Source organism: Telopea speciosissima, chromosome 8 (assembly GCF_018873765.1).
Source record: "Telopea speciosissima isolate NSW1024214 ecotype Mountain lineage chromosome 8, Tspe_v1, whole genome shotgun sequence".
In the NCBI taxonomy this organism is placed as follows: Eukaryota; Viridiplantae; Streptophyta; class Magnoliopsida; order Proteales; family Proteaceae; genus Telopea; species Telopea speciosissima.
This window is the reverse complement of record NC_057923.1, coordinates 4038121-4173489: the sequence shown is the minus strand read 5'-3', so window position 1 is coordinate 4173489 and position 135369 is coordinate 4038121. Positions and strand designations below refer to the sequence as shown.

General features: G+C 38.8%; 13 protein-coding genes and 1 pseudogene across 21 annotated transcripts in view; 9 read left to right on the top strand and 5 right to left on the bottom strand.

Moving 5' to 3' along the window:
• The window catches only part of LOC122670538 (deoxycytidylate deaminase), a 7458-nt gene extending 1417 nt beyond the window's left edge, over window positions 1–6041 (bottom strand). The window contains exons 1-8 of the mRNA XM_043867463.1: window positions 6026–6041; window positions 5754–5992; window positions 5375–5450; window positions 4407–4446; window positions 1613–1671; window positions 1497–1534; window positions 484–547; window positions 296–349 (exon numbers count right to left, since the gene is read on the bottom strand). Coding sequence (XP_043723398.1) covers window positions 296–349; window positions 484–547; window positions 1497–1534; window positions 1613–1671; window positions 4407–4446; window positions 5375–5450; window positions 5754–5938 — 516 coding nt within the window. The 5' untranslated portion in view covers window positions 5939–5992; window positions 6026–6041. The remainder of the gene's footprint in view (window positions 1–295; window positions 350–483; window positions 548–1496; window positions 1535–1612; window positions 1672–4406; window positions 4447–5374; window positions 5451–5753; window positions 5993–6025) is intronic.
• Window positions 6042–6400: 359 nt separating this feature from the next.
• LOC122670395 lies at window positions 6401–11336 on the top strand. Of its 2 annotated transcripts, XM_043867249.1 has the most exons (9): window positions 6401–6459; window positions 6542–6647; window positions 6792–6835; window positions 7728–7785; window positions 9340–9433; window positions 9797–9881; window positions 9989–10054; window positions 10951–11069; window positions 11250–11336. In XM_043867249.1, exons 2-8 carry the CDS (start codon window positions 6542–6544, stop codon window positions 11062–11064), a joined length of 567 nt encoding a protein of 188 aa, XP_043723184.1. In that variant the 5' UTR covers window positions 6401–6459; the 3' UTR covers window positions 11065–11069; window positions 11250–11336. The 2 variants fall into 2 exon arrangements, with proteins under 2 accessions (XP_043723184.1, XP_043723185.1); XM_043867250.1 differs by lacking the exon at window positions 6401–6459 and having other exon boundaries at window positions 6471–6647.
• Window positions 11337–23771: 12435 nt separating this feature from the next.
• Window positions 23772–24776, top strand: LOC122671873 (protein indeterminate-domain 16). Its single transcript, XM_043869335.1, has one exon. It carries the CDS (start codon window positions 23799–23801, stop codon window positions 24300–24302), a length of 504 nt encoding a protein of 167 aa, XP_043725270.1. The 5' UTR covers window positions 23772–23798; the 3' UTR covers window positions 24303–24776.
• A 2781-nt stretch (window positions 24777–27557) lies between these two features.
• Window positions 27558–35584, bottom strand: LOC122671148 (annotated as a pseudogene).
• Window positions 35585–35906: 322 nt separating this feature from the next.
• Window positions 35907–41601, top strand: LOC122671869. 2 transcript variants are annotated; one of them, XM_043869331.1, is made up of 5 exons: window positions 35907–36210; window positions 36978–37078; window positions 39529–39642; window positions 40221–40304; window positions 41492–41601. In XM_043869331.1, the coding sequence occupies exons 1-5, from the start codon at window positions 35922–35924 to the stop codon at window positions 41546–41548; spliced, it is 645 nt and encodes a 214-aa protein (XP_043725266.1). In that variant the 5' UTR covers window positions 35907–35921; the 3' UTR covers window positions 41549–41601. The 2 variants fall into 2 exon arrangements, with proteins under 2 accessions (XP_043725266.1, XP_043725265.1); XM_043869330.1 differs by having other exon boundaries at window positions 36975–37078.
• Window positions 41602–43574: 1973 nt separating this feature from the next.
• On the top strand, window positions 43575–50898 carry LOC122671867 (TITAN-like protein). 3 transcript variants are annotated; one of them, XM_043869326.1, is made up of 7 exons: window positions 43575–43977; window positions 44132–44258; window positions 45701–46028; window positions 46156–46232; window positions 48662–48707; window positions 48938–49374; window positions 50704–50898. In XM_043869326.1, exons 1-7 carry the CDS (start codon window positions 43661–43663, stop codon window positions 50749–50751), a joined length of 1380 nt encoding a protein of 459 aa, XP_043725261.1. In that variant the 5' UTR covers window positions 43575–43660; the 3' UTR covers window positions 50752–50898. The 3 variants fall into 3 exon arrangements, with proteins under 3 accessions (XP_043725261.1, XP_043725262.1, XP_043725260.1); XM_043869327.1 differs by having other exon boundaries at window positions 48662–48710; window positions 48941–49374; XM_043869325.1 differs by having other exon boundaries at window positions 48653–48707.
• Window positions 50899–53005: 2107 nt separating this feature from the next.
• LOC122671868 (probable methyltransferase At1g27930) lies at window positions 53006–53989 on the bottom strand. The gene has a single exon (XM_043869329.1). It carries the CDS (start codon window positions 53955–53957, stop codon window positions 53013–53015), a length of 945 nt encoding a protein of 314 aa, XP_043725264.1. The 5' UTR covers window positions 53958–53989; the 3' UTR covers window positions 53006–53012.
• A 3337-nt stretch (window positions 53990–57326) lies between these two features.
• Window positions 57327–62820, top strand: LOC122671870. The gene is made up of 5 exons (XM_043869332.1): window positions 57327–57412; window positions 58167–58277; window positions 60704–60918; window positions 62290–62580; window positions 62617–62820. Exons 2-4 carry the CDS (start codon window positions 58188–58190, stop codon window positions 62570–62572), a joined length of 588 nt encoding a protein of 195 aa, XP_043725267.1. The 5' UTR covers window positions 57327–57412; window positions 58167–58187; the 3' UTR covers window positions 62573–62580; window positions 62617–62820.
• Window positions 61892–67343, top strand: LOC122671872 (non-specific lipid transfer protein GPI-anchored 1-like). Of its 2 annotated transcripts, XM_043869334.1 has the most exons (4): window positions 61892–61897; window positions 65778–66147; window positions 66969–67031; window positions 67124–67343. In XM_043869334.1, the coding sequence occupies exons 2-4, from the start codon at window positions 65805–65807 to the stop codon at window positions 67297–67299; spliced, it is 582 nt and encodes a 193-aa protein (XP_043725269.1). In that variant the 5' UTR covers window positions 61892–61897; window positions 65778–65804; the 3' UTR covers window positions 67300–67343. The 2 variants fall into 2 exon arrangements, with proteins under 2 accessions (XP_043725269.1, XP_043725268.1); XM_043869333.1 differs by lacking the exon at window positions 61892–61897 and having other exon boundaries at window positions 65725–66147.
• Window positions 67344–75319: 7976 nt separating this feature from the next.
• Window positions 75320–99044, top strand: LOC122671865 (F-box only protein 6-like). 2 transcript variants are annotated; one of them, XM_043869324.1, is made up of 3 exons: window positions 75320–75539; window positions 97241–98533; window positions 98684–99044. In XM_043869324.1, the coding sequence occupies exons 1-2, from the start codon at window positions 75373–75375 to the stop codon at window positions 98493–98495; spliced, it is 1422 nt and encodes a 473-aa protein (XP_043725259.1). In that variant the 5' UTR covers window positions 75320–75372; the 3' UTR covers window positions 98496–98533; window positions 98684–99044. The 2 variants fall into 2 exon arrangements, with proteins under 2 accessions (XP_043725259.1, XP_043725258.1); XM_043869323.1 differs by having other exon boundaries at window positions 97241–98536; window positions 98661–99044.
• A 1793-nt stretch (window positions 99045–100837) lies between these two features.
• On the bottom strand, window positions 100838–108377 carry LOC122670583 (zinc finger protein 511). The gene is made up of 4 exons (XM_043867522.1): window positions 108161–108377; window positions 105455–105519; window positions 103601–103799; window positions 100838–101282 (listed from the first exon to the last, which is right to left on the bottom strand). The coding sequence occupies exons 1-4, from the start codon at window positions 108332–108334 to the stop codon at window positions 100869–100871; spliced, it is 852 nt and encodes a 283-aa protein (XP_043723457.1). The 5' UTR covers window positions 108335–108377; the 3' UTR covers window positions 100838–100868.
• Window positions 108378–110644: 2267 nt separating this feature from the next.
• LOC122670414 (peroxidase 55-like) lies at window positions 110645–113269 on the top strand. The gene is made up of 3 exons (XM_043867281.1): window positions 110645–110863; window positions 112397–112588; window positions 112694–113269. The coding sequence occupies exons 1-3, from the start codon at window positions 110645–110647 to the stop codon at window positions 113267–113269; spliced, it is 987 nt and encodes a 328-aa protein (XP_043723216.1).
• Window positions 113270–116489: 3220 nt separating this feature from the next.
• Window positions 116490–120798, top strand: LOC122670412 (peroxidase 51-like). The gene is made up of 3 exons (XM_043867276.1): window positions 116490–116728; window positions 119815–120006; window positions 120143–120798. The coding sequence occupies exons 1-3, from the start codon at window positions 116549–116551 to the stop codon at window positions 120716–120718; spliced, it is 948 nt and encodes a 315-aa protein (XP_043723211.1). The 5' UTR covers window positions 116490–116548; the 3' UTR covers window positions 120719–120798.
• LOC122670413 (stress-associated endoplasmic reticulum protein 2-like) lies at window positions 117141–127330 on the bottom strand. Of its 3 annotated transcripts, none has more exons than XM_043867278.1 (5): window positions 127191–127330; window positions 122756–122912; window positions 121811–121860; window positions 121392–121398; window positions 117141–117160 (listed from the first exon to the last, which is right to left on the bottom strand). In XM_043867278.1, the coding sequence occupies exons 1-3, from the start codon at window positions 127191–127193 to the stop codon at window positions 121814–121816; spliced, it is 207 nt and encodes a 68-aa protein (XP_043723213.1). In that variant the 5' UTR covers window positions 127194–127330; the 3' UTR covers window positions 117141–117160; window positions 121392–121398; window positions 121811–121813. The 3 variants fall into 3 exon arrangements, with proteins under 3 accessions (XP_043723213.1, XP_043723215.1, XP_043723212.1); XM_043867280.1 differs by having other exon boundaries at window positions 117142–117154; XM_043867277.1 differs by having other exon boundaries at window positions 117143–117164.
• Window positions 127331–135369: the final 8039 nt, after the last annotated feature.

The window sequence follows — 135369 nt, the reverse complement described above, 5'->3', positions numbered from 1 at the left end:
ATGGTGCATTTAATAATACATGCATGGATGACCATAATTCAATTGGTAAAACAAATATTATCATTTTGTTTTTTGACTCTCATGTCATGGAGCTATTGCGGTCAGGACTAAAGCTCACAACCACAATATTTAGTTTTAAAATGCAAAAGTATTATTGCTAGCATGTTCCAGTTATAGCCAAAAATGAAGATGCAAGACTATTAAAAATTAAGACAACAATGTTCAAATAAATTTGGAGGAGAATATAGAAGAATGAAAAGGAAAAGAGCAGGCAATTTAGGAAATACAGTCCAACCTGGATAATTATCTTCGCACATTCATTACAGGGGAACATAGTGACATAGAGCCTCTGCACAACTTATAAAGCATTTGAGATAGGAAAAAAAAAAAAAAAAACTCTTAGCAACAGAAATCATAGAGAAGCAAATATCAACAAACAACAAAAGTCAACACATTCAACCTAGAGGGAGGATAGTTGTTCACCTGTCCTGCTGCAGTTGCATGGTTAGTATTTAGGATAGCATTAACTTCAGCATGACATACATAACTGCAAGAAGAGAGGAGATTAAAGAACAATAAATTATATATGTTGACAAAATTACATATACCCGAATGCAATGTGAAACTTCAACCGAAACCTAGTATCATCTAATAAAGAGCTTTGCCTTCCAAAGTTCACTCAAACTAAAGCGCCAAGAGGGGCTAAATTTCCAAACTTCCCTCCGGCTAATTTTTTTTAGAAGTAGTAGAGCATCTTCAGTCAGAGGATGCTACCATCTGCTAATATGGTTTCCCAAACAGGGTATCACAGTCATTGTCCCTGTTAATGCATTCCAATCACTACACGGATTGATGTTTAAGTTTAAACATATTTATTTAGGGGGAATGAGGAGGAGATAGAGAGAACTCCAAAAGAAAATGTAGTAGGATCATGAAGCCAGACGTATTCCATTATGCTTTATTTAAGATACTTGAGCCAGAAGCCCAATATTGAGTATTCTTAAGCAACAAAAGTTCAAGCCAGCCAACGGAGTACCATGAATGTCTCCAACATAAATTTTGTGACAATATCAGAAACAGAGAACTAGCAGTAGCAATCAAGGAGAAGACAGAAGAAGAAGCAGAATGGAAGAAGGGCAAGAGAGAAGACTATCACAGGTAAGAGAGACAGTCCATACAATAGACGATTCCCCCATACTGCCTTTAAGATAAAATAAATCCAATTACAATACCACAAGGACTACTTGTGGTAGCAGAGGACTAAAAGAAGATTACAATAGTAGCTATTAGAAGACTACCTAACTTCGAAACATAATAGGAGACTAACTAATGACTACCACAGGTGCAGTGGACTGACAATAATACCCCTACGGTATTACAAACACAACTTAACAAGTTTGATTCATGCATTGTAAGAGATTGCTCTGTGTATAGTACATCTAAGAAGATTCAGAAAATATGAACGATGGAGTTCAAACGAAGCATGTGTGACTTACGGATATTTTGTTTCCAAAGGATCACCGGTCATAGATTTCTGGAATAAACCAAAAAGACAAGGATTCAGTAATGAGTTCCCTTAAAATAATAAAGTGTTCAGCTGTTATAATTTAACCTTTGCCCATGGAAGCTTGTCATCCGAACAACCTCTTGGGAATCCATTATAGCCAATGCCTGGAAAGATTAGTGTAAGAATTATATGTAAACCAAGATATCAGAGAGAATTGTATTTAAACCATTTTTTGATTGAGTATGATGAGAAACATACAATCAAGGTATCATAGAACAATTCCTTAAGGGAGTGCAAGAGCTGTTTTTATAATAGTTTTGCAAGTACAATTGCAAAAATAGACAAAATAGATATAGGAATGAAATTAAAAAAAAAAAAAGAGGCAAAAGTCTAAATGGGCAAAAATAGAGAGGAATTTCCACACAAACATGCCATATCCACCACATGGACTGTTTTGGACAATCTCACCATCAGATAAAAAGGGCACCCCTTGGATATCCACATCTCAAATTCTGTGGAACATCTCAACTGTTTGGCCAAACATGTACTGAATTTATTCCCCTTGTATTTTCAGCTGTTAAACTGGTAGAAGGCTGATATGACCAATCCGCCTTATTGCAAAGAGGACCATATCGATTGGCCAGTTGGCACCATGTATTGGATCTTCTTCCAACCATCCCAATATTGGACTAAATTGACAAGGATTTATGTCATCAGATATAAGGATTTGGGGTTGAAATTTACAACATGATAAAGGGTGACCTCAGCAACAAACCCACAAAAGTTTGGGCATCAAGTTCATATGCCATGTGGCAGATAAAGATGTACAAAGGTATCCATAAGAGAATCCTCTATAAGGTCTGCCCGTGTAGAGAAAATGCTCTCAGAAAGAAAAGAACATAAAATCCCTCGTTTAGCCATATTTTGGCCCCAAGCCTGTTCCAAGAAGGATTGTTCTCAGTGGATCCCACATTGAACCATATTTGGACCCAATGAAGGAACCATGTTGAAGAGAGGCCCCCAACCTTATGAAAAACAAAAAGCATCAGGCAACTAGGTTAAGTAGAACTTGTGGGTTTTAAATATGAAGATATTCAAAATCTTCTCCTGTGAAATTGTAAGGCTATTTTTATTAAATTCTTTTTGTTTTACAATTTTCATTTTCTTATCAGATATAGCTTGGTTGGTATAATTTCTAATATGGAATTTTACATTCCTTTACCTTTAGAAATTTTGTATGGTGTCTTTGTGCTACCACTTTTCTTTAGCCCTAAAATTTGTCATTTGGCTTGATTCTGAAGTCAATAGACAGGTTCTGAACAATCTAAGAAACCCGAAGTTGAGGTGACATCCAATGTAATTTATTTAGGAGAGTTGCACCCAAAAGTTGACATGGTATCATTCTACAATTAGATTTAACCATTTTGTGGGTTTGAGCCAAAGAAGGATTTTGGTCCTTCTATTCTCAAATTCCCCACAGGTTTCTAATGCTTTCATAAGCTAGTAGTGACTTCTAGAGTAATACTAGATTGATTCTATCGAGTTCTTTCGTTTTTCTCTTCTTTTCTTCAATTTTCTCTCACTGTAAACTGTATTTGCTGATATGCTGTAGTTTTCATGTACCGACGATCAGCAATCCATGGTCAATAGCTACTACAAGTCCTGATTTCAACAATCCATCAATCTTTTACTTTATGTCATCAATTAACCCCAAATATTCAGGACAACTTCATCAAACTTGCACCTATATCCTATACCCAGCACCTTCCATTCATTTTAGAACACTAATTTTTCCATCAGCTCTTCAGTGCCTTACTTTTCACCAGATTTAACATTAAAACCTAACCCTAGAACCTTAAGCCTGTTTCCTCTTTAAAAAAAATACATAAAAACCCTAGAATATCTGGACTAATTGCACTGGGGAGGAAGTCTGCCTACCATCCCCTCTTGTGGGAAAGGGGCATCATAATTTCTTCTATTAAAACCTAGGGGGAAGGGGAGGAGTTGAAAGAACAAGGCACTATGAAACAAACTTGAAAGAAACACAACTAAGTAAACTTTGACAGTTAGAGGACTAACACCAGTGCATACTTTGGGGTATGGATGAGAATTTCCCATCATGCCTCCTCTATAGCACATGGTAGCTTCATCATGGCTTTTAGTTGGAACCTATAAATTAACTATCACAATGTGGTTGGATGTGCTAATTTGAGGAGACTCAGGCTAGATATGACTAATGCCCATCTTTATTAGATTTGACAAAGTCTCTCATTCCCAAATCACAAAATAGAAATATAAGAACCACATATAGAGATTAGCTCTTTACCGCATGCCACTTGTGCTAGAGACCAATAATTGCCAGAAATATGCTTCATGCCCCAAGTGGATGTGAACAAGTGGAGTTTTTAAGTGATCTTCATATTTGTTGGAGGTGGTCAGTGTTCACACAGAGATCTGGGTGGTCTTGAGCCATTGCTCCTTGACTGGAAACCTTCCAAAGGTATGGCCTACATGAGTTCTTAGCAGAGGGGAGAAGATTTTTTGGATTTATTGCTGTTCAACACAGGTCATGTGGGTCCACAAGATGGCTTGATCTTTATGCTATACCATTGGTCATCCATGCAAACTTCAAGAGCATCACTTTTTTGTTTTCTGACAGATGATATTATTCACAATGATGATGCCATCTTTTTCTGGGATGTTTTAGCCAAAAATCTCTCATAGTTCTGTCTCAATTTTTCTTTCTGCTGATTCCACCTTATTAAGAAAAATACTCATGTATCCTTTTTTTTTTTCAGTAGAGATATCCATATGTCCTTGATCGATGTTCTTGAGAAAGTTCCGTTTGAGATGTGAATACTATGTATTACAATGTAACATATCCATCACTTGATCTTACCAAGTATTACTCCGTTTTGGCTGACCAGACAAGCTCCAACCTACACATGTCAAAGAAGAAAATTACTTTCAAGTTTCAAAATATACTTCAATGATAAATACCTTAACAAGAAGCAAAACAACACATTTTGAAACAAAAGCAACAGGTTCCACCAAGGAAACAGAGCTGTATGTCTGATACAGGTACAGGGTCTCCATAGCAGCACCTGCGATGAAAATTATACAGGCTTGCAGAGATGCAGAAACATTCAATGTCCTTGATGTATGGAGGTGCAGAGTAGGTCCAGAATTTGTGATTGTCAAAATTAATTAACATGGTAAGCCCAAAGCATAATAAGGAATACAGTAAGATACTCATTTATGAGAAAAGACCAGGAGTAGAATAAGAATATGTATAGATAATCAGTAAAAAACAAACAGGAAGTAGTTTTCTGTCCGGGAGTGTGGCCTACGGCAGCACTCCCATGTGTCTATCTCTCTCCTCCTCAAAATAAGGAGGCAGAGGTGTCTTTTCATATGGGGAGAGAGATAGACTCATGGGAGTGCTGGCATAGGCCACACTCCCGGACAGAGAACTTTCTCCCAAAACAATAAACTTCATGGGAGGAGTGAGGGGAATGGGAACACCAGCAAATCTGGCAGGTTGGCGGGGTAAACACATATACAGATGCCTCATTGTGGGTTGAACAGAGATATTCCACGAAGCATTAAAAAATTTACAGCAGTTAAAAATTTGCTTCCATTGATAAGAAGGGAGCGTTTGATGTTATCTATGAATGTCTTGCAGACACTCCTAAATTGCATCAAAAAATAAATAACAAATGGAGTGACAGGTCTGACTCTAAAAGATGATCAGTCCTAGTATCAAAACTGCTAGTTATAAACCCAGGAAACTACATATGGAGAGAAACAAGCAAGTTCATCCTTGCAACTATCTCAAGATTCGTGTACAAGTCATCTGGATTATACCTGCCTGTTTGGATCCTTCGACCGCTCTGCCGACAGAAACGCAATGGCCATGAAATAGTCATCCCATGACAGATATCTGCAACCAAGCAAAGCACAACATCAATAACCAAAAGGGCAGGAAAACAAACACTAGCAAATCCAGAAAGGGCGAAAAGAACAAAAAGGAGGAACACTCGTGCAGGAAGCTAAAAGATGCTACAACAAAAAATGAGCTTGTTACTTCTTCCTATTAAACCCTACAAATGTGTAACCAGTTAACCTGACCACTAGAAACAGAGCAAGCTTTACTGGAAAGAAAATGTTGAAACTGAACAAGCTCAAAGGAAAGAGAGAGTGGGTGGGATGATAGAAAGATACTGAAAGCTGAACAGAATCTAACCCTTTGCGTTTCGAGGGATCGAAAGGACTCTGAGACTGAGATTTCTCAGCAATGACACCGTTTGGTGCCGATACAATCCGAGATAGGTGCTTTTTAGGATTGAAGAAGAAGCGAATTGCGATTGCAGAGGCGACGGCGCCGAAAATGGTGGCCGCGGAGACAAGAGCTATCTCTTTAGAGTTCATTCTTCATAGAGAGAAACCAACAAAGAAACACTACAGAGGATAAAGCTCTCTCCCCTTTTACAGTAATCTCTTAATCTCCATAAATTAGCTCAGCCGAAAGAGGTACGAGGAGAGTCTTGGAGGATGAGTGGCTTGTTCTAAGCAGCAGAGGAAAGAAACTCTCACAAAGTATTCTCCTTCTCAGTGTATCAGACTACGCAGAGTAGCGTAGAAAGATGGACAATGGTGGTAGTGAGCACTGAGTAGGTAGGGACGTTACCTGAGAGACGCCCGAGCCAAATCGGCCAAAATTTGAATCGGCCAATCCGATCCATTTTTAAATCCACGTGTATCACGAGTTAAGTGACGATTCCTGCCTTGTGACGCGCGCGCGCGAGAACTAATATGCGCAGTAAAACCTCTTCTGGATAAAAGAAAAGCAAAGGCGTTGGTTTATGGTCTTGGATGATCCAGATCATGGCGGCGTGATCTTAGTTTCTTACGCCTTGAAACAGAGATTCGGCATCGCGAAGCATTTCAGTATTGAGCTTCGCTTCACGGCACTGCGTAGCGCGCCAAGATTGCGAAGTTACCGGAGAGGTGACTCTCCAGTGTACATTTACAATGTCTGCTTCTACGGCGACCAGCGATCTTCAGACCTCGGGAATGCTATCGAGGGAACAGTTGCTGTATCTCTTCAATCGCTTCTCCGTCCTCACCTCCCTACCAGGTTATTTCCTTTCCCCATTCTCCTTCTCTCCCTTTCTATCCTTTCTCTTGCTGTCTTTTTTCTCTTCTCAAGAATATCATTGCAGTGTTTTCCTTCTTTTTCATTTTCTTTCATTTCAATGTTTTAACCCTCTTTGCTCTCCAGACGTGAAGGAACGGATAGCTGTCGCTGTGAAGAAGGATAAACAGGTCAATTTCGTCCTATTTCATCATTTTTTTTTCTTCTGAATTTCATTTTTAGTTGCTTCTCTGGGTAACGATGATAAGTTCGCTTCTATGATCTCAACCCAAATTGTTAGTCCTTAAACTTATTTTAACCTGTAAAACTAATCCCTATATGGATTAAATCTGATTTTGGTGATTTAATTGAGATAAATGGAGCTGCAATGCATGTTGTCTTTCTTTATGATTCAAGTATTGGACTTGGAGGTAATGTAAGTAATGTGGAGGTGCTTGTAGCGGGTGTCTTAATGGTAGTTGGGTTTGACGGTGAAAGAAAATGATTAAAGATGCAAAACGGAAAAAGGCTGAACACAAGTACTGGGGATATCCCTTTTTCAAATACAGTTGAGTCGGGCATAAAGTGTTCGATACAAGTTCCAAGCTATATTCATTTAGGTATACAAGTGACTCAAAACAAATGATGGAAAATCTCTTCTTTAGCATCTCAATCGCTTGCAGTAATTTTGGAAATAGAAATGTGGGGTTCATGAGAGTTTTTTGAGATGAATATCATGAATAAATAGTTGCCACAGGAGCATCAGGATATCTCAACATGTTCAAGAATGATAACAAGAAAGAACAACAGGATGCTAATTGTGCAGTTGTGCTTGAATCTGTTTGAATATTTGCATTATTCCAAAATAGCACATTCATGATGGTTTTGCCAACAATTTCATTTGTTTGTTTCATCTTACACCACCATACATTCGTATACAAATAGAACCTTGTCAATTTCACCTATGTCTTTTGCAGCAATAGTTAATTTCCTGAAACATATATGAGGAGTGCTTGTCTGATCAAGGAGATCTATCTGTTGTCCTCATTTCACACTGAAACAGTTTGAATTTATATCAAGCAGGAAGCTGTTGCTGTGACCACTGCAATCCAAGAAGAAATACTTCTGGAAATGGGAGTTGGTATGTATATCTTATTGATTTAAAAATATTAAATTTAAGGAAATAATTTATTTTTTTCTCTTTCCTGTTGTTTATTCTCGAATAGAATTTAATGCTCTGATTGGCAAGACCAGTGGAGGGCCTACCAATGGCAACGCTGTATGATTGAATGGAAAAGTGAAGGCAGTTTGGAACATCTACTAAGGCTAACTGGCTGGGGGCTGTAAATGGATCCGATTCAGATCCAGAGTGAGTCCAAGTTATAACCAAATCCCAATTATTTTGTCAGATAAGGAAATCCGATTCAATTTCCGAGGGAATAAAAATTGTGGATTTGAGTTTGAATCCTTGGATATGCTAAGGATTGGATTTGCGGATCTGATTCAAATATCAGATTATTCCATAGGAAGTAGACTGTAGACAGTAGATATTGCCCCTTATGAGAGAGTCAAATTATGTATTAGGAAGCATTGTGTGTGTATATATATGGGAGTGTTTGAATGACACCACTATATGTGTATTTAGAACTTGGCACCTTCTTGTAATTACCCCTTGTTTTATTCCCAAAAGTTCTTTAAGATAAGGGTATAGAACTATAGAAGGGTTTTCAAAAATAATTTGGAAGTGCCATATCATTATGTCATTATCAAAAGGGTCATTGTCATGCACATTTTTTTAGTATATATGTGAAATGACATTATACCCTCATTAGAAACAAATTATGTATCGTGCTAAAAGGGCAAAAAAGTAAGGTTACAATATATATATATAAAAGGGGGAAATTGAACCTTTCTAATCCTCTGCATGTGTGTGTGTGTGTTGCTCTTGTTGGATCAGACTTGAGTCACTATCTAATCAATTAGCAGCTCTAAGTTGACTTTATTGGTTGATCATTACTTCTGGTCTGTAGACATATTTTGGACCATATACCTTGTAGTTTGATACAAAGAGAGATAATTTGAACTATTAAAACTGTCCGTTCACTGCCACTATGTATGATCATTAAGATAATTAAGCTAGGTTGGTTTTGTTCATAGAGAATCTCCTGTCCTTCTGGATTGTGCCCCTGAATGTGGGTTCTACATGTTCCGGGTGCATCATCCTTGTTTTCTATTACATAGCTATCTCAAAAAATTGGGTCCTTTTAGACACTACTCCGTGTAATTGTAAGTAGTTGTTGTTTAGAATATTCTCATGGCCTCAGAATGAATTGGCTTGGACTACACCACCCCCCCCCCCCCTCAACAAATTACCATTCTAGCCTATGGTAGCTTTATCCTATAATTATCAGCTTACATAAGAATCATTCTTCAAATTAAATCCTGGAAGTTGGGATTAGGGAGCATTTGTTATTTACACAAATGTGGTAAATTCTGGTTTTAACCAAGTAGACTAGCTTTATCCATATCGTTGAAATTTTAAGCTAATGATCTGATATATGACATGGTTGGAAATTTAAAATATCACGATATTAAGCAGTCATCTATGAGGATCATGTATAATATCATCAAAAGTGAGATATTTCCATATTTTTCTCTCTGTTCATTCACCTGTGGGTGTGTTGTTCTGTTACAGATCCAAGATTTGGCATTGCTTGCTTGGGTAAAGTGAATATGATTTATGAAAATGACCAAGACTTGATGATCCGGTTTTATGGATTTGTTGCAAAGTAAGCTATCACTTATCCTCTGTGTTTGTGTGTGTGTTGTGCTGTTGCTTGCATGTGCACGGGCAGATTGGGAAAATTTCACTCAATAATGAAATGCTTCAAGCGTGTTACAATTTAATAAAGTAAGCATTATGTCTCTTAGCCTGCTATTGGTGTTGTTACCTAGCAAATCCCTGACAATTTTTATGGAAAGAGAATCTTAATTTTACAGTACACCGTTGGTTCCAACTATTCCCAATCAAAATGTTTTCTGTATGAGTTGTAGTTTTGAGTATTCTGGAGCCATGAAATGCTGTGTGGCTACAGAAATCCAGTATAGTGTAAAGAAATCCTGATTGATATTTGATAATATTGAAATGGCAGAGAAGAGATGGCTTGTGATGAAGCTGAGCTCGAGCATGATGAATTTGCAGAAAAGATGCGCTTTCAACACAAGCTGCAAGAAGAAGTATGTTACATTCATTCAGTGTTGAAGAAAATGGTGGTATATTGCAGTTATTATAATTCAAAAAATGCTCATCTTTTTCTTTTTTGAATTTTTCTTTATATATGCAGCAACTAGAGATGCTAAAGCACATGCGCAAATTTCACAAGGAGGACCAATCTGCTATCCTTGAGATGGTGAATGACCATCAGATTCTATTGTTTGTGTTTCTGTTGTATAAAAAACAATAAGCTATTAGAATTGATGACCTCATCTTTTAAAATACCGGCTTGCAAAGTTGGTGAGGTCTGTGTGAGTTTTAAAATCCATTTTCACTCTTAGCAAACTAACCTGCATGCCTACACCTGTGGCCAAAAAGGAGAGAGGAAGCTATGAAAGATGATATAAGATCTGTATTCTATCGGAATAATGGGAAAACTGTAGCTTAGATTTGTTGCAAAAATCGGGTTGATTGAATAAGTAGGATTCGGCACACCTAGACCTGTTGCATATTTGTTGGTTGAGAATGAGAGAAACTTGTTACACTAAATATCCTCCCTGCTGGACCTGAACCTGAGTCTGTCGTCTGTCCTGTAAAGGCTGGCTCCTCTAGGCACTTGATCACCAATGGCCCGTTAGTTAACTATACTCGAAGTATGGAACACCTGTTTAAATGTTGTAACTCCCAATTGAGATTTCACTATTTTGGGGGGACTGGGTGCTTAATTTCTCCATTGCTTGTGTAGCCCATTAATATGGATTTGCCACCTGCTCCTTGGATAGGGCTACCTCTTCTAAGCATCACTATCTTTTCTTGGGTTGTGGTGCATAATCTTTATTAAGATTTGTATTGCAGATGTTGATGGATGGGCAAGATTATACTTGTTAGTTCAATTTTTAGGTTATTACCCAAGACTGGATGAATGGGCATGTGCATTTTGGATGGATATAGTTAATGTTTTTTTTCTTTGAAAATGTTCAATGGCACTTTTATGATAGGATTCACCGTGCAATTGACCTCATGAAGGTTTAATTTTTGGCTATTGATTAACTTTTCATTTGGATGATATTTATCCTGAATCTTTATGTACAGTTGCACCAGCAGATGGAGAATGCGAATTTTGAGAACAGTGCAGCAATTTTGAACCCTGAGCTTATTCAAGAGATCATTCGGAGAAAGATATCACCATCTGGAAAGACAAGTTAGCTCAGGTGTGCTTCTCCATATTTTGTAATTTTTCCAGTTCCCCTCTAGTCTGGTACTCCCCAACTTAAACACGACAAGGTATTTTCAATGTTTCATGTTTGCATGAGTTCAAAGAAACCATTTCTTGGGCTTTTGTCTGTTGATGGATGAGTGGTGCAATCTAACTCAATTGTATACTACTCCAGGCATTCCATATTTCCATTGGGATACTCATGCAATTTTTCCTGCTCTGCTTTATAGAATAAATCTGGTAGAAAGACCATACTGACAGAGAAAAAGGGAGTGGTGCACTCTGCATAATGCATAATAAGTCCATCCAGTCTGTATCATATGATCTAAGCTGAAATATGTAGTATAAGATTCACTTTTGCTGCTTATGAGCTTTAATATGACAAATAGAAAGCTATTTTTTGCAAAGTAACTAGGTCTGATTTGGTTGTTTGCAAGGTACTTCACCAGTGAAAGTGTGGTCAGGTGCGTTGGTTCTCGGTTCTAAGTAAGCCTTGGGTTCCTCACAAGGCATCAATCATACATTTTATTCTTAAGTGGGTGTGTTGCCTAATGCCTTGTGTTGACCCAAGTATGAAAACTTCTAACACAATGAATGATGATGATGATGACACAGTCATCAGTAACACTGGAACCTTTTTTTAAAACGTTTCTTTTGTGCCACAGGGGTTATAACATATCCAGTAATCCAATCTTACTGGGTTGTAATATTGCAATCCTGGCAAAACCACCAAAATCCCAAATTCACGATGCATAAGATTAAGAGCTGAATTCCTGAAGTCAAAGCAAGTAACCAGGTGATGAACCAGTCATGGGGAAATTTAAGGACTCAATGGTTGAGTGAACCAAAAGGCCACGCCAAGCAAACCCAGTTGGTCTGATGCAGAGAGAATGGTGACCAATATAGCCTTGTTTGGTCTTAATACTTCCTCTCTAGCTCTCATCTCTCTGAAGCACTCTAAGCCCTTATCTAGTTGTCCACATTCGACATGACCTATTATCATGGAACTCTAGGAAATCACATCTTTGCTGGGCATTTCCGCGAATCATATTATTGGAGGCCGGCGGTGACAATGTGTCCTTGGGCTTATTGGACCTGCTGGAGCGAAGGGGTGCTGAGAGACCAACACAGTGGAGATTGGAGCATGTGGCCGTTGAGTAACAAGAAATTTGGTTTTGGAAAATTAGGAGATGAATAATGTTGAAGGAAATGCGCTCTGTTGGTTCTGGTGTGCGCCTGACTCATAATTGGGCTCATCCCTTGCTTGTTCTGGCACGCTAGCCGTTGTATATAGTCGGGCCCTTGCTTGGTTCGTTTCCAGCTATTAATACAGTCGAATGGGTGGAACTGTCGAAGGCATAACAACAGCCCATCACCTCATTGACTAATTGCCCAACATACAGTTCAATTTTTAAACCGGAATCAATGCAAGGTTAGAAAATGCGGAATCGGTCAGTGCCATCGATTCGGATCCTTCAGTCCCAAAAACCTCTAAACTTAGGCCTTGGATCAGAAATTTCAGCTATTCTAAGGTTTTGATTAGGAATGTAAATGGATAATCGAAAATTCGAATGTGATCCGCATCCGTATGCATTTAGGGACATCTATATTTGTGCAGAGTTATTCAGAAAAATATCTAAATACTCTGATAAAAATCTGTCTGAAAAAAAATCTGAATATTTAATAATAAAAAATTAAGTAAATAATGATCTTGAGGGTTTTTGAAGATTCAATAGTTTTTAGAATATGAGGAAAAGAGAATCATGATCTAAGAGATATAGATTGAGAGTGAATTAGATCCGCTAGGAGGAGGAAGGTTTGGGTTACACAAGGTAGAGATGTAAACGGATGGTCGAAAATCCGAATTCGATCTACATCCGAATCCATTCAAATATGTTTTTGAGGTATCTATATTTGGCCAGGTAATATTCGGATCTGATCACAGCCGATCTGTTTACATCCCTAGTTTTGATCTATGAATTGTTAGGAATTGGAATTGGTGATCTTCGATTCCAATCGAATCAGGTGGTTTGCTGATTCGATTCCGAAACCTTGAATTAGTGCCTCATAGAGGCATTACTGCAAACACAGAATAGTAGCAACAAGGATGGGAAATACGTTTAACATCCTTTATTCAATGGTACATATAAATCTTTTTCGCTTTTATAAAGTTCATGTGTAGATGGCCGAGTTGGTCTAAAACGCCAGATTAGGGTTCTGATCCAAAAGGGCGTGGGTTCAAATCCCACTCTTCACATGGTACTTTTGTTTTTGGTAGAGGTATTGGAAATCGGATGGGTCTCGGCTGATATGGATGGAATTGTCCTACATTTTATTTATTTTATTTTATTTTATTCGATTAAAAAGGAGCTTATATATTACTGATTACCATAATAAATGGAATTGTCCTACATTTTATTTATTTTATTTTATTTTATTCGATTAAAAAGGAGCTTATATATTACTGATTACCATAATAAAATTACATTCTTGGGTAATTCTTCCCCCTGGCATCATTCTCCAACAAGTGAGAAAGTGTCGAGAGAAGAGAATCAATACAATACGAAATCTCCTGTATGAAGTGCAATAAACCAGCCAAGAAATATACACAACTATTGGTTTGGCGAACATGGTGCGCAAAAATACAACTATCAAAGGTGTCTCGCAATTGCCATAGTTCCTCCACTAGCCATCGAATGGCCCATGAAATACCAAATAAAGCCAACAGATAACAAGTACGCACATGAGTCTCCAAAATACCAAATAATGCCAATTGATTGTTAGCAGCCCTGTCCAATACTGCCCTTCGTTTACCAGGGGCATTCAACCCCCTGATATTCCACGCATCAATTTTCATCATGAGGAATGCGGAGAAAAGGAGCGTCACAACGGACTCCTCCAACCCGGACTACGATCTCGTTCTCGAGGGGGTGCATCATTTTCCAACTGTTCAAGGGCAGCAAAACGATTAGTTGCCGCAAGTGAACCCTCCTTCTCATCTCTGCTTTGCACATACTCAATAGGTCCAGAACTAGGATCTTCCATAATCACAGCACTATTATCTGCTACGCCGTGACTGGGTAACAAAATACTTGAAGTTGTAGAAGCAAGAGAGTTGGATTTCCCTGACCCATTGACAACACCCAATTTACTAATAACACTATTCAATCCATCATTATTATCACCCATCTCAGCACCACCTGAAACCTCCATAGGGCTCACTGGATTACCAGTCTTGAATACTTTTTTCTTCGAATCAGCAATCATACTCGAGCCACCACGAACGCCAACTCCACTATGAGTTTCAGAATTTTTCTCCTTAATAACATCACCAGGACTCACTAAAGCGTCCTTAAGTTTATGGACCAACTGAGTGTTGGGCTTTGCCAAGGACGAATCTGCTAATGGATCAGTATTAGAACGGCCTCGGTCAATACCAATCTGATCCTGAGATTATGAACCATGCTCCCATGTGGTACCACGAATCCTCTTCATAGGTCTCAATGATCTCATTGACCCTGCTTCTATGGAATGGAAAATTGACCTCTTCTTTTCAATCTTTCCATCTGGTTTTGTTGGGAAGTGGCAAAAATCCCATTGAGCTCCACTATTTTAGATGATTGTAAGGCTTGGACTTTTGAAAAGAATGGTTGTCTTTTCAATCAAAACAGGTTACCACGTTTCAAAATTATCCTCTCCTTCTAGACCAAGAAGACTGAACTCCTGCCCATCTTGTATTTGGAAATCTATTTGGAATTTAGATCTTCTCCCCAGAATTAAAATCCTTTGTTTGGAGGGCCTGTCAAGATGTTCTAGCTGTGAAATCCAACTTGATTGAGAGGAGTCAAATCTCTCACCATTCTCGTACATGTTGTTATGAACATATATAAATTGTTGTCCTTACCCTTTTATCCTGTAACCATGCTAGGCTAGCCTGGTTTGGATCACCTTTATGCCTTCGTCCCTTTGTGTCTTTCCTTATTCCTTTGCAGAGTGGATCAAATCTTGATTTGAGGTCTCTGGTTTTTTGTAAGAGAGATTGCAAAAAACTATCCCAATTTAATGTTATTCTCTCTTGAGAGATCTGACGCACAAGAAATAGAAGAGTTTTTAAAAATGCTTCAAATAATCCTCATGAAACTTTATTCTTGGCTAATAGGATGGTGTAGGATTTGGCGGTTGCCTCCATTTACTATACTTCTTCTCTCAACAAACCCTCACAAAGAATCTCTTTTTGGACTACTTCCCATACATGGATATGCTAAACTTAATTCTGATGGTGGCTTTATCAAAGAAGTAGTTTCTGGTTATGGTTCTCTCTCATCAGGGATGATCAGAGCAAATTGTGGGCAAGGAAACCAGAGAAGTCTCCAAGGTTTTGGCCAAATCTTGACTTTCAGTAGTGCTTCGCTGCCAGGTAATATGGTCGCCCAAGATAACACTGCAAGAGGGCTTAGTGGGAGACCATAGATAAGCATAAATCAAAAGCCCAAAAGCGACCTCCATCACACCTAACTATGGGGACTATTCATTGTCATTTTTTTTAAGACTGACCCATTAAAGGACACATGCCCTTGGACCCCTAGCTCTTCACATGGTCCATGCCCACCTCTGCCCTTTCCTTTTTCTCATAAAGTAAGCCCCTCTATGAATTTCAAGGCCATCTTGGATGGACAAATACATGGAAACAACTTAAGAACCCTGGTTATGTGCCCTGTTATATGCCACAGTGAGACTTTCCAGCCACATTGTCATTATAGCTACTTAACATACAAGGTCATATTTACTTACTCACTAGGTTTAGTCTAAGGTTTTAGTTTATGATATGTCCCTGTCGATACTGATATTGATACAAATATTGATAATGATACTGATATGAATTAACATACAAGGTCATATTTTTTTTGGTGACTCTGATGGTTGCTTTCTTGGCGTCAGGTGTAAGGCTAGTTTGGGTTCATCAGCTTCTTTGTTTGAAGTCGAGGCTATTCATGACGTCTTGCTTCTCGGATGAAACCTGTAGATTACCCACCTAATGGTTCTCTTTTTTTGTTTCTTGTCCCGATTCTGGTGGATCTCTTCCCCCCACCCCCCCCTCCCCCCCCCCCCCTCCCCTTTTCATTACCTCTTGTAATCCTTCAGTCAAAGATTTACCCTACGACAGTGATCCGTGATAAAATTAATGATTCTGGCAACAAAAGAAAGCTGATATGAATTGGCCATACAAAGAAGAAAAAAAATATTCCTTTATATTTCAATTGTTGGGTATCTTATGAAATGGTTCACATTGGTCAAGTATCAAAATTTTCTATTTTAGATTCAAAGTCATGCAATTGTTTTACTATTTTTTTGAATTTTTTTTTTTTAATCCCGAATATTACCTGAGACCCGAGACAACCCCTGAGATTTTATTAAAAATTAAATCAAAATAGGGATGAATACAATGGGGGGGACATGCCCGTCTAACCCCAAGCTCAATCGAGAACAATCAAAACAGGATAAAACATTGGAAAGAGGAGGTGGGTATGGCAATTCATCTATAAGGAAGGGCAGGGAATTTGAAGGGGGAGAGATAAACTAAGCCCAATATTTTGGCCCATATCTCATTTGAGGAAAATCAAAAGCATAAAAAGTGAGGGATTTTGATTCAACAAAAGAGCCACTCATGTGAACAAGTATTGGAAAATTGGGATCGTATTGACCGAATTGGCTGATTCGGATTAGAATTGGCCGATGCCAATCCTGATTCTGGCTGATTTGAATCGACAGATCCATGTAAGCTTTCTAAGGTTAGGAGTCTAATGGTTTCAAATATCGGTATTCTGTATCAGTATTGAACTGAGGCCAATATGATTATTGTCCGATACCATATCAACATAACAGTCCATGTTAAGGGTAAAATCGTCAAAAAAAATATTATTTTTAAGAAAATGAGGACGAAACCATCCGATACGAGTTTTTTATCAGGATCCAATCCGACCGGATCCGATACCAGTTTTTTAAACCTTTGCACGTGAAGGGATGCATTCCAAACGTTAGATTAGTAATCTGGCGGTACTCTGTCATGATGATTGCTTTTGAGACAACAAATCCAAAGCTTAGAATAGAGAGTCCCAGAAGTTGAGCTAATCCATCGTTGAACCACACCTCCAGCAATCAATTGTTTCAATTATAAGGAATGATGTCAACACAATGCCACTATCCCCTATGGGTCCCCTTTTGTAGTTTGCACAAGGATCTTTATCTCCTCCAGTTCCCTGTCCGGCAGTTTCCAATTTCCCTAACATGGGGCTGAAATGATCACACTACCCCTGCCCAAACACTTTGCCCGGGTGGGATCCACCACCCCCTATTAGAGGAATTGGGGAACTTGGCCGGGCAGGGAACTGGAAGAGATAATTTTCCATTTGCACAATGGATTCTCGTCAGAGGAGGAGGAGCTGTCTTTGACTCTCTAGGGTTCAGCTTTTCTCCAACTCGAGGGGTGTCATATTGGTTGGTTCAGTCAGACCGATTGGTTTTGGTTGAGCTGATTTATGTGCTTAGCACATATTGGGTTAAACTGATGAAACCAACTAATAAATCAAAGGGAGAAAGAATGTTAACTGGTGTTGCAGCGTGAAGTATACCTGTGCTCAGACACAGCCGCGCACGAAATGACTAGTGCACCCCTTGGAAAGGTGGAAATGACCAGGGGTGTACCGATCATTTCACTCACAGCTATGTCGGACACCAATACACTCTGCGTTGCAGCACCGATTAACGTTCCTTTTCCCTAAATCAAATTAACGGATTAGCTCTTTGTCTAGTTAGTTTTTCTTATCGGTTTCTGTTATTAGTCCCTTATTGATTAAAAATGTATGAAAATCAATATAATCATTAGAAAAAAGATTGCCACAAGGCTACTGTGCCACTTCTCTCACATGATATTTTTTTCTTCTTATTTTTCCTCATTTATTCTGAAAATGTGAATCCCATATGAATAGGGCTGTAAATGGATCGGATTCAGCTCGGATAGTGCTATATCCACATCCGCATCCGATTAGCTATCGGACAGATTCAAATAGTGCTAAACAGATACGGACACGGATACGAATCAAATATTTTTTCCGTTTACATGTAAATATAGCTTTTCGGATAGCTATAATCTATCCGTATCCACATCCATTTAGCTTTCGGACGGATTCAGATAGTGCTAAACAGATACAGACACGGATATGGAAACAGATTTTGGCTATTCATTTACACCCCTACATATGAATGAAACCGTCTTCACGACCCCATTATTGTGGTGTGCAAATGCTTTTCCACATTGGCATCTTGGGAACCCTCTCCCATAATTATTAATAAACTTCAATTAGCACCCATAAATTAAATTACTATGGGTCTATATACAACATACCTCTTGATTTTAAGTAGTTGCAATCGATTGTAATCTAATGGATAAGCATATAAATAAAGGGGAGAGAATTTTCTATCCGGGATTGTAGCTCCTGCGTTAGCGTGGGGGGCCAATGAAAGTGCACGTGGAAGCATCAACAAGGACATGTTTTTTTGCTTTTCCTGGGGTCAAGATTGTCATTTCATGGCAGACTGAGTCTAGTTGCAGGAGCTACTCTTAGACAAAGTCCTTTTTCCAATAAATAAATAAAGAGAATGAGTTCTTTGTCTAGCTGTGCAGCGTAAACTAGCGCCTTCTTGTGTTTATTTCTCTCATCTCATAATAGGGGGTAGATATGTTAGTGACACCTAATCTAGAAAGTTCCAACCATAGGGATAGGTAGGATCCACTTTGGATTAGCCATATGTTAGTTTGGTGGTCTAATTCCATCATATGGCTCATTTGTGTTGGATTTTTGCTTGGGTATTTTCAATGGCAGCCAACCTATTTTGTTTATGGGAGAGGGGTAGGTATGCTAGCACCCTATGTGTCTATCTCTCTCTCTCTTCCACCCTTTGAAATGATTCTCTTACCCCTAAAAGGGAAGAAGAGAATGATAGACACATAGGGTGCTAGTATACGGTATACCACTAGCATACCCATCATCTTCCCTTTGTTTGTCTTAAACTTTGATTCTCTTTTACTTCATGAGAAATTCAAATTAGGTTGAAATTTTATAGAAAATCCAATTTGGATCCTTTACTGTCGAGGTGCCGAGCAAAACCCTACTGCCAAGACACAGTAAGGCGGGGAATGATTGCCTTACCCCTGCCCAAGCGCCTTGCCCAAGTGGGGGTAAGGCAGTCATTTACTGCCTTGTTGTGTCTAGGCAGTAGAGTTCTGCCGTACAGCTCGACAGTAGAGGATCTGAATCCTAAACAATCAGGGAATAGTACCGTGGGACTGACTTTGTATGTCAAATGTGAGTTTTATATGAGTTGTATGGCAGACATAATTGGGTTGTGCTGCCAAACTAGGCAATATGATCGTTCTGTTACTGTTCACTCATTAAGTAATCAGCTAAACAACATACTAAAGATGGTAATTAAATTTTATATGCCATTAAAAAAATTCTAATGATACTTTTCAAAGTAATGTAAAAGTATAATGATACTTTAGATTAAAAAAATAAAATATAATTTAATTATTACATTAATATATTCTTGAGTTAGTTACATAACTATTCGTGGTAAAGAACGTAAAATTTTCCATTTTGTTTTTTGCTCAGATTTACTTTTGCTTCATTTCATATCAAGTTTTGTTGAGGTTTTGGTGTCTTGATTTCTGATGAAAGAAAGTTGTGTGGAGCTTCCGGGGGCTGCAATGGGTATTATATGTGTATTTCGATAAATTTCTTGTATAGGATTTCGCTATAAATCTGTAGCGAAAGTTCTTTCTCTGTATTGCAAATCTGAAAGAGGCGTGAAGAACAAGCGACGGTAACCCTATTCTCTATTGATAGTGAAACAGATCTCATCTCACCGTGGACGTAGGCAACCTCGTCGAACTATGTAAATCTTTGTGCGCATAGTGTGATTGTATGTGCAATTTCCATTCTTCTCTACATCGTGTTAAGTCTAACAAATTGTTAAAGGATCCTCTAACTACATGGGGTGTCATCCCACATTGGGGAGGGCCAATGAAATGGAAACGCTACCCATCTGACTCTCTCTGATCCGAGTTCAGATCTGCTACCCACATGTGGGGACAGATTTGAACACTCCATGGGGATAGGGTCTGGATTCCTCTGATCTTGTGTCCAATGGGGTGGATATTCCACTGCATTGGTCCTCACCATGTGGGGTGCCACCCCACATGGGTAGAGAATCCCGACTCATTCATATCTACCCAAATAAACCCTAAAAATATTACAATAGTGAGGTTCTTTCCCCCCTTCAAATTTTATTCTCCCGGTTGACAAACAACTTGACCCCACCGTCTCCCATTTCTTCTCTTTCTCGCATGCTCGCATGTATGCACACATGTGAAAAAAGGAAATACCTACAATACCTAAAATGAAATAGAGCCACCCAATCTAGGTTCGATAAATGCATGGTTTTAGGAATTGGTATCTGAGCCATCATATTGACTGATTCATATCAATATTGACCGTGATCAATACCGATACCAATATCGACACATGATTGATATGAATCGGTTGATCTAACAAGATAGTGTTTTTTATTTTATTTTTTTAAAAAATGCTGTTTTGATATAGAATTGGAACTGATATGATTTGATACGTATCGAAATTGATTTGGCAACCACCGATACCATCACCAATACTCCAAACTAAATAAATCCATGGTAGATGTCTTGGAGCCGGCTCCTGTGCAGCACTCTGCCAGGGCTGCACGTGCACCGCTAGACATAGCGAGGCGTGAAGAGATCGCCTTACCCCTACCCAAGCACCTTGCCTGAGCAGGGGTGAGACGGTCTTTTCATGCCTCACTGTGTCCGACACTGCACGTGCAACCCAGACAGGGAGCTGCAAAGGATCCTTTTGGTAGATGTCTTACCTACCAAACGTACCCGATCCATATGACCCCATATCATATGAGACCTGAAATTAGTTAGGGACTTACGTTATATAAATCATAACATCGTCTTTTCGGTGTTGAATTGATTGCCTAATATATATATTTTGATTTTAGTACGAAAAAGGTAAAGTGAAAAGGGGTGGTGTCTTAGCCGCCCATGTATTCATCATGCTTATTCATGAATCTCTTTGTTAGCTTTAATCATAGGATCCAATTGTATCTGAATTCGGCTGCAAGAGTTCAAAGATTAACAATTATGAATCAGATGGGCCAGATTGGTTGATTCGAATTGAGATCGGTCGAGGTCGATCTAACTCGGTCGCTCCCTATATTAAACTAGGGTTAGGGCATTTTTTGGCCAGGATCTTGATTCCGAGTTTTTGAACCTTGCAAGGGTTTCTTGTCTTGACATCTAATACGAACTTGGAGGAACTCAACCCCATAAACCGACGTACAAGGTGAGAGAACACAAAACCATATTAATCCACAATAAAATCACTTTTGTAAATGATGTGAGATCAACCCCCATATGATCGATTTGAGATTGTAACAACCTCCGAAGATCCCTTATGGTGTTTGGGGGAGTTTTCTGTCTTTTGATTCTTCTTTAATTGACCTTTTTTTTTTCGAGAAAGAAAATTTTTCTTCCATGGATCCGTTCCACCCAAATTCGGTCCAATCCAAAACAAAATCGGTTCAAATACACATAAACCCTAGTTTTTTGAAGGAAATCGACTGAACACAATCGGTTGAAATCGAATAGACCATTTAGAATCGGATTGGCTCGACGTATTCCAATTCAGATTTTTGAATCCTTAATTCATAGTTGGCTCATCAGGAGAGACCTCCATGTATAAATTACCTATTTTTGCCACATGGAAAGATTGACTTGGCAATTCGACCATTTGATTGATAAAAAACAGATTGGATTTGATTATATCAAGTTTGAAAGCAAAAAATTCCATCAGTAGATTCAATCCACAGAATGCGTCCCACTCCCACTTAATCTGCCACAAGGCAGATATTGTGATATTCTAAAATGATAAGTATCTAGAAAAATTTTGTAAGCCTTATCTATACATATATAATATTTGAACCTGCATTAACTTTCTGCGCCTATGGCTGCAAGCATCCATTCCTGCAACTTATGTGCTATAGTTTATAGTAGAATGTTTAGTAGATCAGGATAAGAGAGAGGAAGTTCAAAAGTGAGAGCATCAAATTGATCTATATTCATGGAAGTGTTCAAGTTTCCCATTTTGAGATTACAGTTCAATTAAATGAAAATATATATATTTTTACCAACAAATGCACTAGTAACCTTTAGATTTGCTTTCCTCAAGGCACAACTCAAGCACTTCTGTAAAACAAAAAAATTTGGACCAAAAACAACTGCACAATGTAAATAAGGACTATCACTCCATGCCTTACTGTAATCTTAGTAGTCTCACACCCTTCTCAAGCCACAATCATCAAACACAACAAGACCGATGCTCGAGAATATGTCACAAGAACTGCCACTCCATGCCTTCTATGACCTTAGTAGTCTCACACCCTACTCAAACCTCAATCATTAAATACGACCTTAGTAATCTCGCACCGTAATAAATCACAATCATTAAATACAAATAAGCCCCAACTGATTACGACTTGAAAATATCAATTCATCCACAACTGCTTAGTTGAAACACCAATGACTTTTGATCGAACCACCTGGTTACGTAGCTTCATAGGAAACCATTCATCATGCGACGAAGCAATATGTGTTAATGTACTCTTTCTTTTTGTACCCCAACACCTCAACCGGTTTTGATTCAGATTGGATTTTGAAATTGATCAGACTCGGTCAGCAATAAGGCTAAAAGCTGCCAATGCCCTAACCCTAGAAATCCAAAGATCAGCCTGATTCTTAAAACACTAGTCAAATAGGAAAGCAAAACAAAAAACAAAAAACAAAAACTAGAAAATTTTATTTTTTTTTAGTGGGAGAGGGGAAGATAGGGATTAGGGAGGGGGTAAGGTACCAACCAGGAGACTTGAATTCAAGACCTCCTGGTGAGCATGACCATGAAACGCACCACGACTCACCAACTGCACTAGGCAACAGTTGGTAGCTAGAGATTTTATTTGGAATTATTACTATGATGAGAAATTTAAGAACCCTAATGGTAGCCGAGGCCGACAAGAAGGCCTACCACAAAGTGTATCCATAGCCACAATATGCCCAACGCACGTGCCAAGGTAATAATTACACACGCACTGACCTACCCCCTTCCCACATCCTCGTCATCCTAAAGAAAAGGCCAAAAGGCAAAAAGGCAAAAAGGCAAAAAAAAACTCAATTTTCTTTTTGAGCTCACGCAACTCGCAAGAACCCAAAAAGCCACTCATTGTCAAATAACGGGATCCGTTCCCTCCTTGGCCCGTAATCCCTTTGGGCTTTTGGGCCAAAACGGAACTACTCCCCCTTTTCATATTTTTATTATTATTCTTCTGAACCCTCTTCTTCTGTCTTGACCAACATACCCCTCCATCCCCCTACCCTTGACAATCTCCAGTCTATATCCAGACAACATGAAGAGCGAGCATTCTTGCAGCTTGAGGGATTGATTTAAGGTACGGGTGCATGGGCATTTTAGTAATTCAATCAACGTAGGACTTGTATATACAGACACTAGTTCTGCCACCCAAGGATCTCACCCTTCCTAGCTCCCATCTTCTCATTCCGCTCCATTACTCTCCAATGGAAGAAGATGATCAGAAAGAACTGCAACTACTCCCTTCACCCTCTTCAACACACCTATCTACCCGGATGTCAGGTTCTTCTGAGAGGTCCCATTCAACAGCATCTGGGTCTTGCGATGGATCGCTCGACCTACAGTTGTCCATCAGCCTTCAACCATTTCGGCAGCCATCTGATTGTATACTGGCAAGACACCTCAGTGAGCATGACCTTAACAGAAACACCAACTATGGTTGTGTTGAAGCTTTGAAGTGGCAAGCTGCAGAGCAAATTCGACTAGCTGCCATTGAGAAGGCTTATGCAGAGCGAGTGAGGGAGCTAACGAGGCGGGAGATGGAATTGGCGCAATCAGATTTTGCACGAGCAAGGCAGATTTGGGAGAGAGCGCAGGTAGCAGTGGAGAAAGCTGAGAGAATGAAAGAGAAGGCGACCCGCCACAGAGATTCTACATGCATGGAAATCACTTGTCATGCTTGCCGCCAGCGATTCCGACCTCAGCAGTGAAGACTCAGACCAGAGGCTTGGTTCAGAAGGTGGCTACGAGTAGTAAGTCTTCTAAGTACACATCTGTGTAAAGATTGCTTTCACTATCATCATATTAGCTCGTCTGAGAGACCAACTCAGTCCACTTCAAGAAAAAACTGAGCCAGATGGATGCCAAGTCAGAGTCACCAAAATAAGCATTAAATTCTGCATCACATTGAAAAAGAAAAGAGAGAGAGAAACACAATAAAATCACGAGAGAACTTCCAACACAATCTGCTATTCTTTTTTTTTTTCTTTCCTTTTTCTTTTTCATTTCCTCAGATCAAGGAAACAAACTCCGACAACTGCATAATGAATTTTCAAAATTTTGATTAGAATGCATTAAACTAGAAGATTTATCTGATATTTATGTTGATTCTTGAACGTCTGATGTAATATCATCTTGTTTTGAAGCCTGCATCATAAGAGGCTCAACTTCAAGCATTTTCTTTCTGTGACCCGAGTTATAACACCCCCGGCAAAAAAGAAGACCAGCAAGAGTTAAGCAAACCATGTAAAAGATATTGTGGGTGACTATAATCAGATCAAAACCTACAACAATCTACAGTTAGAAGTACAAGTTACAAATTGGAATGTAAATGATAGAGGCCAGGCATTAGACTTCACTCAACCATGTATCTCTCAGTTTTATTGAGGCATTGCTTAGGACTTCAATTGCTTTCTGATGTTAACCAGAACCAAGATTATACATACTCTTCGTTTTGAGAAGAGAAGAAAGACAATCCAGCCACTCTTTTGTCAATATGTGGAACTCAGAGTCCAGTACTGGAACTAGGCTCACCATTTCAACTGCCAGTTTTCTCTACTCTTTGTATACTTTCTCTCTTAATCTCAGATTTTACTAATCTTAAATGGAAGGAGATTTGCGTCTCATTGGAGGCTTCTATCTGCTTGGGAACCCCAAAAATGCTCAAAATGGGTAGTAATATTAAGTCAGTACATAACTAAGGTGAAGAATGTATCTTAAACTCCTTTATTTTCAAATACACAGTTGACACTCAGGACTGAGGACTTAACAAGTCAGCCTGATACAGTCATGGCCCAATTTATGAACATTGATATGGGTAGAACAGGTAATCCAAAAAAAAATAAAAAAATAAAGGTTTGTCAATATCATAGTTGTCATGGCGTCGCCATATCAACGCCATGGCGGCGCCATGGCGTCATATCGCTGGAGAAGTGGGCATATCGACCACCGATATGGATGATGTAAGAATATCGACTGATATGGCCTCCATGTCGTCGCCATGGCGCCGCCATGGATGCCATACCACAACATATGGCCATATCGGGCGACATGGTTGTTACAAATTATAAAACTTAATTTTTTTTAACCATTTTTTATTTTAATGCTTTTTCCTTAACATAAAAAAAATTAAAAAAACATCAAACAGAAAACACTAATACACAATCACATATTCACATCAGGCATTTTTTTTTTATTTAGATGGGTTGTTTATTAGCTTTATTCACTCAATATAAATTACGTTCTTGTAATTGTTTTTTTGTTTTATTACTTTTGTAGTCACTTTCATATGAATCATATCTCAACTCTCATGATTTTTCAACTTTATTATCAGCAAGACTATTGCTATCAATTATTTGATAATCCATGATTTCATATACACTAATGGATATTACACTTTCATGAATTAAACCATAGTAGATTAGTAGTACACTTTCATGTTAATTTTTAATGTTATAGGGTATATATTATAGCATATTAAATGACATTAAAAATAGAGAAAATAAAAAATAAAACACGGTCGATATGATCGCCATGGCAATGCCATGGCGGCGACATGTCGATATATCGACATGACACCCTCCACCGACTTGGATCACCATGACGATGTGACAACTATGGTCAATATCAACTGGTAGCTGTACCCAATTGTTTTCAGCTTATTAACTTTCACATGTTAGAGTCTTAGAGACCAAACACCCACTAACCATGTCCTGGGTTCAACATAACAAGATGACCAAAAGGAAAGGTCACAGCACTAAGAAGTATTGTAACTTTCAAGGTATGGAAGACTGGGTTAGGATGACTAGTCAGCAACTTCCTATCCTTCACTCAGAAATATATAATATATCATGGATGATGACTCAATAATGCATACAATCCTCCACCCAAGGTGATGAATCCACTTAGGGATCTCACCTTTGCTCCCATTTCAACTTCCTGACCATTCTTCTTTACCCGACTATTTCCATCATGATTTTTCTTAGACCAACCTTCAGTAAGATCGTGATTGTTACCAATTTAGGATCTCATAAAAAAAGTATATCCTGAAGACAATCATTGAAAAGAGAATGAAAAAAGTTCTTTGTTTTATCTGTACGGAGAACAGGGTCCATGTGAGCAAAAGCTATATAAAAAGGGAAAAATGCCAATACACACCCCAGTTTTGGAAGGGCTTCCCATACAGTCCACCAATTTGAACCACGTTGATGGTTAGTTTTGGCCAACTGACCGTTGGATTAGTTGTATACCTCACGGATTAGCCATGTGTCAAATTTCAAACTCAAATTCAAATACCCTCCCATATGTCAATGCATTGTAATTTTCAGCTGTCTGTGTATGTCCCATGCATTCTCCTATAGTCCCTAGATTTTCAAAGCTTATTTTGCCACTTGGCAAACCCCATTTGGGGCTGAAACTTGACATGTAGGCAGGTAACCTTCCACAAAACTTGGGCCCCATCTGATCTGCCAAAAAGGGTGTACCCAGTGCATGAGGCTCCCGCCACAGCGGGGTCTGGGGAGGGTCATAATGTACGCGAAAGGAGAGGCTGTTTCCCGACTCGAACCCATGACAACGTGGCAGATTTTTTAGGCCATTTTGGAAAGGCTTCCTAAACAGACCGTAGAAATTTTTTTGACCAATATGTAAAATTATAGGCAGCATTTCTATATTACATGCCACTGGATACAAAACTTCCCTCTCAACCCCTAAAGGCATCAAGTCAGCCACATTTGGCACTCTAGATCAAGGTGTCAATGATGAAGTTATAGCTTTCACCCTCTAGATTAGGCAGGGGAATCTCCAAAGTCACCTAACTTCTGAATGAAGCATCCTATCATTGAGCAAGCTGCATCCTCCTCAACTATAGATAAAAATACCTAATTATGAGCAAGCTACAGTCTAAGAAGCAAAGTTTTTTTTTTAATATTATAAGAGAAGCAATGCTTTATTTCCATCTTCCAAGGTGATAGAGTGTCTTTGGATAGGCTCAAAGCAGGTAGATTCCAAGTTGTGAACTATTCCTAAGAGTAACTCTTATTCCAGATGTGATGTGGTTTCTAAGAGAGAATGTTGAATGTGTGGCGACTCCTGAAGAGGAATGTATTCCCTAATAAACATTGGGGAATTGGAGAATGGATGAATGATCACAGGCCATTATAATAATGGGGTTGATAGAATTAGCATGAAATGTATCCAAAGTGGATGTCCAAGAAATTAAGTTCTGACAATGATGGTTATATTACCTCAACCATTTGAAGGGGTCCACCATGGTAGCCACTTGTTCCTTTCCTCCAAAATAGACCATAGGCCATACCACTATAAAGTACCCCACACATGAAACAATACATGTTACCCAGCCCATAAAAATCAACAATATCAAGGAACGAGAGTAATCATGTCCAATGAGGTCAAACTCAACTTAACTAGTCTTTTCTCAACTAAATGACATTCGCTACATTACTCTTGTTTTACAATTCACTCGTTCAGATCAATTCAAAGTCATACCAAGGTCATCCATGTGCTTACTCACTTCTTCGCCCCAGGTCATACTTGGTTTACCTACCCCTTTTTCTTCTAGTTCCTCTAATCTTTACCATACAACTCCTTACTGGTGCATTTAGTGACCTACGTTGTACATGTGCAAACCAAAGAGGCCAAAGAAGGGCATCCAAAATGAAAGTTTCAATATTCTTAAATATACATGATTTATAGAAAAAAAAATGTCCTAATATCCGCTACATGGCATCTTAGTTGAACTGAAATTTGAAGGAAATGTTGTCAACATCACTATCCATACAGTGACTTTCACATAATTACAAATATCCTATTCAAATCTCCTGTAGAAATGTACAGTGCCCACAAATCACAATTACCAGTGATTATTCATTGCTGTCAGAAACTGACAGTGCCCACATATACATAATGATAATTTCAATCTGCATGACAATGTCAAAATCTTTATGTGCACTTCCATTTTCATTTGATGTACTTAAACTTTGAATTCTTCAAAATAATTGAGTCTCCCTACAAATGTATTCTTTTGTTAAAAATATCAAGAACTAAAATTCTAACTAATCAAAAGAACAGTTTCAAGGTAATATATTTATCCCTAAAGTTTCTGCAACTACAATCTTCACAAACCCATTGTCAAAGGGCAAAGACTGAAAAAGGAATCGCTGAGCTCAGTTTTGGTCACGGTTGGTATGGAAATCATGGATGTTTCATCATAGGAGGTGCATATAGAGACATTCAAAGGCAAAACCCTAACTACAACAGGCCATTGCATTGGTCATTGTTTAACAATGAAAGAAAGGAAGAAATTGGATGCATGTGAACTTCAGATCCTAAAGTAAACCCATTTCAGATTCAGATGTTGTTAAGAAGGATCCATTAAAGGGTGATCCAAGCAAACCCCCCATGCAATATCAGCCTTTGGACCACTATGTAAATGCTTACCCTACACTCTAACCTGATACATAATATTAACTTCTTCTGTAGTAAAATTTTAGAAGGTGGTGGATTTCAGTAGCCACAATCATTTTCCAACATATCTTGTTCTAAAAGAGCTGAACGGTTATACTAACCATGGAAGCATTCCCTTGCTTCTCCAGCCATGAGTACAATATCACCACTTCAAAGGAACGTTGCTATTGGAGGATCCTCCGTAGACTTTCGTCCCAGTAGAAAAATAGCCTTGCAGCCCAAACTGAGGGATACGAAAATAAACGAATAAATAATAAATTTCCGCACTGCAAAAATGAAAATTATACACATGAGAAAAGAATAATATACAACAAAATACCAGATGCTTACTATAGGTTTACTCCAATCTGCTTACATGTCATCTACATGGCCTCCAAGCATGTCCCCTGATGAAGCATGAAATGCCAAATGCAGCTATTACAACTCAGTCCAAGGAAGATGCTCGTCACTCAACAGGATCCAAAAAAAAAAAAAAATTTTAAAAAATCACAATGTACTATTATCTATTCAATATACTAATTAGGTTTGAAAATGTCTGAGCTGCTTAGCGGATACCTAAACTGAAGTGATCAACTATTGCAGCTTCAGGGCGGAATTCTACCTGTTGCACTGCCATTCTTTTAGCAAGTTCACAAAGTGCCACTGGGATCTGGTCATGTTGGAGAGAAACACCGTAGTTTCGCTGCACAATGAACATGCATCAACTCAAAGAATACATAAATCATGAGGTGTATTAATTCCTGAATTACATAAATGCACATATTCATAAATGCCTGCTTAAGGGCACAAGTTCATGATTATGTGAGTCCTGCTGATAATCAGCATTCAGCAACTTAGTAATCCTTCATAGGAACTTTTAATCTCGGTCTAATTCAATCAACCGCTCTCTCACTCTGATCCCATGTTTATAAATAATTTATTAGCGTATATAACATCTAACAAGAAGTTAACTCATGGCGTCATGTAATGATCTCACATGTCTTGGTGGATAGCTGACAGAGACCTGTCAGTTCGTTTCCATGAAAAAGATATTGATTGCTGATGAATCTTGCAGTGAAATGATTCTAAAGTTTCTTGCAACTTTGCAAGTTACTAAAACAAACTACCAAAACATATCTATCAATAACTCAGAGGATATGAAAAAGTGAAAGAAAGGATGATGGCTATAAATTTCCAATGACCTTTGACCAGTCAAATTGCAGTTCAAGGGTACTCCACCTCAGCTTCCACAAAAGAACAGATGCTGCAATTGATTGGCTTGAATTCCCCCATGGTATTCCAACAGTTTCATCACAAAATTGCCACTTACAAGACTCTAAATTACTGCCACCAGAATAAGGCCCAGATGCCCCATCCCTGATCAAACTCTCAACCTCAAAAAACTTGTTATTTTGGGCTGCAGTAAATAAAACATGGATAGGCCCATAAATTGCATTGTGGTTGGTTCTGTTAGGAGGCTGTGGGAAACTTGCTAATCTCTCCCTAATCCAGTGGCATTGTTTTCCAATACTCAATGCTCCCGGAATAAAATAGAACCCTGAAAATGGTGAAGTTCAAAGACATCGATTAGGTGCTATCGAAAAGATCTCAATTAAAATCACAAGAAGTTATCAGTAAATGGAAAATATAGGACCAACAATAACAGCCAACAACTTGGTGGAAAATGAGAGACCAGCTGTTATAGAATATCAGACTCAGAAGTTTCACATAATCAGAGCCAGAATATACAGAACTCGATAAAAACCTGAGTGGCCTGCAGTTGTAGAGTGTTTGATCGACAGTCTCTCAGAGGCCATAAACAGAACTCCGCCCTAGAGTAAAATCCATACCTGCTGATCCCTTCCTCCTCTGAAATACAAATACCAATGTTTTACTGTACAAGAGACTATTTCAATGGTTATGACCATGCAATTCTTTTACCACAGCCAATCTACGTGATGGCTGGTGAAGCAGGCAAGCCATATGTTATGTAAGCATCCAGATCTTCTATGTTCATCACCCTTCTGGTTGCTTCTTGCATCCCTTTTTATTGGTCCACATCAGATACTGGAGGCCCGACAACCTAATGCAAGTTGAGTGTTGTTTGCATTTACTTTCTATTAATAGATTTTAACATAGCTATGGGGGGAGGGGGGAGGGGGGAGGGAGGAATGAAACCAAGAATAGAAACAATTTCCTATTCTCTATCCCTGACTCTCCTTCATCCTTGGTTTCTCTTCAGGTGACTTTTCACCCTTAAAACTAAATCGATATTATTGGGTGACTTGGGATGAATTCTCCAAACAATCATTGGCTTCCACCAGCTATGTCCTCAAAGACTTCAATCATAAGGAATTAAAGCTGAAACATAACAAAAAGAATCATAGAAAGACTAAAACTGAACTGCAGTTGGCATGATTTTTACTCTTTTAAACTGTGAAGTGTCTCTCAAAAACCGACTTTGGTCACAATTGGCTTCAGCCAAAGGAGGACTCGGACAGAGGATCCAAGCTCATGGGCTGTTGGGGACCTGAAACCTTCAATAACCATGTAATTTATTTCCCTGAATTTTTTCATGGCTTGAGGCCCCACCAGTGAATGGGAGGCCAAGATATGGGGCAATTCCAAGACATGAAAAGAAATAGAAGCACCTCAATTTTGAAGTCATTGAGATCATCCTTGCTTAAAGTCCATCATTGCCAGAGGAGTCGTTCTAAGTTGCTGAAATGACCCAAACATGGGCCAATGGTTGCACAAAGTCAAAAGAGAGGAGAGGTGTCAACTGGGAAGAGAGAAAAGGAATTTTTGTCATGTGTTATTTATTTTTCGTGGAAGTAGCTTTTAAATGAACAACAATACCATGCGTAAAAATTAGGGTGTGGGACCTAGAGGTTGTAATGTGCGCAATAAAAGTTGAATGAAAGGAATGGCCATGGAGGATCTAGATGTGTTATGTATACCTATACCGTAGGTTTAACAACAAAACGAATGGAGCATAAAGATTGATACAGTTAGTGTAGACAATAACTTACTATGAAATTGCATATATCGTTAGCAAGTAGGTTTTCTCACCACAACAACAACAAACTCAGCCTTATCCCAACTTAATGGGGTCGGCTACATGAATCCAAACAGAACATAGTAAGGAAAACAAAGTTCTAACTAACAAGGAATATACAAGATGGGAAAAGTGGGATGGGGTAAGAACTAAGAAATGAGAGGTGGGAAAAAAAAAAAAATGAAAAATGAAAGCTGAAAGATGAAAGATAGTAAGAGGAAAGACGCACAGCCCAGCACGTCAGGAGAATCTCAGCTAAATGGGGTTAGTGACATGGATCCTTGCCCTCCAATAGGCTCTGTCCGAGGTCATACCTAATACAAGACCTAGACTATGCAAGTCCTTCCTCACCACTTCTCCGATGGTCATTTTAGGCCTGCCCCTAGCTCTTTTAGCTCCTTCAATTGGGATCATATCACTCCTCCTTACTGGGGCGTCCATAAGCCTCTGTTGAATATGACCATACCACCTTAAACGACTCTTTCGGAGCTTGTCACTGATCGGGGCAACTCCCAAGTATGCTCTTATACGTTCATTCCTTACTTTATCCTTGTTTTTCCACACATCCATCTTAAAATCCTCATCTCTGCTACACAAAGCTTATCAATTGATACTTCTTAACTGCCCAACATTCTACCCCATACATCATGGTCAGTCGTACAACAGTCCTATAGAACTTTCCTTTAAGCTTTAAAGGAATACGTCGGTCACATAACACTCTGGACGCACCTCTCCACTTCATCCATCCCACTTTAATTCTCTGTGACACATCATCCTCTATGTCACCTTCTTTATTTATGATTGACCCCAAATATCTAAAGTAGTCACTTTGCGGTATCTCTTTTTCCTCAATTCGCATCATATCAATATCCATCATAGTATGACTAAAATTAAACATCATATACTCCGTCTTCGTTCTACTAATCTTAAAGCCTCTAGTTTCTAGGTTTTCTCACCAGAATCTAATAAAAAAACAACTCTATCCAAACACATGTAATTTGTCAACAACTAAGTACTCCATGTAACACATGCAGATAGGATGATTACAAGGGAGAGATCTCTAATGTTAATTATAACAAACCATCCGTCTCCTCTTAAATCTTGATATATTAGTTCATCTGAAGTACGAAACAATTCAATCCAGTTGTCTAAGTTCCAAATAAATAAATTTGTGGCTACAACTTTTAATTCCTTTTAGTGTGGCCCCTTTAGAAAGGCTGTTCAAATACCCATACAGAAAGCATAAATTTGAGTAATCTGGGTAACATGTGAGAGGTTATGGTCAAAATAAGGACAATAGAGTGTGATGGAAATCCTCAAATTTTGCTTATTTTAGTGACATTTTTGGGTGTTATAGGTTACTTTATATTTTGATTTAGAGTCCAGTTGTTGGTTGAGTATTTTTTGGAGATTAAGTGACATATATACACTAAAAACATAAGTATACTAAGGGGAAGGGATTTGTGCACGGGAGGGGAGGGGGCATTGAAGATGAATCTAATGGGGGGATGCTTTTGGTCATTTCGACCGGGTATTTATGCCCATTGGATGCCCATGAAGGCAATTATGCATATAACCTTTTGCCATATATAGATATTTTTAAAGTTTTCTTATCCTATTGGATAAACCCTATTCTCTAAAACCTAATATTTTATTTCGGTTTAGAAGTTTAGACTCTATCTCACACATCAATATGTATGTCCACATGCAAAATAGCTCATAGTAAAAATGGTGGTATTAAAGGAACCGTTGATCGTTGATATCAATTGAAGACGCAAATTGATTGCATTGCCTGGCAGGTTGGCACGGTGAAAAAATCAGGATGAAAGAAATATGCTTGCATTCTTGAATCTTGAACAATTGCTACTAGTTTCTAAAACATTAGCTTACAGACGCTCCAAAGAAATTTAGAGTGGAATGGTGATTCCGCAGCCATGAAACCAGTAGTCCAATACATTGGTCTGGCATTGAAGTTCTAGGGTTTCATTCCGCAATACCACCCTCTTTAAGGAAGGAGAAAGGGTGGGGGGAATGCTTCACTTCGCAGTGTTAAAAAAAATAGCTTCAACGACTTGGGTGGTGACTGGTGATTCGTGGAAGCTAAAATTCAACAAGGAGTAGGGGGAGGAAGAGAGAACACTAACAATTAAAAAGGGAAAAAGTACTAACCAGGATGGTTTTCGAGACAGAAAACGGGATAATTGAAGTCGCATTGAAGTTTGAAGAATCGGGGAGATGTTTCTCCGTTGTAATTGAAGGAGTCTGAAGTCGATAACCTCTGAAAAATCCACTTGATTGGGTTGTTTTCCCTGAGCAAACCATATATTTAATTAAATACTGATTGATAAAACCAAAGGAGAGAGAGAGACGAACTCATGAACACAAGTAGAAATATACAGAGGGAGTTGAAAGTTGAAACAGAGGAACCTTCTAGTTCCAGAGTATTCGGTGGAATCGTTATTGTAGTAGAGCTTCTATTTCTTCTCCGCCATCCTGAAATCGATTCGCTGCGACTCATCGGAGTCTCCGTCGGCTCCGGTTATCTCGACGGAAACACTGACATTTTTTTATTTATTTTTTGATAGATAGAAACACTGACATGAATGTGAATAGCTATTACTTCATTTTCTTCATTCCAGCAATTCAGATTTAGCTTCTCTGCTAAGGACCCACATGGATGGTCAGGATCTGACTGTTATGGTGGGATCATCGTAATGGTCTATGGAACCCATTATAAGGGCTACAATAGATCCCAGCCATTCACGATCAGAGGTCGATTCGGAGCACTCCACCGTAGCCCATTAACGCTGATTGATCGTGTAGCCCCTGTGCCTTGACACAGGAGCACACAATATAACCACCCAGCCTCTTCCATCCTGTTACATAATGCCTCTGCGCGCGTTCTCATTGGCCTCCGCGTTGGTGCAGAGGCCACAGCACCGGTTAGAGATCTCTTGTCCTTGATTTGTTTTTTTAGGGTTATTTCCAAATGCCTCCCTAAAAATGGCCAAATTTATAGTGACCTCAAATGTCCCTCGCCTCCTTAAAAATGATCTCTTCACCGTTCTTGCTGAGCTGCGACGCCAAGATCAGGTTTTTCTTGCTATGAAGGTATACGACTTCCATCGCTTATGATAATTTTGTCAAATAAAGAATTGAATTAGAATATGTAGCTTGCAACATCCTCCTCCCTCAGAAAATAAAACCCTTTAAAAAAAAAGTCTCCATTAACGTCATGACCTGGTTTTCACCAACTCTGCATATTGCAAATGAGGATGTCCAAACTCATCTCAGCTCATATTTCTCTTGTAATCACACTAAAACCCCTAGATTTCTCTCGAACTGCCTCCAAAGTCTAGAAGAGGCATCAATGCTGGGCGCAAATGGTTTCAAGGGATGATTGCAAATGGGTTCAATCAAAGGGGTTTGCAGAGATGATTGCAAATGGGTTGAAAGATACCTGCAACTCATCTTCCCCAAATCGATTTGGAGCGATTTGGGGAAGATGAGTTGCAGGGTTTTTTTTTTTTTTTCAAATAAGGGCATTTCTATCATTCTATCCTATCAAGGGGCAGAATGATCCATCAATGTTAAAAAATTAGGATCTGTTATAACATAACGGATATGTCTAACGGGAGGGACTATAGTGGTATTTAGTTTAAAAAGCAGGGGTGCACATGAAATTAGTGAAAATTTAAGGGGGCAACTGTAAGTTTGACTATTTTTAGGGGGGCATTTGGAAATAACCCTTTTTTTTATCGAAGTTTTTGACCACACAAGAACGTCGAGACTCAGGAGAAGATCAGTTATGGCCTGCCGGACTGTCTTCAGCTCCGTTTTGTTAACGGAGCCGTGTCGCCCTTTACATCCGAACTCCAACTCAGCTGCTGCTTGTTCTTCTTCTTCTTCATCGTGTAAGCTTGCTTGTGCACCTTTAAGGCTGAGTTTACGTTGCGGAGTTAGGTTATCTGCGGTCCGAGGTTTTCATAAAGGACGAGGAGTGCATCTGAATTGCTCTTATGGCAAAACCCCTTCGTCATCTTCTTGGCAAGACGATCAAGGTCCCCCACAGGAAGCTGTGCTCAAAGCCATTTCAGGTTAGACTCTCCCTCTGCTCTGCACCTCCCCCCCCCCCCCTCCCCCGCCCCCTCCTCCTTTATTCCTTTTAAATTACCAATTTTTATACCCTCGTTCGCCTGTGAATCTTTAATCCTGTGTTTGTTTGTTGATGGCGCATCCCAAGGAGTTCCATCTTTTTTTTTTCCTTCCTGAAATTTCGGGTTTGCCAATGGATGCTATTAAAATCATGTTTTTGCCAAAGTTATTGCCAATACAAACTCAAGTTCATCCTAGAAATTTGTAGAGCTCTCTGGTTGGAAGTGAAATGAAATTACATAAAAAGATAAGGTAAATAGAAAAAAAAATCATTTAAGAAGTTTATTTACCATTTTTGGTAGGATTTCTAGTTAGGAAAGCTGGAACGCCATAATGATTACAAAAGATTTCATTTTCTTTCGAAATTTAATTTCGCTTCCCCTCATTTCCCTTTACTTGCAACCAGACAGAAGAAAAATGACAAGGTTGTGGAGCAATGTCGGGTAATGTTGGCATTTGAGCTGGACTTCAAAGTAGGGAATATTGGATAATGGCAGTCCAAGTGATAAAGGCTCTCTTATGCCATTTAATACATTCTCAATTACTAATTCCCAGGAAAGACATGATATTAGGGAATTATTTTTTCTCAGTTCATATTAAATCCGGTGGTTCCATTGCATTGTGTGTTAGTGTTATATAAGAACATTGAATCTCCCTTTTCTTATTGCAAACATGTTTACTTAAAATTCATATTTTTTGGATTCAGAAGTTTCAAAGACAGAAGGAAGGGTGGGACAAACCACAAATGTTGTAATTGGAGGTACAGTGACAGACGATTCTACAAATGAATGGGTTTCTCTGGATCAGAAGGTTAGAGGTTAACCTCCCTCCCTCCCCCCACCCCCCCACAAAAAAAAAAGCCATTCAATATTTCACCCCTTGATATTATTTAGTTGCTATAGAATATAGATCTAAAAATGTTTTTTTTATGACTTCTCTGTCCTTACTTCACAATTTTCACTATTAAATGTGGTAAACTATTTGATTGTGTAATTCAGATCTAAATCAGAATTACTGGATGGAATGTTCTTCAGTTAACCATTGGATGTGTTTGCGTCCCTATTAGCTAGATGCTTTAACAAGGTTTGATTTCTGATAACTTGGAGGTAGACATTTTTGAGTGGTTGTAGTTGTGTTGTCCAACAGTTTCCTTTTTTGTCTGCAATGAGTCAGTGAAAAATGGATCTCGAGTAGCATTTCTCCTTCTTTTTCTTTCTGTTCCTTCTGTTTCTGAGGCTCCAAGTAGGCTTACATGGAGGGGAGAGTAACGTGGGGTAGCGGAAGGTTTCTCTGTAGGAGAGGGAGGGCCTTCATATCTTACTTTGTCGTATGTCAATGAATCATTTCCTTTAAAAGGTTTCCTACAAGTACATGCGCTCGAGTGGTAACAGATCTTTTGGGATGCAGACTTATTCTATGCTTCATACTGAGTTTGGGTTGCTTCCGGAATAAGCATATAACTTGTCTTACTGGATCAGAGGCATAACTTCCTGCCTCAACTTACACCCAAACCCGAGTTTTAGAACCTTGCACATAACATAGTAGATGAGTTAGCAAAAAAAGGCTGTTTGACCAAGAATTTGTTTTGGATTTATCTATATAGGATCATAGTTTTTTTTAGTATTTGTCTTCCTGTGTATTTATATATTTTTTATTTTACATTTATTAATTTTTTTTTTGTGGGGGGGGGGGTGTTGATTGTCCTTTAAGTTTAGCTGTAGGGTCTACAGGAAACTAGTTTTGAGGCAAAACCTCTCTTAGAAGCATTCTAATTTATTTCTCATCACTCATTATCCATTTCTTTTGCAAAGGTCATATAACAGTAATAAAGTCATATCTTTTGGTCTGCTTGGGAAGATACCTAAAGTAACACTTGGAGTGGAACATGGTGTACAAGTCCAAAAGAAGTTGGATTGGATCTTAGAAGTGCCAGTTCACTTCACCTTGTTAAGCAAGTACCTTTGGCACTTGATTATGAACAATCTCGCATGTGTAGAGGAGTCACTGCTGAGAATCATGCCTTGCCCAATGAATGCAGCCAGTCTCGTGGAGGGCATGGCACCTGTTTTTGGAAGTGCATTATGAAGAATAGGGAGTGTTTTCATGAGGGTATCAACTTAAGGTTGCCTTTTCAACAAAACCGCATTCTGGAAGGATCTACGGTACACCAAATTTCACACTAAAAGAACTGTATCTGGGTACATTGTGACATGAGGGTTGCAGATTACTTGGTATGCGAGGGGAGAAAAGCATACTGGTCACCTACTTGGATGCACCTCAACTATTGGCAGTTCAACCTTTGATAGATCTCTTGTGCACTTTGGTAAGGTCAGTATGAGGCATGGGGAGGAGGGTAGGAAGGTATGAAGATTTCTCAAGTTTGGTATTCGATCAAATCTCCTTTTGAGGCTACTCCTGGCTGAGGATCATCTTATCTGATCATCTTAGCTTCCATTATTCCATTTGACTCAACAGTGTTACTTGAAAGTCCAGTTTTTCCTTTGGGCTGCCTCACTGGACGGGTGCCTTACATTCATCACCTCATCTCAACAGGGCATGATCTACTGAAGTCTTGCATTTTCTGCGTAGGAAGTGCAGAATTTGTTCGTGCGTGCTCTTTCATTGACTGTACACTCACAAGGTTTTGACTGAGATCCTTAGGAGTTAGGAGTATGGGTTTTGGACCCAGGTGATTACAGGCGCCTGGTGGTAAATGGAAGATCCTGATTTTTAGACTAAAAGCTGCAGAGGTTGGGGAGCCTATTCCCCGAGCATGGCAATTGGACTTCAGAAAAAATCAGGCAGAACCAAATTATGTGGTGGGCCGAAGAGTAAAGAACTTGGTATTTTTGGGCTAAGCAACTGTATGAATGCTTCAGATATTTTGGTTGGGTGAGACATGTGCTCTTTTGCTCAATAAATACCTGGAAATGACTTTAACTAGAGCTTTTGATTGTCTATAATATAATTTGGGCTTTTGGGGGGGAGTCCAGTCCACCCCTCTTGAATAAAATTCACTTGATACCTCCCCCCCCCCCCCCCCACCCCAAAAGGAAAGAAGAAAAACAATTACATGACCAAAGGTCAGATTTCTTTTCTTGTGAACTTTTTGAGGTTTGGAAAATTTGTTGTTGAAGTGAAGAAACTAGACATATAGCTTTACATCTATGCCATATAGTGACCATAATTAGTGTACAACTCTTGCATAATTCAACCACTGAATATTTCTTCTGCTAAAATGTTGTTATTGGACTTAACAGGTAAACTCATACCCTACAGTTAGAGGGTTTACTGCTATTGGAACTGGAGGTGATGATTTTGTGCAAGCTATGGTCATTGCTGTTGAATCAGTACTTCATCAACCAATTCCTGAGGTATATGTTATGCGTCAACTGTCTCTTGGTAAAGTTCTTTTAGTGATTCATGAATTAGTTCTTCAATGTGAACAGGTGATAAAATTTGATGGGACAATTTTGTGCAAGTTAATCACTTGAGATTGTGACTACTTTATGTTTTTGTTGGTGATTCTAAACTTCCTTCTGGGAGCAAAATTGCACCAGATCATGTTGTTTTAGAAGATAGAAGTGAAGAGATAGATGTTTTCAGTATGTGATGTTCTTCATAGGGCTCCACCAAATATCATTTATTGATTGCAAACTTGTTTAAGATCGAGATATTTGTGGAGAAAGTTATGAAATAATGCAACTCCTTTTGCAATATTTGAGGCATCTTACCCCTGTCATTTGATAGTCACAGTGTCAGAATGTGCTCTCTCTCTCTCTCTCTCTCTCAATTTTTTCTGAAAATTGATATGTAAATAAATGCATCTAGGGGAACCTTTTTCTTATACAGATCTATGAATACATTCTTGACACCTTGTCTGTCTGCAGCTGGACTCTGTTGAATTGCTGAGCATATTTTAATGTAAAATTGGCTTCTATGTCTGCAACAGGGCCGTGTAAGGCAGAAATTATCTTCAAGGGGCAAATATGTTTCTGTAAACATTGGACCTGTTAAAGTTGTCTCGAGCGAGCAGGTCTCTCTCTCTCTCTCTCGTACACACACAAATGCACTCACTCAAATGGGTTCCTTTGGTTAAAAAAGCTAGGGCTGAGAAACCAAACTCCCATTGATTGATCTAGTTCTATCATCTATGTTGAATCTGGGTTCTAGTTGATGAGCTTCATTGAGTATTTCATGGTTTTATCTTTTCCAGATCTGAGTCTTAAAATCATCGGAGTTGAAACCGCCCTTTTTTTCAAAATTGATGCCAAATGAGTTGACAACTCTTAGCATGTAACACACATAGCATGAGCAAACAGAATCTTTTTAATTAGATGCCTGGTTAAGATAATTGTATTTTTCAGTAGGCTCATTTTGGAACTTGAGAACCCAAACTCCTTTAATTTTTTTTTTTAAATGCTTAATAAATTTAGATAAGAGGACTTTAACTTGCAATAATCCAACTACAATACACAATTCCTATGTTTCATTGGTGTTAAAACACCACATACTTGGGTGGTTTCACCTCTTATGCTTGTTGGAGTTGGATATGGGAGCAATGCCCATGATGTTAATCATTGCCACCCAAATCAATGTAAAACTGGACAGATTCCTGGCAGTTTGTATTTTCAAGGTCCAAACTGAGCCTGGAGGGGAAGAATGGTATAGATTTAAAAAAGATATATTTTTTGGAATCTTTCAATTAGACGTTGCTTATTCTTTAGGCATTTAAATAGAGGTTGCAGCTTTTGAATTGAACTGTGAACCCAACGCAGAAAAGATGATTTGCTTTCATGATTTTCTTGTTGGCGTTGTGATGTGAGACTCAACGAGTCGTACATATTTGGCTATTTAGATTCCTGCTGTGATGTAGTAAATTACAGAAATAAAATGACAATGTGCACTGTAAATTGTATTTTGGCTTAGAACAGCATATGTTATAAATAGAAGTAATAATACCTCAGTTGATCCTGTAATTCTAATGTAATAACTTTGGCTTAGTAGATGAATGGGAGAAAGGGGGGAAAAAATAGGCAACTGGGTTATTGCTGGGTTGAGAATTTGTAACCTGCTTTGGTTTGGGTTCGTTTAATCAGGTTCTAGTTCTGGTATTCTGTGTTTCTGATGTCCCACCATGGATGTTTACCTGTTTTCATTGATTAGACCAGGTGAATAATAATGTTTTGATGAAGTGGTTGTATTGTGTGTTTTGGTGTCCAGGTCCAAGCTGTATACAATGCCATGAGGAGAGATGACCGGATGAAATATTTTTTGTAGGCTGTATATGTTCTTATATTATTTTTGTAGCAAGAAAATGAACGAGGGTGATAGGAATCCCCCTCACTGTCTCAGTCAATTTTCTTCTTGTAATATGTTCTGTTCCTTTAATAGTAGTTAATCCATCGGACATTCATTAAAAAAAAAAATCAAGCTTGATGATAGCCAAGTTCTCTCTTTCTCTTCACCCACGGTGAAGAGATTCTTGGCCCTATGGCCTTACGTTTATATTTACCATGGGTAAAGAGAAACTTTTTCCTTTAATAAATGAATTTTTGCCTAATTATATTCTACTCTAAACTGATCCATGCCCAAAATTTACCAAACTAGATCTAGTAGCTTTAAGAATTCGAAGTTGTAACTTTGTTATACTCATATGGCTAGTTATATGGGGAAAAAAAAAAGTGAATTATTATTTTCACAATGATCTGTTATTTTTTCAAATGTTAAAAGTATTTATTCAGTCATATGAACAAATGATATTAGCTAATCAAATTGTATTATGACCCTTCCCCAGTCTTGCAGTGGCGAGAGCCTTGTGCTGTCTGTATTTGAACAAATGATATGTCCAATCCGACCATTGGATAAAGTTAAAGAGGACATAGTTTATATTATCAAATTTTCAATTCTAATTCAATCAGGGGAAAAAAGGAATTTGTCTAAGACTGTAGTCCATGCATCCAACACAAGATGGGGCGAAATGACCTCTTCACCCCCTATGAAAGATAGAAACCTCACTGATGTTGATGCTTTCATGTGCATTCTCATTGAGCCTTCGCATTGGCATTGGGGCCATACTCTCGAATAGATAATGCATTAACTTCAATTAAATAACTCTTTTTGTGTTGGCATACATTTCATGTATGCCTATACATGTGTGTACTCTACACATTTTTATGCACTATAGTCTATAAAAAAAAATTAAAATGCAGATTTTTTTTTTCTTGTGATCTTTGGAAACATCACCTTCAATTGTTACATGGATAACTACAAAAAAAAAATTGAGTTTCTTTAAAAAGATCTCTAATCCGTGCACCCTATTCCTAGACACAGAACCACGCGAAATGACTGCCCCAACCCCCACCCCCCTTGAAATGAAAAAATACTATCCCGTTGATGTTGCTATGCATGCTCTCATTGGCTCCAGTGCTTGTGCAGGGGCCATGCATCCTGAAAGCAATCTTCTGCCCTTATTTTTAGGGAGAATGTTCTCTGCATTGGAGGCACAGGATGCATCCAAACACATGGGGAGTGGGCACAATGACTGTCCCGCCCTCCTTGATTGACCGAAATGACTAGCTCGTCCCGCCCCATGTGTCTTGGTGCAACCTATGCTCCATAGAACATTGCTCCTTCTTTTTATTATTTGAGAGGTAAACCCCAAAGAAAGTTGAACCCATGACCTCTTAATTGGGAGGTGTTGGTCTTTGTCAAAACATGGTATTGAACCGATCGGTATGGGTATTAATGGGTACCAAAACTGTGTTTTGACAGATATAAGATCCGCTGGAATGGTACATATCATGATCCAACAAATAATTTTTTGGGAAAAAGATCTCTACTTGGTGGTGTTTCCTATGCCTTCTCACAGGGCACCGTGAGATGACACCTCTACCCCCTGTGTAGATACTTAGGCGTGCTCGCCCATTGGCCCAGACACTTGAGTAGACACCATGCGACCAAATGGAGATCTCTTGCCTTAAATTTTTATTCAAAATCAAAGGCAAAATCATCCAGCCCAAAACTGATACAGTTGATCCGCATTGTTATGAATATTCAATCAACTGAGACCAGGTTTCCTGTCCGGTCCAGTTGTCCGGTTCCTCTGATAGGGGGCGTGATAGGGGGCGGAAATGATTCCCAAATGAGGTTAAATCATCATTTCCGTCCCCTATGAGTGGAACCGGACAGGAAACCTGAAAGGAAACAAATTCCTGAGACCGATACCTTGATTTAAAACCATAGCTTTTAGGGTAGCCAACAAATTCATTATCTGCTGAAGTGGCTACTGGGTGAGCTTGCCACAAACCAAGAGACTCACTCCCCCAGGGGAGAGAGAGAAGCAACTGAATTCGCATCCCGGAATCGCATGAACTTCGTGTTCGTACGATCATGGAGGAGCGGCAACTGAATGGCAAACCAAACCCTAACCCTAAGAATGATAAGGAGAAAAAGAAAAGGAAGCAGGAGGAGTTCGAATTCTGCAAAGTCTGTAATCTCAACCACGACAAAGGCCGACGCCACAATTACTTCCCTAACCACATCAAATCTCTCTTTTCCTTTCTCTCTCGATTCCTTAAAAAGGTGTCAGACATTCGATTGTTCCTCAAAACTCCTCTTCTCCTCCGACCCGAACATGCTGGCCGTAATCAACTCTGGTGCGTCTTCTGCGATTGTGACGTTCAAGAACTCGGTAGTTCATTAGCTTGGTAATTTTGCCATTAATATTCGAAGTTACATATCTTATTCTCGTTTCTATCATCATTACGTTCAGTAGTTTATATTTCTTTTCTTTAAATGTTCTTCCACCTGTTCATTACTTTTTTGTTTTTTTGGGTGAATACCTGTTCATTACTTTTACAGTAGCAATGCGATTATTCATCTCGCCAGTTCCGAGCACTTGAAGAATTTAAAGCATTTCTTATGGAAGTATGGCGGGGAAATGGATCGAGTCGATGCATTTAGGATTTCTGAGGCAGATCTTTCTAAGGTAATTAATGAAAGAAGGCTGAAGCATATTTTCTGGTTTTGACTTTATGTCCAATGCTGTTTTATGGTCTCGGGTATCTGTGATATTGTCTGGGAATTCCATATATGCAGTAACTATGGGAGGGGAAACTTGCGTTCAATGTGGTGATGTCTGTGATTGTTAATGTCTTAGCCTTGAGTATAGCTGGCTGTATTGGTCGGATGCATAGTATTTCCAGAAGAATAATGCAAGACGATGGAAAGTGATATAAATTCCAAGGAAAAGAATGAAGAAGCCATTGATTTAGAAGCTCTGTTAGAGACTCCATTCCACTTTAACCAAACTTTGATCCCTAGTGAGTGAATAATGTGAAAGACTTGTTCTTTCAGAGTTGACATTTTTATGACTGTGATATGCTTTCTTTCTCTGTCAGTCTTCCATGGTTGTGGTATGCTTAATTTCAGGAGGCTTAATTTGTTCCCATCTTGTTTGGGTTGTTCCTCAACTCAACTCAGCCAAGTCTTATTCCAACTAACTGGGGTCAGCCACACAAAACCTGTTTTTCCATTCAACTCCATTTAAAGCCACACTTGTCGTTAACCCAAAACATCCATAGCTTTTCTCACCACTTCTATTCAGGTCATTTTCGGTTACCCCTTGTTCTTCTTAGCTCCTATAATCTGTACCGTGTCACTTCTTAATTGCACTCAGTGACCATATTTAGGCTCTCTGGTATTTGCATCATTTTGATATGGTAACTTGGTAAGTTCCATCTTCCTGATTCCTAGTTGAAGTTCCTAGCTGGCCATCATATTTACACAGAAATTTTTTCTTCATTAAATCCTCAGGATCACCAATCTACCAAACATCCCATCTGTTACAAATTCCTAAGTTTGACCAAACCCTAACCTAGAATTTAATGTTTTAAATCTTTTTGATCTCCTACATCACCATGCCATTGCCTCATCTTGGTGCCTAAAACCTCAAAAATAGTGCTCTGGTACAGGTGAAATCCAATCACATGATTATGACAGAATTTCGCTTATTTATGAAAACTCCCACCTGTAAAGCTTTTCTCGTTAAAGTATATGCTCTTTTAGGGCTTCCATATTTTTTGTTTCTACTCATAAGCTCTTAACATGCTGTGGGACCTCTTTTCATTATGCCGGTTCATTTGGTCCTATATTCCTTTCAAACTGATCCCTCATTGTTCTATGTTTCTCATTTTATTATATTAACGGACTCCTGTTTTTCTGTTCACTATGTGCTGGCATGGTTGCTGTCGTTTGGTGATTTGCTGTCAAAGAACCGTGCATTCACTTTAGTTTCTGCATAAATACGTAAATATTTTGTATGCTCCTTGTCTGTCTAGGGTTATTCACTATTGCTTCCTCTTTTTTTTGTTTTTTAAATATATATGCAATACAAAATATTTATCAGTGATCGTTTATTTGTAACTGCAGTGGGAGAAAAGGTGTGAATCGTTGAAGAGTTCAGCTGCATCATCGATTGAAGGATCTTATGAGCTGTCTAAAGATATCCAATATAAACTTAGCTCTGAAAATATGCATAATATTGAGAATAAATCTATTATCTCTTTTAAATCAAGTTTTTCGAACAGTGTTCTGCCTTTACAATGTTCTACGAATGAGAGATGTCGCCATTTTCATCCAGAAACCACTAAAGTTGCTCGCACACTGCAACCTGATTCTACTTCTTTGCCTGTGGACATGCAAGGTAAGATGCATTCTCAGGGTATCCATGCAAAAAGCATGACAATGGATTTGAAAGGTGTGCACAGTGTAACTTTTCCTTCGTCAATTAGGTTATACTGTTTTAAGTTTTTAATGGAGGGTCTTTCATGGAATGACATTGGCTCTAATAGTTTAGTGATTTTCATCCTGTGTACGTGACCTAGCTTACAAGGATAGCCAACATCCCCTCAGTTACAATAGTCATGGAGGCTCAGTTGGTTGGTCTTCTTGTAATGGAGGGGTAAGTTCACTTATGGATTTGATGTTTCTCAGTGAATTCTGTACTCAGTATGGTGTTTGGGACATTTCTCTTACATTGTCCTGTGATTGTGTTATCTTCATTGTATTAAGTCTGATCCAGCAATTTTCGTTGTTATTTTTTGTTGTTGATTGTGGGTTTCACTAACGTATAACTAACTTTATGCTGATCAATCAATCTGATTAACTATTTTTGTTTTTATCTTGTTGGAAACTTTGTAATGTACTGATGTTTGGCGTTGTGAAATGGTTGTTCTGTTGATCCAATCTTTCTTGTTGATTGCTGATGTTTATTTCCTTAAATTTGTCTAGTATGAAATGTTATGACTCTTTCCCAAGTTTGAGTTGTTTGATTAACAACAGAGTCTGATTAATAACAATTACAAAATTTCATAATGCTAAGTACTCACTTTCAAATCCTCTAAATTACCTGGCTCACCTTTACCCTAAGGATTGCAATGTTTCCTGGAAGTTTATTTAATGAATAATTTATTCCAGTTCCAAGCTCTTTTTGATGGTAAGGTGCCTCTGATTCAACTTCCAGGCTCTCCAATCAATATCTGTTACAGAGAAGTGTTTCAAGTAAATATGTGGACATCATTAAAGATATGTATAATGGTGTGGTGACTAGTGTAAGAACTGTGAGGGTCAATGTAGTGAATTCTCTATTACAATTGGGTTACATCAAGGATCAGTTTTAAGCACTTATTTGTTTGTGCTTACCATAGATGATTTAACCAGAGACATTCAAGATCAGGTCCCTTGGTGTAAGTTTTTACTGAAGATATTGTTTTGGTGGATAAGACAAAGCAGGGATTAATGTTTAGTTGGAGTTATGGAGATCAACCTTGGAATCAAAAGGTTTTAATAAAAATAGAACGAAGACGGAGTGTATGGTGTGTAATTTTAGTTATACTAGGACGGATAATGAGGTGGTGAAAATTGATGAGAGGAAGATTCTGTAAAGTGATTATTTTAGGTACTTTAGGCAAAATCATAAATAAATAAGGTGATATAGAGGATGATGTTTCACAAAGAATCAAAATAGGATGGATGAAGTGGAGAGATGCGTCCAAAGTGTTGTGTGATTGACGTATTTCTTTAAAACTTAAAGGAAAATTTTATAGGACATTCATATGACCGGCTATGATGTATGGTGCGGAATTTAGGGCAATTAAGAAGCATCATATAGATAAACTCAGTGTAGCTGAGATGAGGATGTTGAGATGGATGTGTGGCAAAATTAGGAAGGATTATGTAAAGAAATTATCATATTACAGCTGAATTATATATTGCTGATGTTTATTTCCTTAAATTTGTCAACAAAATGTGTAAAAGAATTACTCTGCCCTTGTAATGTCAAAAGGAAAGATGGCATAAGCATATTTAGGAAAGGGAAGACGTGATATGTCTTTAAAGGGACGAATAGGGTTCTCAGATTATCTGAATGATGTGACAGATGTTAAAGTTGCTGGAGTCTTCATTATCAAATCATTCATTGAGATGTCTGTTGTTTAACCCTTTACAAATTAAAAAACAAATTCAGTAAAATTTACAATTAAACCTTATTGATTTGTAAAGAAAGCAATTCCCAACTTAAAGTGTTATCGAGGTTAAATTTCTATCGAGATTCAAATATTCCTTTAGAGTATGACCCCAATTGCACAATAGGGAGCCGATTGCTTTGTGGATAGGAGATCATTCCAAAGACCCCAGCATATGGCAGGAGTAAGCAAGGTATCTCGTGGCATACTAAGGGTAAATTTAATTTAGCATTCTTCTAAGGCTTTTTGCTCGTCTTACCGATCCTAGTCCAGAATTACCTCTATTAGTCTTTCACAAATTTCTGGAATAGTCTGTACTAATTTTCACATCTGTTTGTGACACTCCGTTTTGTCAGTTGTCACTAGCAGATCTGGACCCCTATCTTTTATTACACCATTATTTATATTGTCGATAATGTTGTTTTAACATTATTCCTTGTCTTTCTGAGCTTCATTGACTTTAGTCAATTTAGTGCTGCTAAATGACCCATGATTGTTCTATCACAGTTTGCCCTCTACATTTTCTACCTCAGCTCATCAAGAACGCTTTCAGACTTTAGTGCACATATTGAGATATTATCCTAAAGTCATTCTAGAATTCACCTTAAATACATTCATAGTCACCCCATTTTTTTTCCTCCTTTTATGTTTTCCTTCCTGAATAGAATTGCTTGCAATGTCTCCATAAACTATTGGATTTCTGTTTTCTATGGGGTACTCCTTTTAAAACATGGCTTGCATTTCCCTGGTGCTTTGACTGGCTACCATATATATTTATGTTGTGCTTTTCTGTTTGATAAATTACTTCACATATCTTAAAAAGAATTTGTGTTTTTATTACTTAAATAACTGATTATAGATGTTCCAGGTTTATCAATTTGAAAGCATGGATAATGGAGGCAGCAGTATCCAGGGTATTTATCTATTTTGGTTTGATTTTTCTTGAATTTTTTTCTTTGAAGACATTGCCAGATATCTATCTAATGGTTACATAAATTGGATTGTTGGAAGCATTGGACAAGCATATGTAGCAACAACCTATTTCAAGGCATCTGCATAGCAGTTGACCTGCAGTATCTCTCTGGACTAGCATTGACATCTGACATTGGTTTGACCCATATTCTTCCTTTTTCTTTGAGTTCAGTGGTGCAGAGTTTAACTCCAGTGTCTCAGTTGCTTGCTGGAGAACCAAAAGGCAATGTGCATTCTGGAGCTCTTCCTCCCTGGTTTGAAGAAAAGAATGAAGACAATCAACTAAGTGTTGAAGTAAACACAGGGTTATGCACAAGCAGTTTTGCTTCTCCCTTGAAAAATCTTGGGAAGACTCAAAAGTTGAACCCAAAACGAGTTGGAGCTGCTTGGGCAGAAAAACGAAAGATGGAGCTGGAGAAGGAGAAAAGAGGGGAGATTGTCTCTGGCAACTGTGATACTGATTGGCTCCCTAATTTTGGTAGAGTTTGGCAGTCAGGTAGCAGGAAGGAATCCAGGAAAGAGTTTGAGAAGGAAAAACAGAAATTGCTCAATGCTGATAGTCTACCTGAGACAACAACCAAGATACAACCGTACGTTAGCAAAAGACTGGTAATTGCCCACATTCTCATAAGCTGCTAAGCAAGATTCTGAATACTGACAAGTTTCTGAGCATTTCACAGACATGTATATACTTTGTGTGAATGCAATGCTTGCAAGTTCCATGGCCTGCCCATGTTCCACTGTATTAAAGAATCTGGTAGACTTGAGTCCTGGGTTTAGGGCATTGGTAACAGTTCCCGTATCGATATGGCCGGCCTGTGCCACTTTTTGGGATCGGCCACTGTACCGACTACTGTATTGTCCAAAAATAATAAAAAAAGAAAAAGAAAAAATCCAGAAGTTTCAGGAATTTATAAAAATGACCAATACACCTTAAACGATGCCAATACTTCAAACCATGAATTGCAGATTTATACCCATATCGGGTCACCATGGCCGATCTGTCCGATACGCCCAATGCTGTGACTGATAGTCAACTGTGCAGGTATTGATCAGGTACAGTAATCGGCTACCGCTGATACCGATATTATCTGATACAATATTGATACCTAAATCCATGCTTGAGTTTCAAAACTGCTTTTGACGTTTGATGAGTATAGTCTTATCATCTTTGGTAGAGAATATTACAGATGACCAGAGAGCAGCACAATCTTCTCTTGTTTGATACACTTTTTTGGCTGCTAGCACAAGCTTTATTTTTTAAGGCATCAACCACATCATTGTTTTCTTTATAGGTATGCCCAATGATCACATCAAGATCAACGAGTAGGTTTTTGGTTTCTCTGCATCAGTACTGTATATCCGATTTTGTACTGCTGCTCTTCCCTTACCGGTTGTCCTAAAATCAAGTCCCTGGGTATACTGAAATTCACCTGTTCAGGCTGCAGCCCTACTTCTGCCACCATTCTAAAGTTAGCTCTCTTGTTCTTTTTTCCTTCCCCCACCTAAAAGATGAAAACATCAGTTGTATTTCGTCTGCCTGATTCTTTTTTCCTTTCCCCTCCTGAAAGATGAAAACATCAGTTGTATTTCGTCAGGGTTTTTTTTTTTGGTCTTTCCTGTTGTAATCTGAATAGGTTGTATAATCATGATTTATTTTTTTTAAAAGGTCTACGTTCTACTGTTCTTTGACCTGTTACTTTAGATTCCTAAAATTTGGCCTTAGCACATGTCAGTGGATGGTATGAAGGTGTTTGCATGTGTACGGCATAGTCTTTCTCCTTTGCCTTTCTTCCATTCTTCAAATACAGTAAATTTCTAGCGTATAAAACTTGATGCTTTCTTTTAGCATTCTTTCCCATCTCTATTATCTATTCTGCATTTTGATGATCTTGAACTGGATTTTCTAATGATTCCATATTGTCTTCTTACATGCAGCGGAAGGATGCAGATGAAATTAGCTTTCCCTCTGGCAAGTCATCTTGATCTTATTTGGAGTACATCTAAACATTTACAATGACAAAATCCTGTAGTTTGTGCATATGTATATTGATTGTTGACCAGGAGTAAATGTTAGATAATGTTTAACTATTGTACAGTGCAAATATAATAGCAGTCAATAGAGCAGTTGTGGTTACATCATGAAAACATGCTTGTTGCATTGATGCCTGCATTTTCAATACACAGAGAATGATTCACAGATTTAGGCCATCCTTGTAACTAACTGGGCTTTTACCTATATTCTATGTCTAAGCATCAACCTCAAGTGTTTCTAAGGTGTTGAGTTTGAATCTAGTATTACCGATTTGTCTCAGGTAGTCATTTTGCTTTTGTAATCCATGGATTGGATTGAACGTCATCCAAAAATTACCATCTTCATGTATATGCTGGACGGATTTTTAACTCAAATTTAGATGCTTCTTGGAAGTATGTTCGTCTGTATTGATTTTTTTTCAATCACAGCTTCAAAGGTCTGTGTTTTTACATAATTTCTGGGTTATGTTGCTGTTGATTCTAAAATGCTACGGCCTCCCTTTTGATGAGGCCAAATGCACATCACGAAAGAAGCTCCAGAAATCCGATCTACATCGTGGACCTGAACTCCCGTCATATTCCCAACCCTCGCCATCGTAGTAGCAGTGTAGATTGCAGTCATCCTCCCTGGTACCTCTGGCTTGTTTCAACTTGGTGAATCGATCACAACCCTGTTCCACTTATGCCCATATGCCTTCTTTGTCATCTCTGTAGATTTTAGTTTGCAGGTTGAAGCTTGGGGTGGTCTTGGTTGAGGTGGGCAAGCAGGTCTGCCCTTCCATGTTTGAGCAAGCTTGTATGCTTCTTTGGCTCTGGTACGATACTTGACTCAGTAGATATGTGTGCCTTTGGAATTTGTTGTGAATGCCTCGAGTTTTTTTGCATCGTCTTCAATATAAACAGTAGCTCTGCCAGCATTAAACGAGGAAAGGAGGAATTGGTGATCAAGTCGGTTTCTTTGGATCAGAATCGACCGTAATGGGTCCTAAAAATCCTTAGAATTAGCCCTCAGATTTGAAAACTTGGTGATTTATGATTTTGGATAAAAAAATTGGGTGTAGAATTGGTCAAAATCAGGATCAATCCCAACCGGCCGATTTGATCAATCCTATCCTAATTTTTTGAACGTCATAACCCTAAGGTTAGGATGGTGTAGGTGGCTTTGGAAGAGAGAAGATTAGATTAAGAGTCAAGAATTCCTTCCCGGCAAGGATGGCTGCAGCGGCGGAATCATGGTGTGCAGGGTTTAAAAATCCCGGATTAGAATCCGCATCAGGTTGGGATTGGCATGTAAATGATAGGGACTATCGATTCAATCGGTATCGTTCCGATCAAGATTGGCCTTGGCCTGGGCCTATTCCAATCCGGATTCCGGATTGCTGGCCAGCGAACCCGATCTGATTTTAATTCACTGGGATGGTGTGCCATGTGATAGAAAAAAAGATACAAGAAGTTGAATCTCCAACATAATCTCCATTTATCACGCCACAGGAGCACTTGGATCCTTTTTGACTTTTCTTTCTTTTAATAAACGTATGTACGGATCACATCATACGATGATGAGAAAATCTACTCCTCTCAAATTTTCTACCGGTCAGGTTCGTAGGTTTCTGTCGAAAATGATGACCTCATCCCCTGCTTGAACACACTACTCGGGTGGGATGAGGTGGTCATTTCCACCCTAGGAACCTACCAACCTAACCTGACACGGAGAAAAAAATTCGAGAAAAATTCGAAAATCTGACACCTCTTTAGAATTGAATGTTTTTTTAAATATTTGGATTAAAACCCTAAAATGTACTCATTTTTAAAATAGAAGAAACCACAAGAAGGAAGGGAATCCGCTTCTAAATCTTCTTCCTACTCCATCAAGATTCAAGACTGCTTGGCCTTGACATCTCTCTCATTCAACATTTTTTGATGATCACGAATAATAGACTCATTGGAATTTCTATCTCTCTTTTACAGGACCCTAATATTCGAACTTTTACTAGAGAAATGTAATTCAGTATGCCCTTCAGGAGGCAAAATGTAACTCGCATTAGGTATGAGAGTCTAAAGTTGATGTACTCATAAGAAAATGTTGAGCTGAGAAAATATAAGAAATGAAACTACAGGGCCGGACATGGTCGATGCTCTGTAATGAGCAGAGATATAATAGGAACGATTTTATCATTCCTTTCCTCCAACAACAGGCCGGAGAGATGAGGAATCTAGCAGAAGCGAGAATTGGCAGCAGCGGCGACAGTAGTGGAGTTAATTGAAGGAGCAGGAGGGATCTCAAAATGCCAGAGCCTACCCACATGCTTGACCAGATACTTCTTGCAAAGAAACTCCTCGGCGAAGGTCTTCTCCACCTTCCGATCCACATCGTGGAGGAAGATATGGGTCACACCAGGGCTCTTCCTTGCCCTGGCCATCACCGCCGCCGAGAATATAGCACCCATCCGACCAGGTGCTTCAGGGAAATAGCCCCTGGGTGCATCGATCATTATCAGATCCCATTCCGTCTCGTACACTTCTTCAGGGAGACCCGTCAGTGCCAGCCTGCAACGGTGGTTCCCCTTGAGGTAAGCCTGGCCAGGAAGGCAGTTTGGTTCGGAGGTGTAGCTGCTGAGGAGGTCGTCGGCTTGGGAGAGCTGGGTGCGGTAGCGAACCCTGTGGGCGTGGAGGGTTGGGGAGTCTTTGAGCACGGATTGGACCCACTTGGGGTCCTCTTCCAGGAATAGTGTGGTACCACGTGGGTTGAAGGCGGACCACATGAGGGAATCTTGACCCAGTCCGAAGATAAGGAAGTTGCAGGGGGAGAGAGACCTTAATACCTCGAAAGTCACCATGATCTCTTCCAGAGATTGCTGTGGTACCACCTTAGATGTGGCGTAATGGAGCACCGCCAGTAGCTGCGTTGGGGTCGTCCGGTAATGCTCATCGGCTGGGTTGTAGGGGTCGCCGTCGTCGTCGTCTCTACTGCGCTTGTTGCGAAGGGAGCATAGGAGAGTGTCTTGGAGAGAGAAAGGAGAGGTGGTGGTGACGAGGACGGAGATGAGAAGGGCGGAAGTGATCAGGGCCAGCGTGGCAAGGGCTAGGAAGCAGCAGGGCCTGTGCTTGTGCTTGTTGGGGACTAAGTAGTAGTGAAACTGTCTTCTACTCTTGGGCATCGAAGCGCTGCTACCAACTCTCTCCTTCTCTCTCTCCTTCTCCCTTTCTCTGTCTTCCCTTTGGTTGGATTGAGATTGCATCTCCTCCTGATTGATGATCGAGTCCTTTCTTTCTCTTCTTCCCTTCCCAGTACTAGTACCTGCCTACTCAAATATAATTCCTTCTGAGTTCCCAAATTTGTACCTTAAGTTTCCGGAACAAAGGGATGCCCACCTACCCTACCCCTTTGTTCTGTTCTCCCATTTTCTGTTTCCTCTCACATGAATATATAATGCATGAAAGTGGAAAGTCTAGTGGTAAATCGGTAAATCCTACCTATCTCAAGTAGGAAAAATTTCTTTTCCTTTTAAGTAAAATAAAATTGTTGTGTACCCCACCCGGCCCCGAAGTTCAGGGGTGTGAGGGTGTCAACCCAATTTGTAAAGGGGGACCATTTATTGGTGGTCCGGGTGTCCATTGTTTTTTCCATTAAACCAAGTCCTCGTGTCTGGTGTCTGCTGTCTTTTGTCATACGTCTGTGTCGCGGACTCTCGGGTAGGAGACCACATATTAAAACCATGATGTTTGGAAGTCAAGAAAATATACTATTTAAATCCTCATTAAGATTCCACATGGATTGGAAGGAAAACGTCATTGCCAATAGAAGAGAGGAAGGAGGAAAAAAACACGAGTTATTTCCAGTTCAGTATAAGGAACTCAGATTTCAATTCAGCTAGTTTGAGTGAGACTTCGAGATAGTAATCATGGTTTTAAGAATCGGGAATCGGTTTATTTGTATCAGAATCGGCTGACACCAATCCCAATTTCCATCATTCTTAATTATTGTTTTTTGAATCAGAATCAGATCGGCCCATTCTTGGTCATTTTCTTTATAAACCATTTTTAATCAAACCAATTCAGTTCCTGATTTTTAAATCAAATCGATTTTCACCATAAAATTATTTAGATTCTTGATTATTGAACCGATTCAGGCTAATTCCGATCCAAATCAGAGAGGATTCTGTTCCCGATTCCGAGTTTTAGAACCTTTATAGAAATACATATGTAGTTAAGTTAACACCCCTTCAATGGCACAAAGTGACAAACAATTTCGAGGCTTTTTATTGACTCTTGTTGAGCAACAAGAATAAAAGATAATCTGTTTACCAGAACTGAGCTCCCGTCCTGCTCTTCTTCGTCTTCCTTCATTTTTTCTATCCATGGCCACCAAAGAAGGGGAAAAAAAACAGAAGAAGAAAACAAACGTGGAAGAAAGGGATACCATAATTGACTAGTAAAGTCCAAGTGCTCTACTAATTCTCATTTGCATCGTGAAATGACATATCGGTATCAAATCGACCAGTGATTGATCCAATCAATCCCCACTGATTTAACACTAACCTATTCTGATGACGATTCTGAGTTTTAAAATCTTGAATCTGGATCCATATTGATTTAAGCCGTTTTCAATTCCATTTATTTCGTCCAAAAATGCAAAATCGACCTAGACTTAATTCATACCAAATACAGTGTTTATCAAAATAATCCAAAGGAAAAATTGTACATTAATTGCTCGAAATACAAAGGTCCACATTTGATGTGACCCAACAAGTCCACTGGTCCACTTCTAAGAATTCTAGGCTCCAAGCAATTTCAAAATTGAAGTTCTTACCAATTTTAATTCCTGCATTGAGATGGGTCCGTTGTTGACCATCTTGTTCCACTGATTGAATCACTATGTGTGTACAATGACTTCGAGGCACCAATAATTTTCCACTTGTTTCATATGACCTTTCCCCAGACCTTGCTAAACACGGGAGCCTTGTGCATTGGGTACAATCTTTTTTTTTGGTTTCATATCCACTGTATCATTTGTGTAAAACTTATAAGCCTCACTAAACTTCTTGATGACCATCCAAAAAGCACAGCGGAAAAAAAAAATTCAATGGATCTGATCAAATGATTAAGCTGATCTTCAATATCATTATTTACATTTAGGATCATGGTTATAAAAAACGGTATATCGACCCGATAGTGATATTGATACCAATATGGATCGGACATATTGGATGATTTTTGGACAATTTTGATTGAAAATTTAGATTTGTGATGATATATGTCCTTTTGCTTCCTTAAATGTCCTTTTCTAAGCATAGTGATGGTGATGAAAACTGAATCTCTTTAACGGCAAATAGTATGTTATTTGGATCGGTCCCTACTGATTCTAATCTGATGAATCAGTCTAGATATGTTTCAAGCAAAAATTGTCAAACAACCAAAATACCTTTTTTATGCACAACTGTGTTAATGCTTGGATAAAGTTATTGAAACTTTCTAAAATGCTGAAATCTGTGATGAAATGTCATAAATATATTTTTAGTGATTTTTGGATTAGCATAAAATTATTTTTAAATTGTCAAATGACCAAAATTCTTCTCCATGAAAAAAATATGCATTATGCATGAAAATTAGACGAAAATACTAAACAAGGCTTAAAAATGGTGAAATTTGGTGTGACGGTGAATAAAACCTATTTAAGTACAAATAAATCATAAAAAAAAAACTATTTTTAATTAGGGATCCTCACGTTGCATATGTGGGGATATTTTTTTTTTCTAATAAATATAATTTTAAAAATAAATCGGGAGAGAGTTCTTAAGCAAGCAGCATAGAAGAGTGCACCAATAAAGTGTGATGAAACGATTTCATAGATAAGAAAGAGATAGCATGAAAGCAAACCGGTTCACACTTGATTAAAAAAATGACCAAAAAAATATGGTGGAATTTTTTTTTTTAAGGGTAAACAAAATATAATGAGACTTACTTGGTTGAGTTTTAGCATTCAGGTCCAAAAAAATCTAAGAAAAAATAGTTAAATAAAAATTGAAATCGACAATTATAATTAATTAATGAAAGAAGATTCTATTAGCAAGTGGTTTCCCTAATTGATTAAATGAAATTCCTTAATGAGAAAGTTTAGAAAAAACTGCATGAACTGAGAAAACAAAATCAATTAAAAGAAGTCCTTCCTTTGACCCAAAAAAATAAATCAATTAAAATAAGTTGTCGTCATCCTATCTGGAACACAAGAGACAGAAACCCATATCAGATAATAAAAAAGTCATAAAAAAGGATAATTTTTTTGTTACCTAAAATACCCTTTATTACTCGAGTTGACGAAGCTCGATGTAACCAACCGTGGTTACGCAAGACCCATAAAAATATCATATACATGGTAAACGCTTACAGGAATCGGAATCTGAATCACTAACCCGGAAATTTCGGCTTTGAGATTCTTGACAACTCAGATTTGACTTATCCTAATTCCTACTTAGTTTAGTCTCTTTAAATCCCCTTCTTCCACGGCTCAAATAATCTCTGTCACTTCTCTTCTGCTCTCTTTCTTCGTCAACCCTTCCTTCACAGGCCTTGCCTCCTGCCATCATCTCCCTCTCTCTCTCAGACGAGGAGTCAGGTACAAATTTCAAACCTTCTCTATATCTTGGCTCTGTTAGATTAGATTATTAGATTCTTTTTTTTTTTCTTTTTTAGTTTTGTTCGTTCTAATTAAATTCCACTTGTTTGGTTTAGTCGATTGAATCAGAAATTCTCTCTCTGTTGTTGTTTTCTTTCGTCTTTGGTGAATAATTTTCATCTTCTGAATGTCTATCTGTGGTTCAATATGTATAATATATCAAAAATTGGGGGAAATTCCAATACGACGTTTGATCTGATTGAAAGAAAATAAAATGCACAAATAAAAAAAGGCCTTTTACAGTAGCCAGATTACCCTCCTATCATCCCATGTATTCTATACTCTTTTTGTTTTTGGGCATCTGTAGCCAGTGATCTGGTAATTGTTTTTCTCTTCCATTAACTGATGGGTTTGTATCTTTAATTTTGATTGTGGGATGTTTTTTCGGTCACAATCAATTTCGAGGACAGAGAAAGAGTACCTGAGGGTGGTTTGGTAATCATATATACCCACCCAATGTGTTCATATAAACAACCCTGAAAATATTTACTGACGTTTGATATGATCACTTGAACTAACCCACCTATTTGTGATCTAATAATAGCCCTTTGTTGTATTTCAGTTTGATTTTCCCTCAATTTTGATTAAAATAGTCTATATATAACATATAATGATCAATCTTTTACTGGATATTGGATCTTGCTGCTTTGCTTTTGTCATTAATCGCCATCCACCATGTGTTCCTGATTTTCAGGGCCTTGTGCTAGTCGAAGAAATGGCTTTTCAGACTGCACATATTTCTCTTACTGTGGCAGCATTCGGAGTTCTAGCCTTCATATTTGGAGTAGTTGCTGAAAATAAAAAGGTATACTAGTTGAAAATTTCAATGAAATAAAATTTACAAATTAATTCATTTTTCTTTCATATATTTTTTAATGCTTCTAGTTTGCTCTTGAATATTACTTGTAGAAAACGTTTTATTTACTACATATTCATTCTATTATATGCTAGACCTATAACTTTCTGTTGCTTTTATTTTTGTGTGGACAATAAGGTGGATGTGTGTCTTTGGAACGTGGTTATAGTAAGACTTGCATGCCCAAAATACAACAAATAAATACACAGAAGGGTATTTTTCACATTTTGGAATATGTTCCATTCCTAATTATCTTAACACAGATAAGTATAAAATTTTAGGGATAAAGAGAATGAAGGAATAACAACCTCTTATCTCAATGGTTTCGGTGTATTTAGCAATTTGATATAATTATAGTACATCCGATCTTTATGTTAATATTCTGTAATTCTGTTACTATTTGCATTGCAATAATATTAGATAAGAGTTAAAGAAGACATGCTTCATTATCTTGCATTAGGTTTTAGACTTTGTGTTTAGTTTGTGTGCACTTGCCAGCCAAGCTTAAAAGCACTCAATTGTCTGTACAGGATATGACTTTATTTTTTGTAGAAGTTGTAGAGTAGGCCACTAACTTTATTGATGACATGCAGCCTGTTTCTATAAAATCTATAATCAACCAACTCTTGTGAATGTCTGCACTATGACAACCTGCTTTTTTGTTTCTTCTATGTATTGTCTACTTACTGTGAAAGAAAGGACAGTATTTGGTCCAAACAATGCTATATTGAGTTAAACCTTAAGTGGCTTATACCTCGAACCATGAGATGCTGTCATGCATTTTCTGTTAAGAAACATTTGTCCTATCTTTGTTATGATTTTTTTGTCATCTTTGATTTTCCTTTTTAGCCGATTGTCAATACCATAAAGTCTATGGACTGCAAACCTAATTGTGCCATGTGAAAGGGTGATGTGGTGACCCTGACAGTTGGACATTTTAAGTAATGATCTAGGTTGGCCATGTGTCAAATTTTATAATCACATTCTTTGATATACCTTCCCATGTATTACCATGCTTCCTCCCGGTTGGCGAAGTATTTACTCACACCCTGTTGGTAGTTTGGGATTTTCAGTGCTTTCTTTTCTACTTGACCAACTCCATTTTGGCTGAGAAGGACCTTGGGGTGATGTGGAACCTGGGTCATTTAACCCGATTGGGTTCGCTTGTGAACCCACCCAAACTCTCAATAGACTAATATATAAATGGGGTGACCAACCTTTAACTCTATCGATTTCCCCAACAACAGATCCAAAGATCACTGAATATTTCCTCGATAAATTGCTGAACCAGAGAAGGGTGGTAAGAGGGAGAACAGCAAGGAGCTGCGACTAGGGTCTCATAGCAGGAATGGTTTCAGCAACTAGGGATTTAGGGTTAGGGTCGCCTATGAGAGGACTGCGTTCGACCAAGATCTCAGGCCAATCCAATGACTTCCAGGGAGATCGATCACTCTATTCTCAGTCTGGTAAGGTCAACAGTAGCAGGAACAGAAACTGAGTAGGAGAATATGAAAGAGAAGAAGAAGAAGAGGAGGGAGAGAGAGAGAGAGACGACCCCACAGAAAGGGAGGGGGGGATGGAGGTCGAACAACACCGTCCACACAAGCCCCAAATAAAAGACTCATATCTAGACTCTTGAATCGACAACAAGGAAACTTACGATTGACTTAAAAAGGGTAAACTAACTCAATCTTTTAATCAACACCAACTAGTCTAATAAAATAAATTTCTAATCACAAGATAAACCATAAAGATAAAATACCCTAAATATCCTACTGAACCAAAAGATCCATATTAGACCCAGTTCCACGGAAGTGCTCATGCATCATGGGGTCTACCTGTCCACAAAATTTCAGCCCCACTTGAGATGCCACTCGGCACAACTAGGTGTAGAGTCCATAGATTCCATGGTGTGCATGTTGTCTAGGAAAACCACTTAAATTGTTAAAGAATACATTCATGCTTATAATGTTTACTCTCCTTGAGGCCTCACCTTTAGGAAGGCATTATCTCAAATCATGCCTAGTAGTTTAACATGAGCCTCACCTTTTAGGAAGGCATTGTCTCAAATCATGCATTGGTATGTCCATGCAGTTTTGTGTCGTGGTGTTTGGAAAATTCGTTGACAGTACAAATATATCTGCAGTGGACAGTGGACTTCCCTCTATGGGAAGATAATTTAAATAGAGAATGTTTAACTAAAACTCAAATTTTACATTTAGTTCTGCATTTTTTTTAGTTTACTTGTGTTTTAATGTTTTTCATAGTAGAATCAATTAAAAAAGTATATTTAGATTTTACAGTATTTTGTTTTTTTTTCTCCCTAAATTGCTGTATAATTGATTATATTCTTTACTGCCCATGGGTTTTGACAGCCGCTATATGGAACTCCAATTACTGGAAAAGGTGTTGTTATTTGCAAGTATCCTTCTGATCCGACCGTTGCTTTGGGGAGTTTATCTATTGTAGCTCTCTTTCTGTCAGCTTGTTTTGGACTTTTTTCCATATTTTACCCCTACAAAGGAAACTCTGTTCCAAAAGCGGCTTTGTTCCGAAGCACTACCTTGGTTGTGTTCTTCATAGTTGCGTTGTAAGTGTGGTTTCTTTTGTTTACCTTAGAATGTTTCTTGATGTTATCATTTAATTTTTGAAACAAAGTCTTGCTTTTATCTATGATCTCCTTTTCTTTTTTTTTAATAAAGCATATCATCTCCTTGGTTGGTTTTGTGCTAATTTTGGTGAACTTGTAGTCTGATAAAGCATCTGCATCACTCATTTGGTGCACTGAATTGGGATATTAACTTTTTGAGAATTTGGTAGCATTCAGCGCATTAATTGGTTTCCCCATCAATGTTTCCTTCTATGGATTTTTTCTTTTCTTGGCATTAGTTATCATTTAGCACTTTAATTCCACTTGCTTGAAGCAATCAGTTCCCATTCAGTACATATGCTTTTTCATCATGCAGCACATTTAGTTTGTGGGCCATGGTGGTTAAATGTTGCATTGCCTGCTTTTGAAGGCACCACCAAACTCTGGATCCTTTTTTAATTTGAAAAACAAATTGTTTTGAAAGAAGTGTTTGGGGGGGGGGGGGGACCCAAGTACAATGAAGGGTTTGAGATAGCTGCAATGTATATCATTTGAAACCATGTAGAGTGAGCCCCTTATTGATCAGAAAACTTAATGGGAACAGATCCCCAGTTGAAGAGCTTCAGTGGAGTTTGGTATGTTAGGAATCCTTGGACGATTCTGCACCAAACTTATTAGCCAAGGAGGTTAGCACTATTGGCACCTGGTTTCCTCTAAAATCAGTATGCAGAGTATTCCTTTAAAGTCTATAAATACATAAGACAGAAAATCCTGGGAGTTAAACAGGTGAATTCAATCCACTGCTAAAGAAGCACTCAGAAGTGAGAATTACACTGTACAAAACCCATCTTGTGGATGATTACAATCAGTCTGAACCTTTAGTATTATTACGTATTATGAGCCCAGTGTCTAGATACCTGAGGACATGTTCCTTCGGTTTACAGGCTGAAATAGCTCGATTGCTGAGTGAAAGTCAAAAGTTACAGGACAGTGAGGATTTAGATGAGCAGCAGTAGCAGGATCAGGATGATAAGCTCAAAGAGCTCAGAGAGACCCTTGGCGTTAGAATTCAACCTTGTTGCCTTACTGGCAAACGTGCACCACAGTTAAGCAGTATTAATGTTTGTCTTTCTGGAAAAACTGTATTTTCATTTACAGTTCTCTAAAAATTTGATTCAATTCTAGCTCCATTTTAGGCTACACCAGAGGTTTGCATAGAATCTATATTGGTCTACACCTCTGCCTGGTCAATCTTACTGCAAAACTTGATGTTCTGATTTGGATTGAGTACTTGAGTGCAGTATACTTGTAATTAATGAATCCATTGCTCTCACTCTTTGACTTTTTTTTTTTTTTTTTGGGTGAAACCAGGGCTGTGTCTGTGCTTGCGGAGGGGATGATGATGTGGGCAACAATCACTGAAGGCCTTCACATTTCTCTCAATGTTCATCACAACCTCGATTATCAATGTCCCACAGCCAAGACAGGTCTTTTTGGTGGTGCTGCCTTTCTGGCCCTTGATGCTTCATTATTCTGGCTGATTTGCCAAATGTTGACACTCAATGCCAGAGCTGACTACCTAGTACAAGATGACCCCAAAGGAGAATATGGTCAGGTCCTTGCAACTGAATATGATTCAAGTGCCAAGCCCTAGAACTCCTAGGACAAAACAACATAAGCAAAAACTTGCTCTGCTAGGATGCTTTTGAGCATCTTCTTGGGTTGATTATTTATGGAGTCATCATTTTCCATTTTCAGTCTTTACTGTAAATATGAATGCCATTCTGGATCTCTTGCTCCTTGTGTTTCTGATATTTAATAGCAATATTAACTGTCTAGGTTTCTGTTTGAAATGGTGTTTATCCGAGTTCATGAATGTTATCAAACGTGTGACTTGTACAAAAATTAGGCAAAATGTTTTCTACTTTTCGTAAACTTGTGCCATGTCAAATTAAAGACCAAAACCCAATAATATAGCCTCTCATGTATGTCTATGCATTCTTGTATTTTTCAATTCATATATTTGTGTGTGCTTTGGATTTTTGTTTTTCTTTTAAGCTTTATTGTGCCATTTGGCCAACTTCATTTGGGCAAAAATTATGACTAACAAGGGACGTCGGGATGTACTTTCCTACAATGTTGAAGCCACATTTTGCTTGCCATTTGACAGAGTAGTTAATTCTTTCTCTATGAACCTAAAAATTAATGGTTTTAGTTTTGGAAAAAATCATACCTCTCCAACCATTTTCCTGCTGCACTGCACGGCTGCATCTTCCCTCTATTATCCCCCACACTGCACTCCTTCCTCCCTCCCCTTCCCTTCCAACCCTCTCCTTGCTGCCTGCACCTTCCCTCTGCTACTGCGTTATATCGTTACTGTACAGAGCATGCGCTAAAGTAGATGCAGATATGGGGGATGAGCTTCTAGCTCAATAGCAGGCCTCCAGCCAGTAGGGGTTGTGCAAGTCCAGGGGGTCCAGAGTCCAGAGATCAACCCCTACCCCACACCTTCTTGACTATAGTAGTAGTAGTTGTAGGTACTTGTCAATAAGTGGGTTAACCCTTTTGAATTGAGTTTCTCTCCAGGGAGCCCAGCACGCCCAGGGAACATCCAGTCATTGGGCTGTGTCACACACATCCCTTGGCATGCACCGAGATGTGTGCGGCACAGGCCAACCCTTGGATGCCCCCGAACACTCCCTGGGTGCTGAGCTCTCTGGAGAGGAGCCGTATCCTAACCTTTTGGGTACTGGTGAGTCTGGTGTGTTTACCAATATCAAAAAAGGGGGGGAAAAAAATTATGGGCCTAGTGTCCTTTGCTGCCCCCTAGTGGGTCCTTCTCGGGTTCCAATCTTGGCCTTGCACCTAAAAACAAAAAATAGTAGTTGCAGATGTGAAACCCCATTGATGGACAATTTGAAGAAGACCCAGAGGAAGTTTCCATCCGCATAATAGCAATTTCCGAGTTAACACATCTGCAGAAATATCGGCTTGCTCTGAATCCGACTGGAATATGTTGCTTTCGTTGGTTGGATTCTCTCTCTGAAATGTCCACACCCAGAGGCAGTGAAAGGGGGCTTTAAAGAATGCCTGGAGCTCGACCTTTATCCCCTATCCATTTGAGTTCTGCCATCGTTTCAAGGCATCACCTCTACTTTGTTTATATAGAGTTTACTACTTTTTAATGCTTAATAATTGTAATTCTTGTACGATCTTAGTATCTTTTACTGTCTTGTCGAATCTTTGTCTGTGTAAGGACTACAATCCTTTTCTAGAATCACTTAGGGATATATACAATTTTAAGAGTTGGGCTCACGTTGCACACAACGGTTCAGATGGAATCCACTCCATGTGGGTCCCATTGGGTGGATTCCATCTTAAAGGCCGTGAGCGGTTCTCGTACGTGAACATGAAGCTAGGCCATTTATGCCTCTTTCCTTTATTTCCAATAAGCACCCTTATATTTTTAACGTCCCCAAACCCCCTGCCCCCCCCCCCCCCCCCCCAACCCCAAAAAAAAAAAAAAAAAGACACAAAGCGGGGGGAATTGTTTTAAATACGTTTAAAATGAGAATGCTTGTCATTTGTCCTTTTTTTCATATATTTCCTAACGTGTTTAAAACAATTAAAAACGGAAATGCATTTTTGCTAACTAGATGCATGTCAATACTAGAGAGTATTTACCTAAGTAGAGTCTGAATTTTGACACATGGGTTATTGCTAATCTATATCATATCCCCTTTATCCAAAGGTTGGAATTATTAAATCATTAAGGTTCAAATGGATCATTTAGAATTGGGTAAATTACACGTCACCCCCTGGTTTTCAAAGGAAACTCAAATCACCCTTTGGTTTTTGAAAAAAATTCAAATCACCCCTTGGTTTAGACCCAAATATGACAAATTAGTCCCTACCGTTAGTTTTATACTGTTAAGTGATGATGTCAGTCAGTTAAATAAATTTGAATCCCTAAACTACCTTTGACCAATGTTGAAGATGAAGATTCTAATGTTTTAGTACACGGGTAAAAATAATTCTTTCACACCAATAACTAACATCAAATTAACACCGTTATTGTAAAGGGTGATTTGAGTTTAAAAAAAAATCAGAAGGTGATCTAAGTTTCGTTTGAAAACCAAAAGTTGACTGTGTAATTTCACCTTTAGAATTCCTTTTCAATTTGGGCCATATAAAAATATTTGTTTTTAAAAGGTGAAAGACGTTGGGTTGCGTACCCTAACGCATCTTTGTGTTTATCTATCTCTGTTTCATGACATATTTCTTTCCTATTGTGAGAGGATAGGGACGCAGTGACGTACTAAAAAACACTTCTTGATCACGTGTTCCAACGCCCGAACAAAGGGTTTGCAAAATAGCCACCCCACCCCATGTTGGATGCTGGTTGCACTCCCACATGTCCAGTTGTCTCTGGCGCAGGGCCACGCAACAAAGGAGCTTCTGAAAAAACAGTAAAAGAAAGAATATAAAAGCCTTCCATTTCCTATTTTCTTCTTCGTTTATGAAAGAATATAAATCTTCCATAACCTATTCTTCATTCATGGCAACACCCGCCTACCCAACCGGCCACCCCACCCATGACCTGTACACTTCAATTTAAATTTCAGTGTCTTACATTCAACTACGCTATTAAATGCCTCTCCCACCCATGACCTGTACACTTCAATTTAAATTTCAGTGCCTAACATTCAACTACGCTATTAAATGCCTCTCTCTCTCTCTCTCTCTCTCTCTCTCTCTCACAGATGAGTGATGCTCATAAAGAGTAGAAGTAACAGTAGAGCTTAACTCAAGTTCCCTCTTCTCAGTTGTCCCCAAGCAAGAAAGTGGAATAAGGAAAGCAGAGTAGAATCTACCACCAATCGAAGATGATGAAGACGACGACTCTTCTCCTCAGTTTCCTTCTGGTCTTTTCAGTCTTTCAAATTCAACCCAGCAGCTCAGCATCGGTGGAACAAGAGTGCAGCAACCAGATCTCGAAGGTGACCCCCTGCCTTAACTACGCCACGGGAAAGGCGTCTTCTCCCACCGACCAGTGTTGCAGCGCCGTGAGCGACATCAAGACCCACAACCCGGTTTGCTTGTGTTACGTCATTCAACAAACACACGATGGCGTGGCCTCCATTAAGCAGATAGGCCTTCAGGAAGCCAAGTTACTTCAACTACCCACCGCTTGCAAGTTGGCTAATGCTAGTTTCAGTGACTGCCCAAGTAATTATATATCCATCCATCCATTATCTGATCACTGCAATTTGATTTGATTCAGTCTCTCTCTTAATTTCTTTCCTTTCTCAAGATTTTCACTGGTTTTCTACTTTCTAATTCTAATCCAACTTGCTTATACCCAAAACTCCAAAAACAGACCAATTGTTCATATCATGCAAGTATGCAACTATGCATCCATGCACATGAGAATAGATGGAGATGGAAGGGTAGATCGAATTGGAGCTTGAACGAATTCTGCCTGAGATCCCGATCTCCTCCTCTACGCCGAACTGACATGGAGTCTGAGATCAAATCTCGAAAACCCTCGATCAAATCAGATTTTCCATGCTCTGTCTCTGATACCACTTGTTAGGGATTTGGATCTTATCCTCAAAAGCTCACCGTTATGGGGATGGTGCCCAAGTACCTATTAATCTACTAACATCTCCATTCATATCTGATGTGAGGCTATTCTTTTTGTCTTATACGTGAATATCCCAAGAGAAACAAACCCTAATGGCCTAATCCATCATGCTTCATGTATCATTCAAGTGGTCATGTATCATTCAAGTGGTGGGTCATCCCTGTGATTCAAGGACTGTTTCAACTTTCAAGTCGTATCATCTCTTTGACTGATAGAAGTGGGATTGGGCAAGTTGTCCTGAATCACCTAATATATATTACCATATTTCTGATCTACCCATTTCAGGGTCGATCAGCTAGTTCTTTAATTAGTTAATATTAACTAATTTTGTACGAAATTTGTTCTAAGTTCTAACTGATATTGTCATTTATTGACCAAAAGTGATTACTTTTTGTTTGGACAGAGCTCTTAAATTTATCAGCCAATTCTCCAGATGCTGCAATTTTTACAAATTCTTCATCAGCAGGTTTGAGCTTCAATTCCTGTTTTTACTGAAAGTACTTATTGATCTATGCAATGGAAAATCCTGAATGATAATCCTTGCTTGTTGGATTGCAGCAACTTCCAATGCAACTGCTACGGCAAGTGAGAACTCCAATTCCAATTCCAATTCCAATGGACTTAAGCATGGAACCCAAGTTGCAGGTCCTATAGCAATCACCATTGCTGTGGCTGTCTTCATCTCAGTTTTCCCAACAGGTCTCTCCTCCTTGCTGTTATGTGCTGGAGCTTGAAGGTGCACGTAATCACCTTTTTTATGTTAATTTTCTCTTTAACAAACAGAAAATTAAGTACTAGGGAATGTGTGAATCAGATATTTTGGATGATTTTTTGTTATGCGTTTGTTTGTATTTTACGTAAAATCAAACAATGGAAAATCCTATTTTGCAGGGAAATTTTCCTTTTTTAGAAGGACAATGAATTGTGAGTCCGGAATAGAGAAAATTACAAAAAAATGTTACTAGATTCCATTGGTATGAATTACGAAATGGCATTCTCGGAAGTTGTAACTAATCCCTCCTAGGGGAAAACGAATGCCAATTGGTCGCGTGGTTCCTACACAGGAGTATGTAAAAATACCATTCAGCTCTAGTGAAATCGAAAATCTCATCCAAACTAATGTCTATGTGCACACTCTCATTGGCTCCTACGTTGATGTAGGGGCTACACCACCAATTACCATTCTCTTGCACCAAATCCTATTTTCATGGATGGACATATCCAAAAACATATTTCGGATGGACATTTGATGGATTGGATGTGACCAAAATGTTTTGGATAAATCTTAAGATTTGAAAAATAGTTGGTCAAGGGGCAAAATAAAACATTAAAGAAAGGATAAAGTTTCCCTTCATTGCGAGGAAATGGTTCAACCACTATCCTAGGGTCCTAAAACATCCCCTAATTTTTGAATGGTGGAACATACTCTTGCACCATTGCACGATACCCTTTGCAGATATCCTCTCCCACCCATCTAGAAGACACGGTCAAGGGATTCTCCTTCTCCGTGGCTTAAGATTAACTCGATCGCAAAATTAGGTTTGCTCATCAAAATATGACCCCAACCCAAAACTTTTGCCTTTTTGCAGTTGTATTAACTTTGAACTCGCTTTTTAGTCACTTTGCATGCCATGTTTCTAACTGTAATTTTACTCAAGAGATGGGTGTCGAATCGTTTATTATCATATAGACTTGTCTTTTTAGGCCATATGACAAACAAATGATTAGTTGATGAATTAAAAGTAATCAATCGAACTTGGTACGGTTTATGTAAAAAAAATGGATCATATCCCCAAGAGGGTAAGCTCAGTTTGCAATGATCAACGCCTCACAATTAAGAGATCATGAGTTCAACTCTCCTTCTGAGTGTAAAAAAAGTGGACCATGATATTCTTAACTCTATATACATTTCAAGAAAGATAAATGTAACTATGGAGATATTTTTTTTTCATTTTGACTAAAGAAAGGATGTATAGTTCTATAATCTAGTTTACGCTCAAAGCTAATTTAATATATGGGAGTGAGTTCCCTGCAATGCGGGAAGGAATCTACACATCACACTATTATAGTGGCTCCGTTTGATGCAAATTTTGCTTGGGAAGTGAAATACATTTTATAGGAAATAGAAAAAAAAAATAAAATAAAACATATATATATATATATATATATATATTTGGGTGCTGTTCTTTGTGCCGTAGCCCAGGTTGCGTCCAGGCACATGGGGGTGGGCGCAATGACCACCCTACCCTCCTGAGTGGCAGGCCCATGTGCCTGGATGCAGCCTGCGCTGCGGCACAAAAAACATTCTCCCACGACCCTAACCTGGTCTGGCCTATGAAACATCCAGAGGACTCAATTATTTTACAATTAAAATGATGGGCCTAATTAAGGGTGAAAATTAGGCCAAATTCAAGCTCGGCTTTGAAGAGGCATTGGGCTGGGGATTATTTTGGTTCAAATAAAAACCAATTTCACCATCTAGGCCCGCACGAGATGAAGCTGCCCTTGTCAAAGACCATACTTAACACCCTAACCCAATAAGGTTATACAGCATAACCCTTGACTCAACCTAATGGTAGTACATAACCCCGATCCTGGCTCAGGTTGGCCCATTATACCTCTCGCTTTTCTTGGCCCCATATGCCATGCAGAAATGGGTTGGGTCCGGACTCAGATTAGACCTGCCAAAAATGCACTCCACGGCCCGAGAACCCAAATGCTCAGCCTAGCTAACAAGCAAACAAATTACAAAAAGATGATGAGAGAGAGGGTCATGGTATTTATGTATCGTATCGTATCATATCAGTTTATTGACTGATATGCATCAATATACCGATACGGATCGGTGGTGTCAATATCTGTTGGGGGTAAAATGGCCAAAAACCAATATTTTATCCAAATTTGAAGGGTAAATGGTCCAATTCGGATTTTGATACGGCTGATCTATATCAGTATCGATATAGACAGACCAATACCAACACCGTTCCCCCCACCCCCCACCCCCCAAGCAGAACTCTAGGAATAAGCATTGGCATTGCGGGATGTATTGGTTAAAAGGTGAATTTTGTTTCTCGAATCAGCCTAATGCAGCCAATCCATACCGGTATTGATATATCATAAACAAGGGAAAGATAACCCTACCTGATCGAGTGGTCGTTACGATGCATGGTCGCGTCTCTATGCCCATACACATTGCTGCACAAAATGACCACCACACTCTTAGGGATTTCTGTCTTTTCATGAGGTGCGGTGATCATTTTGCACAGCCATATGTCTTGGTGGAGGGGCTGTGCACCTCACGGGATCAAATAGTGTTCTTTCTCCCTAATAATAAATCATAATTAGTCATGGAAGATAATTCCATTTTCCCTTGTCTCACCATCCCCACGGTCTTAAGAATCATGAACAAGATCAGTGAATCGGCTGATTCGGTTCATAATGGTTGAAACGATCTCGATTTCCACCATTCCTAATTGTTGCTTCCTTAATCGAAATCGAATAGGCCGATTCTTATAGTCATTTTCTTCATAAACCATTTTGAGTCGCATCGATACATGGACCGATTCCTAAGTCCTAAATCGATTCAATTTTCACCTTAAAATAGTTTAGATTCTCGATTTTTGAACTGATACTGAGTTTTAAAACCTTGATGTCCACACCACCCTCTTCTCTTTCTTCCGTAGAAGAAGAAGGAAATGATTACGCACCGCACCCCCTTGATTTTGACAAACCTTAATCATTAAAACCTTAACCTCACCACTATCTTTCCTTACTCCTTCTTTCCACTAATCACACCTTGTAGTTATCATCATTACTATCACCACTTTTATAGTACCAAGTGGACTTGGGATAATTCTCAGGGACTTTTGTGGTGCCCCAGTGTTTGCTAAATCTGAGATCAACAAGTTTGACAGTATTATTATGGGGTAAGCACTAACGATTCGTCTCGGACTACTTGAGGCAATATCGAAGATGTGTAGTTTTTGAAGGTAAAATCGGATAACCAGCAGGTTATCTCCTTCATCAATAATCACAACAAGAGTACTCCGCTGACACTTCAACCTGTGATAGCTGATATAGTGCATATTGCTGCGTACTTTAGTGAATGTATTTTCACTTTTATTTTTAGAGAGGCAAATGTCGTTGCCGATTTTCTAGCTAGAAAGGCCCTGTCTACAATGCGTACGATAGTTTGACCGCTCTTCATTCTGTGGTTACAGGAGATATGCAAGCTTTCAACCACGTGTTCTTTGCATCTTATTGAATAAATTTCACTTTACCAAAAAAAATCGTGCCCTTTCTGCCATGACTCCATCAGGGCCCCACAAAGAAGCAAGGAGAAGACCCACAAGGGGTCAAATATGGTACCCAAAGGCTCTATTTCTTGGAAAACAAATAAATGTGGACTAGGTGTCGCTAAGGAGACTTGAATAAATCGATCATGGTGCAGTGCCTTAAATTGATAGGAGCTGATTTGGCCCAATCAAAATCAATTGAGACCGACCGATTGACACCTGGACTGATTATCTTCTCCCATGTCCCAACCAACGAAGGTGAATGCGTCAAATGTAAGCCGAAGCAAAAGCAAAATAACATTTCCTTTGGTCATTGATGGTGCCAAGTAGTTGTACATGGTAGTTGTTGCACCAATTAGGCAAACATCCAATTGATTCATTAGAAAAAAAAACATTACAATAAGATATTAATTTCATTCTCATGAGATATGCAAGCTATTATCATTTGTTTTCCTCAAATCATGGAACTATTCCATATTACTTTTGTTTTGTATTTGATTAATATGTAAGAACGCCATCACCCTCATAAGTTAGAATTATTTTAAGGTATGGTGTTAAATTAACATTCCCAAAGAGTCCTGATGAGTCCAAGAATGATGGACCGAGTCAGAACTTACAAGTCAAGAAAGACCGACCTTACGGGGGTCAAAGACTATGTTGAATCCCTGGGTCCGTTCCCCTCTGCATGACAAGAACTTATACACATAAACACTTATAAGGATGAGACCCAACAAGGCCACGACGGTCTCCGAGCCCTATGTGGCCAAACACGACCCTACTTGGTGGGAATGGTTCGGACATAGCCGACCACATGAGAATCAACGACCGATCTTGATACACTCTGGGAAAAGTGCAGCGGTCTCGTGATTTGTGCACCACAATCCTATTCGTAAGGGGTAATTAACAGGAATCTATCCACAACACCGATAAAGGCAACCCCCCCCCCTTTATTACGCGGGAGGACTCCAATCACGCCAAAACTCCTACGCAAGAGTCCTTTCCTAACTCGAACACTCCGCTACCTGCTTACGACTATAAATACGAGGTAATATCACCCCAAGGCACTCATTTCTTTTTGAATCATTATCTATTGCTAAGAGAGCTAATTTAAGCATCAGAGTGTTCGAGACCAACACAGCTCAATCACTTTAGTGCTAATCCTTTTTTTGTAGGCCTCAGAGATCGGCTCGCACAGTTCTTGACAGAACAAGTCTTTTAAATTAATAGTCAAATCTTTGATGAAATAACATATGAGACAAGTAGTACCAATCAAAATGAAAGACTGAAAAATATAAAAAATTTAACCTTAACTCTCATGACCATAAGTTTCCATTAGTTCCTAATTGTTCTAATCGTTGAAAGACTAATAATTCACCGTTGAAAGACCAATAACAAGACCAATAACTTAATTTGTAGATCTAGAAACCAATCAATAACTTATTAATAAATTCAAAATCGAATTAATAAATTATTTGATGGGTCCATTCCATTCCAGTCCGATTCCCTGGTTTCGGCCCAAAATTGACACCCTCACTAGTGGAACAGATGCCTTGGCACTTGAGACCATGAGGTCCTAACAGCTTGACTAGAGTGTAATGTTCACACGTGTGGAACAGAACAGGAGGACAAGAAAATTCCAAGCCCTTTTAGAAGGCAAAGGAACGAGGACCGCGGAGGGTAATGAAATACCCAAACGTGCGGTTGGCGTTTCCTCCCGCCCTCATATCAAATCACGTGGGTCCAAACTTACAAAAAGGAGAGAGAAAGATGTCAAAGTTACCATTTAATTGGAAATGAGGGCAATGATTTATCAAGGATGTCGGTAGGTAACACTGACCATTGGATTGGGATCATGGGACCATTCAGGTGAGTCAATACGTTGGATGAAGGAAGTCTCGATTCTTTGACGGTTCAAATCTCGAGACCCAAACTGCGACAATTGTTTCAGAATGGGACCCGCTCAGGTGTTGGATTGATTGATTGACCTGACCCGCATGATCTCACGATTGACGATTGGATTCGGATAACTTTTTTGAAAAAAATTAAAGGTGTACACCAATAATTACAATCTAACCATTGACCGCTCTTTTTGGAGTTTAAAGACTTGACGTCTTTACTCTTTAGAAGAAAGACAAACGAGAGAGAGGGGCAGACAAGTTCATTGGTCCGACCATGGTTTGACCAACCGGTCTAATGGTCCTTTTGAGAGATTAGAACAAGGGAGTGGTATTGTAGGAATTCCCTTATAGAAAAACAGGGCGGCTATGGGCTGATTTAGTATGATTTCTATTTCAATTACATGATGTGATTTTTATTTTTTAAAATTGTTTGTTTTGATTTTTGCACATTATTTCAGTGAAATAAAAATCAGATGTAATAGAAATTCTAAAATGGCTAAGGAGTTGTTTTAGATTTTTTCTATTTCATTTTAAGGAAAAAATTCTCTGTCCGGGAGTGTGGCCTATGCCAGCACTCCCATGAGTTTATCTCTCTCCTTCCCATGTGAAAAGTCACCTCGGCCCCCTTGTTTTAAGGAGGAGAGAGATAGACACATGGGAGTACTGGCGTAGGCCACACTCCCATACAGAAAACTGCTTCCCTTCATTTTATTTCACTCTTGCTCTTTATTGAGCACATGATTAATTTGATGAGCAAATGAGTAATTTCATGTTAAAAATAAAATATCACCCTTCTTCTAATGATCTCACAGCCACCATGCCACCACCGCCACTACAAAAAAATCTATATGTTGACTATTTCATGAAATCAATACTAAAATTGATCTATATCATTTAGTATTATATCAAGAATCAAGTAAGGGTTTAAATTCTGAATTGGAATCTATAAATAAAATAAGACAATGTGTCGAGAATCAAGTGTGTAAATTTTGATATGGAGCTGATAAATCAAATTGAAACCGATTGTTTAAAATCGAATCAACCATTAATAGTGAAGTTAATTTTTTGTTTTGAACTCGCATAATTGATTCAGTTTTTATTTTAGTTGAGAACCAATCAATTGCAAATTGATAAACTGACAAAACTAATTAAATTTTGGTAGAAGATTCTCTAAGCAAGCAAGGTACTCTACATTCTCTCACATTTATTTTTTTTTTTTATCATTATTTTTCTTATTTTAAAAAAAGATATTATTATAATATATGTGAGAAGGCGTAATGTACGCCTTAGGCTCAAGTAGCCTTTTTCCCCTTAAATTCTACAATATTTACAACAACTTAGCCTTATCCCAACTAAATAAGGTCGGCTACATGGATCATTGCTCTTCAATTAGTTAAATTCGAAGTCATATTTGATTACAATGCCTAAACTATGCATGTCTTTCCTCCCCATTTCTCACAGGGTTGTTTTAAGCCTGCCCCTAGCTCTTTTGGTGTCTTCTATCTGAATCAAATCACTCATTTGGATTGGGACATCCCAAGGTCTTAGTTGAACATAACCATATCATCTCAAAAGACTTTCTCCAAGCTTATCATGTATCAGAGCTACTCACAAGTCAGTTCTAATATGTCAATTCTTCACTTTATCCCTCATAATTTTGCCACACATCCATGTCAACATTCGCATCTTTGCTATGCTTAGTTTATCTATATATCGTTTTTTAATTGTCCAACATTTTGTATCATATATCATAACCGATCAAATGAGAGTCCTATAAAAATTTCTTTCAAGTTTTAACAGGATACACCGATCACATAGCATCCCTGACACGTGAGAGGATCTCTTGCTCTGTGATGTCTCGTTATCATTTTGTTTGTGTCAATTTGAGGGTGTTCATGGAATCATTCTAAAACTCTGGTGCAAAGAGGCTGTAAGAAAAAAATTGATTAAAAATCCAATTAAATCGAACCAATTACTAATCAATTTTGGTTTGAAAAATTGAGCGGAACCACTAAACCAACCGAACCTATTTACACCGTCGTACAAAAAGCAGTAATAAACTTTTTTTTTTAGTAAAAAAAAAGCAGTAATAAACGGACAACTAGAAAGACAAGTTTGATAATCCGTGGGTTAAATACCTCATTAACCTCAAATTGGAACCCTTTTCTGTCCGTGAAAGCCGTTTTTTGGGTTTTGGATGATTTGATAGGATGCATCTGAACCTATTATAATCCCTGTGCGGTCTCTAGCTATGGGCGCTAATAGCCGGTAGATTGGAGTCGTGGCGGCATTTACGTAGATGCGACATGCATCAACGGGTGTGACTGGAAGGTGGACCCCAATCTTCACCCACGGCCCCACCCCACGTGCAACGAAATCATGGGCTCTCTTTTTATATTTTAGGGGAGTTGGGGTATCTCCGTAAATATGTATGAATACAATGCCCAAATTAAGGATCGGCCAATTATGCAATTATTCCGGAGGTCTTGCTGACGTGGTAAAAGGGTAGTGGGCGAATGAAGTAATGAGTAATGAAGACAGAGTAAAGAAATTAGAGAAGGAAGAAAAACGTTGGGAGATTGGAGAAAGAGGAGGAGGAAGGGGCAGGCGGGGCATGGAGGGGTTGGCCATGCTGCGACAGCTAATCGGAGAGATTCAGGAGCTCTGTAAACTCCATGGTTCTCCACTTCCTTATAATCTTCATCGTCACCACCACCATCAACTACTTCCAACCCTACATGAACCACTAATTCAACAACATCAGCAACTACAGCTGCAGAGGTCTTTCTCTCACTCTCAAGTTCGCGCATTCTGTCTTTAATGCTATATAAATTTTTTTTGGTTCTCTTCTGGTCTGTTGTTTAGATCGTTAGGAATTTTAGTATTTGCTTGTTGCGAATGGCAGAGAATTGTTTTCCTCTAGAGCAACTTACGTTTCCGTTTTCAGATTTCTAAATTGGTTGCTTCGGGTTGTCTTACTCCTCCCTTTCTCTGCCTCTTAGGTATTCGGATATCTGTGCTGTTGCTGTTTTCTTATTTCTGCTATCTTCCTCTTAGGCAGATTGCTTCTTTTTTTCAGTTTCGACAATTGTTTCTCTTTTGGTGTGTGGATAAGAATTTTCTTCTTTTTCTTCCTCTCCCTCATTATTTGGTGATAAATTTTTTTGCGAGTTAATGGCGGCATTGCGTGGCATTTCTCCTTCTTGTCTTCTGGTTGCAATGTCGTCGTTCTGCTGAAGTTCGTCAGTATGGAAATATGTGTGTGTGTATGCTGCTTGTTCTTTCTTCCCACCTCTCCTTTTGTAGTTTGGCTTTGTTTGATGAGTATTTTGGTGTCGCGGATGAATGGTTAGGTCACTTTTCATTTATTAATCCCCCCCCTTTGTTCGTTATTATCTGATTATCTGAGCATATTAATTTGGTAGAATTACCATCTTATATCTCTGATTTTGAAGCTGTAAACTCAATGTATTTTGTGTATGTAGTGTTTGACTGTAGGTTAAAAGTACTTGAATTCGGCCGTTTAACTTCTTTGTGGACTTAATTTCTTGTTACCATTTATTTCTTCATTTTTTTGTTTGGGTGGGTGGGTGGGGGGGGGGGGGGGGGAGGAGGGGAGGGCGGGGGCACCAAGGAGCTAAATTGTTGTTGCTTCAGAGTCTTATTTGCCCTTGTCTCCAAAATCCAGTACTATTACAATTTTGTTGTTTCCAAACACATTCCAGCGGTAGATTAGTTAAGACCCAACAGTTCTATGGTTCATGGCCGCATGGACTTGCTTGAACATCCTTAGCATTGGGCTGTGGTTCATTATCCGAAAGTTGTATACTCTTTAACTAGTAATGGATTTAGGTGCCAAGTGATTGGGAACATTCTTCATGGTAAAGAGAACTATAGAAATAATCCTCCAATAGTTCACTGTTATACATTAGCCTTCACTTGACCCTACAGCCAAGGTCTACTGAATTCTCACCATTGGTCATTGTTGTTAATTGCTACTTTTTTTGGCTTTATGAGTTAAGCTGGTTGCAGTTATTGAACAGAGCATGGTGATTTACTCATAGGTGTTACAGAAAAAGTCAGTGCCCCTTACAGTTTCCCAGTTTGTTGGTTTCTTGCGTTTGGATTTAGGTTTGGGGTTTGTAATTTACAATCTTAAAAAATCCAGTTAGTTGAGGGTAGGCTTCTTTTGGTTTGGCTTGGTTCGTTATGGTGCGTAAAGTGGATGCTATATAAACTAGTTCCGGCCTTCAAGCTAAATCTTGACATTTGTGCACATGACTACTCCTTGTGCGAAAGGCTGAAGGAATGGTCTCATTCCCTTTATATTGAAAGGAAAGAATCACGATGAGATTGTGGACCAATTACCATCCCCCTCTTATAGTGTTCTCCAAATTTACTCTCTGTTGAAGGTTTTAAAAGGTCAACATGTGTTCTTGGCTTCTTGCAGAATAACTTTACGAAAAGCTACTAAACTAGAGGAAGTTGTGGTGACCTTCAGCATGAGTAAGGAACATGTCTTCTTGAATATGAAGAACTGTGATATAACTAGAGTACATAAATAGGGTCCATATTATATGAATTAGAATTATACCATGTGTTCACCATGTATAGAGAAGGAGCATTTTATGGAGATCATGTTAGTGGAAGAGTTCACAGGTTTATTATTAGCCTGTGTTCACTATGTCTATAGAGATCAGGTTAGTGATAGAGTTCGCAGGTTTATTGTTCTCCATTTAGGATTTTTCGTTGTATCCTTGCTCATATCTACTTGTGCTGTAGCACCACCACCATTAAGGAGTGGAATCATCTTCCTTGAATCATACTTCCATTTCTACTCCATTACACGAAACTTGAGATGCACTGGTGCAGATTGAAGTCTGGGAGGAGGAGCTGAATATGACTTCAATATTGTAATTAATGATTCAAAAGCCATATCTTTTAATTGTGGATGGCATCAAATTTTGTGACCAAGATTGAATGATAACCCTCCTAAATACCATGTACTTTATATTTTACTGTAGTATTGCAGTTCTCGCCCTCCAAATATCTGCCCCTTAACTAAGCTTATTCTAGACCAGCCGTTATAGGGCTTGATCTTCTTCTCCTTAGGTTTTCGATACAAGGATGCGTGATAATGTGGTACAAATTCTAATCCTGCAACTAATAGGCTCAAACAGCTAAAATAAACACTCCCAAAAATAGTTGCAGCCAAAATTGCAAAAATCTAGAAACAGGAAGCCAGTGGAGGTAAAACCTCGGTCAATATGTTTCAGTGTGAAATTTAGTGTGCCATGCTAAGCTTATTAAAAATACAAAACTCAAAAGGTTAGAAGATGATGCAGACAAGTCACCTAGAAGGCTTATTTTAGAGGAAATAAGCCTTGGGTTGGGTTATGTATGCATTGGGCCTTTGATCCCATGTGTTTTCTTTGTAACGGGCCCCTTTAATGAGCCTAAATGTGGGTACAAGGTAGGCATATGGGTTTAGGCTTAGTAGTAGCTTCTTAGCTTTATTTTCATTCCTAATAGACTTAGGATTATTATTATTAGTTGTTTTTAATTTCAGCAAGCAATGTAATAACTCCTACTCACACTAGGAGTTGGATTAGGACTTTTGATTTTCATTCTATTTAAGCAATGTAAGGCTGTTAAGCCAGGGATGATTGAATGAATTGAAGTTATTGAGTGCTGTTTAGCCTTAAGATTCTGTGAGAGACAGAGTGGGTGGGATACCCTAGACCTGACATAGGTTTTTCTTCTTCTTTCTCTGTTCTTCCACCAACAACCTGCTGTTTTGGGTTGCTGCTCGACATCAAGTACTCATCGGGAAGGTCTGGTACCTGATTTCAGCAAGAAAAATTGTCCTTCAACTACCAAAACAATCCCCAATATGCTATGTTTTTGGTCTACTTTCAGCATATAGTTGATCTTCGATTGAACCCAAACCCTTGGGCTATTTGCTGTGATACTGTGGGGAATTAAAGGCCTACCCTAGAGCCTAACTCGACTCAACTTTGGTGCTGTTTTGATTCGTGGTTTGTGAGTTACCTAAAGTTCAATCTTTTCCCAGTTTTCTCTATTTCAGAATTTGGGTTTTCAAAATTACTTTTAATCCAGCCTTTGTTTTGTATTGAACTTGAGGTTTGTCCTGAATTTTAGACAAATCAGTTGGGTTGATTGAATTTAATTTTAGTTTTACTGTTCCTGAGATTTCTGCCCGTGAGATCACTGTTACCCAAATTACTCCCAAACCGCTCATCAGATCATTCCCATCCTTTGAGAGGTTCTTATCCTTCCTATTAACTATTTTTTTCCTAGAGTTTGGTGTGATTTTGAGAGGTTTGAGTTTTCAACTAATTTTCGGGTTTTAGAGTGGGGTTTTGTCTCGGGATCCTGTCTGGGAGGGTTTTAGAGTTGTTCCTACTTACCCCCCATCAGTGGACCACCAGAAGGTCCAGTTGGTCTTTCTGACATGCAGTTTCAGTCTGCTCTCTCCACCAAAAACAGTTAGCAGGATTGGGCAATCGAATCAATTCAAAATATTCTAAGAAAAATTGGCAACTAGATTTTCCATTCATTTAATGACATTTTGTCAACATATATTGATGCAAGACTAGTAGTCAAGCAATCGGGATCCAACTGGTGAAGGAAACACACACCCAGATCTGGTTTGATTAAGGTGTATAGGACAGGCTGAATATGAGGTATAGAACTGGTATAGGCTGGTTTAGATGGTATAAAGAGATGTTGAGTAGGGTAGATCCTTGGTTGAAGTTCAGATTTGAAGTACCGTTGTTGATGTTGGAGGTGAGGATGAAGTGGTTGATGAGATGAACTTGACTAAGGTAAATGAAGATAGATATGTGGCAACTAGAGATCCACTAGTGCCCAGCTCTTGGAGATCCACCAAGGCCACCACCAAGGAGATCCACCTTGGATATAGACCCTGAATCCACAGACCACCTGAGTCCACAGGATACAGTCTTTCAAGAGAAGATTTCTTTTGTTCAAATTCTGGTGTGCTCTAGACTTCTAGAGAGCCCATGGTTTGTATTATATAACCGAAAGATTCTGCCTCTGGGTTACATGCAATTACATTTAATTGACTTTTGGACTTCCAACACCTAGAAACTAAAACCAATAAAACATTTAAGGCAACACATGAATCTAAGAATGTGAAAAGACTAATAACTCCTAATAACTATAGACTAGGAACATGAAAAGTTACATAAATGCTTATTAGGAATACAAAAAGACCTAGTGCTAAAAACTAAAAATAATTAATACTATTCTAGTGCCTTCTAAGCAAGGCTAATAATTAACGAAAAAAAGAACCACTTGAATCACTTGACCGCAGGCTTAGGGAAGCCTGGCCAGACCATCCGCAGGGTCTGGGCTTTGCTGGGGCTGAACCGCAGGGTCAGCCAGGGGGCTGGTAGGGCTTGGGCTTGGGCCTGGGCCTGAGATGGTACCTTTTGGAGTACCTAGGGCTGGGGCTGGTAGGGACAGCCGAAATCCCTGCATCATATATTGCTGAGATGATGTGCATTGGGTTTGATGGGAATCATGTATTGCAACTCAGAAAATACAGAATGCACCATCAATGCTTCAATTTAAGGCCCCCAATTCTGAGTTGGCAACATTATGATGATGTGGTGTCCACTTGGGTTTAGAGGATAGGGGAGTCCACATGTGTTCAGTATCTAGTAGTGTTATAAGTCATAATTTTTCTACAATGTTATCTGTGGGTTGATGGTTGATCCGGACATGGGGTCTGGTGCTTGTTATGTTTTCATTCAACTAAGGTTAGTTTGATTCTGTTCTGTTTCATTTAGAGGTTGGTTTCTTACTTGCAAGTTGCAAGCCGACTTGGACTTTGGCCTTCTAAATTGGAGTTCATGTTAAGTCTGGGAGCCTAGCCAGGTCTATTTATGTGTCCTTCCTTTTGCCCCAAAACCTAGTAAATTAACCATCTTATTTAATTTTGTATGTCCAACCCCTCTGCTTTCATGGTCCAAATGTCTCCTCAACAACCTTTACCACCTTTATAAAGAGCTTCATTTTGCACACGGTGATTTTTCTCATGACTTACTCCTGAGCAACATCAAAGAAATAGCGCTTTTACCTCCCAGTACTGCCGAAATATGTTTATTCAATCCATTGACCTGCTTGCTCAGGAGTTCCAATGTGCACCTAGTGGTTTTCTGTTCGACTTACACTACAATACCTCCAAAGTTAGAGCTCTTCAAGCTCCTGTAATCTTTATTGGACAAATACTGGATTAAAGGACTTAAACTTGGAAAGTTAGACCAATACCCAACCACACCAGTGGTTCGATTAAACTAACTTAAGCAACCTCATTATGGCCCAAAGAAAAACTGACCAGTTTCACCCCTATACCTGGAGAAAGAATTATAGACCCAATATACTCCAGGCTGAAGAAGTTAAACTAAGAAAGAGCACCTGAGTGAACCAAACAATGCACAGCCATACCCTATAATTTTACTACCCTTTTGATGCTACATTGTCCAGAATACCATCTTTCCATCCCTGGCTCTGCGTTTCATGTTAACATCCAGAACCTACAATTCTTAATTCTTATTCCTTTTACATATTGTGGAACCACCGTCCCAGTTTATCATGGGACAGTACTTGTCTAACTATAGTCTGATATTTTGCATATCATGTTCTACAAAAACTGTACTGGTCTAACCATACCCTGATAGAGCTGATTGTTGAAGACTCGGAAGATATTTTGCATATCTTTTGTTGACCCTTAGGCTTAGGGACCCATTCACAACAGTAACTGTTGAACCTGAGGTCCACCAAATTCCTTTTCTTTAGTTATTAACACATTGGATTAGTGTGACTACAATAGTGATGCAGATTGTTAAAAAATTATTTATCCACCCGTGTCCCCCTTTGGATAGTCCGCCGTGTTAGAGTTCCTGTATGATATACATAAACCTTTTAGAGGAAGCGGTTCCAACATGGTATCAGAGTAGGCAAGAGTCACGGTATCGAGTCCCCCTGGGAGTGGGCAGGTGTTAAAAAATTATTTATCCACCCGTGTCCCCCTTTGGATAGTCCGCCGTGTTAGAGCTCCTGTATGATATACATATTGTTTCCTCCCTTTCCTACAAGGTCGGCCTTTTAGAGGAAGCGGTTCCAACAGTGTTAAAAAATTATTTATCCACCTGTGTCCCCCTTTGGATAGTCCGCCGTGTTAGAGCTCCTGTATACTATACATATTGTTTCCTCCCTTTCCTACAAGGTCGGCCTTTTAGAGGAAGCGGTTTCTACACAGATAAATCGCCAAACTGGCCTTATTTTAGTGGAAATAAGCTCTGGGTTGAGTTCAATATATATTGGGCTTTTGGCCTAAGGGGTTTCCATTATAACAGGCCACTTTAATGAGCCTAAAATAAGGGTAGGAGTTAGGAAAACAGGATTTAGTTTATTATTTATTTGATTTGGAGTCCTAGTTAGAATAAGACGTCTTTTAAGTCTTTTATTGGTCAATTACATAGCTAGTTTTGATTACTAGTTAGGTTAGATTATTTCTAGTCATGTTAGGAGTTAGCTTTTGATAATCTTTATGTATCTATGTAGCCAACCACTCAGGTACACGAATTTATTAAATATAACTCAGTTTTTTCTGAAGTTTTGCTACTGTTGATTCAGTAGTAGTGTGCTGGTGGTCTAAGCCTGATTATCTATCTATCCATCCCTGTTTTCCTCAATTTTCTGGTTTTGTTCTTTTTTCAAGTCTCTCTCTGATTGCTGGTCTGTTTTGGTTCAAATCTGAAATATAAGGTTCTGATATCCTATTCTCTAAAGTTCTGTTCCTGCTTCTTAGGAATCGTATTCGATATTGCTGTTCTAGTCTGCTATTAGTTTTCCTAGTTGCACTAGGATTTCTCCATAATTCCATATTCTGTTGTCAGAATTTCAAGAAATTCTGTAGGCCTATTCTATTAATAAAATAGACCACATTCACTCAACTGGAGTTTTGGACTATTCTGATTATTCTGCTTTGAGTTACTAGGTTTTTTCCATATTTTGGTTATATTACCCTATTCTGCAATCTTGTTCAGAACTTGATGTGGGAGAATCTTGGACCGGGCCGACCCAACTGGTGCACTACCTTGGACCGACCCAAACCTAGTTGCATATCCATATGAAGACTTAACAGTGTAATCACAGGGAAAACCAAGACTGAGAGGGAGGAGAAGAGAGAAGGGGATTGGAGATAGAAGAGATCGAACTATCCAGTCCCCTCTCACAACCCTTTATTTATATGTGAATTCCGATTACAACTTAAGACTCCTAATTTTCATCAAAAAAAAAAAACTTAAGACTCCTAATCCTACTGGGAATTACAAGAAATAGAAAATACCAGAAATCAAAATAGAACTAGGACTAGGACTGCCTATTACACATAGTTGTCAAGGCGGCAAGGTGACCTAAGGCGTTGGAAGGGAGCCTAAGCGCTTAGGTGACCAAGGTGCCCAAGTGCTATTTTTTATTTCCCCTCTTTTCTAACAATATTTAGTATGCTACAATATGTACCTTATATCATAAAAAATCAACATTAAGCCACATCAAGTCATAAAAAAATTAATATTAAGCAACATCAAATCATCAAAAATCAAAACTAAGTCCCATCAAGTAATCAAAAATCAATATTAAGCCACATAAAGTCATAAAAAATCAACATAGAACTTGAAGATAACAGAACTGAAGAAGCAAGCTATTATAAGTTTGAAACAATCAAAACATACATTCGATTTATAATGTTCTTAGAAAATATGATCTTATCAATAAGTAAGTAAACTGCTCTCGAGTTAGAGAAATGTTCTTGTTCTCTAAGAAGTTTGACTGATCCAATGATTTTATTTTTACATGAGATTTTTTGTATTAGGTAGAACACAATACCAGCTTTACAACAAATCTAAGATTTCTTAAATCTGATTTATATTGAAGGAGTTATATGCCGGTCAAACCTTATTTGGTGTGCACGAATGCTGTCAAAATCGCTCTAAATGAAAATATTTTTTGAAATATCAAAACAAATGAATATTTTACCGCACTTTGGGTTTTTAGCAATGTTTTACCATATAAAGATTTATGGAATTTTTAGATTTGAGAAAAAATTCAACATTAGAAAGTTGAAAATTTCACCTATCGTTAAAAACCCAGTTTTTGTTCTTGAATTGGAGGGTTGACTTTTTATTTTTAACTATTTTTATTGGATTCAAATAGGAGGTATTTGCTTATTTAAGTAAATGAAATTTTACTTAAATGATATTTTTCATAAATAAGTGCCAAAACCTGGTCCGATACCAATTAAACTAGTACAAGGCGGTGCCCTGCACTAAGGCGGCAGTCGCCTAGGCCCCTACAGATCCGCCTGGACGCCTAGGCGGCGCCTTGACAACTTTGAGTATTACATAATTACAACCAAGGTTCGAAAACTCGGGTCTCGGTGGCATCTCGGCCAGGCCAGAAACTAAGTCGAGCTGAGATCTCGCCGAGTTGCTACAATTTTTTTTTTTTGGACTCGGACCCCCAACTCGGTGGGTTGTACACATATTTTGGGTCTGAAACTTGGTATCCAGCCTATTTCAGGCCATTTAAACACAATGGCATGCCCAGATTTGCCAAAAAACAAGTCCAAATATGAGTTTCACTTTGGACCATAGGTTGGTAGGCGACGAGTCGTACTAAAACAACCTAATCGGCATATAATTTAGTAAAACATAGCAAATTAGCAATCAAAACATTCTAATTAGTACACATCAATCAAAACATTGAAATAAAATGTACATTACATCAATGTTCACTTAATTTGTTACATAAAATGAGATTGAACAAGAAATTCATCTCCATATCGATCCATATAGAATTCCCATGTCACGGAATTGCTATAGTGTCGCAAATAGTGTGACACAGTTTCCATATAAGTCTTCTGATCAACATATACCAATCTCCCTATCTTAGGGTACATGGGAGGCTGTTGGTATGAGGTGTAAGATTTACTGCTACTGTCATATTGAGTTTGAGGCATGTATGGCTGGTTTGGAACTAGGAATGTGTACCCAACACCTGACCCAGAGTTTTGATTGTCATACTCAGCTGCTGACTGCCCATACTGACCATAGGCACTATAATCAAAACCGGTGCTCTACTGGCCATAGTCATAGCCATGATGATGTTGAGATGATTGCCATGACTGATGCTCACTAGTAGTATCTATACTCATGCTTCCGAAACTTGTAAGCATGGTGTTCATACTACTGTTGTCCTCCTCCTGAGCATATGACTGATGTGAGTGTTTGCGACCCTTCTTTTTATTGTATGTTTTAGGGTGGCCACCATGGTCTTGATCTTGAGTGGCATGCGTAAACTGAGACTCACCGGTGAAACGCACAGGGTCCTCCTGCGTTCCAACTTCTTGCTCGTACTGCTTGCGCATCCCCTCATGACGATCATCATAATAACCGCCACTCCGCATGCCACTAGCGGCAGCAGCTTCACCACCACCACCACCACCACCAGCATCACCATCACTATCACCATCACCATCACTAGCATCACTAGTGTCATCACCACCACCATCATCATCATCAGCAGGACTTCCTACAGCAGGCTCAAAAGGTTTTGGTGACTCTGCATGTGCAAGCCCCTCTTGCGTCGACATATATTCATCAACATCAGTACCGGTTACAGACGCAATGGTGGGGTCGGGCCTACCCCCAGGTTGATCCATATCAGGTGTACCACGATCCCTCACCCACTGGAATAGGGGATCCTCATCGTTATCAGAGTCCTCTTGAAAAATGTTGGACAATTCAATGGGTTCTTTATCATTGACCTCAATTCCTTCACGTATGTGCCTCATCCTTAATCTCATATTGTAGTGCACATACACAAGCTACTAGAACTATGAAATAACTATCTCTTATTTATCCCCTAACCCTAGTATTTATTTGTTAATTAAAAATAATATTTTGAATTTTTTTTAAAACTATTTATACCTTAAAGTATAAGAAAAATATAATGCAATGATGAATTTGACACCATTTGAAGTTGAATATTATGTACATATGTTGTACATAATTTTTCATAAGCAATAAGTATTTTTTCTTAATATTATATATATATATATATTTTTAATTTTTATAATATATTTATTAAATCTGAAAAATAAAATAATTTTTTTAATGGGTGAAAATAAAAAATTAATCCATGGGGCTATAGTGCATCCCAAGTAGTTTAACATATATCAAAATCATTTTCAAACAATCACTATTCATCCTATTTTTTTCATTTTCTTTTTTCAAATAAATCATTTATTTTTTCAGAAATTATAATAAATAATTTATTAACTGAAAAAAAAATCCGACTCCATCAAATGATAGATCGGGCAAAGATGGTCAACATATATTAAAACCACATGAATCTAATAAGGATTACAAAATTTTTTTTTGGAAAAAATAGATTTGGGGAAGAAATAGAAAATACCTTTGAAATCTTGCAAATAGGTGATGCTGCTCCAAATTAGCACTTGAATCTTCACTTTGGCACTTCAATTTAACTCCAAACAGTACATTCCAGCCAACAATCGAAAGAAAGAAGAAGAAATTTGAAGGAGAGGTGTTTTTCCCCTTGGTTTAGAGCCTATCGAGTTCTGTCCCTGCTCTCTCTTATGTTGGAAATGGGTTTTTGGGTGAAAAATGGGCTGAATACAAGTAAATAGCACTTTTGGGCCCAACCGAGATCTCGCCACGGCGAGATATTGGTTTTTTTGCATTGAAAATACCCTGTTTTTGAGCCTCGAGATATCATCGAGATCTCGGCCGAGAAATTGCACTCCTAGGAACCGACTGGTAACTTGACTCGGTATGGCCCAAAACCGAGATCTCGCGAGTTCTCGAACCTTGATTACAACTATATTGTGAGACACCTACGAGCTAGGTATCTCGATTAGAACTAGGAGTACTCTAATTGAGATACACTAACCCTAGGAGCTCGATTGATACATACTGCAACACTCCCCCCCAAGCTGGAGCGTACAAATCACCAAGGCCTATCTTGGAACAATTTCTTCTGAAGGTAGGTCCAAACAACGGCTTGGTAAACATATCACCGAGTTGATTGGTAGCAGAAACAAAGGGAGTAGAAATCAACTTCTTTTGAACAGCATCCTGAACAAAATGGCAGTCAACCTCAATGTGCTTGGTCCTCTCATGGAACATTGGATTGCTAGCAATGTGATTAGCAGCCCGATTATCACAATACATCTTCATTGGTTGAGAAATAGAAAACCCCAATTCTTGGAGTAATGATTTGACCCACATCAACTCAGCTGTTATATGGGCCATTGCTCGATATTCAACTTCAGCACTGGATCTAGCAATGGTAGTTTGTTTCTTACTTTTCCATGTGACCAAATTTCCACTCACAAAAGTACAATAACCAGTAGTGGAGCTCCTATCATCATTAGTACCAGCCCAATCAACATCAGAAAACCCAACAAAATTAGCACCCCGATTAGGTCGATAGATGAGACCCTTACTAGGAGCACTCTTTAGATATCGCAACACACGACATGCAACATCCCAATGAGCTTTCTTTGGACGTTGCATAAATTGACTAATAACTCCTTGAGCAAAGGATACATCTGGGCGAGTAATGGTAAGATAAATGAGTTTCCCAAGTAATCGTCTGTACCGGTGAACATAAAAAAAATCCTTACTCTCAATGGACCCAAGTTTCTGATGGGGGGGGGGGCATGGGAGTATCTGCGGGCTTGGAAGCAAGCATTCCAGTGTCAATTAGAAGATCAAGAACATACTTCCTTTGAGATAAGCTAACACCTTTCTTACTTCTCATGACTTCAATACCAAGAAAATACTTGAGAATACCTAAGTCTTTCATCTGAAAATGTTGATGAAGATATGATTTCACTTGAGCAATACCAGAAGCATCATTACCAGATATAATAATATCATCCACATAGACTACCATCACCATCAATTTGTTGTTTTGATGACGAACAAAAATAGAATGATCAGAATAACATTGTGAGAACCCAACCTAAGTGACAATGGAGCTGAACTTATCAAACCATGCTCTTGGAGATTGTTTCAACCTATAAATTGCCTTACGAAGTTTGCAAACTTTGGTTAACCTGAGCAACATACCTTGGAGGTTGTTCCATATAAAACTCCTCTTGAAGATCACTATAGAGAAAGGCATTTTTAATATCCATCTGATATAAAGGCCAATCAAAATTAACCGCCAGAGAAATAAGAATACGAACTGAATTCAGGCGGGCAACCGGAGTGAAAGTCTCGATGTAATCAACACCATATGTTTGAGTATGGCCTTTAGCAACCAATCGAGCTTTGAGTCGCTTGACAGAACCATCGGGATTATATTTGATAGTGTGGACCCACCGACACTTAATCAGATCCTTCCCAATAGGTAATGAAATCAGAGTCCAAGTATTTCTAGATAATTAGGCATCCATCTCGGTATCCATAGCAGCCTTCCAACCAGGGTAAGAGAACGCCTTATGATGGGTTTTAAGGACAGAGTTAGTACATAAGGCAGCAGCAAAGGGGTGGTAGTTAGGTGGAAGATGAGAAATGGAAAAATATCGCTTAATAGGATAAACAGTTAAAGATTTGTGGGATTTTTGAGTACACGAACGAGTACCTTTATATACAACAACTGGTAAGTCAATGGAGCCTTCAACATCAGAGTTAGATTGAGTGTCAGGAGGAGCAACAATTGTAGTAGATGGCACATCCGGAACACTGGGAGTAGACATAGTAGGTGGGACCGTGGAAGCTGGCATTGTAGGAGTGGTGGAAGGTATTGGTAAGTGATGTTGGCGACGCCGCGACAGTGACGACGGTGATAGACATGAACCGGGTGAGGTGAGGCCAGTGGAATGGTTACTGATAAGGGAGGACCTAGAAGATCTTCATTGTGCACTGTGGGCGGTGGACTAGAAAAATTAGGAGTATTTTCAAAAAAGGTGATGTCAGCACTGACAAACTATTTATTAAAAATTGGATCAAAACATTTATATCCTTTCTGAGTACGAGAGTAACCAAGAAAAATACATTTAATGGACTGAGGAGAGTTTATATACGGTAGGGTGAAGAATATGAACAAAACACATAAAGCCAAAAACACGTGGTGGAGAATTAAAATAATGAACTATCCGGGTAAAGGATAGAAAAAGGGGCCTTATTGTGTAAAACAGAGGACGACATAAGATTAATTAGATAACAGGGACTAAGGACAGCATCACACCAAAACCGTTTGGGGACATTCATGTGGAGCATAATGGACTGGGCAACTTCCAGTAAGTGCCGATTTTTGCGTTCAGCAACGCCATTTTGTTCTGGGGTGTGCGAGCAACTAGTTTGGTGAATAATGCCATGAGTGAGACAAAAATCAGAAATCTCAGTTTGAGTGTATTCAAGAGCATTATCAGAATGAAAAATTTGTATGGATTTGTCTAATTGAGTTTTTATTTCTTGATAAAATTTTTTGAATGCAGTAAGAAATTGAGTCCGGTCCTTTAACAAATAAACCCAAGTGGAACGAGAATAATCATCTACAAAACTAACAAAATAAGAAAATCCTAACCTAGCACGAACTCGACTTGGACCCCAAATGTCAAAATGGACTAAAGAAAACAATGAAGAACTTCTAGGTGTAGTACAGGCAGGAAAAGAAGCACGGTGATGTTTGCCCAGTTTACAAGCCTCACGCTCAAGATGTGAGGTAGACTTGCAGCTAGGAATCATTAACTGGAGTTTATAGAGACGAGTGACTAAGACGTAGATGCCACTACATGGTAGATGGTGTGGTAGGTAGAGGTGGCAGCAGTAGAAGGTCCTATACCATCCAGGTAATACAGCCCATCGCGCTTAAGCCCTCCACCAATCATCTTCTTGTCTGAAGCACTAAAACTTGCGAGATCTCGTTTTTTCCCAGGGTCGAGACGAGATGGCATACGAAACAAAAAAGTACCCCAACTCGCTTGAGATCTTACGAAATCTTGAGATCTCGTGAGATTTCGACCCAAACTCCTTTATATGAGTTCTAGATCTCGAGATCTCAGTGGGAAATCTTGGTGTACAGACACTTATTTGTGCAAACCTTGGTATACAGACATTTATACTAGAAACCAGGACAGACACTTATTTATGCTTAATATCATTTAAGATATTATTCATAAATAAGCAAATACCCCCTATTTGAATCCAATAAAAATAGTTAAAAATAAATTTCCCAAAGAAAAAAAAAGTCAACCCCCCCAGTTCGAGAACAAAAACTGGATTTTCTGCGGTAGGTGCAATTTTCAACTTTCTAATGCTGGGTTCTTTCTCAAATCTAAAAATTTCATAAATCTTAATGTGGTAAAACATTGCTAAAAACCAAAAGTGCAGTAACATATTCATTTGTTTTGATGTCCAAAAGAATATTTTCATTCAGAGCCATTTTGATAGCATTCGTGCCCACCAATTTAAGTTTGACTGGTACATAATTCCTTCAATATAAATCAGATTTAAGCAATCTTGGACTTGTTGGAAAGCTTTTAAAGGTCCTGAAAAACACAATAAGAAGGATAGAAGGTTATAGAATAGTTAAGTGACTTAGTAAGTTCACTAAGAGGTAATTTAGGAACATGAACAGGAGAGAAGGTCAGGGAAGCTGTTGGAGTAACAATTCCATGACCAGCTACCTGAGTAGAGGACCCATTGGCAAGGATAACATTGGAAGAATTGCAAGAGGTGTGATCATTAGTGATGGAAGAAAACATTGGACTTACCAGTCATGTGACATGAAGCACCTGAATCGATAAGCCATGAAGTGGGGGATGGATGAAAGCAGAGTTACCTTTATATGCTAAGGTGGCAGTAGAAGAAGAGGCAGAGGCAGCTTCAAGTTGTTGTAGGTGTTTGACTAGCTGGTTGTAGTCATCACGAGATACAGAGGATGAAGTACTCGAACTCTGTTTCACATCACCAGTAGGTTTCTCAGAAATAGTGTCAGTCATGGCAGCATTGGCTGTATTGGCTAGTTCATTTGCCCACTCAGGTTTTCCATGCTTGGCCCAACAGGTGTCCATTGTATGATTAGATTTGCCACAACATGAACACTGGCGGGAAGACTTGTCAATATTCAATAGACTGAAACCTTGTACCTCGTCCACCAGTGCCACAGCCACGGCCTCTGGATTGGCCACAACCACATCCTTGCCCATGATTAGCAACAAAGGCTGAGTTGTCCTTGGAAGAAGTATCAATTTTGGATGGAATAGTCAGAAGATTAATATGCAAGAAAACTTCATTGAGAGAAGGTTCCTTCTCTCCTGTGAGCAACTGACTCTTCACAGATTGTTTGTCAGGATGTAGTCCGGCTAGATATTTTGCAACATGGAGCTCAGCTCGTTGTTGTTTTAATTGATCCAGATTGGTAGTTAGGGGCTGATGTATTTGAAGTTTCTTCATCAATGCCCTTGTAATTGGAGAAATATTCATTCAAGGTTCTATCTCCCTGTTGGAAAGCAAAAAGGTTATCATAGAGATCATACATGCTGGAGATATTCCTTTCTTGAGAAAAACTTTCACGTAGGTCATTCTAGACATCTTTAGCAAGTGAGTGAAACATCACATTTGATGCAATAGCAGGTTCAATACTATTCCATAACCAGATCTTGATAATAGAATTTTCACGCATCCACTCATCATGGGTTGTATTTGTAGTAGGATCCTTTGGATCACAGTCAGGAGGATCATCAGTAAGGTATTTGAGTTTACCTTTAGCATGAATGTAGGCTTGCACTGCCTGGGCCCAAAAGAGATAATTTGAAACCCCGGAGAGCCCAATAGTAGTAATCTGAACTTGGACATTGTCCGTAGGTGGTTTAGGATCAGCCATAATGAAGGCTGTGATTAATCACAAGTAGCAGCAGCAGTAGTAATGGATCGAGGTTTGTGAGACCCAATCAAATCAGCAAAACAGAAGTAATAACTGGATCTGGAACAGAACCTGATCAGGTTTTTAAATAACCCAAAAACAGCAGGTATCAATGGAGTGGTTGCAGCAGGTATCGATTGAAGGTTTGAGATTCCAACTCTCAACAAGAATCAGCAGCAGCAGCAGTATTAATTGGTTCTTAAACAGAACCAGGTAGGGTTTAAAAACAACCCAAAACCAGTGGCAGCAGGGGGTAAATTAGAGTTTAATAACCCAATTCCAATAGAATGAAGAATTAGGGTTTACCAACCTCAAATATCAGCAGAGAAGATGGACCAAGGGTTGTAGAAGAAGCGAATATATCAACCGCAAGGTCCTGTAGCAGACAAGAGATCGACTGGAGAAGAAAAAACTTGATGTAGAAAGCCTTTAATAGGTACCGCAGGTATAAAACAGCCAGAAAAGCTGAGAAAATCCACTGAATATACAATCTTCAATGAGGATTCACTGACATGAATCGATTGCAGGCAGGAATAATCTCAATCGAACTTGGTAAATAAAACCCTAGTTTTCAATTGAAAACTACATCTAGGGTTTAATCTGCAACAGTGTGCAGCATAGGGTGCTGCACCCTTTAAGAGAAGCTTGAGAAGACCTTCAAAGCAGGATCTAATTCAACGACCAATCTATTGGTTGTGCTCTGAGACCATGTTACAGTGTAATCACAGGGAAAACCAAGACCGAGAGGGAGGAGAAGAGAAGAAATGGAGAAGAGAGAAGAGGACTGGAGATAGAAGAGATCGAACTATCCAGTCCCCTCTCACAGCCCTTTATTTATATGTGAATTCAGATTACAACTTAAGACTCCTAATCCTGCTAGTAATCACTCTTAATCGTACTAGGAATTACAAGAAATAGAAAATACCAGAAATCAAAATAGAACTAGGACTAGGACTGACTATTACATAATTAAAACTATATTGTGAGACACCTAGGAGCTAGGTATCTCGATTAAAACTAGGAGTACTTTAATCAAGATACACTAACCCTAGGAGCTCGATAGACACATACTTCAACTATGACGAACCAGGTCCATGGGTTTTTAGATTCCTAGGATATTTAGGATTTATTTTGGGACAGATGTGTAAACTTTTATCTAGGTAGATAATATTTTATTCAGTCAATTTTAGAAAGTGGGATACATTTGCAAGTGTTAGAGTTGGTTAGGAATCCTAGGAGATTGTTTCCTTGTTAAATTTTGTTTCCAAGTATGATAGGTTTCCTTTGTTTGTTGGATTTTCTTCTTTTAAATAGCTTGTATTAGGGTGAAATTTCAGATAATGAAGAATGAATTGAAGTTTGAGTTTGTGTGCATGTGCACTCCTCTCCCCCCCCCCCCCCTTTTCTTTTTCTTCTTCTACTGCTGCTTTTTTCTTCTCTTCCCCTGCAACTCTGATTTCTTCCAAGCTTCTCTTTTCTCCTTTTTGGCCCCCCATTATCTGGTATCCGAGCCCAAACCTGGGTGAATCTCTCTCTCTCTCTCTCTGATTCTTCACCCTCTCAATCTCTCTTCCTTCTCTGTTCTTACATCTCCTGGTACTTCCTCATTATTCTTTTCTATTCCCAGTTAAGTTATTTTCCCCCTGGTATTACGGTTCATATGTTTCCTAGTTTCTGTTCTGGCAGCAAGAGATCAATAGAGATTTTGTTGAAGCTGCAGCATTGTGCAGCAACCCATTGACCCAGTCCTGGCTTTGATTCCAGCAGAAAACCCACTCCCTTCCCCTCCCGACTCCCACAGCAACCTGCGTTTCCACCATCCTACCTCCTCCCTTGATTTCCACCCAAAAAAAAAAAAAAAAAATTTCGACTCTGTTGAAACAGTGATCAAACCAAAACCCTAACCCCATCTCATCCCTTCCCCACAGCAACTTCTGCTGAATCCCCAGCCCATCCTTTTGTTTCCCACCCCACAACACTAATATTAAAAAAAAAAGTGAACAGAAAAGAGAGCGAGAGTTCGCGCACACTCAAAAAAAAAAAAAAGAGAGGAAGAGACGGGAAGAGCAGAGAAGATATAGAGAGACAAACCGAAAAAAAGGAACTCTTTCCTGGTTTGAAGGTCGTCCTCTTACTTCGAAGTTGCAGTTCTTCCGCTGAAGTCGAAGTCCTCGAAGCAATCCTTTTGCTGAGTTTTGTGTCCAAGTAGAAGACGCTGCATCCCATTATTTCCACCAAGTTCGAAGACCTTCCGCCATTTTTTGCTGCAGAAATTGCGTGAAGAAAATGCCCTTCTGCGCAACCAACCCCTTTGGTTCTCCCTGTCCAAGTCGAACATGTTAACCACTCACAAGTCCCCTTTTGTGTCTCTCTTTTCAAATTTCTATACTGCCCCCTCTAGTTTATTCTTATTCTATTATTATCCCTTCATTTAAGACCATTTGCCCCATATTACCACAGTTTAGTCTTTTTAGTTTATTTAGGTCCTTTATTATTTTCTCCAATTTTTTCCCTCCCCAGTCCCCACCCTTCGTTACGCCATACTTCTTTTCTTCTCTTTAAATCCACTACCCCAATGAGTCCTGAACAGTGGGCCAAGATACTTCAACAAAATGAAGAAACCATAAGAGCCCTTAAAGCAAACCATGAATTGCTTAAGGCTGAGTTAAAGCTCCATGGTCAGATTTCGACCCAGGCAGTTGAAGATCACAATGAAATCAACGGTCCGATCAAAGAATTGAAATTCCATGATCAAATTTCAATCCAAGCAATGTCGTTGGCCGATGAACATCAAAAAATCATGACGGTTAATCGCTTAGTTGATCCATTTGATTATGTGCTTTCCCATGGTTATTTTAATCAAGAATTTTAGCTCATGGATTTTATACAAGTTGAATGTGGACTTGTAGTTGGCATCGATCACACGATTTTGATTCTATCGTTCTACAAAACTCATGGATGAGTTTTTCTAAACTCCAAGAAAATTGATGCAAGAGAATCTTGGACCGGGCCGACCCAACTGGTGCACTACCTTGGACCGACCCAAACCTAGTTGCGTACCCATATGAAGACGAACCAGGTCCATGGGTTTTTAGATTCCTAGGATATTTATGATTTATTTTGGGACAAATGTGTAATCTTTTATCTAGGTATATAATATATTTTATTCAGTCAATTTTAGAAAGTGGGATACATTTGCAAGTGTTAGAGTTGGTTAGGAATCCTAGGAGATTGTTTCCTTGTTAAAGTTTGTTTCCAAGTTTGATAGGTTTCCTTTGTTAGTTGGATTTTCTTCTTTGAAATAGCTTGTTTCAATTTTAAAAAGTGGGATACGTTTGCAAGTGTTAGAGTTGGTTAGGAATCCTAGGAGATTGTTTCCTTGTTAAAGTTTGTTTCCAAGTTTGATAGGTTTCCTTTGTTAGTTGGATTTTCTTCTTTTAAATAGCTTGTATTAGGGTGAAATTTCAGATAATGAAGAATGAATTGAAGTTTGAGTTTGTGTGCGTGTGCACTCCTCTCCCCCCCTCTTCTTCTACTACTGCTTTTTTCTTCTCCAGGGTTTCTTCTCTTCCCCCCCCTGCGACTCTGATTTCTTCCAAGCTTCTCTTTTCTCCTTTCCGCCCCCCATTATCGTAGAAAAAAAAGGTGAGAGTAGGTAGAGGGGATATGACCAAGGCTTCACCACATATGGCCTGTGATTGGATTCACCACCAATCAATCCTTAGATTCACCACTAAGAAGGCTGTTGTTTCACCATGGTAGCAAGCATCTCAGTAGGGAGAATACCAATTTTCAAAAGTCCAAATCGTTGGGAGCATCTCCCTTCACTCTTATTTATAACTTCAGCAACAACAATTACAAACTAAACCCCCTCTCATGCGTGGAGGCTTCTAGGTAAAATAGAATCTCCAATATGCTATTAAATGAAATAGAAAGTCTACTAACTAAAAGAAAAACTCAGAAATAAAAACTCCTAATTTGTAACTCAGCATGGTTACAAAAATAGAAAGTAAGTACTACAATAACAACAACCACAACTCAGCCTTTTCCCAATTAAATGGGGTCGGCTACATGGATCTTTGCCCTCAAATCAGCTCTATTCGAGGTCATACTTGATACAAGGCCTAAGCTATGCATGTCTTTCCTCACTTCTCCTAAGGTCATTTTAGGTCTGCCCCTGGCTCTTTTAGTTCCTTTACTCTGAATCAAATCACTTCTCCGTATTGGGGCATCCAAAGGCCTCCGTTGAACATGGCCATGCCACCTCAAACGACTTTCTCGTAGTTTATCATGTATTGAAGCTACTCCCAAATCAGATTTAAAATGATTGTTCCTTACTTTATCCTTCCTAGTTTTGCCACACTTCCTAGTTTATCTATATGATGCTTCTTAACTGCTTACTAAGCAACATTCTGCACCATACATCATAGCTGATCGTACGATAATGGGGGGCCGAAAAGGAGAAAAGAGAAGCTTGGAAGAAATCAGAGTTGCAGGGGGAAAGAGAAGAAACCCTGGAGAAGAAAAAAACAGTAGAAGAAGAAGGGGAGGGGGGAGAGGAGTGCACACAAACTCTAACTTCAATTCATTCTTCATTATCTGAAATTTGACCCTAATACAAGCTATTTAAAAGAAGAAAATCCAACTAACAAAGGAAACGTATCAAACTTGGAAACAAACTTTAACAAGGAAACAATCTCCTAGGATTCCTAACCAACTCTAACACTTGCAAACTTATCCCACTTTCTAAAGTTGACTGAATAAAATATTATCTACCTAGATAAAAGATTACACATCTGTCCCAAAAAAAAATCCTAAATATCCTTGGAATCTAAAAACGCATGGACCTGGTTCGTCTTCATATGGGTACGCAATTTGGTTTGGGTCGGTCCAAGGTAGTGTACCAGTTGGGTCGGCCCGGTCCAAGATTCTTCTGCATCAGAACTAGTCTCTGCTAGACTACTATTCTGGTTGGGAGATTCTTTTAACATTAATTGGCTTCTCTTTAGACTAGGTTTTCTCCTAAAACTGTTCAGCGATTATAAATGATTTAGAAATAGGTATTTTAGTAGTTGGAAATATGGAATTGGGAACAAACTAGTTCCTTTTCCAAACAACAACAGAAAATGGGGTCGGCTACATGGATCCTTGCTCTCAGTTCCTTTTCCAAAATGAGTATAAATTGACTTGAAGGAAAAATAGTATATGTCTTCTGGTAGTACTGTGACTCTCTGAGATTCAGTTGACATTTGCTTAAGCTGGTATATCATTTTACAGTTTCTAAGATTTCATGGGGTTTTCAGTTGAACAAAACAATTTTGGAGATCAGATAATTTACTCTTATGTTATTGACCTATATTATCATTTCTTCGATGTATTTTCTTCCCATGTAGTTGGGGCATAATGCTTTATTATTCAAGGAAATTACTTTGTAACAGTTCTTTTTTGTAAATGTTGTCTCTTCACAGGTGGTGTTTCCTCGATTTCAATAACAGTTCCGTTGATGATGGTTATTACAGTCTTGTAATGAGGGAAGCAAAGTCGAGCAGTATCAAGATGGTGGAAAATTGCAAGCCTCCACCCACGAAGAAGTCTAGAAGAGACCGTAGCTGTGAAAATTTGTCTGATACTGCAGGTTCAAATGAGACAATGGAAGAGCATATCTGGAAAGAATTCCCAGAGGATCTTTTTGAAGCTGTAATTGCAAAACTCCCCATTGCCACATTCTTCCGGTTTCGTTCTGTTTGCCGGAAATGGAATTCCTTGTTGTCTTCTGATAGTTTCTCTCAACATTGTGCTGAAGTTCCTCAGGGCCATCCCTGGTTCTACACCATAACTCATGAGCATGAATATGCCAACAGTGGAGCCGTGTATGACCCGTCCTTGAAGAAATGGCACCATCCATCCATTCCTTCATTGTTGGCAAAGATGATCATCTTCCCAGTTGCTTCAGTGGGTGGTCTTGTCTGTTTTCTTGATATTGGTCACATGAACTTCTATGTGTGCAACCCTTTGACTCAGTCATTCAAAGAATTGCCAGCTAGATCTGTCAGGTCCTGGTCTCGTGTGGCTGTGGGGATGACTCTTAATGGGTGTTCAACTGACAAGGGGTACAAAATCCTCTGGGTAGGATATGATGGGGAATATGAGGTCTATGATTCTTTCAAGAATACTTGGATCCATCCGGGAAGCATGCCCCCAAACATCAAGCTACCGTTGTCCCTGAACTTTCAGTCACAATCCATCTCAGTTGATGGTACTCTATACTTTATGTGTGCTGAGCCAGAAGGGATTGTGTCCTATGATATGGCTACTGGGGTTTGGAAGCAGTTTGCTATACCATCCCCACCACATCTGGCGGATCATGCTATTGCAGAGTGCAGGGGCCGAATCATGCTTGTGGGGTTGCTGACTAAAAATGCAGCCACATGTGTGTGTATATGGGAGCTGCAGAAGATGACGCTCTTGTGGAAGGAGGTTGACAGAATGCCAAATGTATGGTGCTTGGATTTTTATGGGAAGCACGTGAGGATGGCTTGCTTGGGTAACAAGGGTTTACTCATGCTGTCATTAAGGTTGGGGCAGATGAATCGCTTGGTTACTTATGATATCTTGAGCAGGGAGTGGACGAGGGTTCCTGGGTGCATGTTCCCTCGTGGAAGGAAGCGACAGTGGATTGCATGTGGCACAGCATTCCACCCTTGTCCAACAGCAGTGGCCTAGTCCGTGTTTTCTTCTACTTTCTGGATAATGGCGATAAGGTATGGTGTTCTGAGTTTAGTGTGGATTTTATGCTCTTACATTTTAGGATGTTGCTTCAAATTGTCATATTGGAATCATCATTTTGATCAATGATGTCATGACAGTGCATTGATGCTTAATGAAGCTAATGTCTTCCTTTGTTCAAACAGGAAAACATATTTGGTGGCCTAAATAGACTGTTTGGATGGAGAAGTTTCCATGTTTATCAGAGACTATGATGCTAACATTTTTATTCAGTCCGGTTGGGTGCTGAGTTGCTTTGCAGGGGATAAACATAGGCAACAGTAGAGACCATTGTGTGATATCTTAGTTTGACTGTTTGAGTATGGAAGAGATGTGCACTTCATCTGAAGCTTTCTTGTATTAATGTTCCCCTTGAGTATTTGGAAACTTGGTGACAGGCCACTTAGGCATGGCAACCCCCTTTGGGGTTGACGTTTAATGGAGTAAAATTCCCTGTCCTGTCCCTTGGAAGGGCTTGACCGGGTTTTAAATCAGATTGAGATTATGGCAACCTCCTCTTAGTTTAAGTTTTGATAAAAACGAAATTAAATTATGTCCTCTTGCATCTACTCTTACTTGCTTCAATGATTTTCTCTGTACCATCTTTCGCTTCTGGTTCTACATGTTCATTTGTTCATATGTTGGGGTAGTTTTGGATAATTTGGGTTAAGCCAAAATCTATAGTCCACCTGCCCCTGCAACTATCCTCGGAGGGCATTCATAATTAAAGGAATTGGATTGGCAGAAACGGTTGATTTCCATCAATTCAAATACCCCGCCTAACTGGATCGGTCAATTCGGAAAAGGCAGCTGCCCTTTTTGGCCCTGACCGGTCTCCACACTTTCCTCTCATACCAAGTTCAGCCATGCCTCTCTGAATTTCTCTGGTACCCCTCCATGCCCCTACTGTGAAGTTCAAACTACAATTAGGATACATAATGCCATGAGAATTGCCAGGCCGGTTTTAGTGTCCCTTCTTGAACCCAAACCCTCACTCTCACCGCCACAATCCATCCCAATTGAGCTCAACTACCCTCCTGACCCTAAACCCATTTCAGAGCCTGCTGCTTCCCTATTACCACATGGGGAGCAGTGGGGACAGATCTCAACCCTCCATGGGCTGTGGGACCATGAAGGGTTTAGATCTGTCCCTACCGTCCCCAAGTGGGGAGCAGATGCGGACTCGACTCCCTCAGCCAGACCTTGTTTTGTATAAATGAATTGAAACTTTTTCCAAAACTAACCCAACCGGTCACTTTCGTACAGTGATGGCCTAAGCGGATGATGAAATTCAACCCTCCGATATTTTATTATGAGAGAGGATAAGTAATTGAATTTTGAAGCTAAATTACAATTGGAATTGCTATATCATTTCTTACAAGTATCAAAATTAGATGAGCCACTTAGCCAAACTTAGGTGGGCTCTCTCTCCTCTACACATGAAATGACCTCTTCCCTCCCCCTCCCCCCCCCCCCCCCAAAACCCAATTCCTATTTATGAAATCCTTCTAACACCCTTCATTGGCATGCTCCCTTGCATCACTTGCCCAGGTAACCCTCTCCCCAAAATAGACACATTGAAGTGAAATATTAGGGATAGGGTTTCCCACTCTTACAATGTTGGGGAATGTAGAAATGGAATATTATGCACAATGTAGCAGACTTATGTGATTCGATAAAGTGCCTACGTCCACGAAGAGAACAGTTTTCACAATTGAAAGAATGTTTACAAGCTCTCTTCCTCACGCCACAACAAACAAGTTCATCAACAACAGGGCCTACATGGTCAAGAAGGAAAGAGAATATTAAGAATGTCAAGGAGGGGGTGAGCAGGGGTGTACATGAATAGCCGAAATCTATTTCCGTATCCGTATCTGTTTAACACTATCCGAATCCATCCAAAAACTAAACGGATACGGATACGGATAGGCTATAGCTATCCGAAAATCTATATATACATGTAACCGGATAAAATATCCGATCCATTTACATCCCTAGAGGTGAGTGAAAGAAGGCATGAGAAAGCATCCCCACATTGACGGCATGGGGACGCAAGGATGTGGTTATGCTCAATGGCAAAAAGGGAAAGGGTTTGCCACGATGCTAGAGTGCAATTCCGCGCCAATGAGGGGTTGAAAACCAGGGGTTTTGATGAAAAGAGTGTATGGGATGGGATACGAGGGGGTGCACAATCTTTTTCCCCCTAAAAAAAACCAATTTTTTGAGCCTAAATATGTCAAAAAAATTCTTAGAGTCCTATCTTGTAACCACGTTAGCAACTTAGCATACATTACAATTTCATACTTAGTGAATAGTGAATCCGCGAGCAGGTTATACTTTTTTGGTTCCCGCAGAGGAAGCCTCCTGTTTTCTTTCACGCTGAACTGATCGAGGGAGGAATGCGAAACCACGAGTATGGCGACGCCCAAAGCTAATAGAGGAAGGAGAAGAAGAATCTGAGGACGAGGTGGTACTTAATTTTGAGACTGCCAAAACAAGACCATCCATCGTTTCTTCCACTTCCATTTTGTCATCATCATCTCTCTTCTGACCATTATTATCATCAGCTACTACCCTTGCTTGCTTACGCTGAAATTTCTGACGCTGTTTCTTGGATGGGTGGTGGTAAGCCTTCTTCTTGAAGAACTCAAATGAAGCTGGGAATTTATGCTTGTCCACTAGGTGCTGTTGCCTACTTTTGTAGCTCTTTAGCTTCACTCCACACCCTTCCACCAAGCATTCGTACTGTTCAAACACATACATACAAGTCAGTCCAGAAAATTATGGCAACAATGATGTTGAAAGCAAATACATATAGCAGGATTAACCAGAGTTTTATGTATCGGTATTGGTGCCTTACATATCAATCATTGTCAATACCGATATGGATTGACTGGTTCCGGCATGGGCCAGTATCGGGCACAAATACAAAAACAAACCACTTTTTATCCAATTCTTGATAAGGTTCACTCTCCATGATTTCAGCTATACATTTTAGTTAACACGATCCAGTGAACTGAAATGGGTACATGATAATGGACATTATCTAAATTGTAGAATCTGATAATATTTCAAACTTTAGTTTCCACTCTTCCTTTCTATAGGGTTGAGCTAAACTGCCATTGGGTTAAGTTCATACTGAAATGGGGCCAAAGTTACAGTATTCTGTCTGAACTACAAAATAATGCTGGAGGCATAACCCAGGTGGGTTGGGCCAGGTTGAGAACCATCCAAAGTGCATCCTAAGAGTTAGCTTGATAGAACTGGGGTTACTAAACTAAAAGTAACACCCAACCCAACAACAGGACTGATGAGTAATTGTATTACAGCAAGTAAAACTCTTCTTTAACAGCAGCAACAAGGTAGGTATTATGTCTAATAATAAGGTCAACAGTATAGGGAATCGACACTAAGGTTAAGCCACAAAGAAGGTTTCAGTCCAAGGACAGATCTCACACTTAAACAGTTAGCTCACTGAAATGGCAACTTGCTCTGCCAAATTAGAAACTATGAAGAAAACCTTGATCCCTTGGTCAATATCCTGGTAAAACTGATATCAACAGAAGATAATCATCATAATATGAATCCTTTAGAATCCCAGTTACAACCAAGATATAAAACAGTAGATACAAACCAGTTCCCAAAATATAAGGGAGAGAGCCAGCACTAACAGCCTTTAAGCCACCACCTCTGATGGAACTCAAATCTCTGTCGAGGGTAGGTGATAAGAATACCTTGAGTACTTTAAAAACCCAGCCACAGTTGATCAGTTGATGGCTAGATTGCAAGTAATGGCTATGAATCAAAATTAGAAACTCAAACTCAGATTTAGCAACTTACTTATACAGAGGTTTCTAGCCATTAGATGGACTTGAAACTATTATCGAATGAAGGCAGGGATATGGTTAACATTATACTAGAAAGATGTCTTCAGTTGATGAATGGATGGAGAGTTCTATCAACTTGAAGCTTTTTACCAGAAACCTCCAGAACAAAGGATGTCTCAGGTATAGATCAAACTCCAAACACCTGATCTGTTAGGGAATTCTATGGATCAGACTTGGATCATCAATAACACTTCCAATAGCCTCCAAACAGTAGCACAATTGCAGGTTATGAAAATAGAAACTGAGAACCAACGGAAAAGAAGAAAAGAAAGAAAAGGGATATGTTAGTCTCCCACCAACTAGGAGATGGCCTCTCACCAATCTCCACCTTGGAATCTCACCAAGGTTTGCTGTCTCTCACACTCCCACATGCACATAGTACTCAAATTTTGCTGTTAAATCGTGGGAGGCTAGGAACTGCCTCTTTTATAAATTGTCTTGTTACAAAAATAGAAACTCCCCTCGGCTAATGGAGAGAATTCCAAAATAGCAACTAAATAAAACTTAGTAAGAAAATAGAAACCTAATATTCTAAATGACTAAGAAACAAAAAATAAAAATATAAACCAACTGCTTAATCCCATATAGGACCTAAATCCCTAATATTTGGGCTTATAGAATTGCCCCATTACAAAAGCAAACCCAAAAATATAAAGCCCATGGCCCATACAACGCATTGGATACTCAAAATTAAACATATTAGTCCATTCTTGGTCCAGTTTGATGGCCTGGCTTGCTGCTTCCCTTTTTGTTCTTTTGAACTACATCATAGCTGGTCAATGGACAATGTAACCCAAAATCAAGCCCTAGTGCCCATAAGAAATGCAACCCAAGTCTGTTTAATCACAACTGAAATCAAGATGGGTCAAGGGCCGACCTCAGCCTAACATTGAATGCAAATCATTGTAAAATTTAGATGCCTATTTTCTCTCAAATTTTATTGAACCAGCATGTAAGCTGCCAAGTTGAAACAAGCATGGCTAGATCAGAACTTACATCCTTAGTTTCTCACACAAATCATAGCAATGAATTGTAGAAATTAGAAATGCAAATGAAAGCATCATTTCATGAAAGCAATCTTTATACTGCACTTAAGCATAAACTAGATATTTGAATAAAAGTAACACGCCATAAAAGCAATCATTATACTGCAGATAAAGGCAAAAGGGAAAATACCGAGGGAATGCCACGTGCAACCTTCGCCTGGAAAAACGAATCATGCGCTTCTGATACATGTATACTGAGCAGTCGTGATGTTGGATAAACTCTAGAGCAAACTGAACATGATGCAGTATGCCGAGCATTGTAGTGATCTTCAAAATCTTCCAAAGGATTCAATCGTGCACCACAACCAACAATCGGGCAAAATACACTCCTGATAGGATATAAATTTCAGCTTAGGCCAGCATAAATTCGGAACAATAGAATGACTTCCTAAAGACCAAAAGCCAGGTCAGATGCAGTATACTGAACATCCCCTGGGGGACCATGATAGTCCAAAAGCTGAAATGTCACTTGACTGTTCATTTTTTTTGTAAGTCCACATAGTTCTCCCATTAGGAATAAAGAAATAATAAGCTTTTTAAGGCCGTCATATTATCAATAATGAACCAGAATAGCATAAAAAGTTAAGGAATCGGTGTAAATGCAACAAACTGCCAACTCTTAGCTCATCAACCAAAATAACCAGAGGCTCTGTCTGGTTAGATCTAAAATGATGAAAAGTTATGTAAGAAGAAAGTACTAACATCATAACAGAAATTAACTATGTTTCAGATGGTAGTTCAAAAGTGAAGTTAAGTGTCTGCACTGGCATATTCTTCAACCAAAATCTAAGTGATGTGGTTGAAAAAGTGGAGAAATTTATAATCACCATATTCAGTAAGTTTTGATTTAGTACTAAGTTACTGTTGGGAATGTTTAAAAAATTTCCACATTAGTTTTGTTTAACTTTTACATTTCCTTGCAACATTTTACATCCAACCAGATGGAACCAAAGATCCGGGTTATAAGTATTGGTAAGTATCGTATCATATCGGCTGATATCGATATGATATTTAGTTTTCAAAAAAGTTTGTATTGACCGATCAATCCGATACAGGTAAGATACACCTCCATTAAACCAGCAAAATTGAAACTATGAGTGAGATATGAAATTGAGAGCATCCGAAGACCTTGGAAACTTGTTTTTCTCTTCGGTATGAGTTGGACGAAACCATCTAACATTAAAAAAATGACTCTAATTTTCACCATTTCAACAAGCACAGATCGAAATAGATTTGAGCAAAAAGGGGTAAAGGTGAAGATTTTTTTTTCTCCCTCTTTTGGGTGATCAAATCTCTCTTTTTTTCCTTTTTTTTCTTTTTGTTTTTGGGATTGGGGGGGGGGTACGCATCACTAGATATGTAAAAATGACTCAAATCCTTGCATCAAACTGACATATATTTACATGTTGCATAATATGGTGTTTATGCTTCAAAACAATATTTTATAAGTACCATAAGCACATCCATGCATTTCTTAACCATTTCCATGTGTATCTTTAGCGTATCTTGTATCTCTCCGATATGATACTATATGTCTCGTAAAATCACCCTCCGATACAATACCCAATACCGATACTTAAAACCTTGCCAAAGATTATTGAAGAGATCAGCTTGAAGAGCATATAAAGTGAGAAGGTAACATGTAAGGAATTCGATAAGGAAACAAGTATAGAGTAAACCAGCTTTTCATACTTGGGTCAAAGCATAGGCTGTAAATAGCATAGGTCATACTCATCTTGAAAGTTCAGAACCATAACCACAGGAAAAGAACTCTATTTTCTCAAGGAAAATACAATTTGAAAGAAAAAATAAAAGAAAAAATAAAAATTTTATTGCTTAAACACAAATAGACACCACGGGAAATACTTTTCATCTTTCTAGTCTCATCTACTGTAAAGTTTAATATGTTATGACAGCCCATAACAGCATTTAAACAGAGTGGATAAGAATGGCAGAAATAATAAAATTTAGGACAACTACATACCAGTTCTTTCCATCTTCCATATCTTCAAGATGATACCTTTCATCTTCAGTCAAATCTAAGGCAACCTGAATAATGAGAAATTAGGGGTGGGGATTTTCAGTAACAAACAGCACCTATTTGGATGAACAAATACATGTAATTCCTAAACAAATAAACAAAATAAAACAAAAGAACACTAACAGAATGTTCCCAGCATCTATGTAAAGTTTAACCATATTGAGTAGAATGGTATTCTCCCGTTCAAATTCTGGTGACAATTGAGTAGAAATGATAGCATCCATTTGCTATCCTACCCTAAATATCAATGCGCAAAACAAGATATTGGAAAGTAAATGCACAGTGAACTTCAGAATATACAAGTCAGGAGATAGGAATCTATTTCCTGCATATTTATTTTGTCCATGGTAGCAGATGAGGAGCCAAATTTTAAGAGGTTCCCACTGTCAAGATGACAGAACGAGAGAGTACAGGACTTAACTCATGAAATTGACGATCTTGTCAGCTAACTGCTATTGTTGCTATAGGGTTTTTGGAAGCTCTGAAAGATTGGGAAAGATTTAGACAAGTTACTGCATTTAAGAGAAACGTGACTCTAGCAATGGAAGACCAGGCAAGATGGAAAGGATGAATTAGAATCCGATAAAAATTGATTAAATACAAAGGATGACAGAATCTTATGAGCTAGGTTAAAGGAAATAGCACAACTGGCAGCTATGCAGCAAGGATGGTCAGCAGACATGGAAATTGAAATTTAATTGGATGAACATCAGCAGATTAGAGTTTGAAATGTAAGCAAGTAACAACCATGACCAAAAGACTTTCATCCTCCCATTGAAGCTGTATACATCTTCTGTGTTTCAGTTTCAGAGCTCACTATTGAAATTAATGGTATCCGTGTTATAAAATGTATTTTAAATTGAATTTTCAAAATACCCTTAGCCTTTCTGAAAATTTGGTTTAGTGTTTCCCTCCCACAAGATTTGTTTTCTTTGATCTTTGGAAGGTGCCTTTTTTTTTTGTAAAGCACTTTTTGTGGGAAGTTTAGTCCCACATTGGAAATGGAAGAGGGTGATGGGAGGCTTATATATAGAAATGGGAACTACAAGGGTAGGTTTCCTTGAAGATAGGTATCTCTCCTCCCACATGTCTAGGGTTGGTCCGAGGTGCTTTTCACACGTGTGCACACATGGAATTGGGCTGGGGCAGGGCGAGGTGAGGCATTAGAGCATGTGAAATCTTTTTTGCTACGGACTAGAATTTATACTCTAATCTTTCTTCTTGGCCTGCATCGGCTAGGTCTTTCCTGGCACCAGATTCAGCCTTTTTGACGTCGGTCTTGGTACATCAGGGTTTGTTAGAACCTCAACCAACGCCCTCCAGTCTATGTCCAACATGTTGTCAGATTCGGCTGACATCGGTGGTTGAATGGCCGACACCAGCTAACTTGAAACTGACGCCGGTGACACTCCAAAAGGTTCCGGTAATGGCGAATTTGGAGAGACACCACTGTTGTGCTTCCAATGAGCTTTCTCCTCTATAAATAGAGGACGTTTTGCACTTCATGAGATCATTCTAACTACTTCCACCTCCATCTAAACTCTCTTCATCTCTCCTTCTCTGTTTTGGTTATTACACACTGTTTTGAGTGTTCTTCATTCCTCTATTCACTTTGTCGATTGAGCATGGCCTAAAAGTGCCCTGACGTGGCCCAGTAAGTGGGTGCAACAATTACTGGAGGGCCTAAGGGGCTGTTTCATCTTGGGTATTGATTCACAATTACCTTCTTGCACCATAAAGGATGAATACAATCTTAAGGATTGTGACCACTGGCACGACTCAGCCCCACCATCACTTGGAGATTCAATTTGGAGCAAGTTGCAGTGATAAAGTTGGTGTTCAAATTCAAGTGTTTTACAAGTGGACTACTACCATCATCAGAGAGTTCTTTACTATTGAAGCTTTCATATCGTTATACTAGTCTCTCAAATCATATATTTATTTGTTCTACTTTATTACACTCTGATATCAATATTCATTGTCATTTAGTATCTTACAGATGGTTGGCAACCAACTGGCCTCTAACTTTTGTTATATCATAACCTCCATTTTTGTGTCATGCATGATCTTTATTTTCCAAAATCTATTCCCAGTATTTCCAGATAAAGTTACTGGGAGACCTGAATTACGAGGCTCAGGGCAAAGAGGCTAAACCATATATACTTGAGGCCTTCAGAAAAAGGTTTTCTCGGGACACTTATACTTCTGCACTCCTTCTGAAATCATAATTCAAACCCTTGCCAAAATTAAGCAAGAACGAGGCCCTCGAACAATTAAAAATATAACTTTCCGGACGGGAGCTCCAGGAATCAGAACAGCAAAAGCTATACCTAGTTATCTCTTAAATGGAAAGGAAAACCAAAATTACAGCGGGGGGAAAAATAAATTGAAAATTGAAACAGAAGGTCCGGAAATGCATATTGTAGGTTCGCATTTGAAAGGTCGAACTGCTCAAATGAGAATGTGGTAAAACTACGAAAGTTTTTATAGGAATAGGATCGAAAAGATAACTGGAAAGAGGGCGGTAAGAGGAACAAAATAAACAACCAAACAAACAGAAATCCACAAAGAAAAGAAGGCAAAGGGAAGGGAGAGAAGAATGGCAGGGAAAACAAAATTTTGGGGGATAAGGGAAAGAGAGAAGCAAACCTGTTTGGCAAGAAGCTCTCTTTCTATGCTGCCGGACGCGAAGAATGAAGCGTCTGAACAGAACCTCCGACAAGCGGGTGTCCAGTAGGGGAAAGGGAAACCTGATTCTGATACTGAGTCATGACCCGCTTCTGCAACCACCACCGCCATTTGCTCCTGTGAATTGGAGTCCATGAAATCGATAGCTGCTGGCTATGGCGGGTTTTTGTTGCTTTGTTTCCACTTTCAATCACTCAGAGATGATTAATCCTACCTAAAACACATGAATTGAGTTTTGAATACTCCAAATGAGTTCAGGAAAACCTCGTTTTGCTCCTTTCTTGCCCTTAAGGGATGAAGTTTGGCCCAGTCGGGCCAAGACTGCGTTGAGCCCGTATAGGGCCTGAGCTGAGAGGACGGGTAAGGGTTGAGAATTTCTAGCTTTGAGTTAAGGTTGGGCTCAAAGGTTGGGCACGTTAGGGTTGAGCCCCTGGGCTGAACCTGGTCTAATCGCACCTGACTCTGTCTTAAGCGTCTCTCTCTCTGTAACTGACTTGGGTCTTGGTATAGAGTTCGAGTCTTCAACCTCCCTCCCTCCCGTTTTGCAATCTAGAGTAATCATTCCTTTAAAATATATAGGGCAAAAGAAAAATTTTCCCCCTTCTTTTTTAGTACAATGTGATGACATCCTCCCGTCTCTAAAGAGATGCCCTTTGGAGGAGTTTATCTTAAGAGAAAATGGGGAAATGAACTCTGATTGGGAGCATGGCACCTGCACCAATGCACCCGATCAATGAGAGAGTGTGCACGAACATTGATCAGGAGGAACACGATGGTCATTTCGCACCGTTTATTTTGGTATAGGGGCACGTTCCCATTAGAAAATGCATTCCCAAAAAATATATTTTCAAATCCATCAATCTTTGTCTATCAAGTACCCTATGAGGATAAAAAGATAAAAGGAAAGATTTCCTTCACCAATTGGGGTAGAGAAGAGAATACACTAACTGGTCCAACCTTGATTACAACTAGGTGGTCCATAAAAAGGAAGACATAAAATAAAAGAATGGTTAAGTCTTTTAAAATATTGAGATATTTGGCATTGGATATATTTTTATATTTATTAGAAAACAAAGTTAAAAAATTAAAAAACTAAAGGGGGAGTGTTCTCTGCGTGGAACGTAGGGGGTTACGTCGCATGCGGCAACCAATAAGAACCCGTGTGCTGGCACATTGAGGGCAGAATTTCCACCAATCATGGGGGGTGCGCCGATATCTCATTCGCATCCCCCATGTGTCTAGGCATGGCCCCTGCATCCCCCATAGAGAACATTTCTCCAAAAATAAATCATATATCGTGTCATGCCTTGTGACACTTTAGAGATAATAATGATTAGGATATTCTCCATATAATGGAAAAAATCCTCTCAAATTCTTTAAAAGTACAGTGCAATAAAGTTTGGGGCATCAGATTTTCATGACGAGGCCAAAGGGGTCCAAATATATAATAATAACCAAGAGTTGAATTATTCACAAAGCCCTCCATTAATTCCGAAGTAAACTCATAACTTTAAACTAATGGAATAATATTTTTACCAAAAAAAAAAAAAAAACTAATGCAACAATATAAAATGGTAAAGGTTGGCATACCAAACACGTACCCCCGAACTAATGCTGTGTCTATTTGTCTCTTCCTACTTTGTCAATGACCCTTGTCCTTCTTGTATGATATCTCGACGTCCCATATGCTATTGATGCCGCCCACTAGCTTACCACACATGGGCGGTGTGTATCCCTCTCCCCAGTATTACTAAATATCACTTATTGGAAAAATCTCTCTGAGCCTCTAGCATTATCTAAGCCAAGATACTGGGTATTGTTTAATAATCAAAAGAATTAAATAAAAATGACAATTTGTGGATGCCTTAGGCTCATTGAACCCTTCCTTACCCAACACTTTAATATACTCTAGCTAGTCTCTGAATCTAAGTGACTCTTGCTTTGCCTAACATTTTATTTTAGAAGCCTTCAACGTACAGAACATCTAGTGCAGTAGAAATACTTGTTTGAAATGGATGGTTGAACAGTCTCTATCTATCTCTTGGATTTAGGATTTTTATCCTCTCAAGCGTGGTGAAGGCGGCTTTTGATGGATAACAATCCATCGCCTCTTCACAGTCTCAACAACTGTAACATCAGCAGAATAAGTGAACAACCGTGGAGACGTGGACGTGATAACTAAATGAAGACATGGACGTGATAACTAAATAATATTAAGAGGCTCGATCACAATGGAAAGAACTGGGAAAGCTCTCCTCTTCTCTCTCTTCTTCTCTCTCTTCTTCTTTAAATTAATAGCCATGAATGAGTTGGAGTTTAAGAGTCGTGTTGATAGAAGTGTGGATGTTTAAGGATATATACATAGGAGGATTGCAGATATATATAAGAGTCTAGGGTTGCAGACTAGTGTGGGTACTTGAAAAATCGATCGAGAGAGAGATGAAGATGGAGAAGGAGGTAAGGAGAGGAGGGTGGTGGGTGGTGGTGATGGTGATGGCAATGGTGATAGGGAGGGGAGAGACACACCTGGTTCAGAACTTCTATTCTTCCAGTTGCCCCAACGTGGAAGCCATCGTGAGGCAGGCGGTCATCAACAAGACTAGCCAGACCACCATCGCTGTCCCTGCTACTCTTCGTCTCTTCTTTCACGACTGCTTCGTCCAGGTACAAGAAGAAGAATCCCACTTTTTTATTTTAGAAAACACCAAAAAAAACTAGGGATTAATAATCAGGCAGTCCAAGTACAAGGTCAAAGATCACCTAATCGGGACCGACCAAATGCTATGACCCACCAATGATGGACCATTTATATCCCGATTAACCCATTTAAACTAAGTGTTAAGTTTCCCTCCACCCATAGGGGACGATTCACTCATCATCCTAGGGTTTACAAACCCCTATAGGGTTTTATACTCTGTTCCCAATATGCCCTCCCGATATTCCATCCCACTTTCTCCGTCCTGTGGTGAATGGGATCCCACTCACTATGGGTGGAGGGAAACTCGGTCCAACTATTATGGCTCGTTTGAAGACGATTTATAACCCAATTAATCAATTAGCTTGTTACAAAAATTGTCTGGTCTTCTTTGTCATGTAAGGGTAGAGATGGTATTACATATTAAATTCTTACACTAAGAATATGCCTACATTAAAGTTCTTTCCTTTCATAAAGCATTATTGTATTTTACATAGTATATAGTATACACTACTATCATAATATCTTTATTTTGATGTGTTCAATTGGGATGACCCCGATCAACCTTCTAAACCGGGATCATCTATTGGTAAGTATACACTTTATGTACGATTATATGATGACATGTGTCCATTTGCTTCTATAAATATTTTTTTATAAAGTATATTTTTTCTCAAATAATGTTTAACCACACTCCATGGATGGTGTGAGATAGATTCTGGTGGTTAAACATCATTGGAGAGGATTTGGATTTTTTTTTTTTTGCACTCTTAATGGCATCATAGAAAGGTACTTACGAAAGCAAAAAAAACACTGATCATCATCTAATTGTATGGGATCCAAACGCAACTTCAGAGTTTTATGACTCAGAAAGGCCAGAGATAATACCATCTAGCAAATCTCCAGATCATAATCAGCAAGCCACAAAGCTCTTATCATAACATGGATTATGGTATCAACCAATATGTAGTAGTATTGCCCGAGACCGATGTTGATACGATATCATTATCAATTGGTTGTGGTATCAATCGACATATGATCTTTTTTTTTTTTTAAATTTTATCCGATCCTAGACCGATTTGGTTGATACGGACAAATTTTTGGTGCTACACTTGTAGCAAAAATGTTACTACTACCCTCTTGGCAGCTAAGGAAATGAGATCTTAAAGAGTGTTTTGGAAAACAGTACAACCTAAGAGGGTATTCATAAATCTAAAGGAGAAGTGAATTATTCCATTTCCTTGGTGCCAGCAGGGTAGCAGGAACGTAACAAAATTTTTTCCCGATTGATATACTAGCGAATTTTTATTCTCTCAAGTGCGGATGATTCACCTCACTTGTGTATTGAATTTTTATCTTCCCAACTGCAATGATCATCGTAAAATACATTTTAAAGGTGCACTGCCACTTTCGGGATTGATATTACCGGAGACTCCATCATGTCTAAGACTGAAAACTGAAAGGGCATCAATAATTATAATTAGTTTTGACATCCTTGCCAGGGTTGTGATGCTTCCATCATGATCGCCTCACCCAACGGTGATGCTGAAAAGGATGCGCCCGATAATCTATCCCTCGCCGGAGACGGCTTCGACACCATCATCAAGTCAAAGCAAGCCGTAGAGTCTGTCTGCCCAGGCGTCGTCTCCTGTGCTGACATCTTAGCCATTGCCGCCCGAGACGTTGTCTTCCTTGTAAGTCCATGATTTCACATAAACCGAGAAGTTAGACTGTCTTATGTTTGATCATTTTCCGCTGAGAACTAAAAAATTACTCCTACTAATGAACTGGTGGAACAGTCAGGTGGGCCATCGTTCAGCGTAGAATTGGGGCGGCGTGATGGGTTAGTATCAAATGCATCTCTGGTGGCCGGACAACTTCCACAGCCAAATTTCAATCTCAACCAACTCAAACAGCTCTTCAGCAAGAACAACCTCAACCAAATCGACATGATTGCGCTCTCGGGCGCCCACACCGTTGGCTTCTCACACTGTAACCGCTTCTCCAACCGTCTCTATAGCTTCTCCTCTTCTTCCAGCCTCGACCCGTCCTTGAACACAAGCTATGCCCAGCAACTGAGGGCCGACTGTCCACAGAACGTAGACCCCAGCATCGTCGTCAACTTGGACCCCGTCACCCCTCAGACTTTCGACAACGTTTACTACCAGAACTTGGTCGCAGGGAAAGGTCTCCTCTCCTCTGATGAGGTCCTCTTTACCGACCCATCATCGAATCCTACTGTCATTGATTTCGCTAATAACCCTTCCGACTTCAGCGCTGCCTTCGCTACCGCCATGATAAAGCTCGGAAGGTTGGGTGTTTTGGTTGGGTCCCAAGGCCAGATCAGGACTGACTGCACAGCGTTCAATTCTTAACAGGTCTTTTCTGGTGGTTGTTTGCTTTGTTAATATAGGGTCACAATTGTTTGCATTTCCATAACAAAGAATCTCTGATGAAATTACTCCCTAGTTACATGTATTATGATCGATGTGCCTTATTAATTAGGTTTCCATTTCATGATTTGTTTATTGCAGTAAGATTTTTGAGTCCTTTGGATAAGAACTTAAAAAAGGGGGAGAGGAGGGGAAGAGGGATTTGGATCTTTCGCGGCCTGGGGTTGAGCGGCCATCGTGCTACGCCCAATTCACATGCCGCCACGTGGATTTTATGCCAATCCAATGGTTGGTAGATGACAGCTTGGCATTTTTTAATTTTGAGCGATAAATTTGAATTTTGAATTGCTTGTCTACCAACCATTGGATTGGCATGAAATCTATATGGCAGTTTGTGAGTTGAGAGCAGTACGATGGCAGCTCAACCCCAGGCCGTAGAGGATCCAAATACGGGGAGGAGAGTATTGGATCCTCTATTGCCGAGCTGCCCGGCAAGACTTTATTGCCAAGACACAGCAAGATGGTAAATGACCGCCTTACCCCCACTCGAGCAGGGGTAAGGCTTGCTGTGTCTTGGCAGTAAAGTCCTACCGGGCAGCTCGGCAATAAAGGATCAGGCTTCGGAGGAGAGGGGGAAAAAGGTTTTGCTCACTTAAAAACTTGGTGTTAATTGATTGGATTAGTTTGGTTTGGCTTCGATTCGGTTGAATCCGTTTCGATCCAATACCATGTAACCTGAAACCAAACTTAAAGGAACCCAATAAGTACTAAAGAAAAATTGTTCAAACTCTGATTCAATGGTTAAGTAAAATTATCAAAATATAAATAACATCTTTTGTAATTTTCGATACTTTCAAGACTCATTTTAAGCTAAAATTGTATCAATGAGATGGTTTGTCGAACCTATCTTTTAATATGTGGCAAATATTGAAACATTATAGTTCATTAAGCAGAGGGACGAGGAAGGAAACCCTGAATATAATAAGGTAAATCTCAGTGTAACAATGGGTGGCGACAAGTCATCACCATCCTTCAAGACAAAAATCATAAATGATGGTAATTTTTGCATTACCCATAATACCCCTTATTGTATAGAGTTTCATAAACAAGACCTAATATAATAATGGGAAAAAGTTCTTTATCCGGGAGTGTGGCCTACGGCAGCATTCCCATGAGTCTATCTCTCTCCTCCCCATGTGAAAAGACACATCTGCCCCCTTGTTTTAAGGAGGAGAGAGATAGACACATGGGAGTACTTGCGTAAACCACACTCCCGTACAGAAAACTGCTTCCCTATAATAATAATGCAAAAACAGTGGTTTTTTTATTCTATTTCAAATTTCGATCGGTTCAATCGTTTTTATTTCTATCAAATTAAAAAAATTCAAATCAAAACCAAACTGATAAGAATTCGATTCTATTCAATTTTTTTGCTTAGATTTCGATCAATCCGATCAGTTCGGGCCGGAATATGACACCCCTACAATCACAACAATTATGAGGGACACCAATCATGTTTCCAATACAATCAATTTTAAACGCCAAAATTTAGTGGCTAATTTCAAACATGTAGTCCCCACCATGTTATTAATCTCTCTTCCTTTCGTATTTTGTAGCCTTCAAGTCAATGGAGTGTTGAAATGGTGCAGTTCTTCTATCAAAACTGATCTAAAAAACCTTTTGATCTCATATTATTAAAATTGAATAAAGTTCACCATTTCACCTTCTCTGGTTATGTATTAAAACGTGGTTTATTAATTGCTAATTAAGCATGGGGATTTGTCAGAAGTGTCAGCTTCAACTGTATCTGTAAATTTTAAAAATACTAATTAATAAAGGGGACGCCTCTATTCACGGAACCCTCCACCTATTCCTAAGTAAACTACTAATTAAACTCATCCTTTAAACTAATGGAGTAATAATATAAAATGGCATCACCAATGAAAGTCGCCGACGAGCAACGACACTCTAAGCTAATAATTCCATAGAGCATGCAAATTTCTGAGTAAGCAGCATAGAGTAGTGTACCAATGAAGTGCTACAAAATGATTTCATTGTCAGTTCATTTCGAGTATTTGAGATGAGATCTAATGGGACTCTGGGTTTCTTCCTAAACGAGTTGAGCCTCTCCTCATAATAGTTCGAGCTGTGGGGTTAGAATCTAACATGGTATCAGAACCATCTCACGATCTTTCCTCACGTTATGTGTGTTTTCCTTTCCACATGTATGCTCATTCCGGATACACATTAAGAAAATTAAGAACATATAATCCTACACCGGTTGGTCTAAAAACCTTGGATGCCTTGATATACCAATTGAACCACTGGACTTTCTGTTTAAATATCAAGAATTGAGAAAAACATGAGATGGCAAATGAAAAGTGTGATGTGGCCACGGTTTAAGAAATCGGTATTGGATCTAGGATTGGTCACCTTGGAAATCAATACAGGATTAGATATGGACTGGGCACGGTATCAAATAGTTTTGTTCATGATTTTTTAACTTTACGTAGATACGGGATTGATCAGAAATCGATATCAAACTCAACCAATACTAATTTGGATTAGCCAATACAATTGATACCGAGTTGATACCGGGTCATACAATTTTATTTTATTTTATTTTATTTTACTTTTTTTTTTTTGGGGGGGGGGGGAGAAGAAGCAATTCGTAGTGGCCTGTGCGGCACATACTGGGCCGTGCATGCAATGACCGCCTTACCCCCGCTTGGGCAGGGGTAAGACGGTCTTTACATGTGTAGTTCAGTCTACGTTGCTCAGACCGCTACGGCAGCGCACCGTAGAGGATCAGGATCCGGAGAAGAAGTGGTAAAGTAAAAGGGTAATGTGGCCGTACTTGATTGAGAAGCCGCATCAACAAGACAAGGATAGATCCCAAACCACAGCCTAAAGAAATACACAAGTGATGAGGAGTACGTGGAGGTTTGCTTGGATTATTATTAATGGACCAATTAAATAACTAAAATAGGATTAAGAGACTCACAATGGTATATAATTAAGAACAATGAAATTAAACTCAAAAAAAATTTCCCTTGACTTAATTATGCGGATATCTTTAAATAACCATGGAGTGGAGTTTTAGAGTAGCGTAGAAGATAAAGTGTGTGCCTTTGAATTCAAATAAAAAATTCTCTGCCACCTGTAGGTTACGTGAAAGATCGAGCTGAGAGAGATATGAAGATAGAGAGGGCGGAAATAGGGAGAGGAGGATGGTGGGGGGTGGTGGTGGTGGTGGTGGTGATGGTGGTGGTGATGGTGATGGGGAAACAGGGAGAAGCACAGTTGGCGCAGAACTTCTACAGCTTCAGTTGCCCTAACGTGGAAGCGATCGTGAGGCAGGCAGTGATCACGAAGATGAGCCAGACCTTCGTCACTGTTCCTGCAACTCTCCGTCTCTTCTTTCACGACTGCTTCGTCCAGGTAAACTTTAATTTCTTATTTCAATTTAGCCATCACAAGAAAGGGGGGAAAAAGCGAGACTTTATTGAGGAATTAAAAAATGAATGTAGTGAATAAACATCTCCATGGATCTCTGGTTCTTTCATTTCCTGAATAAGTAAGTGATTGACACAGAGACCAAACACTAATGGGCGCAAAAGCAATGCAGATTGGAGGCTTGCAGGCTTGCTGCTGTCTCAAAACTGCATTACTGCTAAGTCTGCCTGCCTTCCACCATTAGACAAAGTCACCCAGTATCCCATTCTTTTTTTAAAGATCTGTTACTGAAAGATTCTTTTTCCTGCCCATGCATTGGTTCATTTTTATTTCTTTTCTTAATAAAAGGTCCAACACCTTTCTCTTCCTTTTCCTATTTCCTCTTCTTTGAGAACAACCAGAGAGAGAGAGAGAGAGAGAGAAGGCTGATTGATTAGCTTCCAAAGTTTCAATTTAGGGGAAGTGTCACGTGAGGATGGTCACATCCAATACAGATCTTCTACGACGCGCTGTCTTGTTACGCCTGTGCTGTGTAGATATAAGGCCGCGCTCAATGACTACTTTACCCCCACAATAGAGGGGTAGATGTATCATTACATAGAAATGAGAAGATCAGAAAGATAGAAATGGGTGACGCTAAGCTCCATTAAGCAGGCAACATTCAAAATTATCCAACACAGATCTTCTATGGCACGCTGTCCTATTCTGCCTGTGCTGCGCAGATATAGGATCGCACGCAATGACTACCTTACCCCCACAATAGGGAATAGATATATCATTTCATAGAAATGAGAAGATCAGAAAGCTAGACATGGGTGACGCTAAGCTCCATTAAGCAGGCAACGTTCAAAATTAAGGAAAATTGAGTGGTCCAAATTCCTAAAGTCAGCTTTCCTTTTCTTTTTCTTTGGTGAAACAATAAGGTAGTTCATGCACATGGATCTCGTCCTTTACATCACTCCCAAAGTAAGGTTTCCTCTTCTTCGGCTGAACAATTATAGTAGTTCACGCACATGGTCTCTCTCTCTCTCTCTCTCTCTCTCAATAAGGGTACTTCACGCACATGGGGTCTCTCTCTCTGATCCGACTCCTCTACTTCTGCTTGTCCGATACTGCCGTGCTTCTCCACACACAAGTGCAGTGGAAAGTACCATTTTACCCCCGCTTGAGCAGGGATAAGGCAGTACATTCCACCTTGCTTGTGTGTGAGGCAGGCGGAAGTGGAGGAGTCGAATCACTCTCTCTCTCTCTCTCTCTTTCCCTCATGGCATTCAGTATTTCAGGGTGATTTGGATCAATATCGAGCTGGTCTCGATCCAGATTTCTCTCATTCCAACTCAGAGATAAGTGGATCAGGGCTGGAGATCCAATCCGATCTGGATCAGCTGGTTTGACCCATCCGGCCAACTCTCTTAAAAGGCCATGTATCCCAATTCCCAATGCATTGTTGAACATGGCCTCTTTAATTTAAAAAGAGAGAGAAATTTGCATGGTTGCGTGGCTCCTACATTAGTGTGGGGCCAATGAAAGAGCACCCTAGGCATTCAACATAAGGGGATGTGGTCATTTCACCATCCTCTGTGTCTAGGTGTAGGGGCGTGACCAACCAGTGTTCTTTTTCCCAATTCATAAATTTTTGGAACCGAGATGGGGAGGAACTCACAATCGTGATAGACACATGACCAAGTTTATAAATCTCCATGACGGACATGAGTCACCATCTTGTGATTAAAAAAAATAAAAGAGAATTGGAGCTGCAGAAGGAATAGAGGAGTAGAGGGAAAGGGAGAGGAGGGGAAGGGGAAGGGGAGGGTGTTTCTTGCTTCGGAGCCCAACAATAGCAGAATCATTTCCATCTTCACCTTCAAGTATTTTGAATCTTCGACAAGATTGTCTTCGGTATGGTCTTGAGCATGCACCACCTCACACAAACGAAATCGAAACACAATATTCAAAAATCAATATGGCAACAACCAATATAACGGAAAGACCATGGGGAGGACGATGGAGGGGGAGAAGAGGGAGGTGTAGGTGGGCAGGGGATGGAGCTGTGAGTGTGGGGCAAGCAGAAAGAGGTGGGGGTTAGCCAATTGGTGGTTCAGTGAAGAGTGGATGGGAGGTGATGGACAGGGGTAGGGGAGGGGGCCGGGGCTGCTGTAGCCTGCAGGGATGGAGAGGAAAGCAAGGGCCGGGGTGTTGTAGTGGGAGAGGGAGGGAGGGATGCAGCTTGTAGGGAGGGGAGTGAAAGGAAGGGCCAGGATGTTGCAACGGGAGAGGGAAGGGAGAGAAAGCAAGGGTTGGGTTGTAACATAGAAGGGGTAGGCGAAAGGAAAGTAGGACAAGGTGGAGAGAGAGAGTCCAAATCAACTCCACATGTAGAGCTTATTTACTCTCCACATATGATGGTAAGCCTACACGTGGCTTAGCCGCATCCTGCAACCTCTCCAAAGTTGTATTTTTTATGATTTTTTAAGAGTTTATGTTCTCTATGCCGCAGCACAGCCTACACCCAGATACATGAGCTTGCCATTCAGGGGGGGGTAAGGGTCTCATTTCGCCCATCCCATGTGTCTGGGCGCAGCCGACACAGAGCATTTGTCCTTTTTTTAAATATAAAAAAATGATGGAACCCACATCATCTTCTTCAACTCGATCCCATTCCTGAGTCTGAATCAACTCCACAAATGGACACAACAGGCAATCTCCTCTTCAGTGTCTTTTTTTTTTATTACTCATCATCCCTTCTCACCCCCTTCCCTACATCTCTCCCCACCCCTTCCCCAGAAAAGAATTTGTGAAATTCGGGATGCCAATCCAAGGGCAAAAATATAAATGGGTGTAAAGCTGGTTCATTGATTTGGATCCGATGGTTTTAACATAGTACTGATGCTTTCTAGTTTCAATTTTTTTAATTTGTATTATTAGATAACGAACTGAAAAGAGGGAAAGGAGTTTGCAGGGAGGGAGCAGAGGTGAGGGGTGGGGAGGAAGCATAAGTAGGGACGAGGTTCTATCATCTCCAAGTCTGTAACTAAAAGTTCATCATAAATTCATGTTTGACATCCTTGCAGGGCTGTGATGCTTCAATCATGATCGCATCACCCAATCATGATGCAGAAAAAGATGCTCCCGACAATCTGTCCCTCGCCGGAGATGGCTTCGACACCGTCATCAAGGCAAAACAAGCTGTAGAAGCTGTCTGCCCCGCCGTAGTCTCCTGTGCTGACATCTTAGCCATTGCTGCCCGAGATGTCGTCTTCCTTGTAAGTCATTCAAGTCTACATAACCCAACAAACTTAAATAAAACTTTCTTCTTGTGTGATCTGTTCTGGTTGAAGTGTTAAATTTTTTCCACCATTAAAGGATTGAACTTACTGGTATTACTATAAACTGGAACAGTCAGGGGGACCTTCATTCATGGTGGAACTGGGGCGGAGAGATGGGCTTGTATCAAAGGCATCCCTGGTGCCCGGAAACCTTCCAGAAACTAACTTCGATCTCAACCAGCTCAACCAGCTCTTCAGCAACAACAATCTCACCCAAATCGACATGATTGCACTCTCGGGTGCCCACACCGTGGGCTTCTCACACTGTGGTCAATTCTCCGACCGCCTCTACTCCTTCTCCTCTGCTTCCACCCTCGACCCTTCCTTGAATGCAAGCTATGCCCAGCAGCTGATGACCGCCTGTCCCCAGAACGTGGATCCCAACATCGCCACCAACTTGGATCCTGTCACCCCTCAGACCTTCGACAATATTTATTACCAGAACCTGGTACTAGGGAAGGGTCTCTTCTCCTCCGATGAGGTGCTCTTTACCAACCCGGCATCACAGTCTACTGTCATCGATTTTGCTACTAACCCATCCGACTTCAATGCTGCCTTCATTATCGCCATGATAAAGCTCGGCAGGGTGGGTGTGAAGACGGGCTTCCTAGGGGAGATCAGGACCGACTGCACAGCCTTCAATCCTTAGAAAATATAATGAATCTTCTTGACGACAACCATGGATGAGTCAAGCCAAGCTGCTAACCCATTCCGCTCGCTCTTACTGTATGATGTGTTCTTTGTTAACAGTGTATCACTTTTGTTTTTCTTACCAAACAAAAAAAAGTATCACATTTGTTTGCATTCATATAATAAAGAATCTCTCATGAAATTACTCCCTAGTTACAGTTCTTCTTCTAGCCCAGTTGCATAGCAGGCTTAAGTACAGCAATTGTATTGTTATGACTTCTGCTTTGCCATCTGTTTTAAACCTCCTTCTAATTCTTCATGGTTAAATCAAGGAGGGGCGTAAATGCAACGAATTTGATGGATGACAATGTCACTATCATCAATCTTCCCCATCATCTTTACCTCTCAACTTGGGAGTTGGGACCAAAGTCACTGGAATTTGCAGCAAGGTACAGCGCGGGTTTTCAGATTTGGTTTCAAGTTTCAAGCAACCTCGTCAAATAGAACCAAGGAGGAGTAACAAACACAGCCTAAGACTTGACATGCTCAGGTATCCCATACCAACATAGATCCGTAAGACTTATGTTGGACCTTAACCCTGGAATCAGATAGTAAAGAGAGCATTGGGTTCATCTTGGAGCCAAAAAAAATTGCCCCCCCCCCCCTCTCTTATTACAGCCAGTAATATCAGATATCCTCCACATTGCAACATATTTTGTTGGTGTGTAAATTCTCTTATATTACTAGGGAATCGAATTTAGTTGCTGATTCCTTAGCTTGGAATGCCCTATCTATGAGGCGTATGACAGTTCAGCCAATTTCCAATCCTAGGTTGAGGGAGCTTTGTAATCCAACAACCAGGTGTAGGACACCTAATTGTCAATAGATTTCAAGTTAAAAAAATGTTGAAGAAACAAACTATTTAGGAGATAATACAAGTATATTAGGACAACTGATGACCGTCTTTTATATAATATCAGGTTCGGAGAACCAAAGATCCACTAATACATTTTTTTTGTAAGCTCATGTGACACCAAGATTTCCTACCTTAAAGCTAACAGAAGAAAAATCACTCTGAACAGTATATGTTGATGCCATGCCGACTAATATATGTTCATGCCATGCCACCACTAGCTGCTGTCCGGATTATCTGAAATAGAGCTGGTACAGAGCAAAAAAAAGAGAGCAGCAATAAGAAACCTGTGAAGAGTCCTGATCAAACAAAACAAGAAAGAAAGCTATACAGAGTACAGCGAAAAATGGGGTGTGAGTTTGGGGGGAGGGGTGTGGACAAAGAAACAAATTGACTAAAATGTTACTTGCATGCCACTTTATTTATTTTAATTTTAGAAGCCCTTGTCCCTGTGAAGGATGAAAGATGTCACGAACCATGTGAATTGGTACCAGTTTCTTGATGGTCTCAAATGATATTCACATCTTTATAGCTGCCAGAGAATTTACATGGAAAAAATCTTGTCTTTGGAGAAAGATAACAGGATAGATGTTTTTAGGTGTTATAGAGTTCAAACTATCATATCATTAGAAATTAGCCAGCATATATTTCCTGCAACAGCTCTAAAGAAAGTTGAATAAGATTCTGTATTTAGAGTAAAAGAAAGATGCCAGAAATAAGTTCCTTCCCCCAAACCCCTCCTCCCCCAATCCCCACTGCCATCAGAAATATGCTTCAAAGTTTTTCTTAATCATGAAATGAAGAATCGGTTATGCTGATTGGAAATGCTTAGATTCAATTTTAGCAATCTCCAGACCCAAAATTTTCAATCACCAAATGCAATCTTTGGAATCTTTCCATTTTTCCACTCCACTAACACAATTGGTATCCATCACTACTTTCTATTTCGCAGACATGAGTGTGGGGTCCTCTATCACATGGACCCAGCCATTTCCATCCATGTCAGCCACGTGGCCAGTAGCGACAAAAATGAACACTGGAGACATTTAGACTTTCACACTAGCACTGCAAAATGATCAAATCTTATTCCACTACAAGGAACTGTAGACCAAACTCAAGATAAGGGATGTTAAAGAAACTTACAAGATCCAATGACAACAAAGACGAAGAAACCAAGTACTAATGGGCCAACCGGATAGTCTTTTCCTTTCTTTGTAGTTGTTTCAGGCACTGCTCCTCTCTTTGTGATGTTCTTTTCAAACCTCCCCACCTTCCGATCTGCAAGGCGCCTTGAAGTAGTCTGTGGATATGGAAATAAATTATGGTTCTTAGAAACATTAAAGGACAAAAAAGGAAAGAGGTGACAAAAGACAAGTTGTACCACCAAGTTATTGTAGTATCAGTCAGTCACAAAAAATGAAATATCAGATTATAATCCATATAATAAACTAATCCAACAGTCGGCAATAAATGCCACCATACCGTTAAACAGTGGAACTGGAATCAAAACTCAAAGGTATCTCTTTCTTTATGTATGTATGGCCACCACACATACTGATTTATTAGAAATGCCAATTTATGGTTAACAAGGGACCGGAATCAACACAATGGCCACTATCCATCCATGTTCTGACCTAATAGAACAAGTTAAGAGCACGACACGCGACGCATTAAAAATAACAAAGGGAAGAAACAAATTCATGTGTGGTTAGTGCTGTAGGAAAGTCCAGTTACCTCAGCTCAACATTAATGGGCTGAGGGTAGTCCTTTTGACCAAACAAAGCCAAAATAAATTGGGGTGAACTCAGCCTTGTAGCTTGTTTTCCATTTCTTGACTTCCGGTTATTGGTCTATGTCATGCCATTGAAATATGTTTAGATGTTACTGGGTTATTGCTTGACATGAACAGACCACCGATATGCTTTTCGAAACTTTGGTTTAAATTGAACTACATCAAAACAGCATGATCCTCTTAAAAGGAGACTGATCCAATGATGTCAAAATTATAGCATCCTTTGGGTCTTCAAATGCCTAAAAATGCTGTGAAATCAAATTCTTGTTTGTTTGAGCAGTGAATTCTCATCCATGGAGCGACTACCAGCACCAATTAGTATGTTATGAATCCATTTAATCAGTTAATTTATTTAGACATCATCAAGTTGTAAATAACATCTTAATCAATATTGTGATACACGTTACTAGGACGCTATAAGCTCTGTCACTTGGACACTGAATGTACGTTGAACCCAGAGTACCCATGCGATGCAGATTCATCAGCAAACCGAGCTTGTTTGCCTAGGAATAAGTCTAGGGTTGGGGTTGTATAATAATACATGTTGGACCTCTAGTCCATGGGGTTTTCAATGTAATAAGCCACTTTCATGGGCCTCAAGTATGGGTAATAAGGTTGCATACCAGATTAGTTAGTTAGTTTCTTTACTTAGTTTATTTTAAAGTGTTTTTGGTTAGTTCACTTGAACCGATTCTATGTGGTAAAATTTTAGTTGCTGAGTTAATTATTTAGTTAGCTATTAAATTAGTGGAGGCCACATCAAACTTAAGGCATAGGCATGTAAGGACTTAAAGTTTGACTATGTCATTGAGTTAGTTTCCTTTATTATTTCAGTTTCCTAGTCAGTTTAGATTACCTTATTAGTTAAGGATTGGGTTAGGCCTTTCCTTCTCAGTGTGTGTGTCTATTTTTGAGTCATTTATATAAGTTTGTAGGGGGTCAAGCATTGTATACGAATTGATTAATGAAAAAGCTGTTGTTGCTGCTCTTCTTCTCCATTGAAGAATCTCGTGTTTGATCAGGAAACCCTTTGTTTTTTTATCAAAGATATTGGTGTTTGATCCAATCGAACCACCTTGCGGTGTGAAGCGTGTGTGTTATTTTCTGTTGTTCATGTTCTATTGCTGCTACTGTTTATTGGTTTATCATTTTTATTCTCAGATCCTAGCCATTAACATATAAGCTTTATTCTGAAATTTTCTGCAACTAGAACTCCATCTTCTAGAAGTTTATATACAGCATTTTTTTTTTGACATTAAACAAATCAGCCATCAGATCATCTTGAGATTTGAATCACATGTTCATGAACCCAATGATGAACTTGACTCAAATTTGACCTAATTCTGACCATTGGATCTAAAGAAATTTCAGATTTCCTATTCTACTCCTACCCTCCATTAGAGCTACTGTTTAGGCCGCCATCCCATATCTGAATCCTAATCTGATTTCATGAATCGTTTATGCTACTAATTTTAGATTATTTCATGTCTGAAATCAGCAACCTAGTTTCAACCTTCAAACCCTAATTTCAGTCCTTAAATTACTATTTTACCCCTATTGCTATCACCACTAGGAATCACCTGTATTGCTGATATAACCATCCAATTGATATCAGAATTTCAGCAAACCTTCCCGTCCCTATCCCCTACACTTGACCTTACATCCAATCCCATCCAACCACTTAATTTTGTGATATTTAAAATCTCGCAAATCTGAACCTTCCTTTGAGTAAAAGATCTTGTTTGGCTACTGTTTTGATCATTCAAATTCAGTACTACATTACCATATCAATACAATATGACATGGGAATGGGTATGAGATATTTATCTGACACGCATCCAGGTGTCACACACTGGATAACCACTGAAAGGAGGGTAAACCACTCCCAACTTTTGACACATTTCCCCCACTTCTTTGACAGATTAGTACTGTTGATAGAGGCCTAATGAGAGAAAGGGATACCTGAGATGGGAACTCAGAGTTGCATGAGAGAAAAAGAATATTCCACGACCAAAGTCACACACAAACACGCCACAGCGTACTCAAATCTATTTCTTTCATTCTAAAACTAAGATTGTTGGTTATAATCATATAAAGAGAAGAAACAAACAAAGACTCCTAATTGGAATGTAAAACCCAAACTAACTCAAACTCTATCTCCTATTTCCTAAGTAACCTATTCAAAACAAAACATGATACTATAAAAGAAAAGACTACAAAGTAAACCACTACCAGCCTTTATTGGACCAAAAACCCAAGCTGGCTCGGTTCCGTTTGGGTTTGGAGTTGCAAAGCCGGTAATAGTTCAACCATTCTAGAACCGCTGCATCAACTCTCTTCCTCTAAAAAAGAACTCGATTCCATCGACTTTGGATAAAGAACACGGAGGGTACCTTCTCGAGCTTAACGTAGGTGAGATCTGTAGCAGGAAGAAAGTTCATTTCTTTGTTGTCGAGCTTGAAAGAGTAGGTATCACATACCCACAATGTTGTGCCTTATTATCATACAGCCACGGTCAACCAAAAAGAATGTGACACACCCTCAAAGGGAGAATGTCACATTGTATTGTATCCACAAATCCATGGCAACTTTGAAGGGATTTGGATGTGGCTCTGTCTGCAATCCTAGCTTATGAACGTCGTCTTCAGAAACTAAATTAGTACAACTACCTCCATCAATCACCATGCTACATAATTGGTCATTACACTTCATACTAGTGAAGTTGGTAGAATAATGTATGCCATGGTGTGCACTCAACCAGACATTTCAAATGTTGTCAGTGTTGTCAGTTGATATATGGGACATCCTGCTAGGATTCACTAGCATGCAGTGAAATGGATATTGCACTACTTGAAAGGAACTACAATGGATAAGATGTCAGCACAAGAGAGAGTGTTATATTCACCGGTTGCTTCATAGTGAAATCATGTTGCTGTCTTCACCCATGGACGTAACCTAAAAGCTAAAGCATGTAAATCCTCTTGTGTCATTTGTGTGCTTGTTTTTTTATCTTATTTCTCATGCCATTAATACCCGCACTCAGTAGGCGATTTACGCTAATCCTAGTGCTATTCATTACACCCCCTAACCTTTTCTTCTGCAATTATAAGAAAAAAAAGTTTGTTTCCATTGCATACACTATTAATAACCATCTAATAGACAATTGACTTGAGAAGCATGTAATTGTGATCTTAGTTGCTTCCATCCAAGATTCTCACTATCCGACAGGCACATCATTGTGGATCGGTAACGAGACGAATACATATATCTGGAACCAAGATGCTACAACAATATAATCTGCAGCATAATATTATGCTAGTCGTAGTCATATTTCAACTTTTAGGATTTTCTCTAAACCTTATCTAAACATTCAACAGTTTCGTGCATTTTGCAGCCAACCGGAGAAGAAAAAAAAATTAAGAAGGATTCAACCTTATACTTTCAAGGACCAGAAATCACGCATAGAAAGATGTACATATCTATCTATTAAAAATGATTACTCAACCCACTGTCTTACAGACTTGCACCCCAAACTATACAGAGATCTCCCTGATCACGGACCTCAAAATAGGAGCTTTGTTGATCAACGAATATAAAAAAAATATTAGCAGAACAAAAAAATCGAATGCAGTCCTACCAAATCAGTTCAAAGGGGAAAAATCAAACAAATAACCAGATCTGGATCGATCTCCATGAATGTATAACCAAAAAAATGTAATCGAACATAAATTTCCAGAGGAAGAAAGGAAACAAGAGAAGTAAGAAGGATTAGGGTTTGAAATTTACCATTTTCACGCGCGAGATCTGCAGACGGGAGCTGAGAGAATTTCCTTCCGCGAGGCTTCTGGCTTGGGCGTTTCCTTCTTGGCGTTTCGGTGAAATAATGAAAAACGTGTTCGCAAACAAATATAAAGTATTTCGATTTACCAAATTTAATTAAAACTATATATTACGTGTCCACAGCCAAGCCCCTAGATGTCAACCCAACCCACATGCCATGATCCTCGGATTGGAATATCTCGTACACAATCGAAGCTTATAGACTGAATGATGCTATTGCTACGGTAGAGCTAGAACCTTCTAGTTAAACGGGTTCATGACTCACGTTTGTCCATCAATAGTTCCTAAGGACTGGTTAGTAAACGGACATGGACCCACATGGAGTAGATTCCAGGATTTGGGTCCTCTGTAGCGCACATCCGATGCCTACAGTGCCCGGGCACGTAGCCCAACACACACACGGGCAAGGTGTTGGGCTGTGCACAGGCACTGCAGGCCGTTGGATGTGTCTTACAATGCTACACATCCTATCACGGTACAGAAGAGCCCCACACATGGATTCCATCTGTGAGCCGTTCTCGTATGTTCAGGTATGTGATTGTAAGCCAACTCTGGTTAGTTAAAATGGGAATGATAAAAAGAACTTAACAAGGTATAGCATATTTAAAATGGTTATGAATTCAAATAGTATGGCTAAAAATACAGTCAAAATATTCTGAAAATGCCAAAAAAAATAAAAAGAAAATGAACAGTACAAATTTTAAACCTTTAAATTTGAAAAATACTTAGCAAAAAAATGCATATATTATGAGACCAACTCCTATTATTTGATTTATTAATTGTTAGTTTATATATCATTAAATTAATTTTTTTTAAATTTAAAAGTGCCTTTTTCACTTATATATAAAAAAAATGCGTTTAAAACTTTTCATCTCATTTTTGGACGTTTTTAGTCATATATAATTGAGCTCAAATTAGAAAATGAAAAATAAGGGGGATAATAAATAAAAAAAATAAAAAATAAAAAAAAAAAGAGATAATCATCGAAACCCATTGAGCACAGAAGCCAAGCCGAAGAAGAACACCTTCAACAAAAGGCCACTCGAGGCAATCGTAGGCCTTGGATATATCAAGCTTTAGGGCCATAACACACTTGGCGGTCTACCACTCTACTTCTTTTCTATTTGCTTCTTTGGCAGCTTTATAAGGTCTTCTGCAGTACCTTTTCTTTTGAACTTTTCAATCTTCTTTGATGACTCACCCTCATAACCTAAGCCAAACTTGATGTATAAGGATCTCTGGTAGCTTAATATCTCGTCAAGTTTGCTGGGAGGATCAGTGGTTAGAAGAGTGTCCTCCACAAATTTCTTCAATTCTTCTCTCAACATGACGACCTCTTCCTCAAGCTTACAACAGTCAACAAACTTGAGGAGGAATTGAGCCTTAAGGTCATCTTTAACCTTCTTGGACTCTTCTACCTGAATCTTTATCTCAAGGGTCTTCTGTTTAGCTTCTTTGAGTTGCTTTGTTGTCTTCATGTGGCCTCTACGTTCAGATTCAGTTCATCAAGAGCGGCAATGACCTTTCTTTCTAGATCAACCTTAGGTTCCTCCACATTGTCATTTGTCTCAGAACCTATAGTGGTGTGACTATCAAACTGTTCAAAGATATAACTGGCAACCATGAATAGTGTCTTATTTGTAGTTTCACCTTCAGACATCCTTAGGCATTCGAACTAAGCTTTGTGAGACTGTAGCTTTGCTTCTTTAATCTTGGGGTCATCTTCATGTATACCACATAGCTTGTCCCAAATTTGTTTAGATATAGTGCATCCCATCACCTCCACATGTTCACTGTCAACCAAACTACTCATCAGTGCATTCTAAGCTTTATGGTCACATTTAAAAGCCTTTTTCTGTGTTGTCTCTGTAAGTGATGTCAACATTGGGGTGTAGCCGTTCTCAATGGACATCCAGACATCATAACCAAGAGATCTTAGGTACATCTTCATTCAAAGCTTCTAGAAAGGCGTAGTTCGTTTCATCGAACAATGATGCATTATTTGTCGATGATCTCTAATGACTGGCCATTGGGTACTCTAGGTACTTCTCACACGAATGTTGGGGAACCTTCAACTCTGATACCAATTGTTAGTCTTTCAGATCAAGTGTTTATCATTACTCTAAAACCAATTGGTGGTAGAGAGGGCACAACTTTATTTCTTTATGTAGGGTGGGCAGTTAGTCCCAAAGTCGCGAGGACACATTTATCTTCTAGGCCCAACAAGAAAAAACCCTAAACAACCAAAAGAACAAATAATAGGAAAACTTTAGATAGCCAAACCCTTATCGTCTTCTGACCCTAATGTCTTTTTTTTTCTTCTCAACCTCACTTAGAATTAAAGAAGTTTTTGAATGCATCATCTCTTCTATAGATTTTCATCATAATCTCAACTAAAAGTTTTCGCCGGGGAATAGGTGAGTGGCAAAATTATCTTTGCACCACAAAATTTCTTTCCATTTTTATTTTACATAGTGTTTTCCTTTACCTGACCTGCAATCAATGTCACAAGAAAATAAAAGAACAGATAAAAAAAAACAAAACCCTAAAATGACAAAGAACAAATAAATTGAAAAACCCTAGGTAGTCAAACCCTCATCTTCTCGCGATCCTAATCTTTCTTTATCTTCCCCACCCCACTTTGAGTTAGAGAAGTTCCTAAATGCATCATCTCTTCTGTTCGTTTCCATCTTATTCTCAACTAAACCTTTTTTCCGAAGAGTAGATAAGGGACAAAATTGTCCTTACACCACAAAACTCCATTCCGTTTTTATTTTACACGTGTTTTCCTATTCCTAACCTACAATTAATGCCATAGAGATAAAAGAATAAATAGAAAGAAAAACCCTAAACAACAAAAGAACATGAAAAGAAAAACCCTAGGTAACCAAGCCGTCATCTTCTCGGGATCCTAATCTTTCTTTCTCTTCCCCACTCTACTTAGAATTATAGAAGTTTCTGAATGCGTCATCTTTTCTCTTCGTTTTCATCTTATTCTCAATTAAACCTTTTCTTGTATCTTTTGGTGACCCTTGACCATTTTGGGAGATGGGGGAGAAGGGGAGGACGGGAAAGAAGAAAAATAGATGAATAATAAAAGGTAACAAAATATAAGATGGCGAGTTTAATTCCATTTTCTTTCTTCCTTTCTTTAGTTTTAACGTTCTTCCTATTTAATTCATATATTCATCCTTTATGTCTCTTTGTTCTTTAGGTAGTTTTCTTGCTCATGGCTATGTTGAAAGTGAGTAATCTAACTATTTGATTCTTGGTTTGTTTCCCAATGTCAATTTTGTAAATTTTTTTGTCCATTTTAATATATTTTTTTATTGAACTTTAGCCCCAAAAAAAGTATTCATATTCAAGCCCTCATCTCGTGATCATAATCTTTCTTTCTGTTCCCCATCCCACTTAGAATTAGATAAGTTTCTGAATAAATCATCTCTTCTTTGTTCATTCTTATCTTATTCTCAACTAAATCTTTTCTCCAAAGAGTAGGTGAGTGGCAAAATTGTATTTGCACCACAAAATTCCTTTCCATTTTTATTTTACGCGGTGATTTCCTATTTCTGACCTAGAATTAATGTCACAGGAAAAAAAAAAAGAATAAATAGAAAGAAAGACCCTAAACAACCAAAACAATAGATATAAAGAGAGACCCTAGGTAGCCAAGTCCTCATCTTCTTATGATCCTAATTTCTCTTTATCTTCCCAAGTCCACTTAGAATTAGAGAAGTTTCTGAATGCATCATCTCTTCTGTTCGTTTTCATCTTATTCTCAACTAAACCTTTTCTTGTATCTTTTGGTGACCCTAGCCCATTTTGGGGGAGGGGGGAGAAGGGGTAAGAAGAAAAATAGATAAAGAAAAGGTGAATAAAAAAAAGAAGATGGTGAGTTTAATTCCATTTTGCTCTTCCTTTCTTTCTTTCGTCTTCTTTTTTTTTATATTTTATTTTAACGCTCTTCCTATTTTATTCATATACTCATCTTTTATGTCTCTTTGTTCTTTAGGTAGTTTTCTTGCTCATGGCTAAGTTGAAAGTGAGTAATCTATCTATTGGATTCTTGGTTTGTTTGCCATCTGGATATGCTTGGATGTGAATTTTGTAATTTTTTGTCCATTTTAATATATTTTTCTGTTTAACTTTAGTCGCAAAAAAGTTTTCACATTCATACCCTCATCTCGTAATCCTAATCTTTTTTTTTGTTCCCCATCCCATTTAGAATTAGAGAAGTTTCTGAATAAATCATCTCTTCTCTGTTCATTTTCATCTTATACTCAACTAAACCTTTTCTCCAAGGAGTAGGTGAGTGGCAAAATTGTCTTTGCACCTAAAAATTTCTTTCTTTATTATTTTACGTGTTGTTTTCCTATTTCTGACCTAGAATTACTCTCACAGAAAAAAAAATATATATATATAGAAATAAAAATCCTAGCCAAAAGAACAACTAAAAAGAAAAACCCTAGGTAGCCAAGCCATCATCTTCTTGCGATCCTAATCTTTCTTTTTCTTCTCCACTCCACTTAGAAATAGAGAAGTTTCTGAATGCATCATCTCTTCTGTTTGTTTACATCTTATTCTCAACTAAACGTTTTCTTGTATCTCTTGGTGACCCTTGCCCATTTTGGGTGAGGGGGAGAAGGGGAGGAGGAGAAAGAAGAAAAATAGATGAAGAAGAGAAGTTAACAAAAAAGAAAAGAAAAGAAAAGAAATATGGTGAGTTTAATTCCATTTTTCTTCTTCTTTCCTTTTTTTTTTTTTTAATTATTTATTTTAACGTTCTTCCTATTTTATTCATATATTCATCCTTTATGTCTCTTTGTTCTTTAGGTAGTTTTCTTGCCCATGGCAATGTTGAAAGTGAGTAAATGCCCGCTTGATAACCTTATGGGTGATTTTGTTCTGGTTATGTGCTGAGAAACAACAGAACAGTTTTTTCATTTTCTGTGCTGAGAAATCGTTTTTGATCCGCTTGGTAAACTTGTTCTTAGAAACAAGCAAAACCCTTTTTAAAAAAAAAATTAACAAATGGATATGTTTGGCACACTTTTCCAATTTTACAAAAGAGCATAGTGAACGAATATAGGAGTTTTTATCAGGCACACTTTTCCAATTTTCAGCCAAGAAACGACAGAACATGTCCAAAATGTTTTGTCAAAAGTCTTCCAGGGAGCATAAATTTTGATTTATGTTTCCAAAAACAATCACAAAAAATACTTCGTTATCAAGCGATTTTTAGGTGTTTTTCTGTTTCTCAACTGTTTCTCATAAGGTTATCAAGCGAGCTCTAATCTAACTATTTGATTCTTGGTTTGTTTCTCATCTGGATATGCTTGGATGTGAATGTTGTAATTTTTTGTCAATTTTAATATATTTTTTTGTTGAACTTTAGCCCCCAAAAAAGTATTCATATTCAAGCCCTCATCTCGTGATCCTAATTTTTCTTTCTGTTCCCCATCCCACATAGAATTAGAAGTTTCTGAATAAATCATCTCCTCTATTCATTTTCATCTTATTCTCAATTAAACCTTTTCTCCGGTGAGTAGGTGAGTGGCAAAATTGTCTTTGCACAATAAAATTCCTATCTATTTTTATTTTACGCGGTGCTTTCCTACCCTCATCTTCGTACGATCCTAATGTTTCTTTCTCTTTCCCAACCGACTTAGAATTAGAGAAGTTTTTGAATGCATCATCGTCTCTTCTATTTGTTTTCATCTTATTCTCAACTAAACATTTTCTTGTATCTCTTGGTGACCTTGCCCATTTTGGGAGAGAGGGGAGAAGGGGAGGAGGGAAAAGAAGAAAAGGTAGCCAAAAAAAAAAAGATGGTGAGTTTAATTCCATTTTTTCCTTTTCTTTCTTTCTTTCTTTCTTTTTTTATTTTAACTCTCTTCCTATTATATTCATATATATATGCATGGATTTTAATTTTGTAATTTTTTTGTCCATTTTAATAAATTTTTCTATTGAACATTAGCCCCCCAAAAGTATTCATATTCATTGAGCTTAATTTAAAATTTAAAATTCGTATTACAAAATTTTGAATTATTACAACTAGAAATATATATAGTGGAGTCAACTTCAACAAATATGATCTTATCAATCAAAGTGAGTTCCATTTCCACTAATTTATCTAGCCTATGTTTTTTCCCTCCTTCTGATTTGAGTCTCTTAAAATTAAACAAGATCAAGTTTATTTGAAATATTTTTTTATACTTCACAAAAAATAGTTGTATATGGTTACAATTCTGCAAGAAATTCTATGCTTAATTGAAAATTTGTATGAATTATTATGGGATATCAATTGCATTTTTATGGGTTTTTCACATATTGATTTAATTATTTGTAGCTTCAAGTAAAAGATTCTACAAATAATTTTGAATCTATAAAGGATTATAGTTCCAATCGAAGCATAGTTGGAAGGCATTCCAAAAGTGGCTTCTGGGCCATATGGAATATCTGATGTTGCCCAAATTTATCATTCATCTAATTATCTAGCCATGATTAATTTGTCGACCAATTTGATTTTACAATGTCATTTATCGCCTTAGAGAAAAAAAAAATAATCATTTTTGTTTGGTATCGGACACAACATAGGGAATGAATGGAAAAATAAGCAGGAAAAGCTTGTACATGATGAACCATATGGACACGATATGCCATCAAATTTGAGATTTGGCATGTTTAGGTTTCTCTCCATCTATCTAATTATTAGAATGATTGAATATGTAGTTTACATGGCAAAACAACTTGCTTTAAGTGGAATCTAGCCATGGTTAATTTGTCGATCAATTTGATTTCACAATGTCATTTATCGCCTTAGAGAAAAAAAAAATAATCATTTTTGTTTGGTATCGGGCACTACATAGAGAATGAATGGAAAAATAAGCAGGAAAAGCTTGTACATGATGAACCATATGGACACGCTAGGCCATAAAATTTTAGATTTGGCATATTCAGGTTTCTCTCTATCTATCTAATTATTAGAATGATTGAATATGTAATTTACATGGCAAAACAATTTGCTTTAAGTGGAAAATTTCCAACTATGCTTCAAGTTGCAATATTTAACCAATTTGATATTTACTAAGTCATGGGCAAGTTTGTTTGTGAGCAATGCTAAGAGGACTCCAGGGTCAACTATCTAATTGACCCCATCAATTGCATTACACCACATTGTGTCTCTTAAATTCAATTTTTATTTTGTTGACACTTGACCCTTTTAAGGAAAAAGAAGAGACAGAGAAGAAAAGTTTAATATTTGAAAAAGAATAAGTGAGATCCATTCTTTGTTTTCCTTTCATTTCTTTTGTATACATAAATTTATTGATATAATTTATTTTTATATAGGTTGCATTGAAAGAACTGGAGATATAGTGGTGCCCACTTCAATACATTTGATGTCATCAATCAAGATGAGTTCCATTTCTAATTATTTCTCTCCCTTTGTCTTTTCATTGTGTTATAGTATATATATATATATATATATATATATATATATTATTTATTTATTTTTATTTCTATATGTACTTTTATATATTTAGTGATTAGTGATTTTAGAGTGTTATTGAATGTCATAAATGAAAATTTGAACAAAAATTTAAAAAACCAGTGTTGGAGCTAAAAATGTCATAAATGAAAATTTGAACAAAATTTAAAAAACCAGTGTTGGAGCTAAACCTTCTACCGACCAAATGATAATTGATTGTGAAAAACTTTTCCCTTATGTAGACATTATTGACCCATAAAGAACAAAAATAAAAAAGGAAAAAAAACCACAACAAAATACCATAGTAGAGTCAAGAGTGTTAGAGTTTTACCTCTTTAGAAGTAAATCTTGCCTCCACCCCTAGCAAAAAGGGGTGACATTTCCTAACCCTAAACCAATAGTACACATGTTAGGCCCGATTGGAAGGTGTTATGTAACACTAATATTAAGGTATAGTATTATACGATAAACTGATAAAGTGAGGGGTGATATGTCATAAATGCCCCTTCCCATATTGTCAGATTTTAATGGGGTTTCCCTCATTCGTCTAAAATGACACTCAGTTAGTGTAGGGAAATCCCCCCTCTTTCTTTCTCTCTCTCTCTCTATTATCAATGTCAAGTATAAGATGTC

Bases quoted from the DNA above. Each gene is read 5' to 3' on its own strand.
- LOC122671867 (XM_043869325.1), top strand. From the start codon at position 43,661: ATGGAGGAGCGGCAACTGAATGGCAAACCAAACCCTAACCCTAAGAAT. The intron at 43,978-44,131 runs GTAATTTTGCCA...TTACTTTTACAG, and splicing joins CTCGGTAGTTCATTAGCTTG to TAGCAATGCGATTATTCATC. The intron at 44,259-45,700 runs GTAATTAATGAA...TTGTAACTGCAG, and splicing joins CTGAGGCAGATCTTTCTAAG to TGGGAGAAAAGGTGTGAATC.
- LOC122671865 (XM_043869324.1), top strand. From the start codon at position 75,373: ATGGAGGGGTTGGCCATGCTGCGACAGCTAATCGGAGAGATTCAGGAG. The intron at 75,540-97,240 runs GTCTTTCTCTCA...GTCTCTTCACAG, and splicing joins CAGCAACTACAGCTGCAGAG to GTGGTGTTTCCTCGATTTCA.
- LOC122671870 (XM_043869332.1), top strand. From the start codon at position 58,188: ATGGCTTTTCAGACTGCACATATTTCTCTTACTGTGGCAGCATTCGGA. The intron at 58,278-60,703 runs GTATACTAGTTG...GGGTTTTGACAG, and splicing joins TAGTTGCTGAAAATAAAAAG to CCGCTATATGGAACTCCAAT. The intron at 60,919-62,289 runs GTAAGTGTGGTT...GGGTGAAACCAG, and splicing joins GTGTTCTTCATAGTTGCGTT to GGCTGTGTCTGTGCTTGCGG.
- LOC122670583 (XM_043867522.1), bottom strand. From the start codon at position 108,334: ATGGACTCCAATTCACAGGAGCAAATGGCGGTGGTGGTTGCAGAAGCG. The intron at 105,520-108,160 runs GTTTGCTTCTCT...CTCATTATTCAG, and splicing joins GAGAGCTTCTTGCCAAACAG to GTTGCCTTAGATTTGACTGA. The intron at 103,800-105,454 runs GTATGTAGTTGT...ATATCCTATCAG, and splicing joins ATGGAAGATGGAAAGAACTG to GAGTGTATTTTGCCCGATTG.
- LOC122670412 (XM_043867276.1), top strand. From the start codon at position 116,549: ATGGTGGTGGTGATGGTGATGGGGAAACAGGGAGAAGCACAGTTGGCG. The intron at 116,729-119,814 runs GTAAACTTTAAT...ACATCCTTGCAG, and splicing joins TTCACGACTGCTTCGTCCAG to GGCTGTGATGCTTCAATCAT. The intron at 120,007-120,142 runs GTAAGTCATTCA...AAACTGGAACAG, and splicing joins CCCGAGATGTCGTCTTCCTT to TCAGGGGGACCTTCATTCAT.
- LOC122670413 (XM_043867278.1), bottom strand. The intron at 121,861-122,755 runs GTAAGTTTCTTT...GCTCTGTACCAG, and splicing joins CTTTGTTGTCATTGGATCTT to CTCTATTTCAGATAATCCGG.
- LOC122671868 (XM_043869329.1), bottom strand. From the start codon at position 53,957: ATGCCCAAGAGTAGAAGACAGTTTCACTACTACTTAGTCCCCAACAAG.
- LOC122671869 (XM_043869330.1), top strand. From the start codon at position 35,922: ATGGCCTGCCGGACTGTCTTCAGCTCCGTTTTGTTAACGGAGCCGTGT. The intron at 36,211-36,974 runs GTTAGACTCTCC...TTTTGGATTCAG, and splicing joins TGTGCTCAAAGCCATTTCAG to AAGTTTCAAAGACAGAAGGA. The intron at 40,305-41,491 runs GTCTCTCTCTCT...TTTGGTGTCCAG, and splicing joins AAGTTGTCTCGAGCGAGCAG to GTCCAAGCTGTATACAATGC.
- LOC122671873 (XM_043869335.1), top strand. From the start codon at position 23,799: ATGGAAGAAGATGATCAGAAAGAACTGCAACTACTCCCTTCACCCTCT.
- LOC122670395 (XM_043867249.1), top strand. From the start codon at position 6,542: ATGTCTGCTTCTACGGCGACCAGCGATCTTCAGACCTCGGGAATGCTA. The intron at 6,648-6,791 runs GTTATTTCCTTT...TTTGCTCTCCAG, and splicing joins CGTCCTCACCTCCCTACCAG to ACGTGAAGGAACGGATAGCT. The intron at 10,055-10,950 runs GTGAATGACCAT...CTTTATGTACAG, and splicing joins AATCTGCTATCCTTGAGATG to TTGCACCAGCAGATGGAGAA.
- LOC122671872 (XM_043869334.1), top strand. From the start codon at position 65,805: ATGATGAAGACGACGACTCTTCTCCTCAGTTTCCTTCTGGTCTTTTCA. The intron at 66,148-66,968 runs GTAATTATATAT...TTGTTTGGACAG, and splicing joins TAGTTTCAGTGACTGCCCAA to AGCTCTTAAATTTATCAGCC. The intron at 67,032-67,123 runs GTTTGAGCTTCA...GTTGGATTGCAG, and splicing joins TACAAATTCTTCATCAGCAG to CAACTTCCAATGCAACTGCT.
- LOC122670414 (XM_043867281.1), top strand. From the start codon at position 110,645: ATGGAGAAGGAGGTAAGGAGAGGAGGGTGGTGGGTGGTGGTGATGGTG. The intron at 110,864-112,396 runs GTACAAGAAGAA...CATCCTTGCCAG, and splicing joins TTCACGACTGCTTCGTCCAG to GGTTGTGATGCTTCCATCAT. The intron at 112,589-112,693 runs GTAAGTCCATGA...CTGGTGGAACAG, and splicing joins CCCGAGACGTTGTCTTCCTT to TCAGGTGGGCCATCGTTCAG.